The following is a 142,117-nucleotide window of genomic DNA, read 5'->3' as shown; positions in this document are numbered from 1 at the left end:
TACATAAGAAGCAATGAAACAGAACACTAAGACAACATAAAGACCCACGGACGAGTCCCCCAAGTAAAATCCAAAAACAGTAGGGGGGCTGTGACTAGAGGAGCAGAATTTCAGGCTCCTCCTGGCTCAGAGTCCACAGTGCTGGCTACCGCAGCCGGTCAGCAGAATACAGAGCTGGACATTTGGACCATTTAATCTGACCCAGTTAAGGATCTTGAGCTTAGTGACCTCCACATCTCCAAAGCGTTGACGAGCCTGGGAAATCGGGACTCTGGGATCGGGCAGTGGCCTGAGAAAAATCCAGCCGGGAGGTTATTACCCAAATCTGGGCTGGCTTGAAACCGACCCCTTATGTTGTGACTTCTCTGAAAGGGGTCTTGTGTGCTCTAAACCATCTCCTTCCCCCACCCAGAGGATCACTGGAAACCCTCAGAGAGGCCAGCTCCCCTGAAAGCCTTCAACAGAACCAGGTATTTGAGTGCTTACTCTGTGCAGAGCACTTTACGGCGCACTTGGGAGTGTACGATAAGGCACGAACTCTGCCTCCTCCTCCCGGCTGCCATACCACCACTATCACCATGGGGTCGAAGTGTCCCAAAATGTGACCCTAATGGTCCCTGCTTGGACCAAAAGTGTGACTGTCTCGCCTAACGTGGGACGTCTGGTCACACACGTAATGCTAGGCAAAGCAGCCCCAATTCCATTAACCTTTCTTCATGGACTCTATTTCTCATCCCTATAGGTTGATTTTGTTTTTCTCTGCAGGTCCTCTGCGTCTTTTTCAGAGAACAGTGAATAATAATGTAATAATGTTGGTATTTGTTAAGCGCTTACTCTGTGCCGAGCACTAAGTGCTGGGGTAGACACAGGGGAATCAGATTGTCCCATGTGGGGCTCACAGTCTTCATCCCCATTTTACAGATGAGGTCACTGAGGCACCGAGAAGTTAAGTGACTTGCCCAAAGTCACACAACTGACTAGTGGCCGAGCCGGGCCACTTACAGTGACCAGTAAGAGGGGAACAGAACAGGATGGAGTGGGAGATTTTCTCTCCAACTCCTGTATTACGTTGGCCATTTGAACAATGCAACATTACTGGCTCAAACTCAGCTGCTGTTCAATTATGCCCCCTTTCCCTGGGTAATAGTCGTAATAATATTAATAATGATAATGATAATTGTGGTACTTACTAAGCACTCAATTGGTATCAAGTTCTGTTCTAGATACAAGTTGAGGAGCAGCATGACCTAGTGGATAGAGCACGGGCCTAGGCGTCGAAAGGACCTGGGTTCGAATTCCGGCTCCGCCTTTTGTCTGCTGTGTGACCTTGGGCAAGTTATTTAACTAAACTGTTCCTCAATTACTTTATCTGTAGAATGGAGATTAAGACTGTGAGCCCCATGTGGGACATGGATTGTTTCCAAATGAATTACTTTGTATCTACCCCGGCGCTTAGTAGTGCCCAGCACATAGTAAGTGATTAACAAGTATCATTTAAAAAAAAAAGTTAGTCAGTTGGACACAGTCTCAGTCCTACACGGACCTCACAGTCTAAGTAGGAGGGAAATGGGTATTGAATCCCCATCTGACAACTGAAGACACTGAGGCACAGTCAGGATTCATTCATTCATTCAATCGTATTTATTGAGCGCTTACTGTGTGCAGAGCACTGTACTAAGTGCTTGGAAAGTACAATTCGGCAACAGAGACGTTCCCTACCCAACAACGGGCTCGCAGTCTAGAACAGGGGAGCGGACAACTAAACAAAACAAGTAGACAAGGCATCGATAGCATTGATAGTATTTGTTAAGTGCTTACTATGAGCCAAGCACTGCTAAACGCTGGGGTAAATACAAGGTTATCAGGTTGTCGCACGTGGGGCTCACAGTCTTAATCTCCATTTTACGGATGAGGTAACTGAGGCACAGAGAAGTTAAGTGACTTGCCCAAAGTCACTTAGATTAGAACTCAGGTTCTCTGTCTCTCAGGCTGTGTGCTTTCCATTAGGCCACACTTCTTGTGCTCAAGTTGTAGCTAAAATGGGAGTTCAATACCAACCTCCCCTGACTTAGACTGGAAGCCCTATGTGGGACAGGGATTGTGTCAGACCTGATTATTTTATATCTACCACAGAACTCGGCAAAAAGTGTTTAACAAATACTATTAATAGCAGTAATAATAATAGTAATTATTAGTCTTGATAATCATAATAATGATGATGATGATAATAATAATGGCTCTTTGGGTTGTCTGTTCTCATCCCTAAGGGCACCACCATGCCCTAGTGCCTATTTATGTTTTTATAGGACTGGGTTTTTTTCCAGTTTGTCCCAATCACCTCGAATTCTGTTCTTGCCTTCCAAAGTGTTAGGAATCCAGTCCCATTTAGCCCAGTCTGCAAACTGGAAGGGTTTGCATTGATCCCGTCTCTCGGACCATCATCAGCGACAGTGCATTTTATCTCAGGCCTATCCCCGAGGAGGGACATTTGCCCAGACTCCTAGGTGAACTTCACCAAATCTGGTGTCTTTTCCTAATACGAAGGACAGCTGGGGATCGGCCTAATTAGCCCTGACGGACCAGATTAATGTTTGTCACTCCCTGTAGACTATAAGCTTGTTGTGGGCAGGGAATGCGTCTGTTCATTGTTGTACTCTCCTGGACACTTAGTACAGTGCTCTGCACACAGTAGGCGCTCAATAAATACAACTGACTGACTCTGTATAATTATATAATTGGCGAGAAGCAGCATGGCTCACTGGAAAGAGCAGGGGTTTAGGAGTCGGAGGTCATGGGTTCTAATCCCAGCTCCACCACTTGTCAGCTGTGTGACTTTGGGCAAGTCACTTAACTTCTGTGTCCCTCAGTTACCTCATCTGTAAAATGGGGATTAAGACTGAGAGCCCCATGTGGGACAGGGGCTGTGTCCAACCCAACTTGCTTGTATCCACCCTAGCACTTAGTACAGTGTCTGGAACACTGTAATCGCTTAACAAATACCACAATTATTATTTTTATTATTATTATTACGATTGCACCCCTCCCCTGGAACGAGGTGAGGTGCAGAGGGTGCAGGGAGGAGAGGAAAAGGAATAGCTATTGGAAGGAGCAGCATGACCTAGTGGAAAAAAACAAGGACCTGGGAGTCAGTTGCCTTGGGTTCTAATCCCTGCTCTGCCAATCGTTTGCTGTCTGACCTTGGATTAGTCATTTAACTTCTCTAGACCTCAGTTACCTCATCTATAGAATGGGGATTCAATACCTGTTCTCCCTCCCACTTAGACAGTGAGCTCCATATGGGACAGGGAATGTGTATCCAAACTGGTAAACCTGTATCTACCCCAGCGCTCAGAACAGTGCTTGACACAGAGTAAGCACTTAATACATGCCATAAAAAAAAGAAAAGCTTCAGCAAGTGCCACCCTCATTGAACCCCCAGCCCACCTTTAATCCCAAGACCACTCCCTCCCAACATGGCAGACCCGGAGAGTCTGGATCCCTGAATCTCGGAGTCATCTCGGGGACCCCCAACTACGAGCCCACGCTGGGTACCCCTTCCGAGAAGCCGGGTAGGCAGCGGCGAGGAGGAGGAGGCCCTTGGATGGGATGTCCTGAACACCCGAGATATCGCCTCCCAGGCCGTGGAGATGGAGTCCCAGCTGGGGGCAGGGGGATCAGTTCCTCTGGAATATTATTTATTTTCCCGTCTATTTAAAACTCCGGACCGCTGCAGATAAGCTCGGGCCGCTGGTGGCAGAGGGGATCGTGGGACTGGAGTGCAGGAACTGCCGCCAGATTGGTCGTTCGGGAGTATTTCCTCTGAACCTGATAAATCTGGCTTGTCTGCCAGGCCCGGTCACTTCCTCCAGCCCTCCCTCCCTCCCTCCTCCTCTCCCTCTCCCCCACCCCCGCCGTATTATTGCTTATTAAAATCTCCTGTACATAGGCAGCGGGGCCTTGGTGCAACATCCTGCAATAACCATCCATCGTCCTTGTTATCTCGACGCTGACAATTCCCACAAGTACCCAGGAAAGGGGGCTTGAGAAGAACCAGAGAGACGGAGTTGTGTCTCTGAAGGCGGGGGAAGTTGTAGGGGCGGGGAGGGGGGCATTAGAGCAAGGAAGATAGTCCCAGCGCTGCTGGAAGGAAGAGAGAGAGAAGAGGAAGGGGGTCACCAATGCTCCCCGACCGTGGAGGGAATCCAGCCTCCTAGCTGGAGTAGGGAAGGGAGAAAGTCCATTTAGCTCCTTTCGGTCTTCTTCCCAACCCCTGATCTCCCCAGTGGGACCCTCTTTCTCTCTCAGGTTGGATTTGGTCGGGGGTCTTACGGTTTAGCCACTTTTCTTTGGCAGTAACAGTATTTATCTAACACCAACAAAGCTCCCATCGTAAGCTCTTTGAAGCTAGGGACTGTGTCTTCACTTCTTTCCTTCTCATCCAAGCATCCAGTAAGTGCTCCAGAAGTTCCACTGATCTATTGGTTGGAGTGCACCACACTAAATGCTTACCATCAAAGCAGAAGACATGGTCCCCGCCCTCTATCAATCAATCAGTGGTATTTACCGAGCACTTACTGGTGCAGAGCACCGTACTAAACACTTGGGAGAGTACAGTACAACAGAGGTTTGGGGCTTCTTTATGGTACTCGTTAAGCGCTTACTATGAGCCAAGTACCCTGGGGTAGATACAAGATAATCAGATTGGACACAGTCCCTTTCCCACGTGGGACTCACAGTTTAAACAGGAGGGAGGAGGATGTAATTCCCATTTTACAGATGAGGTAACCAAGGCACAAAGAATCAATCAATCAGTGGTATTTATTAAGCGCTTAATGTGTGCAGTCCCCTGCACTAAGTGCTTGAGAGTGCTTGTGAAGCTGCACGGCTTAGCAGATAGAGCACGGGCCTGGGAGTCAGAAGGACCTGGGTTCCAATCCTGGCTCTGTCACATAATAATGATAATAATAATAATAACAACAAGCGCTTACTATGTGCAGAGCACTGTTCTAAGTGCTGGGGTAGATACGGGGTAATCAGGTTGTCCCAAGTGAGGCTCACGGTCTTAATCCCCATTTTACAGATGAGGTAACTGAGGCACAGAGAAGTTAAGTGACTTGCCCACAGTCACACAGCTGCCAAGTGGCTGAGCCGGGATTCGAACCCATGACATCTGACTCCCAAGCCCCCGCTCTTTCCACTGAGCCATGCTGCTTCTCTACTTGCTGCTTGTCACATGTCTGCTGTGTGACCTTGGGCAAGTTACTGAACTTCTCTGGGCCTCAGTTACCTCATCTGTATAAAGGAGATTAAGAGTGTGAGCCCCATGTGGAACAGTGACTGTGTCCAACCTGCTTAATTTGCATCTACCACGGGGCTTAGAAGAGTGATTAGCACATAGTAAGCACTTAAAAAGTACCATTATCACAATACCCCAAGGTTTGTAGAGATGTTTTCTGCCCACATCGAGCTAACAGTCCAAGAAGCCAAGCAACCCACCCTAGGTCACATAGCAAGTAAGTGGCAAAGTTGGGAATAGAACCCAGGTCCCCCAACTCCCAGGCTAGCATAGAGTTGGTAGACACATTCCCTGCCCTCAAGGAGCTTACATTCTAGAGAGGAGCTCTAAATCTAGAGCCAACATCCATGACAAGTGAACAAAAAGGCTAGAGGACTTGCCACTCCTGGAGAGGCTTTTTTTTTTTCCAAAAAAAGAAAATGGCGACAATTAGTCCTGGATGATATGGATAGCCACCTGCCATGAGGCAGAGGGTTGGACAGAATGACCTCTTGAGACCCCTTCTGGTTCCAGAAGTCTGTGAAAGATATCAAAGCTCTGTTCTAGTTTTTCTGTTGAGTTGTTGGTAAAAGTGCCACCCAGATAGCTAAGTGCCTGGGATGGTTCTACTCATTACTCTCTTACAGCAACTCAACCAGCAAACTTTGTTCCTCTAATGCCAACCTTCTCACAGTATCTCCATCTCGACCTCTCGTCCACGTCCTTCCTCTAGCCTAGAACATCCTCCCTCCTCATATGCGACTCACAATTACTCTCCTCCCCTTCAAAGCCTTATTGAAGGCCCATCTCTTCCAAGAGGCCTTTCCTGACTAAGCCCTCCTTTCCTCTTTTCCCACTCCCTTCTACATCACCCTGACTTGCTCCCTTTATTCATCCCCTCTTCCAGTCCCACGGGACTTACGATGACGATGAGGATGATGACGGTATGTGTTAAGCGCTCACTATGTGCCAACTGCGTTCTAAGCGCTGGGGCAGATACAAGGTAATCAGGTCGTCCCACTTGGGGCTCACAGTCTTAATCTCCATTTTATAGATGAGGTTACTGAGGCACAGAGGAGTGAAGTGACTTGCCCAAAGTCACACAGCTGACAAGTGGTGGATCCGGGATTAGAACCCACGACCTCTGACTCCCAAGCCCGTGCTCTTTCCACTAAGTCACACCGCTTCTCACGCACTTATGTACACATCTGTAATTCATTTATTTATATTAATGCCTGTCTCCCCCTCTAGACCGTAAGCTCGTTGTGGGCAGGGAGTAGGTCTGTTTATTGTTATAGCGTAGTCTCCCAAGTGCTGAATACAGTACTCTGCACACCGTAAGTGCTCGATAAATATGATTTATTGACTGACTGGTTCTAATGTCCACCACAATTGGTCTGAACAGGGGACTGAGCCTCTAGACTGTAATAGACAAGTGGAGGCCAGACCCTCTGCAAAGTATCGCAAGCCCGGCCCCTCTTTTAAAGAGAACAGGCCTCCCCCACCCCCAAAGCTGCCAGCACCACCTCTGCGTCCTGAGCTCCGCTGGAACCGTAATTGACTTCCTTTCCCACTCTCCCCTTGCCTCCCTCGCCCCCAGTCCCCCCCGTCCCCCCCCCCACTGCGTCCCAGTGCCCTTGGTTCTGGGAATCTGGGGAGGCAGAAGCTGGGAGAAACCCACCTCTTCCAAGGGAGATTTCCCTCCCCCCTACCCCACACACAAACACACACCAGGCTCCAGTGTGGCTGCTACGCTTTGGTTATTGGCCCTAAGCCTGTCCAGGTCCTTCCTGCTCCAGCCCACTCCAGGAGAGCGAGGCGGGGGGAAGGAACCTTGTTTCCTTAGATGGGGCACGGCCCCAGTTCAGGGAAGAATGTCCTTCCCTCCTCCCCTCCTCGCCCCTCCTTCCCCTCCTCCTCTTCCCCTTCCTCCCCACCTCTTTCTCCCCCTTCTCTTCCCCTTCCTCTCCTTTTTTCCCTCCTCCTCCTACCCCCCACTCCCAGCTTCCTCCTCCCCCCTTCCCACTGTTCACCTCCTCCTCCTCCATCTCCCCATGTGGGCTCAATCAGAGGCCATCTGCTTCCCATTCCCGTGTTTAAAAGCCAGTTTAGTTGGGGAGCCTCCTGCTAGGGTGTTAATTTTATATACAGAGACTGGAGCCCCGACTCCATGTTTGTGGAGTCATATACAGGGTGGGCCTTCCCAGGAGAGAGGAGAGGGAAGACCCTGGGATCCTCCTCCCAGAGACGATCCAGGGACCCTCACTGGCCCAAGGAGCTGGAGGGCACTCGCAAAAAGCCCGGGAGAGCAGCAGTCGGTCAGTCAATTGTATTTATTGATGATGGTGATGGTGTTTGTTAAGCGCTTACTATGTGCAGAGCATTATACTACGCACTTGGGAGAGTAAAAACAACAATATAACAGACACAGTCCCTGACCCAAATGAGCTTACAGTCTAGAGGGGGAGTCAGTCGTTAATATAAATCATTGGCATGTGTACATTAAGTGCTGTGGGGCTGGGAGAGGGGATGAGTAAAGGACACACTCCCCCTGTGGGAGTGGGAGAAGATGAAAGGAGGATTTAGGGAAGGGCGGCAGCAGGGCCTGGCAATGAAAGTAGGGAAAAGAATGGAAAACCGGGTGAAGGGCGGAGGACCAGTAAGGAGGAGCTGGGGGAGTGTTCTCTACCCTTCTTAGCTCTCGGGCTCCCCACTACAAAGAGAGACTAGTTCTGATTGGCATCAGTCGAAAGTCTAACCTTACTTTATAGTAGTTACTCAGGCAATCATATTTATTGAACACTTACTGTGTGCAGACCACTGTATTAAGTGCTTGGGAGACTACAATATAACAATAAGCAGACACATTATCTGCCCACAACACACTTGAATAATAAAAAGAAGAATGTTATTTGTTAAGCGCTTACTATGTGCAGAGCACCGTTCTAAGCGCTGGGGGAGATAGAGGGTAATCAGGTTGTCCCATGTGGGGCTCACAGTCTTAATCCCCATTTTACAGATGAGGTAACTGAGTCAAAGAGAAGTGATTTGCCCAAAGTCACACAGCTGACAAGTGGTGGAGCTGGGATTAGAACCCAAGACCTCTGACTCCCAAACCCATGCTCTTTCTGCTAAGCCCTTAACCTGTGAGCCCCATGACGGGTAGGGATTGAGTCTGATCTGATTATCTTGTATCTGCTCTAGCATTTAGCATGGAACTTGACACATAGTAAGGGCTTAATGAAATCCATCATTTTCAGGATTAGATTGTAAACTCCAAGAAGGCAGGGTCAAGTCTACTACTCTTATGAAATGCCCCCAAGCTTGGCACTCAGCAGGTGCTCAATAATTGCTAAGGAGTGAATGGTGCTGAGGGAAATTAAAAAGAGACCCAATGGGGCATGGCCCCGCCCTCACGATGTTTACAATTCCCAACCTCCCTTGATTTCCAGATCAGGGTTTCACAATTCTCAGACCACCTTGGGCTGCACCAAGTCACATGGTCACACCCTACCATGGTCACACCCTACCACGGTCTCCCCAGGGGCTGAAAAGTACCCCCTGACACCCCCAGCTAGAAGCACCAAGGCCTAGTGGAAAGAGCACAGGACTGAAAGTAAGACATGGGTTCTAATCTCTGCCCTGCCCAGGCCTGACCTCTCTAGACCCTAGTTTCCTCATCTATAAAATGGGGTGGGGATCGACTGTGAGCCTCTCATGGGACAGGGTCTGAGTTTGTCCTCATAAGCTTGTATATACTCCAGCACTTAGCACCTAGGAAGTGTTTAATCGATGTCATAGTTATTATTAAATTACAGGTATTCACTTGTGATGTGTGCCCCTTTTGGATCCTACATTTATTTTGCCCCGCTTTAGTCCAACTTGTATTTGGGTGTTTGTGTTAATTCCTGCTTGAGCCACGGGATTTTTGAGGGCAAGGGTTGGTGCCTTATTCTTCCTTAGTAACTCCCCTCAGCGGGCAGGGGGCCGGGACTGTCTGCCTGTCTGCCTGACTGGCTGACGGACGAACTGTGACTGACTGATGGATGGATCGACTTACTGATTGACTTATTGATGGACAGACTGACTGACAGACTGTCTTACTGATGGATGTCCAATTGACTGGCTGGCTTTTTGATGGACGCACGATGTACAGACCGACTGACAGGCGGTCTTACTTTCTGACGGACTGACGCTCTGACTGACTTACTGATGGGCAGACTGATGGACGGACTGTGGTCAGACGATGGTCAGACTGACTGCTGGACTGGAGTCGTCTCCTCCTCTGGTCTCCGGGAAAACTAGGCCGAGCGGATCCAGATGGCCCCACTGGGGGAATCTCACCAATCCTTCCCTGCTCCCAAGCTTCTTCTGGCAGCCTTCCGGAGGCCCGGGGGAGCAAGGCGAAGGTGGCTGCGTCTGTGGCCCCGACTCCGTTCCCGTCCACCCCCGGCCCTGATGCCAGGAGGCTGATGGGACAGACGAGGTCCCAGTGGCCCTTCCCTGACTCAGTTCTCTCCACATGAAGGCCTTGTTTGGAGCCTGGGGTCAGACGACCCGGTCTGCCTCAGCCTCTCTCCTCTCCGGTGCCTCTCCGGCTCCTCTCCGGCTCCCATCCCGAGGCCACAGACAAGAAGGCCGTTAATCTTTCCAGCAGATCCAGCCCACAGAAATGCAAAACCGCCATTCCCCCTGGACCTAGATGGAGGAGCAGCTCTGGTCTCCTTCAGCTTTCTAAGATTTCAGTTGAGCCACAGATAGCTATTTTAACCCAAGCGACACAGCAATTGCCTTTTACAATGTGTGAGATTTCTCACCCTTCCCCGTCCAGCCTCTAGCTCCACTGCCAGCCCCAGAGGGATTGGCTTTTTCATCAAGTTAGAAATAAAACTCCAGTTGCTTTTGGTCCGCAGGAAAAAAAACCAGAAAGTCAAGTTTTCCCCTCTGCCCTTCACTCCTCCTCTCCCCAGCCCTGGGGGATGGTCTTCTCCACTCCCTTCTACCTCCCCCAAGAGACCCGCCAGAACCCTCTGCCTCTGACTAGCTTCTCTCAGATCTGGAGAGCATCCCAAGGACACAGAAAGCATCCAAAGAATAGCAGGGCCAAGGCAGTGCTTCCTGAGAAAAAAAATTATTAACAAATACAACAATAATAATAATACTTGTTAAGTTCTTACTGTGTGTCAAGCACTGGGGAAGCTGCAACGCAGGTTCAGTCTCTATCCCAGAGAGGGAGGGAGGGAGAAAAGGTGCCCATTTAAGTCCATTTTACAGAAGATGAAACTGAGGTCCAGAGAAATTCGAATGACTTACCCAAGGTCTCACAGCACAAAGCTTGCAAACTATAGAGAATTTTCTTGAGTTTTATGAGAAAAAAAAGTAGAGTAAATCCAAATTAATATACTAATGAACATCAACCCCCCCCCCACCAGGGGGCTGAGGAGAAGAGAGTGGCAGCTTTAAGATCTCCCCACGGAACCCAAGACCTCACCCAGAGAGAAGCAGCGTGGCTCAGTGGAAAGAGCCCGGGCTTTGGAGTCAGAGGTCGTGAGTTCGAATCCCAACTCTGCCACTTGTCAGCTGTGACTGTGGGCAAGTCATTTCACTTCTCTGGGCCTCAGTTACCTCATCTGTAAAATGGGGATTAAGACTGTGAGCCTCATGTGGGACAACCTGATTCCCCTGTATCTACCCCAGCGCTTAGAACAGTGCTCGGCACATAGTAAGCGCTTAACAAATGCCAACATTATTATTACCCAGAGCTGCTGGGAAGGGCCGAATGCCTTGTAGAAAGTTGCCTCATCCCACCACCTCCCACTCCTCAGGCTGAAAGGGGTACAGTTGAGATGGGTGGGCTGTGATTCAGAGTGGTGCCAGTCATTCTTCCCAGAACAGAGAGACTCCTAAATTGGTGGGACTGTTTTCATAATGACCCCTGGGACCCTCTACCAGAAGCCCTTAGGAGTGCTTTGCACACAGTAAGTGCTTAATAAATAATGATTGAAAGGTGTGAAAGAAGAAACTGAGGAGAACTTGCAAAAGCCCAGATTTCAGCCATGGTCTAATACGCAGCCACTTAATAGCTGGAGGAGGAATAATAATAATAATAATAGTATTTGTTAAGCATTGACTGTGTGCTAGACACTGTTCTAAGTTCTGGGATAGATATAAGATAATCAGGTTAGTCACTTGGAACAGGGCTCTGTACACAGTAAGCACTCAATAAATACCATTGATTGATTGGTTGAGATGGTGGCAAGAAAAAAGCGCCCTCTTAAAGGAGGATGAAAACTTGGTTGGGCATCTTCAGGGGAGAGGACAGCTGAGGAGCTGAATACACGATCTTCCTTTTTTAAAAAAATGTTATTTGTTAAGTGCTTACTTTGTGCCAGGCACTGTACTAAGGGCCGGTATAGATATGAGATAATCAAGTGGGACACAATCCCTTTCCCACATAGGGCTCACGGTCTTAATCCTCATTTTACAGATGAGGTGACCGAGGCCCAGAGAAGTGAGATGACTTGCACAAGGTCACCCAGCAGACAAGTGGCGAAGCCACAATTAAACCCCAGGTTCTCAAGACTCCCAAGCCCCTGCTCTTTTCGCTAAGCCACACTCCTTCTCACCTTAGTGGTTCTATTTCTTTCATGGGACTTTTGTTCTTCATACTGATGGCAAATTCTTCCCACTCTGGCAGTTTAGAGATCAGCATCTAAATTAAGCAATCACAGCATCCAGTGCCCCAGATCCTGGGCCAGGTGAAAGAGCATGAGTCAACAGCCCGGTCCAGGGGAAAGGACACAGAACTGGGAATCAGGAGACAGGGTAGCAATCCCGGCTCTGTCATTTCCCTCTGGTTCACTTCACTTGTCTGTGCCTCAGTTTCCTCATCGGAAACCAAGCTTCGGTTTCCTCATCACAAACTGTGCCTGTTTTCCTCATTAGAAATGGGGATAAAATACCTGTCCTTCCTCCCCCTTAGTTTGTGAGTGGCCAAATCCTTCTAGACTGTAAGCTCCTTGCGGGCAAGGAATGTCTCTATCAACTTTGTTTTTTAGTGTTCTCCCAAGAATTTAGTTCAGTGCTCCATACATGGTAAGCACTCAGTAAATATGATTGATTGATAGGTCGCTGGGGCCCATGCAATATGATCAGATTAGATGTGGTATGTTTCCGTCTCATTCTCCTTAATAATAATAATTATGGTATTTGTTAAGCACTTATTATGTGTCAAGCACTGTTCTAAGCACTTGGGAAGATACAGATGGTTAGGTTGGACACAGTCCCTGTCACACATGGGGCTCTTAGTAAGTAGGAGGGAGAAGGAGAATTGGTTGAATTCCCTCTATTTTTCTCTGACCTTTCCGCTCTCCTTTCCTTTGGTTCCCTTATCCCCACAACACCTGTTCATCGTTACCTAGGCTCTCTCTCTCTTTTTTAATAGTATTTGGTGAGTGCTTACTATGTTCCGGGAACCGAACTAAGCGCTGGGGTAAATACAAGCTAATCAGGGTGGACACAGTCCACGTCCCATGTTGGGCTCACAGTCTTAATCCCCAATTTACAGATAAGGTAACTGAGGCACAGAGAAGTTAAGTGATTTGCCCAAGTTCATACTGCAAGCAAGTGGCAGAGCTGGGATTAGCTCCTTCAGACTCCTAGACCACACTGCGGCTCTTTCCTGTAACCCAGCTGGGATTTAGGTTTCCTCTCGAGCCAGTGGGAAGGAAGGGGGCAGTCCAGATCCAGATCCGCCCAGCCAGGATAACCTCTGGGGAGGGTCCTCCAGGCTGGGGATTAACCTCATTGATGCTAGCAGACCTGATTAATAATAATAATAATAATAATAATGTTGGTATTTGTTAAGCGCTTACTATGTGCAGAGCACTGTTCTAAGCGCTGGGGCAGATACAGGGTAATCAGTTTGTCCCATGTGAGGCTCACAGATAATCCCCATTTTACCGATGAGGTAACTGAGGCACAGAGAAGTTAAGTGACTTGCCCACAGTCACACAGCTGACAAGTGGCAGAGCCGGGAATCGAACCCTTGACCTCTGATTCCGAAGCCCACGCTCTTTTCACTGAGCCACACTAATATCTGTCTTCCCCTCTAGACAGTATGCTTGTTGTAGGCAGGGAATGTATCACTTACACTGTTACACTGTACTCTCCCCAGCGTTTAGCACTGACATAGTGGATAGAGCACAGGGCTGGGAGTCAGAAGGTGATGAGTTCTAATCCTGGCTCGGCCACTCGTCTGCTGTGTGACCTTGGGAAAGTCACTTCACTTCTCTGGGCCTCAGTTCCCTCATCTGTAAAATGGGGATTAAGACTATGAGCCCCATGTGGGACCGGGCTGCGTCCAAACCAATTTGCTTTCATCAACTCTGGCACATCATAAGCATTTAACAGATACAATTATTATTAGTAGTAGTTGTAGTACAGTGTTCTGCACACAGTAAGTGCTCAATAATCAGGATTGACGGCCTGACTGAGCCAGTCCAGGCTCCGAACCTCAAGTCCTGACCGAGGCCGGACTGTAGGATGGAAGGGCGTACCCCATTTTGGGGTGGACGGGCGCTTTATCTGACCCTGGAGTCACCCCAGGGAAGGGAACTGGCTCTCATAAGGGCAGGGACGGCCCCCGGTCGCAGCCAGGACCCCTCCCACCCCCCACCCCCGGCTGCCCGACACCCAGCTCCTCGCCGTGGCCCCCGCCGTGCCTCCAGCACAGAGTCCGCGACCGAAGCTGAGGGTCTTCGTCGCCGCCCCCACCGTCGCCGCCTTTATGGAGGAAACAGACAGCGTGTCGCCGGGCTAACCCTGCGTGGAAAATTTGGAGGTGGAAGGGAACGCCGCTTAATTAGCCCGGGGGACGCCGGGGCCTTCCCCTGTGCAACGTGAGCCGTTTTATTGGGAGACTGCAACAGGCCGGGCTCAGCCCCAGCCGCCCGCTCATTCATTCATTCGTTTATTCAACGTATTTAGTGAGCGCTTACTGTGTGCAGAGCACTGTACTAAACACTTCATAATTGTGGCATTTGTTAAGCACTTACTATGTGTCAGGCACCTTACTAAGCACTGGAGGAGATAGGAGGTAATCATGTTGGACACAGTCCCTGTCCCACATGGGGCTCACAGTCTTCATCCCCATTTTACAGATGAGGTAGCTGAGGCCCAGAGAAGTGAAGTGACTTGTCCAAGGTGCTCCTGCCCCACCGACCCAGTCCAGAAATGGGCATTTAATGCCGCATCCAGAAGGGTACCCCGCCCACCCCGTAAGTCCATCCCAGTGATCCCCAGCCGTCCAGGGAAGGGAGCCGGAAGCCAGAGGTAGGGGGGCAGCTCAAGAGGACCACTAGGCCAGCGGCCGTCCAGCTCCTCCTGCTCGGGCCTCGGCCTGCTTTCCGATGAAATCCCTCTCCCGCCTTGTGGCTGGAGGCGCCTTCTGCTCGGCCTTGTCCCCAAGAGCTGGATTGAAGAGCGAGGGGTGAAGCTTTCGGGGTTGGAGGAGGGCCAGCTCTGAATCCGGCTCTTCTCGTCACGCCGATGGGACGGGATGCCCCTGGGGTGGGCTACCCACGGAGGGCCCTACAGTTGATGCTCAGCTCCGGGAAAGGATTGGCAGCCAATGGCAGAGGTAGGGCAGGCCGTGCTACTTTTGTGCCCGTGCCCCGCCACCCACCTCACTCTGCTCCACATGCTCCCCTTTCCTTTTCTTGGTACCCTGTTGGGGGGTGGAGAATGCCCTTCCGGGACCACCTATCATGACCTCCCCTCCCCCCTGCCCCAAGAGGTGACCTCATCCCTCCCTGTGACCGCCTTCACCAGCTGAAACTATGGTCACCCCAGAGAGGAGGTGGGTGGATGTTCAGGGCCCCATCTCACCTAGTCTGTCCGCCTCCTGTAGCCTGGATCCGTCAGAAAGACCTGGGTTCTAATCCTGACTCTGCCACTTGTCCGCTGTGAGACCTTGAGCAAGTCCCTTTGCTTTTCTGGGTCTCAGTTACCTCATCTGTAAAATGGGGATTAAGACTGTGAACCCTATGTGGTACAGGGACTGTGTCCAACCAGATTAACTTGTATCTACCCCAGGGCTTACAACAGTGCTCGACACATAGTAAGTGCTTAACAAAAAGCAAATAGCAATAATAATAACCCTTGGTCTGGAAGTCTTCACAGCTGGACCGAGGCTCATCCGCCATTTATGATGGGAGATTCCGTCCACTCCAACCCAAGACGATCCTGGAATCCCACGAGGATCTAAGGATTAGGCAGCAGAAAGAGAGTGAGGGGGAGAACTGGGGGCCACTGGAGGTGTCAGAAGCCCCTCAAACAGGTACAAAGTAGGGTTCCTCATCTATCACATGGAGGTTCCCTTTTGTTTGTTAGGAACGAACAAGCTTCGGGTTTCAGTGAGTGCCCATTAGACTTGCTGTTGTGGGATTTAATGAGCAACAATTCTGCCTCCAATCACGTTCTTCCTCACCTTTGACTCCCCGGATCAAAGAAGCCTCACTTTTCACCCTATCCCCCTGGAAGAGACCTATAACAGTGACAGAAAAATAATGGGAGCAGAAGAAAGGACAGGGATAAAGCGAATAGAAGGGAATGTGTATCCAGATGAGATCTTGGTCTCCAAGTATGGGTCCCCTCCCCTCCCATCCCTGGCGAGGACCACATTTTATCTACAGGCTATCAATCAATCAGTCCATTCATCCACCCACCATCCATTCGTGCAACCGTGCGCTTTATTGAACAACTACCATGCGCCGATCACTGTATTAGTCATTTGTTTTTATTGAGTCCCTAATATGTGCAAAGCACTGTACTAAGCACTGGGGAGAGTCTTGTCTCATGCCGTCGAGTAGTCTCCGACCCGTGGAGACGCCATGGACGCATCTCTCCCGGAACCCTCCACCTCCATCTGGAATCATTCTGGTAGTGAATCCAGAGAGTTTTCTTGGTAAAAATCAGCAAGTAGTTGACCATCGCCGCCTTTGGCTCCGTCAACTTGAGTCTCCTCCCTCGACAACTTCCTGTGCCGCTGCTGCCCAGCACAGGTGAGTTTTGACTTGTAGCAGATGGCCTGCCACTCGTTAGCCACTGCCCGAGCTAAGAATGGAATGGGTAGGCCTCTGCTTGCTGGGGAGAGTACAGTACAATAAACAATCACGTTCGCTGTACTAAGCACTAGGCGGTTGCGTGCCCAAGGCGTGCTCCCTGTAACCCTAGAAGCTCACAGTCTAATGGGGAGGCAGGCAACCATGTCTGATCAGTCACTGATCAGCTGTGTGACTTTGGGCAAATCACTTGACTTCTCTGTGCCTCAGTGACCTCATCTGTAAAACGGGGATTGAGACTGTGAGCCCCACGTGGGACAACCTGATTACCTTGTATCTTCCCCAGTGCTTGGAACAGTGCTTGGCACATAGAAAGCGTTAAACAAATGTCATCATTAATTAACTAATTAACCTTGTGAAAAGAATGGGAGCAGGAGGAAAGATAGGAATAAATCAAATGGAAGTGAGTTGGAGGTCCAGTTGAAATGGCAGAATAAATAATGTCCCGTACTTCTGTTTTACTCTCCCAGTTGCATGTACCCAGTGGATACTTAACAGATGCCTCCACTAGAAACAGTGTGGCCTGGTGGAAAGACCACGGGTCTGGGAGTCAGAGGATCTGGATTCTAATACTGGCTCCGTCACATGCCTGCTTAGTCACTTAACTCCTCTGAGCCTCGGTTTCCTCACCTGTAAAATGGGGATTAAAATACCTGTTCTCCCTCCTACATTAACTGTGACCCCCCCCTCGTGGGACAGGGACTGTACCTGACCCGATTATCTCCTATCAACCCCAGTGCTTATTACAGTGCTCGGCACAAGCTAAGCACTGGACAAACACCACGATTATTATCACCTCTACTACTATTACTACTAATAATAGTTCTAATCCTGGCTCTGCCGCTAGTCAGCTGTGTGACCTTGGACAAGTCACTTAACTTCTCTGGGCCTCCGTTATCTCATCTGTCAAATGGGGATTAAAAAACTGTGAGCCCCACATGGGACAACCTGATCACCTTGTATCCCCCAACGCTTAGAACAATGCTTTGCACATAGTAAGCGCTTAACAAATACCACAATTTTTTTTTTAATTTTACTCAATACTCCCTGACTCATGGACTTTCTCTACCGTCTCCCCATAGAGGGAAGCCAAAAGGATGTGGGATGCCCAGAAAACCGTGTGAGGCAGAAATTTCACCCCAAAGAGGATAAGAGTGTTTTCCTAAGAACTGAAGGCATGAGAGGAATTTAGAAAGCAAAATAGAAAGAACAGAGCTTTTGACAGCCACAGCATTTAAGCAGTTCCATTAAGACCGGGACAAGGCTAAAAAGAGCAAAAAGTGAAATCCCGTTTTAAAATGCAACCCTCCCCTTCTGCCCATTGAGTCTTCCCCAGAGTGGAACCACTGGAGAACCCTCCCAAACCAAAATCTTCCGATTCCATTAGCCCACAGTCGGCGGGCTCCCATGGGGGTCTTTTCTAACAGAAGCAACGTGGCTTAGTGGAAAGAGCATGGGCTTGGGAGTCAGAGGATGCGGGTTCTAATCCTGGCTCCGCCACTTGTCCTTGGCAGGCCACTTCACATCTCTGTGCCTCAGTTCCCTCGTCTGTAAAATGGCGATTAAGACTATGAACCCCACGTGGGAAAACTTGATTGTCTTGTATCTACCCCAGTGCTTAGGACAGTGCCTGGCACATAGTAAGAGCTTAACAAATACCGTTATTATTATGACTATCATTATTATTATTCTCTGGTTCTCAGTTACTTCACCTGGAAAATGGGGATTAAGAGTGTCAACCCCATGTGGGAAAGGGACTATGTCCAACCTGATTAACTTGTAGCTATTCCTGCACTTAGAACAGTACTTGGCACATAGTAAGCACTTAACAAGTACCATAATTTTTTTTTTCTCTTGGGAAGCAATGTGGGAGTCAAGATATCTGCATTCTAATCCCAAACATTCAAAGTCCATGCCCAGAGTGACCAGTCAGTTAATCAATGGTAATAATAATAAAAGTATCTGTTAAGCACTTACTCTGTGCCAAGCACTGTTCATGGAGCTCTTCCTATGTTCACAGCACTTGAGAGTTCAATATAATAGGCTTGAATGACATGTTCCCTGTCCACAAGGAGTTTACAGTCTAGAGTTGGGAATTGAGATTCAGTGTGACCTTGTGGATAGAGCCCGGGCCTGGGAGTCAAAAGGATCTGGGTTCTAATCCTGATTCCGCCACTTACCTGCTTTGTGACCTTGGGCAAGAGGCTTCACTTCTCTGTGCCTCAGTTCCCTCAACTGTAAAATGGGGATTAAGACTGAGAGCTCAATGTAGGATATGGACTGTGTCCATTCAGATTGGCTTGTATCTTTTCCAGCATTTAGTATAGTGTCTGGCACATAATAAGCGCTCAATAACTACTGTAAGAAAAACAATGAGACACAGGTACCATGTTACACCATTCACGCTTAACATCGTTATGTTAAGCATTATGTTAAGCATTATACTATTGCATGATAACATCACAAGTGCTATTTTGCAGAACTACTCTGAGCTGGCCTGGACCTAGAGCATCTCTCATGGGGGAACTCCCAAATTCCTCCCTGCCGCTGGCTCCAGAGAGACTATATTCCTTTCCCAGGTCTGTGTGGACATGGGCACCGGGCCCGAATCATGGAACTTGGCAGCAATAGCTGCTGGGGTGGGAATTGGGGGCGGGGGGCACAGAGATTTCCAGAACTCTATCTGTACTGGACATGGAGTGGTCTGGGCACCCTGAATGCTGGATTGGTTGCCCTTCCTGCCCCCCATCCATCCTGGTAGAGCTCCTATTAAATATTCACTGATGATGATGATGGTGGTGCTGAAGATGATACAGAGGGACCAGTGGGAGTCAGTTCTGACTCATGACTTAGTAGGGGTGGGAGGCAAGGGTCCCATAAATTATAATTTGTACTCTCCCAAGCTCTTAGTGCAGTGCTCTGCACACAATAAGCGCTCAGTAAATATGAGTGAATGAATAATTCATAAATCCTAACATAATTAATCCCAAGGTGTGGGTCTGTGTGTCCTTGACCCTCTGTCCCGTCGTAGTTTGCAGCCTCGGGAAGATAGCCAGGTCTTAAATGGTCATATTTCTGTGGAGACCACTATCCTTAGAGTCAGAGTAACGCCTTTGCTACCTGGAGTTCCTGGCACCCTAGGACTCTGGGTGCCCAAGATCACTTGAGGGTGCCTTGACAGAAAACTCTGCCTTTCCCCAACAGGGGCTGCCCAACCAGGGGTGTCTCTCCTTGGGGAGTCAGGGAGAGACAGACAGTGACAAAGGAAAAATCGTGGGTGCAGGGGGAAGGAGGGATAAAGGAAATAGAAGCGAGTGTATGTCCAGATGAGATCTCGGTCACCAGGTCTGTGTCCTCTCTGCCTCCATCCTTGGCCAAGGCGGGTGGGCAGTGGACGGACCCCATATCTTCCTGCCGGGGAGGGATGGGGGAGGCGCTTTGTGACACAGATATGTTAGTGGGACCCGCTGGCTAATAAAACCTAATTAAATGCTTCAGTGGCCTGGCAGGTGGGGCGCAGGAAGAATGAGAACAGAAAAGTTGGCTGCAAAGCCCTGGGTTGTCTGTATCAACGGGGTTCTGTGCTGCTGCCGCTGCTGCTGCTGCTGCTGCTGTGAGACAGGGAGAGGAAAGTTTTTCAACCTCTGAGTCTCTTGGGGCGACGCGGGGTTTCCCCGGCCACTCCGGACACCCCGCTGACTCTGACAGTCCCCCTCCCCAGAGCCCCCAGCTCCCCGGAGCCAGGCTGATTGAGCAGGAGCCGTGATTGGCAGTGACAAGGTAATCAGTTACAGATGTTCACACGAGGTGGTCACCAAACCTCGACCCCGGGTTTCCCCCACCCTGCCAACCTCCTCTTCCTTTCCTCCCTCCCCCTGGGACCACCACTAGCCCCCAACTTACCTGTCTGGAACACACAGATGCGGGAGACCTGTTTTACAATCTGTTTATTTCCTGGATTCACTTAAGGGAGGGGGATAGGATGGGGTTGGGGGGGCTGGGGGAGGACTGGCAAGCTCCAGCCAAAGCCCCAAGTCCCCAGCCCGCACCTCCCCCCACCCCCACTCCAAAGGACTGTGGTAGAACAAGAATGTTTTCTTAATAGGTTTCACCCTATTAAGTTCCATTAGAGCGGGAGGCCTAATTCCATTATGACCCCCGAAACCAAGAGGGCCGGGACTGGGAGTGGAGGTCGTTAGTAGTGATTTATGAACTCTGCGCCTCTAGCCCTGCTAGGAAACAGAACCAGAGCTTAAATAGTTCTGCTCAGACACCTCTTGGGTTCTCTCCCTCTTAGCTCCAAGGACGTTTGAAGATCTAGGAGAGGAGTTAACGATATAACAGACGCATTTCCTACCCACAACGAGCTTACCATCTAGATGGGGAGCCGGGCATTAATATAAATGAAATTACAGATATGTACATAAATGCTGAGGGGTTGAATAAAGGGAGCAAGTCAGGATGATGCAGAAGGGAGTGGGAGAAAGGAAAGGAGGGCTTAGTCAGGGAAGGTCTGTTGGAGAAGATGTGCCTTCAATAAGGCTTTGAAGGTGGGGAGGGTAATTGTCTGTCAGATATGAAGAGGGAGGGCATTCCAGGCCAGAAGCGAGATGTGAGCGAGAGGTCAGTGGTGAGATAAATAAGAGCGAAGTACATTGAGAAAGTTGGCATTAGAAGAGCGAAATGTGCCGGCTGGGTTGTAGTAGGAGAGAAATGAGGTGAGGTAGGAGGGGCCAGGATGGGGTGGCATGGGGATGCACGGGGAGATGATGATGATAATGATGGTATTTGTTAAGTGCTTACTATGTGCAAAGCACTGTTCTAAGCGCTAGGGGGATGCGATGTGATCAGGTTGTCCCACGAGGGGCTCACGGTCTTTATCCCCATTTGACAGATGAGGGAACTGAGGCACAGAGAAGTGAAGTGGCCCAAAATCACACAGCTGACAGGTGGCGGAGCCGGGATTAGAACCCATGACCTCTGACTCCCAAGCCTGGGCTCTTGCCATTGAGCCACGCTGCTTCTCTGCGATGGGAGATGACAGCAGCAGGTACGTTTTTCCAAAAGTTAACAAGCCACCCCCGCCTCTGGCATCTTACCAGGTTAGCCTCGCTTCCCCAGTGCCCCCCACTCAATCAATCGTATTTACTGAGTGCTTACTTTACCGTCTAGGAGTCTAGCCTTCAGCCTGCAGATATGCGCTCCAGCCAAATTCAACTCCCTCACAGCGTTTTTATCCCTCCTCTCCTTCAAGGAGACTATACTCTAATTCCAACTGGTAACACGAGTATGGAAAATGAAATAAATGAACAAATAAATGGAGTGGGTAAATTGATATATTCATAAGGGTTCAAGATGGCTGAATAGGCCCATTTTTGATGGTAAAATCCTGGAGGGCAGGGATCAGAGCTAATTACCCTTCTAAGGTGCCTACGTTAATGTATGGAGGCCTGATAAAGTGATGAGGAGGAGGTGGGCGATTAAGAGTCCAATTCTGTTTTCCCTTATTCCCTCAGGTGGTCCCCTTTGGGAGATTTCTCTAATGACTGGTATTGGGTTATTAATGGAATCAGAGCTTTTATGGGTGGAAACTGCAAGTAATTAGAGCACAATCCTTTTCTGCATTTCACTGTTTCCTGTTAAGCACACACATACAAGGAAAAAAGCACATTTCCTGCAAAGGAAAAAAACCCCACTTCCACCTTTCTAAATCCCAAAGGTTTTAATGAACAGAAATCCTAAGGGAGAGTATGTTTATACTGGGGGAGCAGTTAATTAGAGAAAGCTAGACGGTCTATCTGCTTTACTTTTACAACTCCACATCTTCCTGCTTTATAAGCAGCACCTTTCAAGCCAAGAGGAAATAGGGGGAGGGGATGTCAGCTGCCCAAGTCTCACACTGCCCAGTCCACCTTAAAAAGGTGAAGGGGGTGGTGGGGAAGAGGAGGGGAGGGAAAGGAAGAAGTGTAAGGAATGCTCTCCTTTTGTTTTTGAAATTGAGGAACAATGCCAAAGGGAAGCCCTCACAGAGTTCTCGGTTTGAACATAGGGCAAGAGGGCTGGTTTCTGGGAAGACCAAAATAAGTGCCTTAGGTGGACTCTGCGCCTATTCTTAACCATGGGAGGAGTGAATGGAAACAAGAGGTGGGAGATGAGCCTCAGCCTCAGGCACTTCTGGCCGGGCAGGAGAGTCTAATGAGCAGAAACAAGGCGGCCCCATCGTTGCTTTTCATCCCAACAGTTTGCAAGGCTTCCTAAATTTACCACTTCCCCTCCAGTTTCCTCCCATTAAAGACAAATTGGCTCTGCCTCGAGCCCATTTGCCATAGAGGAGTCCTGGAAGCCCTTTGGTTAGAATTGCTCTGCTCCGGGACAAGAGGAATGTGAGGAATACATCCTCCTCACGGCCCTGGGAGAGGCAGCCTGGGCTCGGGCCTGGTGGTTTGGCTGAGCCGCAGCAATGCAGAGAAAGGAACGGTTTTCTTGCCACGACTCAGCTTCGGCGGACTTGAGAGCCACCCACCCTGAGACTTCCCAAAGAGCTTATTTTAGCAAATGACTGGATGAGCACCCACCAGGAGGTGAAGTTCTGGTGGGGGGACATTCCAGAGCCCTGCTATTTTTAAAGAGTTTTGAGGTTAAGACACCGTCAACATGACCAAAAAAAAAAAAAAAAAGGTCGTGTCTATCGCCCAAAATGCCAGAGTCAATAGGCCATCTGCTCCCTTCCTAGCCTGCAGGAGAGGACTATCAGGAGTTGGAAAGTTCTTTGTGTTTTCATGAAAAATCTTCAGGTCGAACCTCTGCAGGCAAGTGAGCGGGTGAACAAGCATCCTAGTTGTTGAGCAGTTACTCCTCCTTTGCTTCATTTAGAACCGCTCAACTGTAAGCTCCTCTAGGGCCGGGGTGTCATTGCCAACCCATTCTACCGGACTCTCCAAAAGCTCGGTACACTGCGCCCAGGAAGTGCTCAATCAGTACTATTGATGGGTTGCTAGGCGCTGATCCTGGAATCTTCCTGGGCCAGGCCACCACCTCTTCCCACCCCCAAGCCTATCCGGGGAGCCATTTGGGAGAGAGGATGTTACCCGGTCACCCTTTGGGAGCCTCTGGGGGAGAGATCTCAGAGCAAAATGCCTCTCCAGTAGCTCGACTCCCCTCCTGAGGGGGTCCCGATCCTCCCTCCGGTTACCGTAAGACAGACTGTTGGTATTTTTTTTTTTTATAAATTAAACATTTTATTGAATATCAATAAATTGTATATAATTATAAAAAAACGTTTCATCAGTACAAAATGTGGCACAAAAATATAAATACCAGTGTACCTTTGAAATGTAAACATATCCTTTGTTATGATTATAAGGAAAACAACCAACAAAGATGCATTGAGCAGGCACCTGTCAATAACCCTAAATAGCACTCTGGGTACACACCTGTCAGCAGACAGGACCCTTCTACAGCTTCCCATTGTATCATCTGACAAGCGCTTGTCATTAGTCACAGTTCTCCTGAAAAGCAGTTGTTAAGAGTCATATTAACAGGTGCTTGAGTGCATAGCTGTCCTATAAACAGAATTCTCGTTTGAAATGGCTACGGGCCTTTTATGGACATTGTTAATCTTGTAGGCATTGCAAATTATCACTGAGGCACAGCTGCCTCATAACTTCAGGGATACTGTATTATTATTGCATAGTTACCTTCCGACCGGGTGGTTTTCGTTTGCATATGTACAATCAAAACAGGCAAGAGAGAGGTTTAACCTAACACTTGGGTTTTTTGTTGTTTTTTTTTTTTTGTCCTTCGAGGTGGAATTAAAAAGTCCACGAACCCCAGAGTATCCTGAAAAGAAACTGTTCCCCGATGGCTATTGGTTTAAAAAACAAAACCAGATCCCCACATATGAGACTGTAACCGATCTTTCAGAGGCCAGCTGCACGGGTCACGGTTCAAATCGTGAGCGACAGTCGGTTGGAAGAGGCAGAACGGGGGATCTTGCAGGAGGAAGGGAGAAGGGAGAGAAGAGGATCGAGGCGTTCGAAGTCCCGAAGCAGCCGGATACGTGGGATCCGAGCCTGGATCGGGACCGCCCGCAGTGGCCCAGAGGGACCTATTTCCTAATGAAACTATTTTCTTTAAAATAAGACAAGAAAAGATACATGTTGGGTCCCGCGGGGGGTACGGGCAGAGTTCCTGGAGGGGAGACGTGCGGCCCGCTGCCCACACGCCTCTGAACCCCAAAAAGTTTTCTCAGCGAGACCCCGAGCAGCCCGTCTCCTCGTGCTTGTGGAGCAGGGACATTCGGGAGAAAGTCCGGGAGCACGATTTACACTGATACTTCTTGATGTCTGAGTGCGTCTGCAGGTGGGCCCGGAGGTTGGAGCGGTCTGCGAAGGCTCGGTTGCAGTGTGTACAGGAGAATGGTTTCTCCCCTGGAGGAGACAGAAGGGAAGCTTGCGTTATCCTGGCCAAACGGCCGTCGGAAGACAAACTGAAGTAGTCCGTCGCCCCTGAATCCCAGCCACCCTCTACAGATGGACGGAGTTTGGGGAGGCAGGAGAGAGGAGTGGTCTGTGTGGGTCCTGTGAGCTCCCCGTCTTTTAAGGCATTAGAGGAGAATTAATTAAACCCACAACGCTGATCCGAGGGGAAAATTAAAAAAAAGTCTGAAGCCACCCAGGCAGGGACCTCCGGCACACCACCGAGTCCCACCAGAAACAGCTGTGCTAATATTTTAGGACGAAATTCGATGAGGGAGCAGGGAGAGGCGTTTGGATGCTTGGGAATAAGGGGAGAGGGTGTTGGGGAGTGGGAGGGGCCGGGGGGACGGTATTCCTTCAGTGGAAAAACAGGCTGCCCATTCCAGGATCCAGCCCCGCAGGAGGTGCTGATGGGGAAGGGACGGTAGGGGGGAGGGTCTCCTTTGGGGTTTGGGGGGAGCTGCGGCCTAGCTTCCAGCATCTCCCATCCCGAGCGCTCTAACAGGGTGTGAAATCGGCACCGAGCAACCGAGGCCCCGGCCCCGTGAAAAGTAAAAAGGCCGTGGAGGGCGGCATTGTACACGTGCTACTTCTCGGATTAAAAGCTCTGCCGGGCCGGCAGCTGGCAGAGTGTGGCGGGCCAGGCCGGGGCTGCCCGGCGCTAACAGGTGCACGGGGCGGGCTGCAAGCAGACAGCTCCTGCCAGGGAGCACCTGCTCTCCTGCCCCGGCCGTCCCTCCGAGGCAGACGCGATGGGGCCTGCCATTAAACCAGACAATGAAAATCAATGAGGTTTCAAATGATGCATTTCAACAGTAGCTTTTGTGGCCGCCCTTCCGCTCCCCCGTCCTCCAAGGTCGAGAGGATTAATATACATGTAAAAAAACAACCCCCCCAAAACGAGAGCGGGGGTGGGGGGTGGGAGGAGAGTCACCCCAGGACATGTATCCCACTCTATTGTGTGGTACTCTCCCAAGCGCTTAGTACAGTGGCGAGTGCTCAGTAACTATCACTGACGGACTGATCCCTCACAGGATGGGGAAAGAGAGGCAGCTGGGGGATGGGGGGGAGGGGGGACGGGGACCTATAGGCCAGGGTGATGCTGGGTCCCTTTGCACATAGAAGCCTGGAAGGGCTGAAGGGATAAAACAAGCCTGCATTGAGGACCACGGGCGAGGGGGGAGAAGTGATGAGGTGGGGGATGGGGGATCTCCCCCCAAGATTTCCCCCTGCAGCCCAGCCTCCTTTCCCTCCCCTCAACCTCCCCTTTCCCCCGTGGGAAGGCGGCTGGAGGTCCCCGGACCCCTTGTATTTCCTCTTCGCCCTGGCCGTGGGGGCCACTTCGCACCTCCTCGGACCCGGCCCGCCCCTCCGGCCCCGGAGAGGAAACCCGACCTGACCTGGCCCAGCTTCCGACCCCCGACCCCACGCCCCCCATAGATTTCCGATCCCGGCGAGGCCCGGGGACGGAGAAGGGAGCGGCGGAAGCCAGAGGCGGGGGTTTCACGCACGACGACTCTTCCGAGTCCACCCGCCACCCCAGCCGGGGACCCCGGGCCCCTCCCCGGAGCCGTGGGACGGGACGGCATCGGGTTGGGCCTCACCTGTGTGCGTGCGGATGTGGCCCTGAAGGAGCCAGGGCCGGGAGAAGGCCTTGCCGCACATCTTGCAGACGCAGGGCAACGTGTGGCTGCGGATGTGCATCTTGAGGGCCCCGAGGCTCACGTACTCCTTCTCGCAGTACTTGCAGCTGAAGGACTTGCGGGGCTGCGCGTCGCAGTGGAGCAGCTGCCGGTGCTTGGAGAGGCCCGCGAAGGTGGCGTAGGCCTTGGGACACTGGTGACAGGAGAACTTCTCGGCCTCGGCCGCCGGGGACACGGGGCTGGGGGGCGCCGAGCTCTTGCCGCTGCCCTCCTCGTCCTCCTCGCTGGACAGGGAGGTCAGGTCCAGCGGCTTGGGGTCCTGGCCGGAGGCCGGGGCGTCGGGCGAGGCCTGGGCCTGGTAGTCGGGCTGAGGGCTGAAGAAGCTGGAGAGCAGGCCCGTGTCCCAGACCAGCGGCGGGTAGCAGGCGGCCGGGCTCAGGACCTCGGGCGCCGGGATGGCCGACAGCCGGGCCTGGTCGTACGGGAAGGGGGACACGATCACTGCAGGGGGGCGGGCGGGAAAAGAAAGGGGGGGGGGGGGGAGGGGACCACCGGGTGAGAAACACAACCCACATCCACGGGGAGGCCTCTCCACCAGCCCAGCGCGGACCGACCTCCTACATTCATTAATGACGGTGTTCGTTAAGCGCTCACTATGTGTCCGGCACCGTTCTAAACGCTGGGGTGGGCACAAGGTGATAAGGTTGTCACACGTGGGGCTCACGGTCTCACAACCTCCCTTTACAGATGAGGGAATTGAGAGGCTGAGAAGTGAAGGGGCTTGCCCAGGGTCACAGATCTGATCCGATTAGACTCTAAGCCCGTCAGAGGGCAGGGACTGTCTCTCTCTGTTACCGATTTGTCCATTCCAAGCGCTTAGTACAGTGCTCTGCACATTGTAAGCGCTCAATAAATACTACTGGATGAATGAATGATGAGTGACGGGGCCGGGATTAGAACCCACGTCTTCTGACTCCCAAACCCGGGCTCGCTGCTTTTTCTCCATCATTCCCGACTCCTGAATGTGTCCTCTCCCCAGCGCTTGGTCCAGTGCTGTGCAAGCGGCAGGGGAAGCGGCGCGGCGGACAGAGCACGGGCTCGAGAATCCAAAGGTCATGGGTTCTAATCCCGGCTCTGCCACCTGTCTGCTGGGTGACCTTGGGCGACTCACTTTACTTCTGTGCCGCAGTGACCTCATCTGTAAAATGGGGATGGGGTTTGTGAGCCCCACGTGGGACAGGGACCGCGTCCCACCGATTTGCTTGGATCCGCCCCGGCGCTTAGTACAGTGCCTGGCACATGGCAAGCGCTCAACCAATACCACGACTACCGATTATTATTACAGCAAGCTCACAATAAATACGATCAACCGGGAGATCTCCCCCCTTCTCCAGCCGGAGGCTTCGTCCCACCGGCCCGGATTGAACCCCGTGTGGGACAGGCTCTGGGTTCGACTTGACTCTAGTGTCGATCCCAGCGCTTAGCGCATTCGTTCATTCATTCAATGGCACGTACTGAGCGCTTGCTACGTGCAGAGCACCGCTGGGAATGTGCAATGCGGCGCGGTCTAGTAGGAAACTCATTCAATCCTATTTAGTGAGCGCCCCTTGGGTGCAGAGCACTGTACTAAACGCTTGGAAAGTCCAATTCGGCAATGAAGAGACCATCCCTGCCCACCAACGGGTTGACCGTCTACTCCGCCCTATCCCCCGGATGTCTCTTATTTGTTGCACTCTTCGCCCAGCGTTCTGCACCCAGTAGGCGCTCACTAAATAGGAGTGATTGACAGAAGCCAGGGCCCCCCCCCTCGCTCCCCGGGCTGCGGTACCTGTCTGGCTCTCCAGCTCGCTGTAGTTGGGCTTCTTGCTGGAGGAGAAATGCTTCTTGACGAGGAAGGAGCGCGGCATCGTGTCTGTCGCGATACCTGTCGCGATACTCACGACCGTCCCAACCCGCTCGGCCGCTGGGGCCCCGCGGACCCGGCTCATAAAGGGGACGGCGGAGGGGGCGGGGCGAGGGCCCGGGGAGCCACGCCCCCTTGTCACCGCCCGGCCAATCACCGTCCTCGAAGCCCGGGAGGGGGCCGCCTCGCCCCGCCCCCTGATCGCCGCCCGGCCAATCACCGCCTTCGAAGCCCGGGGGGGCCGAGCGCCCCGCCCCCTGGTCGGCAGCCGACCAATCACCGCCCTCGAAGCCCGGAGGGGGCGCCTAGCCACGCCCCCTGGTCGCCGCTCGGCCAATCACCGCCTTCGAAGCCCGGGGTGCCGAGCCACGCCCCCTGGTGGCCGCCCGGCCAATCACCGCTCTCGAAGCCCGGGGGGGGGGGGGGGGCCTAACCACGCCCCCCGGTCGCCGCTCGGCCAATCACCGCCTTCGAAGCCCGCCCCCTGCTGGCCCCGCCCTCGGGCTCGCGGCAGGTGCTGAGCGGGGCCGGGAGCGCGCGCGAGTGACCGCATCTCCTCCTCCTCCCCCCGGAGCATGGGGCCGCCCCCTAATTATAATAATAATTATAATAATAATTGTATTTGTTAAGCCCTTACTATGTGCCAAGCACTGCACTAAGCGCTGGGGTGGGTAATGATAATAATAATAACGTGGGTATTTGTTAAGTGCTTCCTATGTGCAGAACACTGTTCTAAGCGCTGGGGGAGATACAGGGTCATCAGGTTGGCCCACGTGAGGCTCACGGTCTTCATCCCCATTTTACAGATGAGGGAACTGAGGCCCAGAGAAGTGGAGTGACTTGCCCACGGTGACACAGCTGACAAGGGGGCAGAGTGGGGATTTGAACTCATGACCTCTGGCTCCCAAGCCCTTGCTGAGCTGGATAGAGCATGGGCCTGTGAGACAGAGGTCATGGGTTCTAATCCTGGCTCCCCAATTTTGGGTAAGTCACTTCACTTCTCTCTGCCTCATTTCCCTCATCTATAAAATGGGGATTTAAGACTGTAAGACCCAAGTGGGACAACCTGATTACCTTGTTGCTTAGAACAGTGCTTGGCACATAGTAAGCGCTTAACAAATACCATCATTATTATTGATTGCTGGATGGATGGATGGATGGATGGATGGATGGATGGATGGATGAAAGGAAGGAATGCTAAGGAGGCAAATCTAGGATGAGCCAAAAAAATCTACATGAAATTAGTACAGGTTGATAGGGTGATAAAAATGGTATTTGTTAAGTGCTTACTATGTGCCAAGCACTGTCTTAAAAGCTGGGGGTAATCAGGTTGTCCCACATGGGATTCACAGTCTTAATCCCCATTTGACAGATGAGGCAACTGAGGTCCAGAGAAGTGAAATGTGGCTTAGTGGAAAGAGCAAGGGCTTGGGAGTCAGAGGTCATGGGTTCCAATCCCGACTTCGCCACTTATCAGTTTATCGGCTGTGTGACTTTGGGCAAGTCACTTAACTTCTCTGGGCCTCAGTTACCTCCTCTGTAAAATGGGGATGAAGACTGTGAGCCCCACGTGGGACCACCTGATTACCTTGTACCTACCCCAGCGCTTAGAACACTGCTTGGCACCTAGTAAGCGCTTCGCAAATATCATCATCGTCATTATTATTAAGTGGCTTGCCCAAGTCACACAGCAGACAAGTGGCGGAGCCAGAAGCCAGTTGTGGGCAGGGATTGTCTCTCTTTATCGCTGTATTGTACTTTCCAAGCGCTCGGTACAGTGCTCTGCACCCCGGTAGCGCTAAATAGGGAACTGAATGAATGAATTAGAACCCAAGTCCTCTGCCTCCCAAGCCCGTGCTCTCGCCCCTAAGCCACGCCGCTTCTCAAAAGTTCAGACCCGGGCCCAGAAAGAAACTCTGAAGCTTCTGTAGGGGCTGAAGCTGAATCAATCACGTTGATCCCGTGTTATGCACATGAGAGGGGAGACAGGTGCTGGGGAGAAGTTCACAGTAAGGGGGAAAAAAGAAAAAGAAGTGACACCTCTCCTTTCTAGGGACCCCTTTGAAGTTTCCTGGGGCTAAGGGGGGGCGTTGTCTCCTCCAAGCCCCTTATGGCCGCTGATTCAATCATGGTAATGCCAATTATCTCAACGGGCCCCCAGCTCCCCTCCCCAGGTGCAGGCCCTAGGGAGAAGCCCTGAAAGAAGCCGAATTAGGCAAAGAAGGGTTGATGTGATTAGGTACCCGGGGCGATTGATGGCTGGGAGGCAGAGCCAAAACTCAAGGCCCACTTGGCCCTTGATTAGATGTGGACTTGTAAAGGAGCTGTTTGGTGCAAGGGTTGCTCCTGAAAGAGGTGCTAAAGGACCCCTTTTGACGGGAGGAAAAGGTCATTTGGGCTCCTTTCAGGGGAAACAGCCTGGGCGGGGCTATTTGATCTGTGGGTCTGAAATGACAGGAAATGAACGGCATCCCCCAGGAGGGGAAGCCGGGGAGCCGAATGGCTTCGGAGTCCTAGTCTCCTTGTGTTCTTGAAGAACTGCGGTTGGTGACGGCCAGTAGTAATAATAATTAGGGTATTTGGTAAGGGCTTAATTTGGGCCGGGCACTGTACTAAGCCCTGGGGTCCAGACAGGTCAGTCCGGTTGGACACGGGCCCGGTCCCCACAGGCTTCCTCCCCATTTTACAGATGCGTTAACTGAGGTACAGAGACGAGACCAGCTCAAGGTCACACGGCAGGTAAACTGGGATTAGAAGGCAGGTCCTTCTGACTCCCAGGCCCGGGCTCTATCCACTAGGCAACGCTGCTCCACATTCGGGGGGATTCGGGGTTTCCAGCTCAGCTCTGGGACTGCCTTTGAACTAAAGCACCCTGGAGATCTGGGGTCAGTTTCCCCCTTGCTGCACCCCCGTGGCAGTTTATTTCATTCAATTTTATTTATTGACCGCTTTCTGTGTGCAGAGCACTCTCCTAAGCGGTTGGAAAGTACAATTCAGCAACAAGTAGAGACAATCCCTGCCCGTGTAGGGCTCACAGTCTGGGGGGGCGGAGGGGGGAGAGACAGGCATTTTTTTTATATATTTTGTTTTTATGGTATTTGTTAAGCACTTACTAGGGTCCAGACACTCTTCTAAGAGCAGGGGTAGGTTTGAGGTTGGACCCAGTCCATGTCCCACATGGGCCCTGCACCTCATCTGCCGAATGGGAATTAAGACCGTAACTGAGGCATAGAGAAGTTAAGTGACTTGCCCGAGGTTACAAAGCAGACAAGTGGCAGAGCAGGAATTAGAAACCAGATCCTTCTGACTCCTAGGCCTGTGCTAGGCCTCGCTGCTTTCTTAGTAGATCCGCCCTTCGCTTGAAGGTGACACTACCGACGATGAGACTGAGTGTGTGTTTGAGAGAGACTCCCTTGCCGACTTTGGTCAATAAATAGTATTTATTGAACACTGACTGTGGGCAGAGCCCTGTACTTGGCATTTGGGAGAGCACAATATAACGGACACATCCTCTAGCCTCAGTGAGCTTTGAGTCTAGTTTACAAACTGGAGTCTCCTTGTTATTGCTGTTGTCTTATGCCGTCGAGTCGTGTCCGACCCATAGCGACACCATGGATACATCTCTCCCAGAACGGCCACCTCCATCCGCAGTTGTTCTGGTAGCGGATCCAGAAAGTTTTCCTGGTAAAAATCCGGAAGCGGTTGACCAACGCCTCCTTCTGCGCAATAAACCTGAGTCTCCACCCTCGATTCTCTCCGGATTCTCTGCCCAGCACAGGTGAGTTTTGACTTGTGGCAGCTGCCCTGCCACTCGCTACCACTTACCATCCTCTTCAGAGCAATTAATCAGCTCACCCCCTCAATAACAAATGATGGTATTTGTTGAGCGCTTACTATGTGCCAAGCACAGTTCTAAGCGCTGAGGGGGCTACCAGGTGATCAGTTTGTCCCACGTGGGGCTCACAGACTTAATCCCCATTTTTACAGATGAGGTAACTGAGGCACAGAGAAGTGAAGTGATTTACCCAAAGTCACACAGCTGATAAGTGGTAGATCTGGGATTAGAACCCATGACCTCTGACTCCCAAACCCGGGCTCTTTCCCCTGAGCCAAGCTGCTTCTCTAACGTGCCCGTTTGATTCCACTGTACAGGACTCTCCCAAGCACAAGGGAAGCAGCGTGGTTTAGGGGCAAGACCACGGCCTTGGGAATCAGAGGACGTGCGTTCTAATCCCTGCTCTGCCCCTTGTCTGCTGTGTGACGTTGGGCAAGCCACTTCTCTGGGCCTCAGTGACCTCATCTGTAAAATGGGGCTTAAGACTGTGAGCCCCACGTGAGACCACCTGATCACTTTGTATCTACCCCAGCGCTTAAGCCCGTCAAAGAGCAGGGACTGTCTCTATCTGTTGCCGATGTGTACATTCCAAGCGCTTAGTACAGTGCTCTGCACATAGTAAGCGCTCAATAAATACTATTGAATGAATGAATGCTTGACCCTTAGTAAGCCCTTAACAGATACCGTCATCATCATCACAAGGTAAGTGCTCAATAAAGACCATCGATTGATAAAAGGGGGAGACGGACATTACTATATGTAAATTATAGATATATACCCGTGGTGTGGGGCACAATTCCTCATAAAAATACAGCCGGGCACCTTTTCTGGGGTTCAGGTGAGCACTCTTCAAAAACCAGTGGGGAAGTGGGGGAGAAGATCAGCTAGTGCTGGGTCAACCTGATTCATGAATATGCATCTATCTATATTTCTATTTTTATTGAGGCCTGTTTACTTGCTTTCATATCTTTCTCTGTGCCTCAGTTCCCTCATCTGTAAAATGGGGATTAACTGTGAGCCTCCCGTGGGACAACCTGATGACCCTGTATCTACCCCGGCACTTAGAACAGTGCTCTGCACATAGTAAGCGCTTGACAAATGCCAACATTATTATTATTTTTCACCCCCGCCTCCAGACTCTAAGCCCGTTGTGGGCAGGGATTGTCTCTCTTCATTGCCGTATTGTACTTTCCTAGCGCTTAGGACAGTGCTCTGCAAAATGGGAATTAAGAGGGTTTATTTTGCGGTGGCAGGATTGTCTCTCTTCATTGCCGTATTGTACTTTCCTAGCGTTTAGGACAGTGCTCTGCAAAACGGGAATTAAGAGGGCTTATTTTGCGGTGGCAGGATTGTCTCTCTTCATTGCCGTATTGTACTTTCCTAGCGTTTAGGACAGTGCTCTGCAAAATGGGAATTAAGAGGGTTTATTTTGCGGTGGCAGGATTGTCTCTCTTCATTGCCGTATTGTACTTTCCTAGCGCTTAGGACAGTGCTCTGCAAAATGGGAATTGTGCTTATTTTGCGGTGGCAGGACTCGTAGCCAGTGAGCTATGCAAGGCCGCCATCTGCTGTTGGCAACCATCTCTCGTCTTTGGGCTCGCAAACACAACCCAGCAGAAATCAGTCGTCTTTATTGAGCGCTCCCTGTGTGCGCCGCCCTGTGCGAGTGGCCGAGGGGGCGGGATTAGAACCCACGACCCCCGACTCCCAAGCCCATGCTCTTTTTCCCTATACCACGCTGCTTCAAATTATTGCTGTTTATTATTAAAAACGCAAACAGGGAAGGAGCGTGGCTTCGCGGACAGACCACGGGCTTGAGAGTCAGAGGTCATGGGTTCTAATCCCGCATCTGCCACTTATCAGCTGTGTGACTATGGGCAGGTCATTCCTCTGGGCCTCAGTTATCTCATGTGCAATATGGGGATGAAGGCTGCGAGCCCCACGTGGGACAACCTCATTACCTTGTATCTACTCCAGTGCTTAGAACAGTGCTTGGCACGTAGTAAGCGCTTAATAAATACCATCGTTATTATTATTAATTCGTATTAATAACATTATGTATTATATTTATTTTTATATATCGTTATAGTGATATATCATATATAATAAATTATATAGATTATATAATCGATTAATTATATATTTATTACAATACTACTAATAAAGGAAAGTTAAGTCTGTTTTTAAGGGTTTGTGAGGAGAATCCCAAACCGAGATTACACAGTACTCTAAAGCCAAACAGGTCCTAGTCATTCTTTCACTAATCAATTTATTAACACCCTCCTTAGCACTCATTTACATTTCGATGACTTCGGTTGCAAATAGTTTTACACCTGTTTCCCATGTTGGAGTGTGAACTCGTTGTGGGCAGGGAATGTGTTAGTTCTTTATTCTGTACTTCTCAAATGCTTAGTACAGGGCACAGCATCAAGTGGCAGGGAACTCCTGATTCGAAAGAATCCGATCAATACGGCTTTCTTGTATCGTGGACTTGTTCCAAATTGGAGGAGCCCATTAGGTTGACATCCCTAAAGAGCTCAAGAATTATTTTACTAAAACATCATGATTCTAAGGCCCGGAAGCTCACCAGCCTCACTCCTAAATGTTTCAGCGAGTTTATCTATTCTGCTATTTCATCCTGAAATATTTTTATTACCCATTTTATCCTTCATAAAATATTCTTATCCATCTCCCCCATTCGATTGGAAGCAAGCTGGGGGTAGGGCATATGTGTCTTGCTTTTATTGTACCCTCTCACGTTTCTAGGATGGGGCAAGTCCCTTAACTTCTCTGCGCCTCAGTTATTTCCTCTGTAAAATGCGGATTGACTGTGAACCCCACGAGGGACAACCTGATTACCTTATATCTACCCCAATGTTTAGAACAGTGCTTGGCACATTCATTCAATTGTATTTATTGAACGCTTACTGTGTGCAGAGCACTGTACCATTCGGCAACAGAGACGATCTCTACCCAACGGGCTCACAGTCTAGAAGACTTAGTAAGCGCTTAACAAATACCATCATCATCAATAAATTCTATTCCTACTGATTTGTAAATCAACAAACCTCATTAGGTGAGGCGCAGGAAGCAACTTTTAACAACAGTTAAGCTATTTGTACTTTTCAATCTTCCATCCAAAGAAATTTTCCAGGAAACCATCCCTGCTTTCAGCTCCTCACCCATGCCCTTAATCCCATCAAGCATTTAGATGCTGATTGCTCCCACTCCCCTAAACCCCAGCCATTATGTACATATCCATATAGAGTTGGTTTCTTAATTCATTAATAGTATTTATTGAGCGCTTACTATGTGCAGAGCACTGTACTAAGCGCTTGGAATGGACAATTCGGCAACAGATAGAGACAATCCCTGCCAGTGACAGGCTCACAGTCTAATCGGGTTAATATTTATCTCCCCCCCCCCAGAAGGTAAACTCCGAGGCCAGGAATTGTCTACAGACTCTACAGACTAAGTGCTGAGACACTGCTCTACCCCAAGTAAGTGCTCAATAAACACAACTAACATTTTACTATTATTCATTCATTCAATAATATTTATTGAGCACTTACTATGTGCAGAGCACTGTACTAAGTGCTTGGAGTCTTAATCCTACAATTAATCATTTCTTGAGCCTATGGTGCACGGAGTACTCTACTAAGCGCTTGGGAGAGTGCAAATACAACAGAGTTGGTGTATCTTGGTTAGTGAGTAGAAGCAGTGTGGCTTAGTGGTGAGAATGTGGGCCTGGAAGTCAGAAGAACCTGGGTTCCAATTCTGGCTCTGCCCCATGTCCTCTGTGGGACCTCGGGCATGTCATTTTGCTTCTCTGGACCTCAGTTACCTCATCGGTAAAATGGGAATTAAGACGGTGTGCCCATGTGGGACAGGGGCTGTGACCAACCCTCTTAAGTTGTATTCTTTCAATTGTAGTTACTGAGCACTTACTGTGTGCAGAGCACTGTACTGAGTGCTTGAAATGTACAATTCGGCAACAGATAGAAACAATCTCTGCCCAACAATGGGCTTTGAACAATGCTTGGCACATGGTAAGCGTTTAACAAATATCATCATATCATATCATATGGGATGATCATATCATCATCCCATAGTACAGGAAGAAGAGGATCCAGGGAGAAGAAAGAATCCCAACATTAATGACAAAGTCAGAGATTAATCCAGAAACCCCAAGTAGGAGGAAGTAGTATAGCCCTTTGGGAAAAACTTAAGTTTGAGCCAGCAGGTTATGACTTTCCCCTCCTCTGCCACTGAATAACTCCAGGTAAGTCACAACCTCAGTTTCCTCATCTGTACAAGGGGATTTGATACCTGTTCTCCCTTCTTAAACTGTGAATCCTGTGTGAGATGGGGCCTGTTCCCGATCAGATGATCTTGTACCTTACCCCAGGATTTAGCGCATCATTAGAGTATTACACATGTCCACTGTAGTATGTTGACCCATGACCTACATGTAGATCTTTGCAAAAAAAGACAGGACACCTTAGTTATGTCGCTGAATTTATTTATAATTACATTGCCTTATAAAAGCCAGAACAAAATGAGCTCTCACTTTCAGAAAAGTCATTTTCATAAGAAATACAAGAAGTGCACTTAGTACAAGATATCGTTGGAATTCACAGCACCGGCGAAACCGCTGACCAACTTTCAAATTCGAGGCGCGGACCTTCCGACTGAGGATATGATCACCTGTGAAGATGATGTTAATTCAGGTTTTCTACTAAAGCGGTCAGCTCACCTTTAACCTTTGGGGGCCTCCCGTCCAGCAGCACAGAAGGGCAAAACAGTTTCTCGCCCTCAGGCAGCGGCCGGCGCTTTGGCCACCGGTACAGTGGGAAGACGGGTCACGGGCCCAAAAAAGACACATCGCACTTCAACTACTAGCCGCTCACGGGGTAGGCTCGGAACAGCGGCAAGACCCAGTTTCAAACCTTTCGGCCATGGTGGCAACAGAGACCAGCCTCTGCCCTGGGAACTCAACTTTCCCCTCAGAAGCTATTCAGAATATCATCCTTCTGCTTCCTATTAGCTACGCAGTGTCTCTCTTAATCCCCTGAATAATTCTTAAAGCACTAAGAGGGATTATAGAACTGAAAGGGGGTTAGAGATATTTTTAAACTTTGTGCAAAGAACATTTATTTACATCCATGTGGTTGTTTTTTTTTTCATTCTGAACAGTGCTTTTTGCCTGTTTATTACATTCAAATATTTGTGCGTACAGGTCTGTGACCATTCTGATTTCCTTTAACACGAGGAATGTACAAAATGAGGCTCTTGTCTTAAAAACACTTAAACCACTTTCACCAAGGAACCATTCAAAATATCAAAATTTACATATGCTAGCCAAAAGTTTATGTAATATAATTTTTAAAGAGTGTAAAAAAAAAAATCCTGAAAATTGAAGCATTAAAAAGCCACGCTTCACCACGGTTTTTCTGAGTGCTTTTGGATCCTCAAAGTTGGATTTTAATACTTTATTACACAAGCCCAGAGCCAAAATGCAGGAGACGACCTACTACAGTTTGCATAAAGAAAGTAAATATCAGAAGAGGCCCTTGAAAACACTTTAGTGAAAAAAATACATACTGATTTCCCTCCCTCTGCCCCAACTCCATTACAAATAAAGATTATTTAAGCTTCTAACCTAGAACCAACTGATAAATGGAGGGTCAAACCTTCTCCCACAAGGCACCGTGTAGGTGTTCAACTCAAGACTGCACCAGAAAGCTTCTGGAAGAGTCAGAGTGCTAGAAAAGTGTTATTGAGAGCTAATAGGAACTGTAAACCCTGCTAAATTAAATCTGCTCAGTTAAAAGGATTTCCTGGAAGAAAAACCCAGGCGTCGGCAGATGAAGCGAGTAACTAGCGCCACCCCCCACAACTGCTGGTCCCATGATACTCCCCAAGCCTGATGGTGGCTCGGGACACACCTGTGTCCAAAGCCCACATTCCTGAGGATAAGAAAATGAGATTTCATGGTCTCAGCTGGGCCACTGGCCCTGGGAAATTACTGCTGGCTCAGAGGAAATAACGGCTGAAACAAAGAGCAAAGAACTAAGGTGGAGAGGGGGAGGGATGACAGCAGAGGGGCAAAGGAGGAAAAAACTAGTTCTGTTCTCCGGAAAAGGAACCAGAAAACCAGAGAAGCAGATGAGCAGCAATGAAAGTTACCTCTCCGGGAGAGGAGGTCGACAGTGTAGCCAGAGGACGTGGTGGGAAACCCAAGGATGAAGTGGGGTTTAAACGTCAACTCTCCTGGCCCCCCCAAAACAAACACACAAATAAACAAATTCAGTCGCTTTTACAGTCTACACCATTTTTAACGTGAAGATGGTGAAGAGAAGTCAAGATTGCATCTGTTTTCATTCAGGCGATGGAAGCTCCGGATTTCGAGCGTCTAGCCGCACCTCGGTTCATTTATCCATCAAGGAACGGAGTAGAACCTGGTTCATCATGTCATCTTCGTCGGCATCATAATCCTATCGGAAGAAAACACACTTGAAGCCCGGGATGTCCCAATAACGGAAGGGGACCAGATGGAGGGGAGCCTGCCAGAATTCATTAGGGTCAGTTCACCCGGAGAAGAAATTTTAGCTTCCCCAGCACGATTGACCCAATGTTCTTGGAGCCGAGGGCCCAAGGGGATATTGTGATCTCCAAGGGCATTCAGCCTTCGATGAGATGAAATGTTTCAGAGTAAGAACAGAGGCACCGAGAGTTGCAACAAGGACCAAGGGGGCGGATGTCACCGTGTCCCTATTTGGAGCGATGATCCGTGCCGGTTTTTTCCAGTCTGCATCCCACAGAAATTCCCCAACCGGCCGGGGCTGCCCTGCCTCGGGTCACCACCCAAGGTCACCACCAAGGGGGAGAGGGGTGCCCCACAGCGTGGCTCAGTGGAAAGAGCCTGGGCTTCGGAGTCAGAGGTCATGGTTTCGACTCCCGGCTCTGCCACTTGTCAGCTGTGTGACTGTGGGCAGGTCACTTCACTTCTCTGTGCCTCAGTGACCTCATCTGTAAAATGGGGATTAAATGTGAGCCTCACATGGGATGACCTGATTACCCTGTATCTCCCCCAGTGCTTAGAACAGTGTTCTGCACGTAGTAAGCGCTTAACAGATACCAACATTATTAATATTTCAAGTGGCCAGCGTGGTCATTCGTCATGAAAAAGAGTCCAAGATTTAGTAGCCTGGCTCTGGCTAAACGTGCTGGGGGTCGGGGGGTAGGGGAAAGTGATTTTTCAAACAAACACTTCGGGCCAGCTCGGTGCCCAGAGAACCATTTCACACTAAAGCAGAAACTCAACCCCTGGATATCGCAGGCAGAAAGGGAGCGGATCTCCAGTCGGGAAAAAGCAAGTAAGGAGAGTTTTCGTGGTTTCTTCAACACACTGAATGGAGATTATTCTCCGTTTGGCAAAACCCCACCCGCCCGTTTTAAAGAATTTGGAATTCTGTGTGCAGCTTGGGTAATATCTATTTTAAGACAGAAACAGCTTCCACTTCCTCCTAAATCAGACCCAACAGGAACCGGGGTGAATGTTAAAGTGAGCAGGCTTGGTGGATGGGGGAAGATGGGAGGAGAGTGGGGAAGTAACGGGCAGTCAGGAGGATTACCTGACCTCTCTTAAAAAAACCCAGTGAAAGCAGCAGAGAAAGATCAAAGTCCACACTCGTTACTTACCACAAAGGTATCGTAGGAAAACCGATGCCGCCTTTCGATATGTTCTATAAAGTTAGCGCTCCTGTAGTTAGGGTCTCCCCAGGGCATCGAGGCACAAATTGGACAAACCTTTAAACAGAGAGAGGTAGAGCTATCCAATCCCTTCGAGAAGTCCCACCTCACAAGCACATTCTCTATTTAAGGGATCTGAAAAACCAACCGACCCACGGGCAGACCCACCGGCCTAAGACTGGCAAGAGGCTGCCTTTCGGCCTCCTCCCCTAGACCGAGGGTACAATTTTAAGCCCAACGGCACTAATCCAAAAACTATGGGGCAAAAAAACCAAACCTTTCTTCTCCTAGAACTAAATCGAGGGGGAAACGAAGTCACTGACTATCTCCAAGGCCGGCCGGCAAGACGGAAGACGTGGCGATCGACGCGCTGGCCTCCTCTGAATTAGTTCCCTCCAGCCTACCGGACCCCCTCCCGGGACTCCCGCCCATTTCATGAGGCTTCCAACCCGCCGAAGCCAATCCGAATACACCATCTACATTACCACTGATTTAGCATCCAGGCTGTGGTCCCTTTTGCAGTGTTCCACTAGTCCTTCCTGATCCAGGTTCTTCTCAGAGCAGTAAGGGCAAGGAAAAGTGAAGCGGTTTGGGACGTCCCTAGAGAGCAGACACAAACCCTGACACAAAAAGCACAGAACGACTCCGCTCTTTACTAAGATGATGCGCTACGTACTCTGTGAACCGGAGTCCGCTGACTGGGCTACGCTTCTGACGCTAAGCACCTGCCTGGACATTCAACCTAAACCTGAACACCTCTTCCAGTTAAGAGGTAAAGTCTTACAGATCTCACACACATATACACAAATGTCTTTCAATCTATAGGCAACTAAATTTTGAAACCATAAAGTCTTTTACATCTCTGTTGCCTAATAATTACAAGGCACCTTTGTTCATTCACTTTCTTTCATGCACTGCTCCTTGGACTTAGAGACCTATGAGGGGCAGGGACTGTGTCCATCCTAACAAACTTGTATCTTTCCCAGTGCTTAGAACAGTGCTTGACACACAGTAAACACTTTAACACCATAATTACTTCAGCAGCAGCAGGGGCTAATGGATAGAGCAAGCGCCTGGGAGTCAGAAAACCTGGGTTCTAATCCCAGCTCCTCCACCCATCTGCTGTGTGACCCTGGGCAAGTCACTTAACTTCCCTGGGCCTCAGTTTCTTCATGGGGATTCAATACCTGTTCTCCCTACTTAGGCTGAGAGCCCCATATGGCACAAGGACTGTATCTGCTCTGATTAAGGTGCATCTACCCGAGTGCTTAGAATGGTGCTTGACATTCAGTAAGTGCTTAACATACAGCACAGTTATTTTCAAGTATTATCACTACAGGCAGGATGACCCATCTTAGGTTAGCTTGCATGAAGGTAAAAGGGGGAAACCCAGGAGTATTAGAGCAAAGATCTGTTCACTCCTCAATACCACCCGCCTAGGCTACCGACTGCACACCTGGTGACCTCAGTGCGACCCCAGCCAGATACAGGGAGGATTTAGGAGAGAAGGGAAGTACTAATAACAACGAGGGGCAGGATGCCCCCCCCCCCCCAGCACTGTAAACTTCTGGGCCTTTTTGGGCTTTTATCTAGATGTCAGCTACAGTACGGCGGACCTCCCCAGCAACTAAAACCATATGACAAGCGAAGCAGCAGCTACGCTGAAACAGCATGGACAATGGAAATAGCATGGGCCTGCGAGTCAGAGGACCTGGATTCTAACCCCGCCTCTGCCACCTGCCTGCTGTTTGAACTTGGGCAAGTCGCCTCACTTCTCTGTGCTTCAGTTTCCTAATCTGCAAAATGGGCATTAAATCCTACTTCCTCCTATTTAGCCCCATGTGGGACAAGGACTATGCCCCACTTGATTAGCTTGTATCTACCCCAGTGCTTAGCACATAGTAAGCACTTAACAAGGACTATCATTAGGATGGCTATGACTATTATGATAAGAATGGCGGCACAGTCACCTCAGCTGAAGAGACACATCTTTAGAGGCCGCCTTCACATCTTCCATCAGGAGGCTCTGGTATTTGGAGCAGGATGCTGCATGCTCTCGCATCTTGGAAAGGGACAGCTGAGGGATCAATACGCACAACCGAGGTTAGCAATTGCATACCAACTCGGAGCCGGAGTGACAGAGAGAAGAGATATCACCCCAGAAGAAGAGTGGCGGGGTGAGAAACCTGGTAGTCAGCTAAGCTTAGGTGGGGCCAGGGCTACGGAATGAGTTCCGCGTCTAAAAAGACAGAGACGAAGATGCCGGGCTAGCTTTCTTGGGGTTGCGCCAGCTTTGAGTCGGGACCTTATCCTTCCTGAATTCTTCTAATGCCACGGTTGGACGGAAGTGGAGCTCACCGCACACCTGGCTGCTAGAGAGGGAGATGGGCACAACAGGAAAACCGAGTAGGTTTAAGGTGGGCAGGTGACGGGGAGGGAGAGAGGGACGGCTCCTAACGGCCTCCAGGCCGGGCTAAGGCCTCTCCTTAACACAGAGGGTGAAACTGTTACCCTGCTCTTTATTAAACTGACTGCTCTAACTGGAATGGCTTGTTATTCGGCTTTTGGTTAATGACGAGGTTTAAGTAGCCTGATTCCAGCTACCTGTTTCCACAGGGAGTGATTCCCCGGAATACAATGGGGTACGTTTTATTTTACGAGGTGCTTTTCTGCTTTCCGGATACACAGTCTGAGTACGTAGGTGAGACGTTAAGGTTTAGTGCAGTTGTAGATGATTTAAATATTCTCACTGAGCATACACCGGGAACCACATCCCATTATGTGCTGGTAGAGAAAGGCTTTGAAGCAGGAGGGCCAGGGCTGCCCATGCTAGTTAGTGAAATAACTGATTTGTTAAACTGAAGATACCATCCAAATCTGCTCTTTTGCTCATGAGCTGCAAAGGCTGAAGACTCTTAAATTTGCTACTTTGTAAAATGTGACTAGTAACAAGAGGAACACGGAACACCCAAGTCTGCAGAAATGTGAGAAAAGAACTTTATTCTGGGGGCTCTATTGAGAAGATGACTTTTGCCTGTAAAAGCCAGCTAAACTAAAACGCTTGCTGAAATCTACTCTTCCTACATAGTTCTGCCAATTCCCATCTCCCTCCCACCTCACCCTACCAGTCTGTCTGGCAGCACTGGGGGTGCAGTGGAAAGAACCTAATCTTGCACGTCAGGAGACCTGGATTCGAATCCCAGCTCCACTACTGCTGTGTGAATTTGGCAAATCACTTGATCTCTCTCTGCCTCAGCTTCCTCATCCGTGAAATAGGGATTCAACACCTGTGCCCCCTCCCCCTTAGCCTGGGAGTCTAATGTGGGTCAGGGGCTGTGTCTGATCTGACTGTATCTACCCCAGCGCTTTGCCCAGTGCTTGGTACAGACTAAATGCTTAAGACCATAATTAATATTATTGCCTGACAAAAACAGTTCCCCTAGGCCTTAAGGGTTTGAATAGTCTCAGTAACATAATAGTTAGCTCTCTCAACATCTACTTCATCTACACCAAAACCCCCAAACCACTGAAGGCAGAAGTGCAGGAATCCGACATTCTCATGATGACTTCACTTCCTCTGCATCCACGTTACTCGCTGCATTTTTAAAGGACGCATCACACAAAAGCATCATGCAGATGGCTCCCAATTCCACTTTCGTTGTCCACTTACATTTTTATGGCAGCCATTACAAGTTGTCTCTGTCCTTTCAATTTGACTTTCAAGCTCCCTGGCCCGTTCTTTAATCAACAGAGGACTGCGGCATACCCCGCAGACAGGTTTCTTCGGCTTCAGACATTCCTTCAGGCACGCCGAACAAAAACTAAAGCAACGGAAAGACAACGGCTCACACTAGGGAAAGATCTTAAAGACCCTTTAAGCGTAGACATCACTAACATATTTAGTGCAGATCTGCCACGAAGCAAAAGTTCACAATGAGACTTCGGACACAATCTAAGTAAAACTGCCATATCCTTCTTTAAATCGCTACCAGCTACAGAACTTTGACCTGGGGAGTTTTCTTGTTCTTAGGATAAACCTCCCTAGTCTCTTTCCTCTCCTCCATTCCAAGAAGGTGAAACATGATGGTAACCATTTTGTGGTTTTTTTTGCAAGAATTAACAGTGCAACACTGGCGTGAATATTGTCCAGAAACAACTAACGTTTCCATCCCAACTGAAAAAGTGAGATCCAATTTGGAGAAAAAGGGTCATCACCCTGGCTTATTTTTGTCTTCCAAAGACAGATGGGCCCCTCTCAAAATCGCACCTAGAATTTTCAGTCTTCTACCAGTCTCGGCTACGGGAAGGAGAGTCAAGCAGAGGCCCACCCAGTCCATTCCTAGCTTGGGGAGTGGCTGGCGAGTGGCGGGCAATCTGTTACAAGTCAAAACTCACCCGTGCCGGGCAGCAGCGGCACGGGAGGAGGTCCAGGGTGGAGGCTCAAGTTTACTGCATGCAAGGAGGCGATGGTAAACTACTTCTCTATTTTTACCAAGAAAACTCTACGGATAAGCTCCCGGAACGACTGCAGATGAGGGTGGGGCGTTCTGGGAGAGATGTGTCCACGGAGACGCTACGGGTCGGAGACGACTCGCCAGCATAAAACAAGAGCCAGACAGAGATGGGGGATGTGGGGGTGGGGGGTTTGCTCTTCCTCAGTGGAGGCTGGCGCTCAAGTCTAGGTGCCTCATGGAAATGGGACTGAAAATTAGCAGAGAAGGCAGAAGAGGGTAGCCAGAGACCGGGCTTGGGAGTCAGAGGACGTGGGTTCTAATCCCGGCTCTGCCACTAGTCTGCTGTGGGACCGTGGGTAAGTCACTTCACTTCTCTGTGCCTCAGTTACCTAAAATGGGGATTAAGACCGTGAGCCCCATGTGGGACAAGGGCTGTGTCCAACCCGATTTGCATGTATTTCCTCTAGCGTTTAGGACAGTGCATGGCATTCAGTAAGCGCTTAACAAATACCGTATTACTATTACTTCACTTCTCTGTGCGACAGTTACCGTGTCTTCCCCCCTTCAGAGCCTTTCTGAAGGCACACCTACTCCAAGTGGTCTTCCCACATTAAGCCCCCCTTTTCCTCAGCTCCCCCTCTCTTCCGCCTTTATATCTATATAAGTGTTGTGGGGCACTATATAAAGCATCATTTATATTGATGCCTGTCGACTTATTCTGATGTCTGTCTCCCCCTCCCTAGATTGTGAGCCCGTTGTGGACAGGGACTATCTCTCTTTATAGCTGAATTGTACTTTCCAAGTGCTTAGTACAGTGCCCTGTACACGTAAGTGCTCAATAAATGCGAATGATTAACACGGTGAGCCCCATCTGGAATCTCGCCCGTGTCCAGCCCGATGAGGGTGTGTAATAATGTCTGTTAAGCTCTTACTGTGTGTCGGGCACTGTTCTAAGAGCTACGGTAGATACAAGGTAATCAGGTTGTCCCACGTGGGGCTCACACTCTTAATCCCCATTTTACAGGTGAGGGAACTGAGGCCCAGAGAAGTGAGGTGACTTGGCCAAAGTCACACAGCCGACAAGTGGCAGAGCCGGGATGAGAACCCACGTCTTCTGACTCCCAAGCCTGGGCTCTTTCCACTAAGCCACGCTGCTTCTCATCCACCTCAGCGCTTAGTCCGATGTCTGGCACACGTTCTGGGCATGTCACCCTCCCCTCCTCAAAAATCTCCAGTGGTTGCCTCTCAACCTCCTTATTGAGCAAAAACTCCTCACTCGGCTTCAAAGCTGTCCATCCCCCGGCCCCCTCTGACCTCACCTCCCTTCTCTCTTTCTCCATCCCAGCTCGCACACTCGGCTCCTCCGGTGCCGCTCACCTTCTCACTGGGCCCCCTTCTTGCCCGTCCCGCCGTCGACCCCTGGGCCCACGTCCTACCTCTGGCCTGGAACGTCCTCCCTCCTCAAATTTGCCAAATTAGCCTTCCCAGACTAAGCCCCCCTTTTCCTCTGTTCTCCCTCCCCATCACCCCGACCCCCTCCCTCTGCTCTACCCCACCTCCCCGCCGATTAGCACTTGTGCATATATATTTGCATATTTATAATTATAATTCTATTTATTTTTATTAATGATGTGTATATATTTATGGTTCTATTTATAAGGATGCTACTGATGCCTGCTTACTGTGACTGTGGGCAAGTCACTTCACTTCTCTGTGCCTCAGTTCCCTCATCTGTAAAATGGGGATTAAGACTGTGAGCCCCACGTGGGACAACCTGATTCCTCTATGTCTACCCCAGCGCTTAGAACAGTGCTCGGCACATAGTAAGCGCTTAACTAATACCAACATTAGTATTATTATTATTATTATTATTACTATTCTGACGTCTGTCTCCCCCCTCCTAGATTATGAGCCCGTTGTGGGCGGGGATTGTCTCTCTCTGTTGCTGAACTGTACTTTCCAAGCACTGTACTTTTCTGCACACAGTAAGCGCTCAGTAAATACAACTGAATTAATGAAATCCTCCAAACACACTTCCCCCCTTCAAAGCCCTACTGAAGGTTCACCTCCTCCGAGCGGCCTTCCCAGACTGAGCCCCCCTTTTCCTCTGCTCCCCCTCCTCTCCCCATCATCCCGACTCGCTCCCTTTGGTCTCCCCCACTCCCCGCCCCACAACACTTGTGTGTATATGTACATATCTATAATTCTCTTCGTTTATATTAATGATGTGCATATCTAGACTGTGAGACCATTGTTGGGTAGAGACTATGTCGCCAAATTGTATTTTCCAAGCGCTTAGTCCAGTGCTCTGCACACAGTGAGCGCTCAATAAACACGACTGAATGAATATCTATAATTCTATTTATTGATATTGATGCCTGTTTACTTGTTGTGTTATCTGCCTTCCGTTTCTAGACAGTGAGCCCAGTGTGGGCAGGGATTGTCCCCCTTTGTGGCCAATTTGTACTTCCCCTTGCTCCATCTTGAAGCAGCGTGGCTCAGGGGAAAGAGCCTGGGCTTACGAGTCAGGGTCGTGGGTTCTAATCCCTGCTCCGCCACCTGTCAGCTGTGTGACTTTGGGAAAGTCACTTCACTCCCTGGGCCTCAGTTCCCTCCTCTGTAAAATGGGGATCAGCACGGTGAGCCTCACGTGGGACAACCTGATTACCTTGTAGCTACCCCAGCGCTTAGAACAGTGCTTGGCACATAGTAAGCGCCTAATGAACACCAACATTATTATCATTCCCAAGAGCTTAGGGACAGTGCTCTGCACACAGTAAGCACGCAATACAGACGACTGAGTGACAGGGTGACTGAGTGATTGACTGCAGTGACTAAGTGAGGGACTGAGTGGCTGAGTGACTGACTGCAATGAGTGAGTGAGCGACTGAGTGAGTGACTGGAGTGGCCTGGAGTGGACTGGAGTGAGTGACTGAGTGAGCAATGGAATAAGCAATGGAGTGAGTGACTGAATGACTGGAGTGAGTGACTGGAGTGACTGGAGTGACTGAGTGAGTGACTGGAGTGACTGGAGTAACTGAGTGACTGGAGTGAATGAGTGAGTGATTGAATGAGTGATTGAATGAGTGAGCGACTGAGTGAGCGACTGAGTGAGCGACTGAGTGAGCGACTGAGTGAGTGAGCGACTGGAGTGAGCGACTGGAGTGAGTGACTGGAGTGAGTGACTGGAGTGACTGGGGTGACTGAGTGAGCAATGGAATAAGCGATGGAGTGACTGAATGACTGGAGTGACTGACTGAGTGACTGGAGTGAGTAACTGAGTGAGTGAGCAATGGAATAAACGACAGAGTGACTGACTGACTGGACTGACTGGAGTGAATGAGTGACTGAATGAGTGAGTGACTGGAGTGAGTGACTGGAGTGAATGACTGATTGAGTGAGTGAGCGACTGAGTGGGTGAGCGACTGGAGTGAGTGAATGGGTGACTGAGTGAGTGACTGGAGTGAGTGACTGACAAGAGCGACGGAGTGAGTGACAATAACTGAGTGACTGACTGGGACTGCCTGATGACTGACTGGGTGGACTGAGTGCCCGACTGAGTGAGTGACTGAGTGAGCGGAGTAAGGTGGGGGGTGTGTGTGTGTGTGGGCAGGGAGGCGGAGGAGGCCTCGGGGCTTCCGGGCCCCGCCCCCGCCCCCTCCCCCGCTGTCCTCCCCCCGGGCCCCGTCCCCGCTTACATGTGCCCGCACTGCGCCTTCACCGGCTTGTCATACACCTCCAGGCATACGGGGCACGTGAAGCGCGACGAGTCCATGGCGGCGGCTCCGGCCGCCTCGGCCCCGCCGTCCAGGCGTCGCGGCTCGGCCGCCATCTTGCTCTCGCGAGCCCGACGACGGGGGGCCGAGAAGTACCCGAAACCGCCAGCCGCCTCACGGGGCCCGGACACGTGACCCGGACACGCGCCCCCCCCCCCGTGGACACGTGACCCGGACGCGCCGCCGCCTCTCTCGCCGCCCACCACTGCCGCGCCCTCTAGGGGCGGCACCGGGTATTCATCCGTTCATTCATTCATGCATGCATGCATTCAATCATTCATTCATTCAATAGTATTTACTGAGCGCTTCCTATGTGCAGAGCACGGTACTAAGCGCTTGGAATGGACAAATCGGTAACAGACAGAGACAGTCCCTGCCCTTTGACGGGCTGACGGTCTAATCGAATCATTCAATCAATCGTATTTTTTGAGCGCTTACTGGGTGCGCAGCACCGTCCTAGACCCTTGGAAAGTACAATTCGGCCACAATAATAATAGTAATAATGTTGGTATTTGTTAAGCGCTTACTATGTGCAGAGCACTGTTCTAAGCGCTGGGGTAGATGCAGGGTAATCAGGTTGTCCCACATGAGGCTCACACTCTTCATCCCCATTTTACAGATGAGGGAACTGAGGCACAGAGAAGGAAATAGAGCCACTCCCTACCCAGAAGCGGGCTCACAATCTAGAAGGGGGGGGGAGGACTTCATAATAATGCTGGTATTTGTTAAGCGCTTACTATGTGCCAAGCACTGTTCTAAGCGCTGGGGTAGATACAAGGTAAGCAGGTGGTCCCACGTGGGGCTCACAGTCTTCATCCCCATTTTATAGATGAGATCATGGAGGTGTAGAGAAGTGAAGCACTTTGCCCAAGGTCACCCAGCAGACAAGGGGCAGAGTTGGGATTAGAACCCACGTCCTCTGACTCCCAAACCCGGCCTCTTTCCACTCAGCCATTCATTCATTCAATCATTTTTATTGAGCGCTTACTGTGTGCAGAGCACTGTACTCAGCGCTTGGAAAGTTCAATACAAAAATAAAGAGAGACAATCCCTGCCCACGATGGGCTCGTATTTGAGTGCTTAATAATAATAACGTTGGTATTTGTTAAGCGCTTACTATGTGCCGAGCACTGTTCTAAGCGCTGGGGTAGACACAGGGGAATCAGGTTGTCCCACGTGGGGCTCACAGTCTTAATCCCCATTTTACAGATGAGAGAACTGAGGCACAGAGTAGTTAAGTGACTCGCCCACAGTCACACAGCCGACAAGTGGCAGAGCTGGGATTCGAACTCATGAGCCCTGACTCCAAAGCCCGTGCTCTTTCCACTGAGCCACGCTGCTTACTGTCATAATAATCATAACTGTGATATCTGTTAGGTGCTTTCTGTGTGCCAGGCACTATACTAAGTGGTGAGGTGGATCCAAGCAAATCGAGTTGGACACAGTCCCTGTCCCCCATGGGGCTCACAATCTCAATCCCCACTGTACAGATGAGGGAACTGAGGCCCAGAGAAGTGAAGTGACTTGCCCAAGGTCACACAGCAGACAAGAGGCCAAGCTGGGATGAGAACCCATGACCTGCTGAATCCCGGATCCGTGTTCTATCCATTATGCCATGGTACTGTGTGCGGACCGCTGCACTGAGCGCTCGGGAGAGGACAATACAACAATAAACAGACCTGTTCCCTGCCCACAAGGAGCTTGCAGTCTAGGGGGTGGGGTGACAGATATTAATATAAATAAATAAATGACAGATACGGACACAAGTGCTGCGGGGCTGAGGTGACAGTTATTAATATAAATAAATAAATGACAGATACGGACACAAGTGCTGCGGGGCTGAGGTGACAGTTATTAATATAAACAAATAAATAAATGACAGATACGGACACAAGTGCTGCGGGGCTGGGAGTTGGGGGGAAGAACAAAGGGAGCAGGTCAGGGTGACGCAGGAGAGAGTGGGAAGGGCGGAAAGAGGGACTTAATCTGGGAAGGCCTCTTGGAGGAGATGTGGCAGGGTGGTATAGGCCCAGTGCACCTTCCATCAATCCATCAGAGCTATCTATTGAGCGCTTACTACGTGCGGAAAACTGGACTGAGCACTTGGGAGAGTGCAACACGACGTTCCCAGCCCATAAGGAGCTCAATCGATCGTCTCGATTGAGGACATACAGTAGGTAGAGCTGGGGGAAGTAGCCCCACGTGGGACAACCTGATTACCTTGTATCTCCCCCAGCGCTTAGAACAGTGCTCTGCACATAGTAAGCGCTTAACAAATACCAAGATGATTACAATAGAGTGGGTAGACATGACACCCGCCTCCAAGGGGCTTACAGTATAACCATTATTTCATCCTAGTCGAAGTGCAATTTGGGAAACTCACTAATGCTTGGCACATAGTAAGTGCATTACAAATATTTAAAAAATTCCACTGGCTCCTCACTTGCTTAATACACTTTGCTGAGTAGAAAGACGGTGAGTAAAGACAGGGTCTCCTCCAAGAAGCCTTCCCTGACTCATCTCTCATTCCCCCTTTTCTGATTTCTGATTTAAAGGGAGAGGGGAGAGAGGGAGAGAGGGGGGAGAGGGGAGAGAGAAGAGAGAGAGGGAGAGCGAGGAGAGGAGAGAGAGGGGAGAGAGAAGGGAGGAAGGGAGAGAGAGAGAGAGGAAAGGGAGTGAGAGGAAAGGGAGAGAGAGGAGAGGGAGAGGAGAGAGAGGGGGGAGAGAGAGAGAGAGAGAGAGAGGAAAGAGAGGGAGGGAGAAAGAGGAGCGGAGAGAGAGAAGGGAGAGAAAAGGGAGAGAGGGAGAGAGAGGGAGAGCGAGGAAGAGAGAGAAAGGAGAGGGGAGAGAGAAGGGGGAGAGAGAAAGGAGAGAGGGGAGAGAGAAAGGAGAGAGGGGAGAGAGAAAGGAGAGAGGGGAGAGAGAAGAGAGAGAGGGAGAGCGAGGAGAGGAGAGAGAGGGGAGAGAGAAGGGAGGAAGGGGGAGAGAGAGAGAGAGGAAAGGGAGAGAGAGAAAGGGAGAGAGAGGAGAGGGAGAGGAGAGAGGGGGGGAGAGAGAGAGAAGGGAGAGAGAGAGAGAGAGAGAGAGGAAAGAGAGGGAGGGAGAAAGAGGAGCGGAGAGAGAGAAGGGAGAGAAAAGGGAGAGAGGGGGAGAGAGGGAGAGCGAGGAGAGGAGAGAGAGGGGAGAGAGAAGAGAGAGAGAGAGGAGGGGAGAGAGGAGAGGGAGAGGAGAGAGGGGAGAGAGAGAGGGGAGAGAGAGGAGAGAGAGAGGGAGAGAGAGAGGGAGAGAGAGAGAGGAGAGAGAGGGAGAGAGAGAGGGGAGAGAGAGGAGAGGGGGTGGAGAGAGGAGAGAGAGAGGGAGAGAGAGAGGAGAGAGAGGGAGAGAGAGAGGGAGAGAGAGGAGAGAGAGAGGAGAGAGGGGGGGAGAGAGGAGCAGGAGAGGAAGGGGGGAGGGGAGAGAGAGAAGAGAGGGAAAGGGGGAGAGAGGGGAGAGGGAGGGGGAGGAGGGACAAAGAGAAAGAGGGGGAGAAGGGGAGAGAGGGAACAGAGAGGGGAAGAGAGAGGGGAAGGGGGGAGGGGGGGAGAGCGAGAACACCCATTCCCATGGCAACCGGGGCCGCCGCGCTGCCGGCCCGGCCTACGTCACGTCCGCCCCCCCCCGCCGATCGCTTCCGGGTCACCGCCCCGGCGCCTCCCCCGGGGGGTCGGGCCCCCGTCACCGCCGCCTCTTCCTCCTCCTCGTCGTCGGGGGCGGGGGGTGTGTGCCCTTCGCGACCCCGCCGCCGCCGCCTCGTCGTCCTGTCCGCCTTCCTGGGGGGGGGGGGGGTGGGGTGGCCGCAGCCATCTACTTCCGGGTCGCTCCTTCCCTTCCCTTCCCTCCCCTCCCCTCCCGTCCCCTCCCCTCCCCTCCCCCGTCCCCCCGCCCCCTCCGCCGGGGAGGCTGCGGGGCTGCAGGGGGCCGGCGCCGCTGAGGCTGCCGGGAGCGGCGGAGCTGTCCGTGGTGCGAGGCGCGGGGCCGCAGCGTCTAGCGCAGGTGGGTGCCAGGGGAGCCTCCCCCGCCCCCGCGGCCGGTCACCGTCCGCCCCACCGGGGGGGGGGAGAGAGGGGGGAGGGGACGCCGCGATCACGACGGCGGCGGCGGCGGCGGCCAAGCCCGCACCCTGTGCCGAGCGGCGGGGCGGGGAGGCGGGGACGCCGTGGCGCTGGCGGGATTCGAACCCACCCCCTCGGACTCCCGAGGCCCGGGCCCTTCCCGGCGGGGCGAGGGCCGGACCTCGCGCGGTGCAGAAAGGCCGCCGTCCCGCGCCGCTCGGGGCCTCGGTTGCAGAAGGCCGGCCGGCGGGACCCGCTCCCCCGGGGAGCCCCCGAGAAGCCCCCGAGACTTCAGTTGGAGCGGCGAAGACGCCTCTCCTTCACAGCCCCTCCCTCCCCGCAGAGGCTGGGAGCAGAAAAACCCTCCTCGGCCTTTTCTTTCCTTCCCTGCTCTCTTCCCACCCCAGGAAGAACAGCCGGGGACGGTGGGAGTCCTCGCAGCCTCCGCCGAACGCTTGGCGCACGGTGCCGGGCAGATCGGGTGCATTTCCAAAGGGGAGGGAGAGTGGGTCTCCGATCCCCATTTTACAGATGAGGAGAGTGAGGCCCGGAGAAGCCGCAGCGCGCCCCGGACCACCCGGCTGCCCGGTGGCGCGGGCATCGGACCCCCGCTTGTCCCCGCTCCTGTATTCGGTCGTATCTACCGAGCGTTCACCGGGGGCGGAGTAATAATCATGTGGGTATTTGTTAAGCGCCCACTCTGGGCAGAGCACTGTTCTAAGCGCTGGGGGAGAGACGGGGTCATCGGGGGGGGGGGGGTCCCGCGTGAGGCTCACAGTCTTAATCCCCATTTTACAGATGAGGGAACTGAGGCCCAGAGAAGCGAAGCGACTCGCCCGCGGTCAGCCGGCTGACGAGTGGCGGAGCCGGGAGTCGAACCCGTCACCTCTGACTCCCAAGCCCGGGCTCTTGCCGCTGAGCCACGCTGCTTCTTACCGTACTGTCCTGAGCGCCCCGGGGGAGTACGTCATAGCGATGAACGGAGGCGCTCCTGGCCCGCGAGGCGCTTACGGGGTAGTCCACGCGCTCGGCCGGGCTGCTCGGTCAGTCTAGTGGTATTTGATGAGCGCTTATTGGGTGCCGAGCACTGTAGTAGAAGCCCGTGGGAGAGGCCAGTCGAACGATGCGACGACACGGCCGGCTCCCGTCCCGGTCCCACCGGAGGGACCCCGAAGCTGTTGTGGTGGCCGCTTTCTCTCTCCCCCGTGAGACTGTAGACTCTCCTTGAGGGTCGGGACCACCGTCTTCATCCCCCTTTTTCCAGATGAGGTAACCGAGACCCGGAGGAGTGAAGTGACTTGCCCGAGGTCCCCCGCCAGACGAGAGGGCGGAGCCGGGATTAGAACCCGGGTCCTTCCGACTCCCAGGCCCGGGCTCTAGCCACCGGACCGCGCTGCGCCGAGCCGGGCCCTGCCCGTTCTACGGTATCGCGTCCAAGACGGGAAAGGTCTCAGAGCCGGGACGTAAGGCAAACCTTTACCCTTTTTTTGGGGGGGGGGGGGGGAGGGTGGACCTCGAAAGGCCGGCTGTCGCGTTCACCCAAGCGTTGAGCTGCGTTCCGCACACAGGCGCCCGGTACGTAACGGTCGATCCTTTTGGCTTACCCGGTCATAAGCGACCGGAGAAATTTAGCCCGAACCCAGCTTGGCTGTGCGAATTCATTGTGAGTTTTTGGGGTCGGGGTGGTTGTGTTTTGTCTTCCTTCGGTCCCCCCCCTCTGGGGAACCGGCCGGCGGTCGGGAGGGCACGGCTGCCCGGGGACGGCAGCGCCGACCCGGTGCCCGGCGGCGGGCTCCGTTCGGGACGGCCCGGCGGGAGCTTGTTAGAACGGAGGACGGCAGGGGACGGCGCCAGAAATAGCTCCTGCCTCCGTCGCCGGACGAGCAGAGCGGCCGGCCTCCTGCCGCTCCGGAAGATGCCCCCCCGAAACGCGTCCCCGAGCCCCGGCGGCGTTTCGGACGCGGCGCTGGCCGCGGTCGTTTGACCTCTGCCGGGTCTGGCGCCCGGCAGATGGCACTTCTTTCAGCGGAGGTGGGAGAAGATCCCCGAGACGCCGCGTTCTGCCTTCGACTTCCCTGTTTTCTTTTTCGAAACGGCGGCCGGGAGGGTCGGCCGAGGGGGGCCCGACCGGCCCCCGTCTGGTAACGGGGATCTTCAAGGGGCCGCCCGTCCCGGTTTAGAAATATTCACGGGGAGGTTTTCGGGCCGGCGGAGATGGAGTTTATAGATGAAGCGCTTCCGCAGCTGGGAGGCTTCAGGCCCCGGGAACCACAGTCGGTGCATATGTCGTCTTGCTGCGGCCGGATGAACGCTAAGACTCTCGGTCGGGGGTGAATGAAACGTCGGTCTCGTCTCGAGGGGCGTGGGGAGGAAGGGCCGAACTAGCCGGCGAGGAAACTTCCCCCAGAAGCTGTCGGGGGCAGGAGCAGGAAGGCCGGGGAGGGAATCGATGCCTTGGGCTAAAAGGCGGGTGGGGGCCCCGGGGGTGTGAGGAGAAGCGCCGCCAGGGAAGGCGAAATGGCTCATCCCCGTCTGCCTCCCTCCCGGGCTTCCCTTTCCTCAGGGCCGGCTGGAGGCCGTGAAAGTCCAGTTTGGGGCAGGAAGGGGTGAATTTCTCTAGCAGCTGGAGGAACTGGTCTTTAAAAATGGTGTTTGTGCCGCCCTTACTAGGTGCCAAGCCCCATACTAAGCGCCGGAGCAGATAGGAGCTGGTCAGATGGGACAGGGTCCGTGTCCCACGAGGGGCTCGCCACCTTTATCCCCATTTTCCAGATGAGGTAACCGAGGCCCAGAGAAGCGAAGCGACCGGCCCGGGGTCACCCGGCAGTCGAGCGGCGGAGGCGGGCTTAGGATCCGAGTCCTCCGGACTCGCGGGCCCGGGCCGTATCGCGCGGGCCCCGCCGCTTCGAGCCGGGCCCTTCCCCGTTCCACGGTATCGTGTCGAAGGCTAGAAGGGCCTCAAAGCCGGGACGTAGGGTGACCGACCGTTCCCCTTCCCGAGGGGTGGGGAGGGGCGCGTGGATTTGGAAGGGCCGTCTTCTGTCGGCGGCGGTCACTTTGGCGACGGTCACTTTCTCCAGGCGGCGTCTCTCCGGCGTTTGAGTCGGGGAATCCCGACGGGGAGAAGACAGGATCCTTTCGGACGCCGCCGACCTCCGTCGTCGGTCCCGGCGTCCGCCGGACCCGCGAGTCGAACGCCAGACTCGGCCCGAGCGGGGGGCCGTCCGAGCGGAGAGCGGGTGGGTCCGTCGGCCCCGCGTGACCGGGGCGCGCGGGGGCGGGGGGTCAATTCTCCCCGAGGGCCCGGCGGCCGGCGAGGGGGCCCGCTCCGGCTCCCGAGGGCGGGACGGGGAAGGCGGGCGGCGCCCGACGGTCCGGCCGCCCGCTGAAGGGGCCGGGTGGGGTCCCGTTGCAGAGCCCGCATGGCCGGGGGCCGGCCCTCCGCCCGCCGCCCGGCCCGCCGCCCGGCCACGGCAGAGACCAGGTAGCCGCGGGAGCGGGCCGGGCCGGGCCGGCGGCCCTCCATGGAGGCGAGGTACAAAGATGACCTGTTCCGGAAGTACGTGCAGTTCCACGAGGCGCGGGCGGACGGCGCCGACCCCGGGGGCCGGCGGCGGGGGGCCTCGGGCGACGAGGGCCTGCGCGGGGCGGCCTCGGCCCTGCTGAGCCTGCAGCAGGTGGAGCCGCCGGCCCGCTTCCGCCTGCTCCAGTTCTACGAGGTGGCCGAGGGCTCCCTGCGCGGGCTGCGCTCGTCCAACCTGCGGGCCCTGCGCGGGGCCTTCGGCCTGCTCGAGACCCTCGGGATCAACCTCTTCCTCTACCCCTGGAAGAAAGAGTTCAGGAGCATCAAGGTAAGGCGTCCCAGCCTCAGCCGGCCGGCCTCCCTGCCTCCCCCCGGCCCCCGGCGCCGGGGATCCCCTCGCGGTCCGGCCGTTTCGGCTGCCCCGGGCCGTCGGCAGGAGGGGAGGAGGAGAACGAGGAGGAGGCCCGTCGGTCGATCCGTCCGTCGGTCCCGTTTATCGAGCGCTCTCCGTGTGCGGAGAGCACCGTACCGAGCGCTCACGAGAGTACGGTGCCGCAGAGTGGGTGGATGCCAGACGGGTTTTATCGAGCGCTCACCGTGTGCAGAGCGCTCTACTGAGCGCTCGCGAGAGTACAGTACAATAGAGTGGGTGGATACCAACCGAAAGGAGGGGCCGAGCGCTTAGGTTGCGCCGGGCACTCTATTAAGTGCCGGAGTCAGTCCAGTTGTAGCGGAGGTGATAGACGCGTTCCCACCCGGGCCCTGCCCTCAACAGTCTGCGGTCGTACCTTGTTCCCCTTGCCGTCGGGCGTGCCGGCGAAAAGGGCCGTTTGGAAATAAGAAGGAGAGTCACCGGGGCATTCGGCACCCGCTCCGTTTCGAGCGCTGCCCTGCACGCCGGGACTGACAGAAGATGAGGCGGACGGAGAAGCAGCCTGGCTCGGTGGGAAGAGCCCAGGCCCGAGAGTCAGAGGTCCCGGGTCCTCCTCCCGGCCCTGCCACTTCTCTGCTCACTTGACTTCTCTGTGCCCCAGTTAGCTCATCTGTAAAATGGGGACGAAGACTGTGAGCCCGTGTGGGGCGGGGACTCTGTCCAACCTGATTATATCCTATCTACCCCAGCGCTTAGTACAGGTCACCGGGCGCGTAGTAAGCGCTGAAGAAATACAAAAACCTCCCCCCCCCAGAAGCCGGATACGAGGCCGGTCCCACGTGGGGCTCACAGTCCCGGGCGGAGGGAGGAGGGGCGGCCTACCCCCGTTTTGCGGATGAGGAAACTGGAGCTCAGGAAAGTGAAGTGACTCGCCCAAGGTCCCCCATCAGTCAGGAGAGGGAGCCGGGATTTGAACCCCGGTCTCCGGACTCCCAGCTCCGGGCCCTTACCGCCAACCCTCGCCGCTTCTCCTTCGCGACGTTTCGGGTTCAGAAAGCGCCTCCTCCAGTCGCCTCCTCCTCCCCCGTCCCCTTCGGCCCCGCCGATCTTCCCCTCGGAGAGCTGGGGTGGGGTCCCGCTCGGGGCCGCCCCGAGGAAGTAAACATCCGGGGGAGGGGGAGAGCCGCGGCCCGGTCCTCGCGGCGGTCCGGGGGCGCCCCGGGGGTCGCCTCGCGCCCTCCGCGCGCGGCCCCGAACCGAACGGCGCCCCGAACCCGCGGGCGGGCCGGATCCGCCCCGGCCCCCTCGGGCGTCGGCCCGGGGCGCCGGGGAGGGGACGCGGGGGGGAACGGAGGCTCCCTTCTCTCCTAGACCTACACGGGGCCTTTCGTCTATCACATCAAGTCGACGCTGCCGGAGGAGGCGGTCCGGGGGATCCTCAGCTCCCTGGGCTACGTGCCGGAGCTGGGCACGGCCTACAGGCTCAGAGACCTGGTGGAGACGCTCCGCGTGCAGATGGTGTCCTTCGAGCTCTTCCTGGCCAAGGTGGAGTGCGAGCAGCTGCTGGAGATCCACTCGCAAGTGAAGGAGAAGGGCTACTCGGAGCTGGACGTGGTGGCCGAGCGCAAGCGCAGCAAGGAGGACGTGCGGGGCTGCTCGGACGCCATGCGCAGGCGGGCGGAGGGCCGGGAGACCCCCTCGGCCGCCTCCGCGGCCCGGGTGGTCCTGCAGAAGTCGGCCAGCGAGCGGGCGGCCAAGGACTACTTCAAGCCCAGGGTGGGCAAGGCCTCCAAGTCCGTGGACGCCTACGACGGCGGCCCCTGGGAGGCCAGGAAGGCTCCCCCGCCCGGCTGGCCGGGCCCGCGCGAGGAGCCCGCGCCCGCCGGGGACCCCGAGGCCCAGCCGGGCCGCCCGCCGCCCTCGCTGGCGGCCGGGCCGGGGCGCCCCGACGAGCCGGCCCCCGCTCCCTGCCGGCCCGGCCCGCCCCCGCCCGAGGAGCCGGACCTGTACACGGCCCCGGACCCGCGGGGGGCCCCCGGCTTCCGCAGGCAGGACGCCCTCAAGCCGGACATCTGGCTGCCGGCGAACGAGCCCGGCCCCGTCTACCGCCCCAAGCGGGGCCCGGCCGCGTGCCAGGCCTGCGGCCTGCCCGGCCCCGGCCCCTGCCCGCGCTGCGACGGCGCGGCCCTCAAGGCCAACGGCGGGGCCGGCCGGCCGCGCCCCGCCCCCCGGGACAAGCCCCCGCCGGCTCCGGGCCCGGCCAGGCCGAGGCCCGTCGGCTCCTCCTCCCGCTGCAGCTTCTGCAACCGGCCCGGGGCCGCCAACACCTGCACCTTCTGCTCCAAGGTGTCCTGCGACGCCTGCCTCGGCGCTTACCACTACGACCCGTGCTGCCGCAAGAGCGCCCTGCACAGGTTCCTGCCCAGCCACCAGCTCGGCGCCAAGTCCGTCCAGCTCTCCCACCTGGTGTACAGATAGCCGGGCGTCCGCACCCCGCCTCCGCCGGGACCGCGGGGGGCCGAGGCGTCGCCCCGGCGCGGGAGCCGGCCCCCGGGCCTGCCGCCGGGCCGTCGGGCGGGAGACCGGGCGCCCTTCCCCGGAGGGGACGCGGGGCTCCTCCTCTCCTACGGCTGGCGGGGAGGAAGAGAGAGAGACAGAGAGAGAGAGAGAGCGGTCTTCCCGGCCGGGTCAATCTTCCACTCCTGGGGGTCAGCGGGCTTCCTGGCGGCCCCCGAGCCGGGAGACCCTTCTCCCGGTGTGCCGGACTACTTCCAACGGCTCGTCGGTCCCCCGCCCCGCACCCCGACCCCTCCCAAGGGCTGACATCGAAGCACTTCTTGTCCCGGGATCCCCCGGACCTCCCCTCCTCACGCCCCGCCTCAGGCCGGAGGACCCCTCCGGACGTCTTCTCCCGCGGGCCCGCCGGGTTTTCCGGTCGAAAAACCGAACGGAGGGAGCACTGGCCGTACTCCGTCACGTCGCCGACGACCCCCCGAGCGTCGTCCGGCACGCTGTCGGCGCGCTCCTCCCCGCCGCCCCCGGAACGCCGCCGTCTTCCCGCCGCCCGACCCGACCGGGAAGGACCCGGCGGACTTCGTTTCCGTTGCGCACCTACCGAATCCTCCTCTCCTTTCTACTGTAAATAGGCGGTTGGAAAAGTTTTATTTTTTAATAAATATATTAAACCTGTCGTGCGCTGAAAAGTGGTGAGATCGTCGTGTAGCTTCCGTCCAGCGTCCCCGAGGGATCCGCCCTCCTGGCTGGAGGGGCTTCGGTGGGCTGCGGCCGGTCCCCGGCCACGGCGACTTCTGCACCGCAGCGGAGAGGGGCGGAAAGCTGCAGAGGAGAAACTCTCCTCCTCCTCCTCCTCCTCCTCCTCCTCCTCTTCCTCCTCCTCGAAGGAGAGAGCGGTCTCCCCGATACGTGTCTGCCTACCTCCCTTCCGCACTCCCGGGGGCTGCCGCGGGCCCAAAGGTGAGCGTCGACCCGCCAGAGGCCGGCTTCACGCGGTAAAATATCCCAGGCTCCCTCTCCTCCTCCTTTCCGTGGCCGGCCCTCCCCCTCCGAGGCCTGGGAGCCCCGGGCCGAGCCTCTCCGTCCGACTCCGGAGAAATGGGGACGCCTCCCCGATTCCCTCGACTCCCCGCGCGAAGCCTCGGGCTTCAGCCGGGGACCCTCGACCCCCGTTGGCGCCGAGAACCGTCCGGGCTCCGGAGGCGGAAGACCCGGGGTCCGCCGAGCCTCACGGAAGCCGTCCGGCTGGCTCGGCCCGCCGTCTTCTCTCTCGGGGCGGGGGCCCGCCGCTCCGTCCCGTTGGCTCTGGGGAGTAAGAGGGCGAGGGACCGAGGGGGATCCGCCACCAGAGATGGCCTTTTGTGAATCGGCGAAAAAGGTTTCAGCCGGGGGTTCGACGCTCTAAAGCCCTTCGGTCCAGAGCAGTCGGTGGACTTCCGGCTCCCCTCGAGGAGCCAAGCCGAAAGGAAGCGTCTGGCTGTCGGAGTCCAGAAAAAAGGGAAAACGAACTCCAGTGAACAAAACGTTACCTTGCTGATTCTCAGAGCTTCCACGGCTCTGAGCTCGGTCGAGATCTTTTAAGGTTTTTTTTTTCTTACCGTGTTTTTTAATCTCTGTCTCTCTAAGTATGTACACGTATAGCCGCCAGATCACTCTGTAGATGTACGAGGTGTGTATACGGCCGAATTTAAAAGGGATTTTAGTACTCGAACCGACTGGAGCCGTGGTTTCCGTTTCTCGTGAGTTTCTCCCCCGGACCCTTTCTCCGAACCGCCCCGCGTGCTCTGCTTCTAAGACGAGCTCTCCCCGTCCCCTTATCGCTACCCGCCGCCCCACCCACGGCCAACGAATTAACGGACCGTGACGCCACGTAACGCGGACGGTGGACGGAGCAGGGAACGACTACATCTTTTTCGCCTTGAAAGGGAAAAGTCCCGTGTACATATTGTCCTGGAAATACGATCATTCTGAACTGTGTGGAATTGCAAGTGTGCCTGTGGTTTTCTTATTGATGTCTATCCTATTGTATGAGGTTGCTGTGATTGAGAGAGTAAATATATATTATGTACGTATATATGCATCATATACACGTATATAATATGCGCATTGAAAATGCAGGTGGTTCGCCTTTGATTTTGACCAGTGAGCTGGCATATTTATTGAAAGATGATTTTCAAAATAAAGGAAGCGTCTTCCATTCTGGTTAAATGGCATCTTCTTTCCGGAGGTTTTTTTCGTGGGGTTTTTTTTCTTTTTTTTTTTTTTGGCTCCAGCTATATTTAGGTCCAAAATTAGAGTGCCCGGTGCTGGAGTCTAGTTTTCTCAGTCGGCCTCCCGGGCAGGCTTTTAAGATGGAGCCCGGCGCGGGGATGGGCTCCCCTCGTCTCCCCTACCCAAGTCGGGGAAGTCGGGGTCAGGCAGGCGCCCCGCCGGTCTCATTTTTAAAATCTCCCGGGAGGCGCCGGGAACCGGGGAAGGGGTGTGGGGGGGGGGGGGGCTGGGGATTTTGGGGGGGGGACGGGGCGTCCTCGAGGTACCGCGCATGTAGAGCAGAGGAATGATGACTGGTGAATTAGTCAAAGGCTTAGGAAGAATAAGAATCACGGGACTCGTTAAAGCACTCACTAGGTGCCGGGCGCCGTGCCGAGCGCCGCGGCGGATTCGATGCAGTCAGGTCCCTGGGCTCTCGGTCTAGGGAGGAGGCAGAAACAGGTATCGAATCCCCATTTTACAGAGGAGAAGACTGAGGCACAGAGAAGAGGAGCGACTTGTCCGAGGTCAGGCGGGAGGCAGGTGGCCGAGCAGGGGTTAGAACCGAGATCCTCTGACTTCCAGGCCCGGGCTCTTTCCACTAGGCCACCCTGCCCAAGCACTGTGCTCTGCGCTGGGGGAGAATCGGGACCGTGACGTCGACCACGGTCCCCGTCCCGCTCCGCCAGGGGCGTCTCCGCCTCCCACAGGTGATCGATCAATCCATCGATCAGTCAGTGTGGTGTTTACTGAGCGCTTACTGGGTGCGGAGCCCTGGACCGAGGTGATGGGGAGAGTTGGTAGGCGTGTCCCCCTGCCCACGATAAGCTTAGTAAAGTCCACGGCGGCCAAGAGCCGCCGGCTTCGCCTCAACTTCTAGGTCGGGGGGTCGAACCCCTCTACACTTGGTGACTTGCTTTTCGTCCCGGCACCCGGAACCGGGGCCGTTCCCAGGGACTGTGCCCCGAAAAACGTGTTAAGTTCCAGTCAGGCTCTGGGCTCCATCAGTCGTATTTACTGAGCCCTTCGCTGCGTGCAGAGCACTGTTCTGAGCTCTTCGGAGAGTACGGTATCACAGGTGGTAGACGCGTTCCCCCGCTCAGGGTGGCACCCGGAGGGTTTCCAGTCCTCTACCGGTCACGACTACGGGAGGGAGAGTGAAGCAGGGGCCTGTCCGGTCCATCCCTAGCTCGGCCAGTGGCTAGCGAGCGGCAGGCCGTCGGCTGCAAGTCAAAACTCGCGGCGCGGGAGAGAGTCGAGGGCAGAGACCCGTTCACGGCGCGGAAGGAGGCGATGTCAACCGCTTCCGGATTTTTACCGGGAAAACCCCCTGGATCCGCTGCCAGACGGAAGTGGGGCGTTCCGGGAGAGACGCGTCTACGGCGTCGCTCCGGGTCGGACGCGACTCGACGGCATAAGACGACGACGACGAGACACGTTCCCCGCCCACAACGAGCTTACCGTCTAGGAAGGGAGAACGGACGTTAACGGGAAAAAAAAGACGACGACCGATCTGGACACGTGCTGCGGGGCCGAGGCCGGGCCGAATGAAGGGCGCAAATCCGAGTTGCGAGGGCGATGGGGAAGGGAGCGGGAGAAGAGGAGACGAGGCGTTGAAGGCGCTCGGCCCGGAGGCTGCGTAGGGAGAGGGCAGGGCTGGTGCCTCTTCTGCCGCTGATTGGCGGGTGACTTGGGGCAGGCCACTTCTCTCTCTCGGTTCTAAGCTAGGGAGAATGTCTCTTGGCCCGCCCGAGCTCGCGGCAATATGGGGCCAAAGGAGGTAACTGGCGTCGAGCGCTTCGGCGTCTCAGAGCGCTATTTATATATATATATATATATATATATATATATATATATATACGCGTATATATATATATATATGTAACGGTGTCATTCAACCGGTCTTGTTGGGTGCTATTTGAGCATCCTGAGTGCCGAGCTCCAAACTAAGCCCCGGGAGAGTCTCACAGAAGCCGGGCACTCGATCCCCGCCCCCGAGGAGCCCCCAATCCGACGGGAGGGACGTATCGGGAAGCCGGCGGCCGAGTGCCGCCGATGCCAGCGGAAGACGGAGAGCCGGCTCGAGCCGCCGCTCCGCTCTGGATTTTCGGCTCCGTGCACCTCCCCCGCTCCGTCCTCCACGCCGCACAGCCTCCGGAGCCGACGGCTTGATTTGCGCACGTTGGAAAGCTCACCCCAACACTCAAAGGCACGCACGGGTGATCGCCCTCGGGAGTACAGCAGAACGACACGAACTCTCCTGCCAACGTACTAGGCCGGCGTGAGCCACGTGGGAGCCTCGTCGGGTCGCGTAGCCTAGCGGAGAGAGCCCGGGCCCGGGAGTCAGGACGACCCGGGTTCTAATCCCGGCTCTGCCGCCTGTCGGCTGCGTGACCTCGGGCAGGTCACTTGGCTACTCGGTGCCTCGGTCACCTCACCTGGAAAATGGGGATTAAGACCGTCAGCCCCATGCGGGGCACGGACTGTGTCTGACCCGATTACTTCGTATCTACCCCAGTATTTAGAGCGGTGCCGGGCATAAAAAACGAAGAAATCCCCAGTGTCCGGAGGAGGATAGCCTTGCTCTTCTTCCCCTGTGGCTTCTCTGGTCTCAACGCTGCCGGTTCCTCGTTGGGATTTGGTGATTGGATTTTGTTTTTTTTTCAGAGGAGGGGACGAGGACCCGACTATCACTTCGGGCTTATGCATCCAATGGGGTCCGCCGACCCAAGCCCACCCACGCGATCGCTGCTCCGTTTAGCTGCCGGAGGCGCCTGTCGCGTGCAGTCGGTCGATCGTATTTACTGAGCGCTTACTGTGTGCAGAGCACTGTACTAAGCGCCTGGGAGAGTACGGTATAACACAACACGTCCCCCGCCCGTAACAAGCTTACGATCTAGAGTCCCGCTTCTGGCCGAGAGGCTCCGTGGCCCGGTGGAAAGAGCCCGGGCTTGGGAGTCGGAGGACCTGGGTTCGAACCCTAGTTCCGACACTTACCTGCGGTGTGACCTCGGGCCCTTCTCCGTGCCTCAGTTTCTGCACTGGGAAAACGGGGATTCACGAGTGCTCTATCCACTGGGCCGCACCGCTCCTCGACCCTGTTAAAATTAAGTCTCGGAGGAAAGCGACGGCGGAGGGAACGCGAACCGACCGGTTAAGCCACCCGACTTCTTCCCACCGCTGGAGACAGTGGTCGTGTCCCTGTCCCTTGTCCCCTTTCCTGGAGAGATCTGGGACACCTCACTTTCCGAGGCCGGGGGCCAGGAAGCAGTGGGGCTTCACCGCGGATGCTGTGAGTGACAAGGAAGCAGCATGGCCTAGCGGATGGAGCACGGACCCGGGAGTCAGAAGGACCTGGGTTCTAATCCCGGCTCCGCCGCTTGTCCGCCGTGTGACCTCGGGCAATTCGTCTATCATCTCTGTGCTTCAGTTACTTCATCTGTAAAATAGAGATGAAGACTGTGAACCCCAGGGACTGTGTCCATCCTGATTACCTTGTAGCTACCCCAGGGCTTAGTACAGTGCCCGGTATATTATAAGCGCTCAAAGACCGTGGGGAAAAAAAGCTCCATTTCAGGTCTTCACCACACAGCAGCGTGATGGGATTTAGTAAGCGCTTACCAAAAGCCAAGCGCTGGGGTAGGGAAGAGATTCCCCAGGTGGGATTCAGTCCCGGTCCCACATGGAGCTCACAGTCCACGTGGGTGGGGGAGACAAGTATTTTATCCCCATTTTAAAGATGGGGAGACAGAGGCCCAGGGAAGTCAGGTGACTCACCCAAGGTCAGATTAGAAGCCAGGTCTCCCGACTCCCCATCTGGACTGTGAGCTCGCCGAGGACAGGGAACACGTCTGTCAACTCCGTTGTACTGTACTCTCCCAGGCCCTTAGCACAGTGCTCTGCGCACAGAGAGTGCTCGATCAATACCACTGACTCCCAGGTCCGAGCTCTCCCCAGTAGGCCCCGCTGCCTCTTCCCGTCCAGCTCGTGGCTGGAGCCTGGGTGACACTCCTTCAGACCACTGCTGACGGGTGGGACTCGCCTAGATCTGGGGAAATCTGCCGTTTGTCTGACCTCGGCCTCCGCTCCCGGGATCAAACCGCCGCCGAACCGCCCACCGTCCTCCGCCGCTGCCGCTGCCGCTGTGGCGGGAGCGAATCAAGGCCGGAGGGCTCTGAAAGCCGACAGATGGTCTGCCCGGAAAACGTGCAGATTGGCCGCCGAAAATGGCATGGCTTAACGGACAGACCTCGGGGCTAGGAGTCGGGAGCCCCTGGCCTGTTGTGGAACCATCAGCCTCGGTCTCTTTATCTGCAAAATGGAAGTAAGATACTTGCCCCGTGGGCCCCGTGTGGGATGATAATAATAATGATAATGTTGGTATTCGTTAAGCGCTTACCGTGTGCCGAGCACTGTTCTAAGCGCTGGGGGAGATACGGGGTCATCAGGTCGTCCCACGTGAGGCTCACGGTCGATCCCCATTTTACAGACGAGGTAACTGAGGCACAGAGACGTGAAGTGACTCGCCCACAGTCACACAGCTGACAAGTGGCAGAGCCGGGAGTCGAACTCATGACCTCTGACTCCGAAGCCCGGGCTCTTTCCCACTGAGCCACGCTGCTTCCCCTGTCCCACGGAGATGCCCCAGTGCTTTGACCCAGGGGGGCGCTTAATAAATATCAGCGTGGCTTAGTGGAAAGAGCATGGGCTCGGGAGTCGGAGGTCATGGGTTCGAGTCCCGGATCCATCCACTCATCACCTGTGTGACTTAACTTCTCTGTGCCTCAGTTACCTCATCTGAAAAATGGGGATTAAGGTTGTGAGCCACACGTGGGCCAACCTGATTACTTTGGAAGCAGCGTGGCTCAGCGGAAAGAGCCCGGGCTTCGGAGTCAGAGGTCACGGGTTCGGCTCCCGGCTCTGCCACTTGTCAGCTGTGTGACTGTGGGCGAGTCACTTCACTTCTCTGTGCCTCAGTTCCCTCGTCTGGAAAATGGGGGTCGACCGTGAGCCTCACGTGGGACGACCTGATGACCCCGTATCTACCCCAGCGCTTAGAACAGTGCTCTGCACATAGTAAGCGCTCAACAAATACCAACATTATTATTATTATATCAGTCGATGCCTCCGGGGGTTCTAAATTCGCCGGACGCCTTCCTTTCCTAAACGTCAGCTCTCCAAACTTTGACCTGCCCGAGCCACTCCCCTAATCCGCTCGTGGGCCCCGAAGGTCTCCCCCTCCACCTCTTTTGGTCTCCGTGTCCCGGGAATTCCCGGGAGAGAACCGAGAGCGGGGAGAGAGAGGTGGCAGAGCTCTGCAGGGATGCAATCCTGACATTTTCGCCTGAAAAGATTGCCCGGGCATAGCAGGCGGGCCAACCGCACGTGGATGCGACGAGGTAAACAGCCATGAGGCCATTTTCCTGTTCTCCTCCTCCTCACCCCCCCACACACCTTGGTGTGGCCCTCAGAGATTCCAGGGCACTGCTGAGTTATCCCACCCTCGCCGAGTCTGAGCTGCTCCCGAGAACCCCGGTGGATTTACCAAGAAGGAGCGTCCGGCCCGGCAGCGAGGTTTCCTCAGATCCTGAGACACCCCCGGCCGCAGGCAACATCCCCAGTGCAGGTCGGAGGTGGGGGCGGGGAGGGGGCCACGTCAGGCTGCCAACCCCCTGACCTGCTCTGGGGAGACGTCGGCCCGCCATCGGGGTGCCCGGGTTCCCCTCGGCCCGGGGACGAGCCTCCGGCTCTCGGTGGGCCACAGGGGAGCCTCTGGCGGGTTGGGGTGGTTCGGGCCCCGGCTACGTTATCGGAAGCTGGTTGGGGCCCAGCCCAGCAGCGGGGGCTCACGAGACGTGAACTCCGGCCCCCGGTGGCCCCGGGGGAGCCGTCCCGGCCTCTGGACGGGCCCCGGCTCGGCCGGTCAGTTCTGGGGATCGCTCAGGAGGGCAGGTGGGAAAGGCAGAGAGAGGAGGGTCTCTTTCCTGGTCCCGTCGAGCGCCGTCAGCCCCCCCGGGGCCGCACTGGGAGCCGCCACGGGCCCGAACCATGAGGAGAGCGAGGGGAGCCGGGTCCGCCGGGGTTCCGGGGGAGCGGGCTCTCTCGGGCAGAGCTGTCGAATGTAACTTTCCCCAGCTCCTTGCCACGAGAGCAAGAAGAGCCGACAGACCCGACGGTCGCCCTCCCTCGCCTCTCGGGGCCCTCCCCGAGGGCTCCTCCCGTCTTCCTTTGCCCCCCGTCCTCGGCGGGGCGGCGTCGAGATGGCGGGGAAGGCGGGGGCTCCGCACGGGTGGCCTTACGGGCGGCTTGTGCCGCGGCTAAGTTTAGCTGCCGCCCCGGTGGGAGGGAGGGAGGGAGGACGAGGGAGACAAGCGGCTCCCGCCCCTCACTGGGGCTGTGCCAGGAGCCGGGGGCGTCAGGCTCGGGGAAGAGCGGCCTGCAGGCTCCAGCTCGCCCGCTCGCTCCCTCGCGCTGTCTGTCCCTTGCCCTCGCTTGTCCAGGGCAGCCCGGCAGCAGCCCCTCCGGCCCCCGGACGGCCGCCCATCTGTCCCACGGTCACGCCGGGGAGCGTCCGTGGGGCTGAAGACCCACTGTCGCACGGCCTGATGAGGGCAACGGGGGTTGGGGTTCGCCGTCTAGGGGTCCGCCGGCGTCCCGGCCCCGGCCCCCTCCGCCCGCCACCAAGTCGTCCGGCTTTCACGTTCGCGGTTCGAGGTCGGCTGGTCACGTGGCCTAAGTGCTTATTTGAATAAACTCGAGAAACTCCGGGCTGGGCCTCACCTGCAGGGTCAGGGGTTAGCGGTTGTTAGCCTTCGACCTATGTGGACCTTCCCCTTTCTCAAAATATTCACTTCCGCCAGTCCCAAACGATCAGGCTATTGTACGCTTCTCCTTCCCCTCCCTTCCCTTCCCCTGTAGCCTCATGGCCTTCTCTCGGGGCCCGGGGGCCGCCGAAGGAGAGGGTCTTCTGGACGTCACGGGAGCAGCGTGGCCTAGTGGACAGAGCCCGGGCCAGGGAATCGGAAGGACTGGGTTCCAATTCCACCTCCACCACGTGCCTGCCGGGCGACCCGGGGCGAGTCGCTTAACTTCCCCGGGCCTCGGTGACCTCATCCGTAAAATGGGGAGGAAGGCCGCGAGCCCCACGTGGGACACGGACTGCGTCCGACCCGACTGGCTTGCATCTACCCCGGCGCCGGACACATGGTAAGCGCGTAACAAATGCCGTCGTCATCATCGCGTCGGCTTTCTCTCCCCACTTGGACTCATGCCCTACCCTATTTCCTCCGTCTCCCTCCATCCCACCCCTCTCTCCCCGGCCACATTCTGAGGAGCTGGCTTATAGACTCCCTTTCCTGGCTCTAGAGGCAACCTCCCTTAGAAGCCCCCGGCATTTCCCTTTGGAGTCGGAGGTCCGGCCAGCCAGGGAGGCGAATTCTGAGGACGGCGAGAGGGAAGGAGGTTGGCAGCTCACCTGGGTGGCAGGTGGGGTTGTCACGTACAATTACATACGGAGAGTGTTGACACCAAGTAAGAGATAGCAGGCTGCCATGGAAACCCGGGCGTTTATTTTTAGGCGAACTGCATCCGATGATTTTAACGAGCGGAGCCGAAGTCAGTCGGGTGCAAAGTTAACCAGAAAAGCTCCAGCGCGACTCCTGCTTTCGGGGCCCCGTGGCCTTCATTACTTGGCCAAGCGGAGGCCAGGCTCTCTGAACCTCTCAAAGCAGCGTGGCCTAGTTAGATAGAGCCCGGGCCCGGGAGTCAGAAGGACCTGGGTTCTAATCCCGGCTCCGCCACCCGTCTGCTGGGTAACCTTGGGTAAGTCACTTCACTTCTCGGGGTCTCAGTTCCCTCATCTGTAAAACGGGGGTGAAGACTGTGAGCCCCAGGTTGGGATGTGGACTGTGTCCAATCTGATTAGCTTGTATCTACCCCAGGGCTTAGGACAGTGTCCGGCACCCAGCAAGCACTTAACAAATGCCATTAAAAAAGCCAACAAAAAGCCCCCCTCTCCCTCATCCCCTGACTGCTGAGCTGAGAGCCAGGTCCCAGGTTGGGACCCAAGACCATTCAAACAGGGTGCTCAACTGCTAGCGGGAAAGGCGGCACATTGGCGTTTGTTTTTCTGGTATGTGTTAAACACTAACTCTGTGCCGGACTCTGTTCTAAGCGCTGGGGTAGATACAAGGTAATCAGGCTGGACGCAGTCGACGTCCCACGTGAGGCTCACGGTCTTAATCCTCACTTTAGCCCAGGCTTAATCCTCATTTTACAGATGAGAGAAATGAGGCAGAGAGAAGTCAAATGACTTGCCCAAGGTCACACAACAGACAAGCGGTGGAGCCGAGATTAGAACCCAGGTCCTCTGACAGCCGGGTCTGAGTTCTATCCACTAGGCCACCCCGAGGGCTGGAGTTCTTTGGAGAGGGAAGGAGGCAGGTGCCAGGAGAGAGTCTGAGTCACTGGCAAGCCGGAGAGGCTGCCAACCTGGCATGAAATCCACCAGGAACCTCCCAGCTTGCCTTTAGCACCTAGAAGACAAAGTGTGTCGTGTACATATGTGTGTGTGTGTGTGTACGTGTGCGCACGTCTCTGGGGAGCTGTGAGATTGAAAGCAAAGGTTCCCCTATCGAACGAGTTCCCCAGGCACCTTTCCATTTCCAATTTGCCTTTGCACTGACCGGGGGCAGAAGCGTTGGATGAGGAGAAAGGGAATTCTTGAATATTCGACCGTCGCGAGGAGGCTGACAATCCCCGGCTAAAGATTCAGTTTAACCCAAGCTGATATTAGAACATTAGGGTGGTAATAAAAATGGAATTTGCTAAGTGTTTCCTCTGTGTCAAACACTGTGCTACGTGTCGGGGTAGATACAGTGCCATCAGATCTGTCCCACAGGAGGGTCAGAGTCTTAATCCTGGAAGTCTTCGCCACGAAAGCCAGAAAAAGGTCCCCACCCTCTGGTGCTTGCCCGGGTCCCCATTGAAGGCTTTCGGGAGGCCTGACCCGATGCTCCTGGCATCTGCAAATTCTAGACAGGCTTTTGGGGGAGGGGGAGCAGATCTAAATGCCGCCCGTCACATCTGCGGACCCCCGGAAAAGTTCTGGGCGAAGAGAGCGGGCGGCGTGCCCGACGCAGCCAACGTCCAGAACGCTTGGATATCGCGCGCCCGAGAATCACTCCAGACCCAGAATGAGTCACAAGCCTGTGTTCACCAGCGATTTTATTGAAAAATAAATTCCCCATTCTCCATTATCGTCTCCCTTCCTCTAGAAACACTACGTAACCACGGTTAAGGGGGGCTTCTAGCCACCAAACGCACGTTGGCCTGACCTACCCCCTCCCCAGTTCCACAATGCAAACGGAGAACAAATAGTTTGCCTAGCCTTTCACAGAAATCCGATTCTAAGGACTAAAGAACATTCATCACAGCTTATTTGGGAAGAAAAAAAGAACAACCTGTTACTCTGCCCGTTGAAAGGCATCACGGCATTTAGAAAACAAAACCAAACACAAGCCACAGAACTGCAGTCATAAATGAAAGAGGATCACTTTAAAAGATAACAATAGAAATTCAGTCACAGAATGCAGGCAACAGAGAGCTTTGTTTCGCAGAAGCTCCGTATGGAAGAGAAGAGAGGACCACTTTGGTTTGAGCAATAAATACGTCTGCACGCGCAGCAAGCAACACGATCCCCGGCGCCCCGCTAGCGTGACTGCGTTTCCTCGGGGCCACGTTGGGGCGGGGGCAATAAAGTGCAAGTTTCAGGTGAGAGGGGGACAAGACCCATTCAGGCAGCACGTCCGTTGACCACTGAGAGGGCGGCTTTCGAAATTCACTCCATCGGACTTATTGAGCGCTTACTGGGTGCGAAACGCTGTACCGAGGGCTTGGGAGAGGACAACAGAGGGATAAAAAGACACATTCCGTGCCCACAGTGAGCAGTCTAGGGGATGAACCGACACCGCAAGGCCCACGTAGCCTCCCGGCCGCACCTCGGTATGTTCTCCGTCCGTTCCTGCCTGCCTCGCGGGACCACTATCACGCGAGTTTTCCTAAATGCGACGTTTTGCGAGGACCGTTTTGCCGAAGAACCGGGTGTACTTATGCCAATCGCCCCACGAGCCCTGGCTCATCACACACCTGTTTACCAAGTCGAGCCTCCCAAACATCGCGTCGGCATTTCCGACCCGGGATTTGCCAAACGTGCCCTCCCGCTGAAGTAGCTTTGCAGACCGCCGTCAGGCGGGGAGACCGATAAGGATCTCTCCGAGGAAGCCAGGCTCAACGGCCTAGGAAGCAGGGATCAGGGAGGGAGAGGAGGCAAGTTACTTCTTTTAATCTCGCGTTAAACACGATAGCCACCCCCACGGTGTTTACCTGCCGGATCGGCCTGAAGAGTTTCAACGCCACCGTAGCTGTGGGAGGGAAACCGGCCCACGGTGGAGGATTTACCGGGATGTATTTTCTTTCCAATTTACAGTCTGAGGCTTTAGAGATTCAGCTCCCGCCGACACCGACACGCTCTGGCTGCGAAGCCGCCTTCCACAGAGCACATCTCCCGGAAACCTTGTTAAACTAGAAAGGGTTTAAATGACCCAATTTTACCTCTCGATCTTCCCGGCAGGAAGTGCGGATTCAGTGACTTTCCACCCACGGATGGAAGAGAGGTGGCCGTCTTCACTTTTTCGCTGGCCCTTCCCAGAAGCCTTCCTGTTTCGCGGTCCGCGAGGCCATCCCGGCTGGCCCTCTCGGTTGGCGTGCCCGCGCCTTGGCTCGGGACTCCTCTACCCATTGAGCGCTCTTGCCGTTTCACCTAACTGGTCCTTCGGAGCAATCAGCAGAAGAGATCTGGAGGGCTAGAATTATGACCGATTCACATTCTGTGAGCACCGAGGAACTAGCCGACCGAAGGGTCGGTTATGATCCCAGAGGCCCTGGTCCGGACCGACAGAAAACGAGTAAGAGCTGGGGAGCTTTTAAGAGCCAGTTTGCATCCAAACCTGGACTGTCAGGACACAAGAGACCTGTTTAAGGAGGATGTGAGCCCCACCGGCTCAGTTCAACGGGGAAGCCCAGTCGGTGGCGGTGGGTAGCAGATGGGAACCTGGATACCCCACCACCCCCGTCTCATGGAGCCAAGGGAGAGCTGCTTGTCCGTCGTCTCTCATTCCTATCATTCTCAGCCACGGCCAGGCCCTTTCCCAATCTCCCACTGCTGGATCACTCACAGCAAATGCTCGCACCACTGAAGCCATGAAATTGGTCAAAATTCCAAGGAAACATTTCCTTCTGAGGTTCGGGGAGCCGGCGGCGGGATGGTGCTTTCCCCTCTAGACTGTAAGCTCGCTGTGGGCAGGGAACGTACCTGCCGACTCTCGGATCGTACTCTCCCAAACGCTTAGTACGACGTTCCGCACAGAGTAAGCACTCAATAAATACCACTGATTGAGCGATTGGTTGGCTAGGGGTGATTTCCATCGTCTCTGTTTTTAGGACGTCATTAGCATCCGGATGACCTGATCAGGTAGACACAAGAGGCTCTTTTCTTAGCTTCGCTAATCCCATTTAAAAGCAATGAAGATATACTAATAATATGCTGCTATTTGTTAAGCGCTTACTATGTGCAGAGCACTGTTCTAAACGCTGGGGTAGTTACAGGGTGACCAGGTTGTCCCACGTGAGGCTCACAGTTAATCCCCATTTTCCAGACGAGGTAACTGAGGCACAGAGAAATGAAGTGACTCGCCCACAGTCACGCAGCTGACAAGTGGCGGAGCCGGGATTCGAACCCATGACCTCGGACTCCCAAGCCCGGGCTCTTTCCACTGAACCACGCTGCTTCTCAAGATATGATTAGAAGGTGCAGACTGCCACTAAATAAAACAGGGAGAGAAATCGTATTCCTCAAACCGCCGCTACCGCGCATTCTCTATTTCCAGAAGAAGCAGCGTGGCTCAGTGGAAAGAGCACGGGCTTTGGAGTCAGGGCTCATGAGTTCGAATCCCGGCTCTGCCACCTGTCGGCTGTGTGACTGTGGGCGAGTCACTTCACTTCTCTGTGCCTCAGTTCCCTCATCTGTAAAATGGGGAATAAGACGGTGAGCCCCACGTGGGACGACCCGATCCCCCCGGTGTCTACCCCAGCGCTTAGAACAGTGCTCGGCACATAGTAAGCGCTTAACAAATACCAACATTATTATTATTATTATTATTAATTCTAAGTTCTCTGGCAACACGACTGGCAAAAAATAATAATAATAATAACAATGTTGGTATTTGTTAAGCGCTTACTATGTGCCGAGCACTGTTCTAAGCGCTGGGGTAGACAGGGGAATCAGGTTGTCCCACGTGGGGCTCACAGTCTTAATCCCCATTTTCCAGATGAGGGAACTGAGGCCCAGAGAAGTGAAGTGACTTGCCCACAGTCACACAGCCGACAGGTGGCAGAGCTGGGATTCGAACTCATGAGCCCTGACTCCAAAGCCCATGCTCTTTCCACTGAGCCACGCTGCTTCTCCGTTGGCGGCTTCCATTCTTCGTATTATAATCGATATCTGAGGAAATCATTTAACCGAAATGGGGAAGAGACAGCTAATTTGCTCGGGAATAAACCAACCCCTTGTTCAAATGTCATCGGTTCAGGACAGGTGATCTGTATTTTTCCAGCAGAGGGCAGGAGAGACTCTTTCGACTGATTAAGGCGTCATCTCGACTTCTGCGCAAAACCTGCACCAGCCCTTGGGTTGTTCTCCCCTGCAACAACTCCTTTGCCTTGCCTTACCACTCATTTCCACGGCGGGGTCCCATCCTGAGGACTCAGAAGCCTTCTCCTCTTCCGATGGAAAAAGGGCGGCGGAAGTGACCTGTCCAGAGCGGTGGTCGAAACGGAATTTACCAAGTGCTGACTGCGCTAAGGCCGGGGAGCGAATAATCGTGTTGGTATTGGTTAAAGCGCTTACTAAGCGCTGGGTAGATACGAGGTCATCAGGTTGACCCACCTGGGGCTCACGGTTACGCCCCGTTTTACAGACGAGGTGACTGGGGCACAGAGAAGCGACTCGCCCACGGTCGCGCGGCTGACAGGTGGCGGGGCCGGGATTCGAACCCACGAGCTCCGACTCCGAAGCCCGGGCTCTTCCCACCGAGCCACGCTGCTTCTCCACCCGGATCCCCGTCCCTCTAGGGGGCTCGCATGCCGACGGAAACTCGGATGTTCCCGTTCCCCGCCCTGGTCCGAGGCCCGTCCCAAGACGCGGGGGTCGCCGGAGCCGTCTGCGGAGATCCGCGCCTCCTCGGGCAGCGCGGCCGCCCGATCGGGTATCGCCCCGGCTGTGAGGGCGATGCGGTGATGCTGGAACATTTATAAAATAATCCTAAACTTGACTCTGAAAATCTTGGCAGCGGGGCTGGGGAGAGAAGAATGGAAACAACCTTCACCCTTTCGTGGCTCTTCCACGGGACCTGCCCCGAGGCCAGTGGAGGAACTGGGGTGATTAGCCGCTGGCTCCGAGGACCCCTGAACGGCTAAGCTCTAAGAAGCCCCAGATCTCACGCTGAGAACATGTCTCCTCTTTAAAAAGAGTCATTAATTATACGTTTACCCCTAAACTGTAGGTGGAGGGATAATGCCGATGCTCTGGGAGCTTTCTCTATCCCAGATCAGCCTTTTTGGGTCCCAAGAGGCCCAAGCGAATGACGTGTGTCTCCCAACCAACTGTAATTCCCAAGAAGGTAGAGCTCACACACCCTGTCGCACGCTGCTCCGACTGAACCGAGGCTCCTTACGGATAAGTGGAAGCGGCGTGGCCTGGCGGATATAGCCCGGGCCCGGGAGTCAGAAGGCCCTGGGTTCTAATCCCGGCTCCACCGCGTGTCTGTTGGGTGACCATGGGTAAGTCACTTCACTTTTCTGGGCCTCAGACTGTGTCCAACCTGATTAGTTTATATCTAGCTCAGAGCTGAGCACAGGGCCTAGTACTTAATAAATGCTTAACGGAGACCCTAAAAAAAAATATAGGTAACAGCCACAGTGCTCCTGAGAAAAGATTCCATGCCCCACAGAGTCGCACCATGCTTTAACACTGAATTGAACAAAAAAGCACGAGCGTCAACCTCTGCTCTGAAGCCAGCCGGGCAAGACATCCGCCAGTGGCGAGGCCTGGGCAGACAGGCGGCTACTGGCCTTGCTTACAAAGCAGCAGGAGAGAGAAAGAGAGAGAAAGAAAATCCATACCCACTTTGCTTCAAACTGACTCTGTTGGCAGCGAACGGACTCTCTCTCAGCTCCCCGCCCGCCCCCGGAGCCAGCGTGGGTGCCCCTCGGTCTCGAGACTACGCTTATCGTAACAGATGGGGAGCGGGGCTCGTCCACATGAATCCCAGGGGAAAGAGAATAGCGGCCTTGGGCTTCGGTGGAAGGTTTGTGTTGCCTGAGAATACCGCTCAGGTGCAGAAGGAGAAAGTCAGATTCAAGAGGGCGTTCGTTCTCCCCGGAAGGTGCCTCGGAATCACAGAGAAACGGACTGACGCTTAAAAAGGACTGTCTGAACGATGAACAGAGTTAGGTATTTGGATGGCTTGCAGTTGGCACTATCCTAAAGGGAGAAACACTGAAACCAAGCACATGCACGTCTCGCGGGGCTGGCTGAAGGATTCGGGGGCAGGGGGGCGGGGACGGGGTGGCTCTCCGCCTGCCCCTTGAGAAAGTTGAATGATCTCAGGGCCCGCATTCGCTGTCACCGCATTTGAGCCTCTTCTAAAATCTGTAGTGTAAATGCTCACAATATCTCCAGGGATCGCTGGAAAGGAAAGTAGTTGCCCACCCCCCTGACCTTTAGCACACTGTGGTGCCTACGTGGGCGTGTTTTTAAGCATCGTGTGTTTTTTTTCTCCTTGGGAGAGGGAAAAAAATGGATTCCGAGGGCTTCGGCACTTCACGGAGCACTACCGGCCACAGCGATCTTGGTATATCGGGCGACCTCCACTTAAAAATTGCCCACAAAGAGCATGTGGCTACCTGCTCTATTTACCCGGTCAGTCGGGTGAAAGTGAAAATCTGGAAAAGAGCAACTCCCAAAGTGCCTACATGTGTGTAGCGACGTGCCCCTGCAGATGCGGGAATTACACCCAGGGACCGAAACGTGCAAGTGAAGAAATGGCAGATTCTTTACGGGCAAGGACAGCCAAAGACAAATGGAAAAATGGAAAAATTTGACCGGGGAACTGCCGCCCAGCTAGGCGTTGATAGGTTATCTTTTCGGTGTCCTCTCCCAAGCGTTCAGTACAGTGCTCTGCTCACAGTAAGCGCTCAATAAATGCCCTCGATTGACTGACACCCCAGGTGGCGTCGACACAACCGCGGCGGCCCCGAGGTCCGACGACCACCTCGGTCGGGAAAATCCTGCCTGAAAGGATTTGCCGCTTTGCGCTTTGATGCCGGCGGGGCCTCCGGAGGATGACCTAACTTACGTCACCGCACCGGCGGTACTTTCGGAGAGGACTTGAAACTTCCAAAATTGCCTGGCTCTGTCCGCCCCGGGCCGGGAGTCCTGTTGCAGTCTAGCGGAGGTGATCTAAATGGAAGCCAGTCAGCCCTGTCCTCCTCCTGGCTACAGCAGCTCCTGCTCGTCGTCTTCTGAGCCGGACGGTCCCTGCCTCACCTCTTCGTACCACTTGTTGGTGAGCGTCTTCATCTGGATTCGACCATGATGTACGTCCTGAAGCGGGAGACAGCCAGCGGTTGCTGTTGGTGAGGCGGCTCGGAAGTCAAAACTGAGCTCTGCCCTTGGTTCTCTACCCTTTGGGGACTTGGTTTTCACCCCTCCCTCAGCCCCACAGCGCTTAGGTCCCTATTCCTACTCGGTTTCTGTTAATTTCTGTCTCCCCCTCCGGGTTGTATACTCCTCAGGGGCAGGGTACATTTCTACCGACTCTGCTGACCCGCCCTTTCCTAAGCTTAGAACAGTGCTCTGCATCCAGAAAGTGCTCAATAAATACCACCGACCGACTGACCGACGACAGGAAGTTTAAATCTTCCTTCCCCAAGAGAATGAGCCTTTGGCTCCTTGGTCAAAATCCAAAGGTCCATTTCATTGTCTGTCGATTGTATTTACCGAGCGCTTACTGGGTGCAGAGCACTGTACTAAGCGCTGGGGAAAATACAATTCAACAATATAACGGCAGCGGCGCGGACGGCCAGATTCGCTTACTCTGACCAACACCTCAAAGGGCTTGAATCGGGTATAATAAGCCAGTCTCCTGGGGAGTAATGGGGAACGGAAAGAGATGAGGTTTGAAAATAAAACAGGACCTCAAAGGATAAGGTCAAACCTAACAGAAGACACTGAAAGCACATGATATTTAGCCAGCATGGGCATCAGACTGGTCAGGATAATGGCAAATTAGGCCGAGGATGGTCCCCTCAAAAAAATCTAACGAGTCTCTCTATTCTCCCAAGTTGTTCTGATTGATGTGAACGGGGAAAAGGGAAAATGATGGGTTAAAGCTCTGGGATGAAAACCAAAATTTTCTTCACAAAAGAAATACTCTCCGGTTAAACTCGTACTAAATCTAGCAGCTACAGGAAAACCAAAGATGATGAATTTAATGAATACTTTTTTTTATGGCATTTATTAGGCGCTTACTATGTGTAAAGCACTATTCTAAGCACTGGGGGGGATACAAGGTGATCAGGTTGTCCCACATGGGGTTCACAGTCTTCATCCCATTTTACAGATGAGGCAACTGAGGCCCAGAGAAGTTGAGTGACTTGCCCAAAGTCACACAGCTGACAAGCGGCAGAGCTGGGATTAGAACCCACGACCGCTGACTCTCAAGCCCGGACTCTTTCCACTGAGCCACGCTGCTTCCCAATACTTCCCACGGAAGCTTCCTGCCTCGGGAGTGTAGGGAATGTGAGCACGTGAATTAGCTCTTGATTTGCTCGGTCCAGAGCAGAACGGACCAACGCCGTTTCATCAGCCTCGGCCGCCTCGACTGGAGGCTCACCGCTGCCGGTGCCGCAAGGGTCGGGGAAAGGCTAAATTAGCGCCTCGGGAAGTTGGAGCACTAACAGGTCAGCAGGGTGGCCTAGTGAAAAGACCCAGGCCTCAGCGACAGGACACCTGGGTTCTAATCTCTGCCCGCCACTGGCTAGACGCGTGACCTTGGGCATGTCACTTAATGTCTCCGTGCCTCAGCTTTCTCCTCTGTTCCAATGGAGAGAAGATACCTGTTCTTCCTCCTCTTTAGACTGCGAGCCACGTGTGGGAAAGGGACGGGGTCTGATCTGCCTTTCTTGTGCCTATCTCAGTACTCACTACAGATCTTGGGACCCAGAACACACTTAAAGCAAATCCTACCATTATCGTCACCATTATTGCAAGCAAAACTCACCTCCTGAGTCAACCTCCTGGTGAAAAAAGGATTCAGATACTTCGCATCGAGCCACAGGAAGCCTTTGAGATCCTGACGTTTGATGTAGTGGGCTTCGTACTCTTCTTCTGTCAGTTCCGACAGGTGCTCGGACTCGATGGTGTTACCCTAGGGAGAGGGCGGGAGGAAGATTATTTCCTGTGCCGAAAATAAAACAAACATACAACCGGAAAACTGGGACCAACAGATCGCTCCTCCTCACCCTGCGTTGCTTCCACCGCACCGTCCGTCCTGTACCCGACAAGATGGCGTTGGGGCTAAGGGTGGTGAGTGAACAGGTCAGGGGGTTGAGAGTGGCCACTGAAGACGACTGTAGACACGCAGCTCAGGGCTCCGGCGAGGAATAAAATATGGGAGAGGTGGGGCTACGGCTGCTGGTGACCGAAGAGGCGGTAAAGGACGGGGACAGTCCCTAGCCCGGCCCCCCACCCCCTGGCCCACACTGGCGGGCCCCGCTGCCTCAGAACCCCGGCTCTGGGGCCTTTTCTTAAACCGAGCTGAGTTCTGGCCAGTACCGGCCTCCTTCCAGCATCTCGGAAGGCTGAAAAGCCCATGCTTGTTTATCCTCTCCTCCCACATCACCCCGGGGGCACTCTTCTTCTCGGTAAGAGCCTGGGTGAAAAGTCCTTACGGCCATCAGTGTGCCCAGGTGGTCCTTACCGGTCCCGGCCCAGGTACGGGCAGCCCTTCACTGCGCAAGTCAGCCCTGCTAGGGAACCATCCAAACGCCCAGCAAGGGCTCCGCAAGAATCAGGGAAGTGACTGTTGGCCCTTCCCGGCAGGGGAAAAGGATAAACCTCTCAGCCTCCAAGCGGAGGTTTCGGGCCAGGTGTCAAGGCCGGAAAGGGATCCAGGCGAGATCCCGGGGGGAAAACCGGTTCTGTCCGAGGAGACGGAGATCTTAGGGATGATGGGAACCTCCTGGTCGGTCTCCATTTTCAGCTGATCCAGAACCCGCACGAACCACCACCTAGGCCGTGATTTCATTTCCCGTAAGGTCCAAACACAGCCAACGCCTACCATTTTTTCTGTTTTGCTGAGATTGATATCCTTCTTGTTCTTTTTCCGCACTTTGGAATCTTCAATATCGATCAGTCGGATGAGGGGCATCGTTCCCCCTCCCAGAAGCAAGATGGTGAAGAGGACGATGATTATGGTCGTGGTCCCGATCAGCTGCCGCTTCTCGATGGGTTCCAAACCTAAATGAAGGCTCAGGGCATAGGGAATCGCCCCACGCAAACCTGGACCGAGAGAGAGGGACAGAGGGACGGAGGGAGGGAGAGAAAAAGAGAGACAGAGGAGAGAGAGGAATCATTCTGGTGGCAAGAACCACCCTCAATATTTTTAAAATTTGACAAAATGGTAACAGAGTTGAAATAAGTCATTTTACAAGTCTCAAAGAAACACCTTCTTACAGTCGAATTTAATTTCAGATTTATAGAGCACCTCTTCTCCCAGCACCATTTCACATTTTCTTTTTCTTCGTTTTCTGAATTACGCTCCCACCTCTGAGAAAAGGTATCGGGTCAGGGAAACTGAGATCTAAAGCGGCTAGGTGAGTCAACTTTCAAAAGTCAACCAATGTGCCAATGCCTCCTCACCCAGAACACCCCATTTCGCCCGAAGCCTACTAGAGGCCAATGTGAAATGTCAGCTCTTTCGTACTGTATGTTCCCAAGTTCCTAGGTACAGTGCTCTGCACACAGCGCTCAATACATTGATGGATCGAGTGGAGGTGCTTCAATTCAGATGTACCCTAAAAACACATCCCCATACCTGTGGGACTTGGTAGAGAATACAGATTGACCTTGACTTCCAGAAGAGTTTCTTTTTTTTAATGGTATTTGTTAAGCGCCTACTACGATCCGGGAACTGTACTAAATGCTAATCCAAGTTAATCAGGTCCTTGTCCCACGTAGGACTCACAGTCTTAATTCCACACAGTAGATAAGCGGCAGGGCTGGGATTAGAACCCAGGCCCTTCTGATTGCTCAATAAATACAACTGAATGATTGGGTGAATAAATGATTTCAGTGCCTGCCTCCCCATTAGCCTCGAAGTCCGCTTCACGTCTACAAACTACTATCCCCAGTGCTGAGCGGAGTGCTCCGCGCACGGTGGGCGCTCAATAAATACTATCTGATGGCATTTCTAGGGAGCTCGGTATCTGGACCACCCTAGCACGGGGGCGGCGATCAACGCTCCCACGGGACCTGACAGGGATCAACGAGGAACTTGATGGGAGGGGGAAAGAGAAGTCGGAGTCGGAGAGTAGGAGTAACAGTGAGCGATTAGAGGAGGTAGGCAGTAAGTTGACCTTACTGAGTGTACGACAGGAAAACCTAGGTTTCCATCCCGGGTTCAAAGCGTGGCCGTTGGCTGTTACACAGCTCCCAGTGAGACCGCTGGGCTCAAAGGGAAAGCCAATCCATGGATGCGACTCCTGGGTTTAGTGGAGACCGGGGGATGTGGGATGCGAGGTGTGGCCAGAATCCATTCATTCAATAAATTGTATTTATTGAGCGCTTGCTGTGTGCACAGCACTGTAATAATAATAATAATAATATTGTTGATATTTGTTAAGCGCTTACTATGTGCCGAGCACCATTCTAAGCATTGGGGTAGATACAGGTAATCAGGTTGTCCCACGTGAGGCTCACGGTCTTCATCCCCATTTTACATATGAGGTAACTGAGGCATCGAGAAGTTAAATGATTTGCCCCAAATCACACTGCTGACAGGTGGTGGAGCCGGGATTAGAACCCATGACCTCTGACTCCTAAGCCCGGGCTCTTTCCACTGAGCCTTGGGAGAGAACAATACAACAACAGACACATTCCTGCCCACGACGAGCTCACAGTCTAGAGGGGGAGACAGACATGAATATAAATAAACAGATTAATGGGCAAGGAATGAGTATGTGCTCTCCCAACGCTTAGTACAGTGCTCTGTACACAGTAAGCGCTCAGGCAGGGATTGTCTCTCTTTATCGTCGTATTGTACTTTCCCAAGCGCTTAGTACAGTGCTCTGCACACAGTAAGTGGTTAATAAATACAATTGAATGAATGAATGAGTTACTAGGGACGTGGGAAGACGGAGGGCAGGCGGCATTTAAGGAGCAGAATGCTTTCGGTAAGAGAACGCTTCAGAGAAGCAGCTTGGCTCAGTGGAAAGAACATGAGCTAGGAGTCAGAGAACTTGGGTTCTAATCCTGACTCTACCACTTGTCTGCTGTGTGATCTTGGGCAAGTCACTTTCCTTCTCTGTGCCTCCGTTTCCTCATCTATAAAATGGAGATTAAGAATGCGAGTCCTATGTGGGACAGGGACTGTGTCCGACCCGATTATCTTGTAACTACCCCAGCTCAGAGTACAGTGCCTGGCACATAGTAAGCTCTTAATAAATGCCACGATTCTTATTTTTAGAAGGAAGTGCAATAGTCCCACTCCGTAAATGCTTCTCCTCAACCCTGAGCTCAAGTCCCCGAAGGACTGGGTCCGGGAGTCGCCCAGACGGAGGGGCTCTGGATTGCACAGCAGAGGGGGCCGGACAATACCCTCACCGTTTGGACCTTAGGAGGAGTCCTGGGGACCAGGAACCAGGTTCTGCAGGGCGTTTTGCAGAGAGATGGAGCAGCGTGGACCAGTGGAAAAAGCGCGAGCCAGGAAGTCAGAGGACCTGGGTTCTAACCTTGGCTCTACCAAGTGCCTGCTCTGTGACCTTGCACAAGTCACTTCTCTTCTCTGGGCCTCAGTTTCCTCATTGGTAAAATGGGAATTTAAAGCCTGTTCTCCCTATCTAGCCTGTGAGGGCTTATATCTGCCCCAGAGCTTCTGTGTGACCTTGCGCAAGTCACTTCCCTTCTCTGGGCCTCGGTTTCCTCATTGGTAAAATGGGAATTTAATGCCTGTTCTCCCACCTACCTAAACTGCGAGGGCTTGTATCTACCCCAGAGCTTAGAACAATGCTTGGCACACGGTTAGCGCTTTACAAATTCAATAGTCATAATCCTAAATCACAATCATAATAAAACCCATTTTAAAGTCCGACCCCAAACCCAGCCTCGACACTTGGCTTAATGAGAGAGTTCCTCAACAAATTTTTCCCCAGAGAAAAAAAGCACTGATCAGAAACAGTTTAATTGCTGTGCTGAAATGAGAAACCTCACCAGAGTCATGATGAGGTGGTGTTTTTTTTTTTTTAAAAAAACAACAACACTGAAGATTCATTAAAGAGGTCACCACAACCTGGGAATGCTGGTGTGAAAAACCACAAGTATTTCTGAACAATCGCTGAGCGGCTCTGATGCGATGATGAGTAACTTTCTAATGGGTTGTACGGATTTTCTAACCCAAAACAAAACGTACAGTGACTGGTAATCTCTCCTGGGTCCTAGATTTTCACTTTTCCGGTTTCCAGAGACAAAGACTTTTTTTTTTTCCCACTCTGTGGACAGGGAGAGGCAGTTTGTCTGCGGCCAAAACCGTCTTTGGTTTACGAGGGAAAGAGAGCTCAAGAGGGCCTGGGAGGGACAGGCACCTACCCAGATGACACCACACATTTCTGTACCTCTCACAACACACAGTTCTTATCTTCCAACTGTTTCCTTCAGGAGATCGCACTTACCACTAAACCACATGATAAACATCATCTTCGGGGTGATTTTGTGGTCTCGGAAGAAATTCAGGAGGTAGGAGAGTGGGAAAATGTTCACTGCTCTGCCGAACAGCACAAGCACCTGTCAAGAGCAGGCAAATGGTTTTCAACGTCAACAGAAACTCCCGACTTTGCAAGCCGCGGCTGGTGAACTCAACCCCTCTGGTGGTGACCGTTTTCTCCGGGAAAACAGATACAAACCATACAGAGTTCCCTGACATTGCAGAGTCGTCCAAAGGGAGCGGCATTTTAGATTCAGGCTTCCATCCGTCTGTAAAAGGATCGAGCCACCCATTTCTCTAGATTGTAAACTCGTTGTGGGCAGGGAATGTGTCTGGTTGTTATATTGTCCTCTCCCAAGCGCTTAGTACAGTACTTTGCACGCAGTAAACGCTCAACAGATATGATTGAGTGAATGAATGAATGAAAATCCGTTTCTGACGGAGACTAAGAACTAGAGGCAGACACGCTGGCAATGATTATACTTTCCTAATGCCCAGGGAGCGTTTGGCGACACCGAGAGATTCTTTTCAGCCCACTCTTGCTTTGGACCAACTTCTCTAATACCTGTTCTCCCTCCTACTTGGACTGTGAGGGCTTGTATCTGCCCCAAAGCTTAGGACAATGCTTGGCACATTGTTAGTGCTTAACAAATTCAGTAGTCATAATCTTAAATCACAATCGTAATAATACCCATTTTAAAGTAGTCTCTAATCGCATTCCTAACCGCCGGGGTCCACGGGAACCGAGAAGCAGCTGTGTATAACTTATTCATATTAATGTCTCTCTTCCCCTCTAGGCTCTAAGCTCGTTGTGGGCAGGGAAGGCGTCTGCTCATTCCATTGTACTGTGCTCTCCCAAGCGCTTAGTACAGTGTTCTGCACATTCCTTCACTTGTATTTATTGAGCGCTTACTGTGTGCAGAGCACTGGACTAAACGCTTGGGAGAGGACAGTAGAACGACAAATAGACACTGCCCCTGCCCATAACGAGCTCACAGTCTAGAGGGGGATACACACAGAAAACAGTAAATACGACTGATAATATTGTTCACTGCAGGGTCCGTGTAGGTTCTGGACAGTGCCTGGCATATTTTGATCAACTCAGTTATACTGTACTCTCCCAAGCGCTTAGTAGAGGGCTCTGCACACAGTAAGCGCTCAATAAATATGACTGATTCTGACGATCAGTACAGAGAAGGCGATTACATTTTGGCAAATTAGGGTGAGCAGCCGCTAAGAAAACCACAATGCCAACTGGTGGGGAGCGGGCAGACACACACCCAAAGAAACTGCTCACTAATCCCCATCCGAGACCATCCTTGCCCTGCCTTGCCCAACTGACTCGAGGGATTTTGTGGATTTGGGTTTCAGGTGCCGGGGAAGGCCTGGGAGTCATGAGACCTGGGTTTGAATCCCGGCTCCACCGCTTGCCTCGCAGGGGGACCCTGGACAGTCACTTAACTTCCCTGTGCCTCGGTAGCCTCATCTGTAAAATGGGGATTCAGTACCCGTTCTCCTCCCCTGACACTTACATGTGGGACTGGGACTGTGTACGACCTAATTATCTTGCATTCACCCCAGTGCTTAGTACAGAGTGAGAGACAAAATTACCCATGCAGAGAGTGGCGCTTTTAATGGAAAAGATGGACAGGGATGAAGAGACACGCTGTGCCAAATTTCACTGAAAGAAATGAGCCTATGCAAAAAGTTCTGGAAGCCCCCGTTTGTTTCATTTTACCCTTAAAAAGAAATTGAAAGTCACTTTGAAAATGACTCAAAGGGGTTTCATAAAAGCCAAGGCTCTCTAGACTTCCATGAGCAAATAGGTGAGGTTTCTTAAATTGCCGGCATGCCCGCCTTCACCTTGGTGAAATTAGAGCCTAGGTGAAGAATGCAATGGGAGCAAAGGAAGGTACTTACTATGCACCAAATGACAAAGGAAATTTCAAACTTGTGCGGGAAACTGAAAATCGACAGACCAAGGAATGCGAACACACATGTTTCTGAAACCAACAAAAGGAGAAAAACACTCAGCCCCAACCACCTTCTTCGATGCTTACAGAAGATACAAAACAACTCAACCCCCTGACCTAGCTAGGCAAATCCAATAGAGCCGTTTGCTCTCTGACTGCTATCCTGCCAACATTTCGACTGCTTCCCACATCCCGCAAACGGGGAACAAAAAGCGGAAACTTTTTTTGTGATTTGGAACTTCTCATTCAACAGGCCGACTGTTTAAATATTTTCCCAAAGGGGCACCTGTCGGCTAGGAAAACGACTCTACAATCAATCTGTCCCTTTACTGAATTGAACATTGTGGCCAGAAAGGAGTGACGGGAGGAATTAAACAGAGTGTGCGTGTGTGTGCAAGAGAGAGAGAGAGAGAGAGAGAGAGAGAGAGAGAGAGAGAGAGAGAGAGAGTGAGTGTTAGTTAAAAGCATTGGTTTCTCTATTCTGGCTTCCTCAGGAAGATGTCAGAGCAGGTTGGGCTTTGCCAGGATCTGTTCCCATGAAGAGTTACGCTCTCCACCCTCTGCTTCACGTCCAGCCACAAATGACAATTACCCTCTATTTTCAGGGTGACAGTACACGCTTAAATAGGTAGTTTATGAAATTGGTGATTTCCTTAATTGCAGCCATTGCTCAAACCGTAACAAGGCACAAGGACAACAAGCAACCCGGGAACTGTGTGGATTGAAACCAAAGAATGATAAAAGCTGGAGAGAAACTCAAAGAGGCGGGTAATTAAAAATTGCCTTGGACTACTTATGGCCGGACCGCTCGCGTTAGCCGAGGGGGCATCGACCAGCTCCGTGCCCAGTGTACTGATGGCTACCTGATAATCAGTTTGGCAGGTCAAAGTCTTCTCCGCTGTTCCTGCTGGAACCTGGAGATGAGTTTCTTGGTTCCAGCAGGGCTGCTCTTATACAACTGCCTAGCTTAGGCGGTGATTTCACTCTTAAGGAGCTTGCCCTGGGCTTTCCTAGTGGTTTGGAGTTCACTTTCCAAATCATTTTAGTTGTTTGTCTCTGAATTCCTCCAAGGGCTGGAGATTTTCATTTTTTAAGACTCGGTGACCCAGACTGCCCGTTGTACTCTGGATGCAGGCTTGCCCTGATTCACGGAATGGAAACCTGAAGATTTTTTGATTTGTTTTTGATACCTCTTGAGTAGGTCCAGAATTTTGTGGCCTTTTGGCTGCTGCCACTCCCTGGACCAGAAGAGAAAGAGGTACCGATAACTCCTCTACTCGCTTGAATGAGCTACAGCCGGTAGCTCAGAGCCCAGCAACGCAACTGTTGAGGAGTCTGTGTTATTTTCACTTCAATTCTTTGGCCCTAAAATGGGTTTTGGATGTAAAATTCTTGCAGAAGCTTCACGATGGGCTGCACCCCTGTCTACCTGCTCCCTGGGGCATCCACTGTCCCGGTGACAACTGGTAGGGATGAGAGGGTGAGGGACGCTATATCAAACGCTAGCCCTAGAATCAATTCCTCTTTGCGGATTCTTTGTCTTGGACTGACATTTCTCCCCTTGCCCTCTATCGCATATACGAGAGGTTTCTAATTGGATGAAACCCTGCTAAATTGATTGCGGCGACACTCATCTTTCCCCCAAAGTCCTCCCCAACTTTCACATTAATGTGAGCGCTAAGATCTTCATCTCTTACCCATGAATATTTTAAGCATATTTGCCATCCACCTACCCCAGTATCAACTCCTCCCTCCTCTGCAACATCACACGTCTCTGCCCAGACCCTCCATCCTCAATGTAATTCCATCCTCTTATCTGCTCTCCCATCTGTTCCCCTTCCAGAGGGTTCTACCCATTCCGGCAAATGGCATTTCCTAGACATACCACTTTGGGTACATTACTCCATTCGCAGCCTCCTAGTGAATCCCCTATCGCCCCGTGGATCGAAAATTAGAGGCCTTCAAATTTCGGCTCCGGCCCACGCCTCTCTTCTTGGCTCTTTTACCGTCCCACACTCTCTATTACAGTCAAGTTTAGCTTGTAGAGTCTTGCTCCTGAGTCGTCTTCTCCCACCTTTTGAATCTTTACCCAAATTATCCTTTAGGGATCAAAGCGTTTCCCTGTTCCCTTCTGCCCAACACGGTTCTCCTTCAGGGAGTTTTCCCTGATCAATCCCTCTACTCCCCTCCCTGCCCCACAGCACTTGTCTATATATGTACATATCAATAATTGCATTTATTTTTATTAATGATGTGTACGTATCTATAATTCTATTTATTTATAATGATGCTACTGATGCCTGTTCACTTGTTTTGATGTCTGTCTCCCCCCTTCTAGACTGTGAGCCCATTGTGGGCAGGGATTATCTCTCTTTGCTGCTGAAGTGTACTTCCCAAGAGCTCAGAACAGTGCTCTGCACACAGTAAGTGCTTAATAAATACGATTGAATGAATGAATCCCATTTTTTAAAAACCTCCCATTAATGCCACTATTATTAATTCCCTATATTCATCCCATCCATCTATTTTTTTTTCATGCACAGGAACGCCGCATGTCAGCACACAACAGAAGTCGGGATCGTGAAGGAACAGAACCTACCACACATGAAGGCCACGGTTCGAAGTGTTTGTTGCATCAAGATCTGGGTAACTGGAGAAAGATTATGGTGTGTGTAATGAGACATCACAATGCCAGAGAACAGGATGGCCATGATACCTATAAAACATTTTTAAATGACGTTATCGCAAAAGAGTAAACAGGGAGCAGAAAAAGCACCTACTCCATGTGACTAAATGACACTGTTGCCTTTTTTTCTCCAAGATGACCTAGATTTCAAACAAAGAAGAGATTTGGTCTTTCACTGGAGGAATTCAAAGATAAATTAGGTGACCTTCACAATGCTGCTGCAAGATAAGCATGAAAACCACACAATCCTCTGGCTAGAAAAGAGCTTAAAAGGGCTTCCATTTCCACTCCTGCCTTCAGGAAGTACAAGACTTTTAACCAACTGAGACAGAAGAAAATCTATACTGATTTAAAGATGTCCTTTGAAAAAAGATGTCACGGTATTCCTTGGAAAGTTCTTCCTTGCCTAATGGGGGCACCTGTTAAGCACTTACTCTGAACCAATCATTATACTGAGCACCGGGGCTGACACAGTCTCCGTCCCCCATCGGGCTCATGTTCAAACACGGGGAGTGAGGGTGGGGGACAGGAATTTTATCCCTATTTTACAGATGCAAAAACTGAGGCCCAGAAAAATTAAGGGACTTGCCCAAGGTCACACCCGGCAAGCGGAAGAGCCGGGTATTAGAACCCAGGTCCTCTGACTCCGAGGCCCGTGCTCTTTCCACTTGGCCACACAACTTTTCGCCTCTAAACTAATCCCCGGAACTTACTTTTTTCCATTTATTTTGTATCGGTATTGACCTCAGTGGAATTGAAGGAAAGAAAGTCTCATTAGCTTTGGGTTTCAGGTCAATGAAAATACAGCAAAATACAGTACCTCACAATTTTCCCTAGTGAGGGGATTACTTATAACTTTTCCAGAACACCTGCTCTGGAAAAAGGACCATACTAGGCCCTCTAGATCGTACGCTCCTTGTGGGCAGGGAATGTGTCCATCAACTCTGTTATACTGTCACATTGTACTCTCCCAAGCTCTTAGTAGAGTGCTCTGCACACAATAAGTGCTCAATAAATACGACCGATGGACTGATTTGGAAATATTCAGCAATCTGAGATAGGGTCCCTGCCTTTGAGGAGTTTACTACAATTTAATGGGGAAGCCAAGCACATACCCGATGACGAACAATCGTTCAGAGTACACGACCGTAGAAGAGAATAATGAATCATAAAATACATTAGGAGATACACTGATTCGTGAATTTTGGGGGGGCTACATCAGGGAAGAGAGGAAGGCTCTGAAGTAGGGGAATGATCTAGTTTGATGCTAACTAGAACAGCAGCAATAATCGACTATTATAATAAGCTCCAAAGACAGTGAACCTTGAAAACAAGGTACCATAATCACTTTCTAAAACACATTCTACCGTGTTCCGTAAACCTAATTTTGGGAACTGATATTTCCAATTGAAAAGTAAATCACATGTAATTCAGCTAAGCCACTTCAACCGGCAAGTCTATTGCATAAACATCACCATCTCTACATAATGGAGAAAATAACACGGCAAGGAAGCCGTTAATTATACAGCAATTGCCGGAACTGGTATCTATTTTGAGGAATTAACTAATCCCTTTGCCGTCTCACGTTTTGGCATAAAGGAAACCAAGGCAATGAAACCTAAATACGGTCCTTCCATTAAAAAGCCGGGCAGATCGTAGAGAAGAGAAGAAGAAAAAATAATCAAGGACAGGAAATTACTTATTTTTTCTCAACTCTATCCTCTTTTCCTCCTCACCTTAACTGTTTTATTATAGATTGTAAATAAATTCTATTGGCTATGTTGAGGTATTAGGATGCAGAGGTGCCAATCTTTCATTTTGAGGGCAGGGGTGAAAAGGGGACTGGATTTTTGAGGCGGGTGAGGGGTTGGATTCAAAGAGTTTAGGAGAAAATTCCCACCACTTGCGTTTTAGAGATGCTGTCGATTCTTTTGTCCTCTCCCAAGCACTTAATACAGTGCTCTCCACATTTTGAGGGACTCACCTTGGAAAATGTTTCTTCACATACAATCTTTCTTGAAGACCAGTCAATTTACAGCCCAAAATACTAAATTAGGCAAATGGACCTATTTCTTTCTTGCAGATAATAATTGATAGCTCATTTTCTGGAAGCGGGGGAAAATAATGCACCTGGGCTCCTGTCATGAAGATTGGTCATGTTAGAAACTCTGCTCATGAAGAATGCTCATTCATGTTACAGCTCTGTTGGATTGTACTCCCAAGCGCTTAGGACAGTGTTCTACACACAATGAGCGCTCAATATATACCACTGATGATGATAGATGAGCATCTGTTAAATCACGTCACCTTTCTCCTTAATTGCTGGGTTTTTCAAGAGTTGACCACTTTGCTAACTTGATTCCCAGCATTAAAAAGACCAATCCTATGAATTATAACAGGTGATTTGTTTGGCTTTGGGAACCAATCACAGTGAAACCTGAATAACAAGGGAAAGAGTAAGGGGGTGATGGAGAGATGAAACTATAGGAAGAAAGAGGATTGCTTTTCTCCTCATGTCACACTAACTAGAAATCTGGGGTCAGAACTGGGGTGATGGCAAGTTTAATAATGATGATAGTAACAATAATGATAATAATAACTGTGGTATTTGTTAAGCACTTACTAAGTGCCGGGCACTGTCCTAAGTGCTGGAGTAGACACCTCATCCGTAAAATGGGGATGAAGACTGTGAGCCCCATATGGGACAGGGACTGTGTCCAACCTGTTGACCTGGTATCTACCTCAGTGCTTAGAACAGAACTTGGCACATACTAAGCACTTAACAAACCTTATACTCTCCCGTTCCCCTATCAGTAATATATTTTAATGTCTGCCTCCCGCTCCAAACTGTGAATTCCTTGTGGGCAGGGAACATGTCTCTTTACTGCATCGTTCTCTCCCAAGGGTACAGTGGTTGGCCCACAGTAAGCACTAAATTAACACCACTGATGGATGGACTGTTAAAAAAAAACAGATCAAAATACTATATTCATATTAAACCCAAACACAGTAAGTGCTCAATAAATATGACCGAGTGACTGATTTGGAAATATTCAGCAATTTGAGATAGGGTCCCTGCCTTTGAGGAGTTTACTACAATTTAATAAATCCATGGCATTTACAGAGTGCAGAGCACTGCTCTAATGGTTTGGCAGAATACAATACAAAAGAATTAGCGGAAAGGTTCCCTGCCCATAACGAGCTTACAAACTAGAGTTGATTCCCTGATTCTCTCTCCATGTAGCCCAGCTGCCCTCTAATGCTCCTGGAAGTGGCACAAATGTAAGCAGAATAAATCGAGATTCAGTTGCAGATCGTGGGTTCCTAGTTCAAACTGTTAAATAAAGTGTCTCAAGAATTTGATTTATGTATTTATTTGATGGTATTTGCTAAGTGCTTATTATGTGTAGAGCACTTTTCTAGGCACTGGGTAGATTCCATTTTATCAGTTGGCGCCCCACGTGGGGCTCGCAGTCTAAGTATGAGGGAGTAGGATTTAATAGCCAGTTCACATTTAAGGAAAATGAGGCCCAGAGAAAGTGACTCACCCAAGGTAGCAGGGCAAGCCATTTGAAGAACTGGAATTAGAATCCAGTTTCCCTGATTCAATCAATCAATCACATTTATTGAGTGCTTACTGTGTCCGGAGCAAACTGTACTTAGCGCTTGGGAGAGTACAATGCAAAAGGGTTGGTAGACACATTCCCTGCCCACAGTGAGTTCACAGCCTAGACAGGGAATCAGATATCAATACAAATAAATTACAGATATGTACATAATTGCTGTGGGGTTGAGGGAGGAGTGAATAAAGGGAGAAATCAGGGCACTGTAGAAGGGAGTGGGAGAAGAAGAAAGCTCAGTCAAGGAAGGCCTCTTGGAGGAGATGTACCTTCAGTGATGCTTTGAAAGTGGGGAGGGTAACTGTCAGATATGAAGAGGGAGGGCGTTCGAGGACAGAGGCAGGACTTAGGCGAGAGGTTGGCAGCAAAATAGACGAGATGAAGATACAGAGAGTACGGTGGCGTTAGAGGAGCGAAGTGTGTGGGCTGTATTGTATCAGTAGACCAGTGAGGAGAGGTAGGAGGGGGCAAGATGACTGAATGTTTTAAAGCCGATAATACGGAGTTTCTGTTCGATGTGGAGGTGGATGGGTAATCGCTAGAGGTTCTTGAGTGGGGAAACATGGAATGAATGATTCCCAGGTCCGTGCTCTTTCCACTAGGCCACACTGCTTCCCTTTCTCCCTTGCAACCTACCTGAGAGTGAAATACCTTCCGCAAGTCCATAAGGAAGGTAAGCAAAGATAATCATCATTCCAAACTCCAGGGATGGTGTTTTTCTTAAATCGATATGCTTCAATACTTAAAATGCACTTATTAAGGAAAGAAATTCCAAGAACAATGAATGGCCAAAAAAAACCACCCCAAAACCCCACCAAGTTGGTTTTCTTTGTTCACTTCTGTATCGTGAAGAGGTTTCATATTCCAACCAACCAAATACTCTTGAAGAAGGGTCACTGGGAATTTTCTTTTAAAATCAATTAACATGAGAGATTGAAAAAGATGTGAAAACATTTTGAAATTTTAATGGCCTTTCGAGACAACCAAACAGCCTGAGCAGAAGCAATGGACGTCGCCTCTCGGGTAACTCTCGATGATCTGTGGCTCATCCCAGGACGACTCCCTAACGTTTACCCGTGGTAAATAGGTCTTTCTTTTGCAGCCTGGGCTCCACTGACCAAAGGCTGCCTTTCCCAGATGACAGGATGGTCCTCAAACCACCTCCCCTATTTTAAGCTGTTTTACGTTACTCTTGCCACTTCCCGGCACCTTGTGTACGCATAATCCAAAATGCACTTTCGGCTCTAAATGCTTAAGGTTAGGTGCCTGAGGACTCTCCAGGGTACGGACGGCACTTTAAAACAACAAGTCCCTATTCACCTGGCCACAGGACCTCACTGCCTATTTTCTTAGCTAATGCAATACTCTGACCTCAGTGGAAAACTCTGGATAAATAAACAATGGTTGGGGGGCTTGAAGAAAAGAAAAAAACACAACAACCCATAATCGGGGACTGTTTTCCTTTTCCCTTCACACTTCATTTACTAAAGTCATTAGGAAAAACCTACCAAACGATAACAAATTTAAGCTAGCCTAATTTGGTGAGAAATTAAGAGTGCCTGGAAAATTCCTCCTGTGTCAAGGCAGAAGTTGTGCCCATTACAGAACAAGCCGTCTGTTCCACCCACCTCCACAGCTAGCTGCTTGACATGATGGCCCAGGTGGCAATGTCTAACTGTGGCATCGGGCTGGCATAGAGACGGTCTGTCAATTGTTTCTGTTTTTGACATAATAGCAGTGTTTTTTTTAAAGCGACCGAGGTGACTGGTTTAAACAAGCTTCTCTCCGTTTCTCCGGTTGGAGGGGCTTACAGGTTGTTAAGCAACCAAATTAAACTGTGAAGAATGCTTTCAGAGAGAGCCCATTTTGGAAAAACTCAGGCCATTTTCACAGCCTTCCAGAAAATGCTTTTGGTGGGGCTGTGTGATTTTCTCAGTTGGATGACTTTTGATAAAAATGGCATTTTCCTCATTTTGGGCTCTTTGGTAGTTTCACTTACCTGGAAACTAGAAGATGGGAGAATGAAATGCAATTACATCCGAAATGGAGTTCATCTGCATTGACAATTCCGAAGTTACTATCATTTCCTCTAAGTGCTGAATTTCTCTGCTATTTAAACCACAAAAACTGGATCCTAATTATATAACAAGTGTACAGAGACTGTCCAAAGATAGATTAGAGATCTTTATCATTAAACACTGGCATTATTAAAACATAAAATCTGGGGCAAAAATCACCCCCCCTTAAGGGAATTCCTCAGCCCCCATGGAGGATTGAGGAGTGGCTGAAGGGGATTATTAATTTGACACACCGATTATTTTTTAAAGGATATCAACGCCGAAATCAGGCCAGTGAGAGTGCCAAGTGCCGCAGAACCAAAGAACATCTTGAGAAAATAGCCGAGAGCTTGCCAAAACGTTTGCCATCCACTGACATCTGACATATTTTTTCTTGTCAAACCTTCTGCCGTGCTAGGATTTGAGAGAGAAAGAAAATAATTCAGGAAGGGGAAGCTGACAAACGTGCGGGGAGTTATTAAACCAGACCGGCAGGGCTTCGACCACAGGGCACCTGAGCCCTGCTGGGTCCCGGATGACGGCTGTCAATTCCTCCGGCTCAGTCTCTTCCCCGCAAGTAATCTCGTCCTTTCCCCGGGAATCTTCTGGACTGACCCTGTGCCCAGCGCAGTGAGAGAGGGGTGAGCATTCAGCCTAGTGTTCCTGGCACCCTTTTTCCAGAAGATCCAGCTCAAAGAAAAGGGAGTTGCCATGAAAGAAGGAAGCCTGGGACGGGGCACTCTCTGTCCCCCTCCACTTTCATTCTTAGGCAGGTTCCACAATCAATCATTGGCATTTACTATGTATTTACTGAGTACAGAGCACTGTGTAAAGTGCTTGGGAGTGTACAATATGAGTTGGTAGACAATGTCTGCTCTCGAGGAACTTACAGACATTAAAATAAATTTCAGATAGTTTCACCACAAAGATGAACCCAGAATATAAGACCCAGGTACCCACTCTTAAAATAGTTTTTTTCCTAGGACACTGGAAATAAGAAATGTCATAAGAAATCAAGTATTGATTTTATCTCCAAAGGGAAAGAAATTCTGTGAAAATACAAATTTGGGGTTTTCCTGTGAAGTATCCTTGTAATGAAAACAACAAAACAAAACAGACTAAGTTATTTATTAACTTCATAAGAATTTTTTATACACTGTCAATTCACAGTGACAGATGTGTACTTGGATTTGTTTCTTGGGGTGCTTTTTTTTACTATTTTTTTTAACCAGATAATTTCCAATACTCACATTCAGGTTGCTTAACACTTAAAAAGGAAGAGACTAATGGGGATCCAAATTTACTTCTATGTATTTAAGTTACTGCCCAAGACAGCTATTGAGCTCAGCTGCAGCAATTATCGTAGGAATTAATTGTCATAGTAACACATCAAAGCTAAAAATAACAAAGTTAATTTATGGCTTATAAAAAAGAAAATACTTAACCCTACAGCTAAATACCAGGAACAATGATTTACTGCCATTCTATCTCATATGAAAACACCATTTACTTTTCATGCTTCATGGGAGTATTTGAGTAATGTCCTGCTCAAAAATAAGATTTAATGGTCTTAATAATAGTGACACCCAGATACGCACCCTAAACTGGGATCTAAAAAATGGAGGCGAGGGGGAAGCGGCAAAGCTTCAAAGGACTGACAAGCTGCAGTGATTAATGGAAAAGCCTTTTCAGGCCTAAGCAAAGGGAGAGTCTGGGAAGCAGCATGGCCTAGTGGATACAGCCTGGGCCTGGGAGTCTGAAGGACCTGGGTTCTAATCCCGGCTCCACCACTTGTCTGCTGTCTGATCATGGGCGTCACTTCACTTCTCTGAGCCTTAGGTTACCTCATTTATAAAATGGGGATTAAGACTTCAAGCCCCCTGTGGGACATGGAACTCTGTCCAAATTGATTAGCTTGTATCTCGTATCTACCCCAGTGCTTAGAACAGTGCCTGGCACATAATAAATGCTTAACAAATACCATTCAAGAAAGAAAAAAAAAAAGAGAGCCTTCGAGACTGGGGTGGCAGCTCGGGAACACCACGGTCTCTAGAAGGGCTGTGACAGCAAGGGCAGTCCAATCAACTACACTTACTAATGTCAGCTTCATTTTCTTTTAAACTCATTTCTAGGAGAAGAGACCCTCCTGCTCTCTGCCCTTGCCCTTTAAATAGCCACAGAGCACTTGAACTGCTCTGAAAAGATAGCGCCTCCGACAGCTTTGCGGCGTAAAAAAACTTGGGCAGAAACGGTTAACTGGAGGTTTGTTTTATTAAAATCTCAAGGTGAAGTGGAGCTGGGAATGGGTAATAATAATAATGTTGGTATTTGTTAAGCGCTTACTATGTGCAGAGCACTGTTCTAAGCGCTGGGGGAGATACAGGGTAATCAGGTCGTCCCACGTGAGGCTCACAGTTAAAACCCATTTTACAGATGAGGTAACTGAGGCACAGAGAAGTTAAGTGACTTGCCCACAGTCACACAGCTGACAAGTGGCTGGGAATGGGTAAAGGCAGAAGTTGAAAATGGTTGCCTTATTAAAATCGTAACTCCTCCAAGAGGCCTTCCCTGATTAAGCCTAACTCACATACACACTTACTTTGTGAGGACGATAGAGACTGCATCGTTGAGAATACTTTCTCCAAAAACAAGCATGTTAAGCACCGGATCCACATTAAGAGCATTGAAGATGGCGATGGTAGCCACTGGGTCAACTGCAGATATTAAGGAACCAAATGCAAAACTGTAAGAAAAAAAAGAAAAAAAAGGTGGGCCACTCTACTGACACTTGACCTTTGTCATCTGCAGGGTCAAATGGGACGACAGTATATATATAAAAATTAAAAATAACCCAATTGAAAGCAGAATGATATCGATTCACACGAACCCCACGAATCATAGCTCGAGTAACAACAAAGAACGCCACTGAAATCATCAAAGCGTTCTAGTAAGGCTACTTAAATTCAGGGAAAAGAAGAACGGAAAAGTAAAATTATCGGAAGTTACCACTTAAGAACTATAAATATCCAAAATGGGCATGTGGAATACTTCAAAAACGTAATTTTCTTGAAGAGGTATATGTTAAGAATGCCAATAAAACAGATCACTACTGCCATCTACAAGAATGCTCTACCCCAGGAGGAACTGTGGTATTTTTGATGCTACTGTGAACCCGCTACTACAAAAGGGATATGCGGTCCTACGTCAAAGTGAGGAATAGGGGACTACTTGGTCCGTGCCCCCTCTCCTAAAATACGAATCCCACTGACACAGCCCTTTCCGGCACCGTGACAGTTGAACTTTGCCTTCAGTTACTCCGGGGGAAATCCCGACTTGTGTCTGACTGGTAGAAATACCCACTCTTCTTGATTGGAGCTGTTCTTCCATCCATCCATCCATCCATCAATCAATGGCATTCAATGGGCACTCACTATGTGCAGAGCACTGAACTCAGCACGTGGGAGAGTACAGTACAACAGAATTGGTAGACACGTTTCCTGCCTACAAGGAGCTAACTGTCTAGAGGGGGAGACTTCCCTGGTTCCTCATCCCTTTTCTTTTCCTCTCTTCTTGGGTCCTGGAGGACTGGGATCCGATTGTCTAACTCTACTGAATTCCCCCAACTGCTTGCAACCATGCACTGCAAGTGCTCAGGGAAGATTACGGATTGATTCTACACCTATGTCCGTTCGTCTGTTTCTCCGCTTATTAATTTCTACTTATTGGTTGCTCTTTTGATCCTTTCACTGCCCGGCTACTCCACTGACTCCCAACCCAAATAACTGCCAAGTGCATGCGAGACTGTCCACAGCATTTACCCTTTTCTTGCCTCTGAATCTCTCTCTGTTTGCCTGCATCTCCCGTTGGATGTTATTTTGTATTTACTTGTAATTACTTATTAGTATTGTACTTACTATTAATAATAACTTTTGAGTAAACCTGGCAACTGAATGTTATTCAAGTTCAAAGATGTTCCTCAAGGTAAAATGATAAATATATGTTCTACTTTCCCTCTCTCTCCCCATTTCCCTTTCAGCATTCATGTCTCAATTTCTCTGTGATATTACGCTCTTCTCTTCCTTGGTTTTGCAGTTTCTCCTCTCATTCTCTCCTTGTCACTGTCTGTGCCTTAGGTCTTTTCCTCTTTCCTTCTGCCTGTCCCTCACCACTTTTTCAATTTTTTTTTTTTTTAAATGGCTCTACTCCACCTTCTCTTCTCTCTCTGCCCGCTCAGGCCCCAAAGCTACTCCCCTTCTCTGAGCCTTCCTAGACCATGCTTTTCTCTGATGGCGATTATGATATTTGTTGACTGCTTACTAGTCAAGCACTGTTCTAAGTATTAGACTCAAGCTAATCTGGTTGGACACAGTCCCTCGCCCACATGGGGCTCACAGTTTAAGTAGGAGCCCCTCCTTGGCCCACCAACTCCAAACTCCCTCCTCTTCCTCCTCCTGTCAGGAGCTGCTTTCCTCCTTCTGGGTTGTCACCACTTGAATGCAAAGCATTGTAACCACCCTGTGCCCCGCCGAGGAAATCCGGGCTGCACAGAGACAGTTACATCAGAGCAGTTTAGACCCTGACAGTTTGCTACTTTTTTATCCAGAAGAAATGAAGTTGGCCTAGAACAAGGGAAAAGGACACTTTTGCTCACTGGTCTCCTTCTTGGGGGGAATACAGAGGGGAGGTTGCTTATTTGCAGCCCTTTCTGTGCTAAGACCCCCTCTCTCTTTGCATCAAGACCCTCTCTACACATCCTCCATGGTCTTTTCCCTCTCCCACAGCACTTACGTACATATTTGTAATTTATTTCTTTATATTAATGTCTGTCTCCCTCTCTAGACTGCTCTCTGTGGACAGGGAATGTGCCTACCAACCTTGTTCAGTGTGCTCTCCCGAGCGTTTAGCACAGTGTGCTCGCAGTAAGCACTCAATAAACATGACTGATCGATTGACACGCACCCCGAAAAGAAAAAGGTGTAGACAACCACATTTGGGTTCAGTTCTACCCAGAGGTATTAAGTACTTGATAAACCACTTCCAGCGATTTTGGGAACCCCAAAAAAACAATTATATTTATTTATTTAATTTTGGTTAGTATTCTGCAGTCATCTGGGCTCTCTGGAAGCTTTGTTTACATGAGGTACTTAAAAGTATGGGCATATAATTGACATCCAGTATAAGAATGGCAGCTCCTTGTTTATTTCGGGAAATAGAAGCCAAAGATGTTATCTGGATCACAAAATATATTTTTTTTAAAGAAAACAAATGGTCCTGAAAATAGCCCTCAATGTTCACAAAACTACATCACTTAAACAAAAACTGTTTTACACAAATCACATAGCACCTTAGGTTTCAGCTGTGGATATCCCTGGAACAAGGAGCCATTCTAACAAAGATCCGATATATTATCTGTCTTTTAAAATATTTATTCCCAGTCTGAACGGCCAGTAGAAAGGACTGAATCAAACCCAAACAAGGCCATCATTTAACTGTGCTACCTTGTTATTCCACTAAGAGCTCACCCTCTATCCTTTTACAATGGAAGGCTAGGGAGTTTAATTTAAAGTCGGGTTTTTTGGATTAAGTCAAATGTGGGAAATGGTAAAGACATAAAATCGATGGAGTTGAACTCCTCAGAACACTTTGGGGTTTGCTTTCAAAATGCTTCTCAGACCCATGAAAGGAAAGCAATACGTGTGAAATTTACAATGCCTTGGTTCCTAATCCAACCAAGCCAATATAGCCATCCACACTGAAAGGCACAGTAAAAGCTTTAATAGGGTACAAATACAATCAAGAGGATGGGTCCTGTCTTTTCTTTAGCCCCCCAGGCGGCAAAATAATTGTCCAAGAAATGCAACAGAGTTGGAAATGGGATTTTAACCCTGGAGCTCTTACTTTCTCATCCTGTGATATGTTAGTGTCTAGGCTGTCATTGGAAATAAAGTTAACTGGGGATCGCTAGGCACAGTGAGAAATGGAAAGCAGTTTGCAACAGTCTGGTCTGTGATATTTCCAGGAAAGTTGGCCACGCGGCCATGGAAAGTTATATGACACTGCTCCACAATCGCCAGCTTACTCACTGTGCCCCGATCTCATCTTTCTCACCGCTGACCCCATTTCCCACGTCCTCCCCCAAGTCTGGATTTCCCTCCGCCTCCATATATACCAGATCACCCCTCTCTCCACCTTCAAAGCGTTATTAAAGTCACTTCTCCAAGAGGCCTTCCCCGATTAAGTCTTCATTTCCCTAGCTAGCTCTCCCTTCCGCGTCGTCTACGCAATTGGATCTGTGACATTTGATATTCGCCCCACCCTCAACCCCACAGCCCTTATGTACACACCTTCAAATTTGATATTGTAAATTACTTATTGATGCATATTAATGTCTGTCACCCCCTCTAGACTCTAAATTCACTGTGGGCAAGGAGCGTGTCTGCTAATTCTGTTGTATTGTACTCTCCAAAGTGCTCTGCATAGTAAGTGCTCAATAAATATCATTGATGTGCTCTGCTCTCAGTGATCGCTATAAAGTCGTTATGCTAATAACAATAATACTAATAACAACTTTGCCATTCTTCCTAGAGTCCAGAGCACTTCAACAGTACTTGATTTACCGCAGTTTCCCTGGGAGGGCAACCTCAAAAGCAGGGATGAGCTTGTCCTCTAGACTGTAAGCTCGTTGTGGGAGGGGAATGTGTCTGTTTACTGTTATATCGTACCCTCCCAAGCGTTTAGTACAATGCTGTGCACACGGTAAGTGCTCAATAAATACGATTGACTGATTCCAGGCCCCCCTGGGTTCCAGAACTCTTGGAAGCATCCTGCCTAGGCCTGCCTCTCCCCTTCCTCACCTGTCACAGAGGGAGTGCTGGGGCGTGGTGGGAAAATTTTCTCTCCCAGTACTTCTCAGCTTCCTATCTTGGCCCCGAATTTAGGATTCTGGTAGTCTTTAAAATGTCAGTGGTGGTCTATATTTTACTGCCCTTTTCTATTCATCCATTCATTCAATCGTATTTATTGAGTGCTTACTGTGTGCAGAGCACTGTACTAAGCACTTAGAAAGTACAATTCGGCAACAAATAGAGACAATTCCTCCCCAACAATGGGCTCACAGTCTACAAGGGGGGAGACAGACAACAAAACACGTAGACAGGTATCAATAGCATCAATATAAATAGAATTATAGATATATACACATCATTAATAAAATAAATAAATGAATAAATATGTACATATATACACATACATACACGCAGAGAGGGGGGTAGAGCAGGGGGAGAGAGTCGGGGCAATAGGGAGGGGAGAGGAGGAGGAGCAGACCTTCCCCCGACCAGGCCGTGAGCCCCTTGTGGGACTGGGATCGTGTCCGGTTGATTTTATGTTATGACTGCTCCAGCATTAGTCCACCGTAAGCCCTTGAATAAATACCGTAACTAAATAAGTAGCCTGTTCCCACTGGGCAAATGTGGAAAAAGAACAAAAGGATTTGCTCTTTTGTTGGCTTCGGGCTAAGGACCTCATTTTAAGCGATGAGATGTCAATGATTACGAACCGGTATTTGTGTCTAGTGAAAAAGGGGTTAGAAGTGACGTGAAAGTCATTATGGAGCAAGAAGGACAGTTTGGTTACAAAAGGAGTCAGTTCTTATCAAAGCTTCCTTCCTCTTGCCACATTCAAAATAATCATTTCAATCACAAAGCGTTTGGCATGAGTCAGTCTTGGAGAAAAAAAACCCCACCAGACTGCATACACTCAAGTAAGAGAGAGCTGATAAATACCCAGAGATGATTAGATTATAGTTTTTACAAGTTAGGTTGTTTTACCACACATTCCGCTTCAGGGAGTTTTCTCCACAGGAGACTATAATGCAGACACATCACAGGCAATGCAAGGGTTATTTTCTGGACTGTAAACTCATTGTGGGCAGGGAATCTGTTATATTGTACTCTCCCGAATGCTTACTGCAGCGTTCTGCACACAGCAGGCGCTCAATAAATACGACCGCCCGACTGACTGAAGGGTCCCACACTAAGGAAAACGTACATTGCAAAACTCCCCCGGTGTCTGGCGGGGTACAGACGCGCACAAACATCGACACTGCGTCACGCTGTGCCAAGAAACGTACGTGTGGTCGGAAGAACGTTGCTTAATTGTGCTTCTGCAGCCTATGAGAGGAAGGGTGTTACCTGGTGGTAAGAGTCCGGGGGCTGGGAATCAGGAGATGTGGGTTCTGATCCCAGCTCCGCCGCGCATCTGCTTTGTGACTTTGGGAAAGGCACTTCGCTTTTCCCGGCCTTGGGTATCTCCTCTGTAAAATGGGGATTGAGACCGTGAGCCCCAAGTGGGACAGGGACTGTGTCCAACCTGATTGGCTTGTATCTACTCCAGCGCTTAGACCAGTGTTTGGCACATAATAAACGCTTAAGATACCACAAGTATTATTATCCAAAATGCACAGTGAAAACACCTGTGACGGCAGAGCTGACTGCCCGTTAAGCCCGAGGAAGAGGGTCAGCCCTACCTTCCAGGCGAACGAAGCTGCTGTCAATCAAACATAATACTAATACTGGTAATTAAGGGCCTACTTTGTGCCAACCACTGTACCCAGTGCTGGGGTAGAGACAAAGCAATCAATCAATCAATCGATCGATAGTTCCTGAGCCTGTCTAGGATTCTATTTCGGCTAGAGAACCCCATTTTCCTCTCCAACTTCCATTTCTCATCTCGTGGTTCAACTGTTTTCCAGGTCCCTTCCTTTTGTCTGGAGGGCCAAAGTGCCCTGAGTCAGCCCCGCTCAGGAAGGCTTGCAGAAAAAACGCTCTTAGCTCTAGTTAGTAACAAAACCCTGTTTTAGGAACATTTACCTGTCTGTCATGTTGAGTTTAGAAATCACATCAGCCTGTAGAGAAAGAAACACAATTGTAAGAGAAGGCTTGAGGAAGGGAAAACGTCCGTTTCTCCTCTCAATTAAACAGACTGTCCATCTTTACGATCAATCACTCAAAGGTATTTATTGGGCCACCTTTTGTCACCAAACCATCGGAAAAACGGACAAAACGCTCATGTTTTGGTTGAACCATAAAATCCATATATTCAAATTACTGGAGAAACTACAGAGCAAAAAAATACTACAAAGAGACATTGTAATCTTCTCTAACATTAATATTTGAATTAGCCCTTTGCTTCCCGGAAAAGACAGATGCATCTTGGTGCTGAGTGATCTGAAGTATTGGGGTAAAAATCGGACCGGCTAGTCTTTGGTCACTGCTGGCAAAAAATTAAAAAAATCTGCTGCATTACAGAATGGCGCCCAAGTAAATCAACCGGTCCACCAATCATACTTATTGAGCACTTACTGTGTGCAGAGCACTGTACTAAGCGCTTAGGAGAGTACGATATAAAAGTTGTTAGGCATGTTCCCTGCCTACAAAAAAAAAGAAAATGGACTTCTGCTTCTTGCGTATAGCTTGGAAACTTATCTGAAGCCCAGTGATACTTTCATTGGCCTAGGAGCTCCTTAACGGTTAGGGTGGATTTTAAAGTCATTTAAGCTTGAATCTGCATGTCAACTAGGGGGTCTACCTTGACCGTGAGAAATCTGCAGGAGAAACTGCCCGTTTCCCGGCGTGTCTGCTTTTTAATGCGACATACGCCAATCATCCTCCCCCATAAACTCGAACTGGTTTGGGCGAAATCATGCGAATTTATGCAAAATCATTTCATCCAAATGCAAAATTTTTCAATGGTTCCAGGATCCAGAACCCACCTAACGATGGCCAAGAACTCGGATTTATTCCAGGAGGGATTTGGCTGCCCACACCTGAAATGTTTACTCCACGACACGCCAGATACGGTACCTATTTTGTGGGTTTAGATGTTTTTCTTACCTGACCTAGAAAATAAATTCCTCCGCCTACAATAAAAGCTGAAATCGCTGTGCCGAACACAGCAAAAAGGGTGATGGAACCGATATTCTGAAAGAAGTTACCCTAAAAGACAAAAAGTTGAGAAAATACAATTGAGGATGGCTACAAACCAAAAGGGTCCAGTGCTATTCACCCCACCACACCCTCACGCCGTCTCCCAGACGATGCGGACTTCATCAGTAATTAGTGCATTAAACTACGCTTGCCCGTCCGATTTCATTTCCATTTGGTCGCAAGAGACAAGAGCACTTAAAAAAAGTGAAAAGGGCGCCCCACAGATTCCATTATAAATATCTGAATTCCTCCCAGTCCTTTCTTTTCAAACCTACTATTCCCACAGAAGCTCTCTCTTACAACCGGGCGAGATGATCTTGCCTGGAGGAAGGGAGATAAGCAGGACAACGACCCAGGACCCCGTGCCATGTGGGACAGGGACTGTGTCTACGACCCGCTGACGAGGGAATGGATAACGCCAGCGGTGTCAATGTGGGCCTCGCCACTTCAGCAGCTCGAGGGCAGGTGGCTCGGGCAAGGGGGAAGTAGGTAGGAAGAGGGAGGGAAGGTCCCCGAATCAATCGTATTTATTGAGCATTTACTGTCTGCGGAGCACTGTAGTAAGCGCTTGGGGGAGAACAATATAACGGAGTTGGTAGACACGCTCCCTGCCTGCAAGGAGCTTACAGTCTAGAGAAGAGCAAGTCACCCAGATGCCTTCTTCCCCCACAGCGTGCCTCAGTGGAAAGAGCCCGGGCTTGGGAGTCTGAGGTCGTGGGTTCTAATCCCAGATCCGCCACTTGTCAGCTGTGTGACTTTGGGCAAGCCACTTCACTCCTCTGTGCCTCAGCTACCTCATCTGTAAAATGGGGATTAAGACTGCGAGCTCCACGTGGGACCTGATTACCTTGTATCTCCCCCAGCACTTAGAACAGTGCTTGGTACATACTAAGCGCTTAAACAAATACCATCATTATTATTATTACTTTCTCCTGATAAAGCAGCCCAGTTAGCTACCTAAGGCATCGGGAATTGTGCTCTTCTTTCAGGCACAGGCGTTGTGTCAGTCCAGAAGACTAACGGTCTGAAATAGGGATGAGTGGCATAAGACTTAGAATAATTATAATATGTGCCTGGTGAATTTTTAGAAATACAAGTGCCCTCAATATCTGCTTGAAAATTTCGATCCGATGCTGAAAATTCCACACCATCCTTTCGTTGCTCTGCTTAAACGGCAAACTAAGGATGCTGGATTGGGTTCTGACCTCTTTTCCCTCAAGAATCGTCCTACGATCTGTCCTTTGAAGCGGGCAGACTACAGGTACTAGCATTGCTTCTGAAAGGCAAGAAAACCATCAAGAACAGCCGTACACCTAAGAGACGGAAATTAAACATTCAATCGATTGATGGTATTTATTGAGGGCTTACTCTGTCAAAAGCACTACGCTGAGCACTTGGAAGGGGATAATTCAGCCGGAAGACCCGATCCCTTGGGAGAGTAAATGCAAGACAGTTGGTATATGCGATCCCTGCCCAGGAGGAGCCGAGACACAACGCAAAATATTACAGATAGAGGAAATGGCAGAGTGTAAGGAAACGTACATAAGTGCTGTGGTGCTGAGGGTGGGGGTGGGTGTGGGTGATTATCAAGTACTTGGAGGGTACAGATCTAAGTGCATAGGAAAAACAGAAGGGAGGGGGAGTAATGGAAATGGGAGGTGTCAGGGAAGGCCTCTTGGAGGAGATGAGATTTTAGGAGGTCTGTGAAGGCGGGGAGACTGGTGGTCTGTGGGATACGAGGGGTGACCGATGGGGGTTCCAGGCCAGAAGGAGCACACGGTCAAGGGGTCGGCGGCGGGATAGACAAGATCGAGGAGTGAGTTGGAGTTAGAACATTGGGTGGCAAAGGCACTGACATCAACTTCCCTCATTTTAAGGCTTCAATCGAGCAATAGTCCACCTCGACAACTCTCAACCCAAAAAGGTGCCAGGCTGAAGTGCAAAGATCTGGTCTGTAGTGCTGACAACGTGACCTTCAGTCCCACTACTGTTTCTGAAGAGGGATATCTCGGGTTTGGGCAATCGGATGCGTGAGTCAATGGTCTGAGAGATGCTTTGGGGGAAGGAAACATTTTCTGTCCCCCGGAGGGGGCAAATAACATCCCTTGCAAATCTCACTGACAGGCCCACCTGCAAGAACTCCCCTACCAGAAGTATGCAAAATGCGCCCTGAAACACTCCTCTCTGCCATCCTCGGCCTGGCAACGTTTCCCGGAGCCTGTAGGTGTCGTTTATAATTTTAACTTTATGCTATTTCCAGATACGTTCCGAAAAAGAGTTCGTTTTTCAGTTACACCTTTGTCTTATCTCTCTCTTCCCCATCTGCTCTTTTGACTCCCCCGCTTCTCTTTTCCAACTCCTTAATTTTCCTTATCTTCTTCCTCGTCGCTGTCCTCTCCCCTCCTGGCAATTTTCCTCTTCTGACAACAATACCGCCCCCTCCAAATTGGGGAGGGTGGGGGGAATGGAAAAACTGCGGAAAGGAGAATTGAAGAACGGGGTGCTAAACAACTCGACGAAGTGGGGAGGCTGTGGACGGTAAAAGAGTATGGGGCAAATTATCCAGGCCATGGGGTGGAGTTCCTGTTTCAGACCATCCGCTAAACTACTGTTTTCTTCATCATTCCAACGAAAAGTGACGTTTCCTGTTTCCAAAGGGATGAAAGACCGTCCGTTCATAGGAGGAAGTTGCAGCACTTAGAAGCTGCTTAGAAGCAGCGTGGTTTAGTGGAAAGAGCCCGGGCTTGTGAGTCAGAGGTCCTGGGTTCTAAATCCGCCTCCGCCACTTGTCAGCTGTGTGACTTGGGGAAAGTCACTTCACTTCTCTGTGCCTCAGTTACCTCATCGTAAAATGGGGATTAAGACTGTGAGCCCCGTGGGGACAACCTAATTGCCTCGTATCTACTCCAGCGCTTAAAACAGTGCTTGGCACATAGTAAGCACCTAACAAATACCATCATCATCAAGCGCAAGAGGCTATGGGAGATTCTGGACCTGCTGTGCAGCCCTGCAGACTGACTGAATGCAATTTGATGATGTGTCCAGGATTGAAAAGTATCCACTGACTGTCGGTCAGTGGTTCGGCCGTATGTGTCTATCGTTGTACTGCCCTCTCCCAATTGCTTAGTACAGTGCTCTGCACACAGTAAGCGCTCAATATGTAAGAGTGCCCGACTCGCTGTCAGATGTTAAACTGGAGACAATCTGCCTCATCCTGGCAATCAATCAGGTCATATTTATCGAGCACTTACTATGTGCAGAGCACTACGCTAAGAGCTTGGGAAAGGACAATACGACAGAATTGGTAGACACGTTCCCTGCCTACAAAGAGCTTACAGTCTAGAACCAAGGCCAATTTTATGAGGTCGAATTAAGTAGGTTCATCTGGACGATATCCCTTAAAGGACAGGTTTTTTCACTTGCAATTTTCTGATCTGTTATTTTACAAACAGTTCTTTTACAAACAGCAAATTTTCTTTATTTGCTGCTATTAATCCTCAGCAGACAGAACACTTAAAATAACTCAAATATCACAACTGAGGATCCTAAATAAAGTGCTTCCATCTGTGATTTTCTTTTCTCTGCTAACAGTTTGATTTGTTAATTAAAAATAGATTAAACTGATCAAGATTGCTCTTTTTAGGAGGATTCAAATCTGATCTAGTGCTATGATTAGTCCAGGTAGGCCACGAAGAGATGCCAGTATTAATCTTGGACTAAAAAGTTCACAGTTATTTAAACTAGAAATGCAGAAAAAAAGCAACAGCTGGAAAACACCTCTCTTTATTATACAAGACTTCTCCCCAATATAATAAGCACATTTTTCTTTATTGCTGCTTACAGTTTAGTGGTACCAGGCATACGTTAAGTATTCAATTAATTTCATCTGATTATTTTCACTTTAATTTGAATGGGAAGACTGATTGAATTAGTAATCAAAAAATGCATTGGCAAATTGAGGAACACTAAAACCTAGAGGAAGAACAAATTAAAAATCTGTCTGCATAGAGGAGCAGCCCGGTCTAGTGGCTAGAGTTCGGGCTTTGGAGAACTTGGTTTCTAAAACCGACTTTGCCATTTGCCTGTGGTGCAACTTAGGGTAAATCACTTAACTTCTCTGCGCTTCCGTTTCCTCATCTGTAAAATAAGGACTCAATAATGTTCTCCCTCCTACTTAGACTTTTTGAGCCCCAGGTGGGACAGGGACTGTTTCTGATCTGATCCTTCCATCTACCCCAGTGCTTAGAACAGAGCTTGACACATAGTAAGGCCTTAACAAATTATTATCATTAATTATTATTATATGTCTTTTGCTCTCATTCTTAGAATGTTCACAGAAGGTTTACTGTGTGAAGCGCTTCAGCCATTCTGCATTGAGAACCTCTTTCTTATGTACCCACAGTGACCAAATTCCTTTTCTCTCCACCACATCAAACCCTTTGCTCTCATCAGGATAACAAAGATTACATGTTCCAATAAAAAAAAAAATCATAGCATTATATTTTGCTTTTACTACTGTAAATTCCTTTATCCTCCACTGACAGATTTATCATGTTCCTATCTACAAAAGTTTGAAAAAAAGAAAAAGATGCATTTTTTTTAAAAAAGTCAATTCTTTTTTTATTAAATTTTTAAGGATAGCTGGAATCAGTGGAGGGTTTTTAAGCATGCAGACACTTTTCCACTTGTTGTCTTGGAAAAAAAAAAAAGCATAAAACATTGTCCATTGCTCGTCGGCTTAAATTTCTTAAAAGTGATGTTGATCATTTGTTTCCAGTTTCAACTGAGGAACTGACTTGTGAATTTTCTCAGACTGACCTCCTTTGACAAGTCTTTAACTTCTAGCAAGTAGCAGTCAAACAGATGTTGAATTACCTTCTTCCTTAGTTTAGTAGCCAGCCTTATTTAAGAGACCAATCTTTACACGACGTCCTAAAGAGAAGCTATTATATCTATGCAAATCCACAACTTGTAAATAAATACATTCATTCATCGCCTTACTAAACTCAGAGAATTAACTGGGTTAGAAGATTAATGCCTCGCTGAGTCTTACCTTATGTAAGGAATATCCTGATTCAAATATAATAGGTGGAAGCAAGAGGAGAAAAAACATGTTTGGACGAAACATTTCTTCTTCCTGCAAACAACAGTAGATTTATAATCAGTAACACAAAATCACAGATGAAAACCAAAACCATTATCCTTTAAGTAACATTCACGGAGAGAGAAAAAAGACGATGAAAATGATTAAAAACTGTGTCTTGCCTCTCAGTGAGACAAGGCGGTAGGGAAGAGAACATTTTGAAAAGAGTTTTAAAATTAACTTCTACTCCATGACTGGAAATGGAGACATCAGAAATTAATATTACGGTAACATTTGTTAAGCACGTACTGTGTGTTGAGGTGCTACAGATACCTGGTTATCAGATTAGACCCCTTCCCTTTCCAACGTGGGGCTCACAATCTGTCTTTATCCCACTCAGCAGATGAGGAAACTGAGGCCCAAACTGTTTAAATAATGTGCCCAAGGTCACTCGGCAGGCCAGCGGCACAGCCGACACCAGAACCTGGGTCTTCTGACTCCCAGGCCGGGGCTCTTTCAACTAGGCCATGCTGTTTTAGTAATCGCTTTCAGCTTGGCCTAGTGACGGGCCAGCACGGACCTGGGAGTCAGAAGGTCCTGGGTTCTAATCCTGGCTCCGCCACTTGTCTACTGTGTGACCATGGGCAAGTCACTTCACTTCTCTGGGCCTCAGTTCCCTCGTCTGTCAAATGGGGATTAAGACCGTGAGCCCCTTATGAGACAGGGACTCTGTCCAACCTGATTAGCTTATATCTACCCCAGTGCTTAGAACAGCGCTTGACACACAGTAAAGTGCTTAACAAATCTCATTATTATTATTATTATTTCATTCTGTACATCTCCTCAGGAAAAAGAAAACGACTTGAGAATTTTAAAGCAGTAGAAACGACAGGCTTCTTACAGATATAAAACTGCAACCCAAAATAGAAATCACTTCTATTTCTGCCTTAGCCGTCAAGATTTTTTTTTTCGATCCAAAAAGTAACAAGATCCAAATTCTCAATCTTTGAGTGAGTGCATAGGCTCCACCTTTGCCAGCTGTAGAATGCCACAGTTTCTCCGCTAAAGCCGCTCGTCTGTGATACGGTGGTTCCGGCAGGACTATTAAAAGTTCTCTACCCAAAGACCTCAAGGCTCCCCTTTTTGGTTAGTAAACTTGGCAGGACATCTAAGGCAACATACGCAGGTGAAAGATGCCACACTCGGAAAACGAATTCTCCACATGCTTCCTCTCAACATCTGAGTGACAGCATCGAGGCTTCGAAATTGTCCTCACTCACCATTTGGTCTTTAGAAGCTAACTAGGGCCACTAGTGAAGATAGCTTATAGCTTTGAAATGTGGGCACCGTCCCCGGGGAAATAAAACCACTTCACTTTCTGGCTACATTATCAACTCTGTTAAATTGTCTTAGAAACGAGTTGTGGGAATTTTTTACTTTGGTGGGGGGTGGTGAAAGGAGGCAAAGGAGAGGAAGTCAATCATTGAACCAATCAATGGTATTTATTGAGCACTTACTCTGTGCAGAGTACTATACTAAACGGCTGGGAGAGTACAATATAACAGAATTAGCAGATATGCTCCCTGCCCAAATCCTCAAACCCAAAACACTTTATTCATGGCCTTTACTATGCATTCTACAGACATAAATTTTCCAAATTCAGATTTTTTTTTCATGTGAGCCATGAGACTGTGAACCCCAAGAGGGACAGGGACTGTTGTCTAACCCGATTAGCTTGTATCTGTCCCAGAGCTTAGAACAGTGTTTGACACACAGCAAGCGCTTAGCTTGTCTACGGGCAGGAATGGGTCTGCTAATTCTGTTGTACTGTACTCTCCCCAGCACTTACTTGGGTGCTCGGCACATAGCACCCAATAAATACACCCATAGCATAGCACTCAATAAATACAATTAATTCACACATGCCAAATACCAAATGTGTGCTCATAAGCAGGATCAGAATAAAATATTGGGAGGTAATGTGCATTTCTGGAAAGGCAAGTTTTGGTCCACGTTTTAGTGTTCAGAAAGAGAAATAAACAATTAACCTTTTTATCTCTATTCCTCAACACCTTATAAATGGTTGACAGAGATAATTAGGTGATCTTATTTATTATTTATATAAGGGTATTACAGCAACCCAATTAAAATTACAAGGAAAAGAGCCTTGAAACAAGCTTCAAGTCTGTGCGTACGCTCTTGCTTGACGTTCAGAAACACCTGACCATGGTTTATATAGAAGACACAATTACTTTGGAACTAGTAAGTGCAGGAGAAAGGAATGTAGCCTATCAGGAAAACCAATTTAGCTGGAAGAAAGCTCTGATTGCTTTGCTTGATTCACTTCTGAGTCAGGCTGCCTCTAATGACACAAGCAGGAGAACAAGACCTCTTTAGGAGTCATTTCACTTCTCTGTGCTTCAGTTACCTTATCTGTAAAATGGGGACTAAGACTGTGAGCCCCATGTGGGACAGGGACTGTGTCCAACCTGATTAGCTTTATCTACCCCAACACTTAGAACGGCGCTTGGCACAAAATAAGTGCTTAATAAATACCGTAACCATTATTATTACAATACAGCAGAGTTGGGAGATTTGTTCCCTGCCCAGAACAAGCTTATCTCTGCCTCACAAAACACAGAAGAGTCACCTTCCCTCTGATATGGGGGAAAAAAAAAATCGAGCAATTTCTACTTAGAGAAGCAGCATAGACCATGAGCCTGGGAGTTGGAAGATCATGGGTCTAATTCCAGCCCCGACACTTATCTGCTGCGTGACCTTGGGCAAGTCACTCCACCTTTCTGTGCCTCAGTTACCTCCACTGTAAAATGGGGATTGAGACTGTGAGCCCCCCATGGGATAGGGACTGTGTCCAACTCAATTTGCTTGTATCCATCCCAGTACTTAGTACAGCACCTGGCACACAGTAAGCGCTTCATAAATACCATCATCATTATTATTATTACTTCTTGAAGATGACAGAGCGAAAGTTCTATGTAAGCGGACGAGCCCAATAATAACTGCCACAAAATTTGAAGTACACAGAACTCGCTTTAATTTTGAAGTTGACCACGCCAAGTTCTAATTCCATACCTTGATACATGTCCCACATTCCTTCAAACACTAATAATAATGGTGCTGTTTGATACCGAGAATGCTATGGTGATTGGTACCAGCCCCTAGGTGACTGGTAGAAACCTTACTTCCTGGAGGAGGGGGAAAGGGAGTTGAAATCCAGTTGAGGGGGACTCAGTGGGAGGTGAAGTGGTGAGGGACGATGGGGCAAGTGTGGGACAGGCCGCCCTGCTTCTCTCCCATGCACCGTAACGAGAAGGAAAAGACGAAAGTAGCCCTGACTACAAGGATTAGGGGAGAGAAGCGGCCTGGAGCAGAAAACCAAGGAGCAGACAGAGGGAGGGAGGGAGAAGGAGGGAGAAGGAGAAGGAGGGATGGAGAGGGAGAGGAAGAGAGAAAGGGAGGAAACAAGGAAGGAAAAAATGGAGGGAGCGAGGGAGGGACCAAAAAAGTGACAGACAGGAAAAGGCCCGGGGGGCGGGGGACAAGAAGGGGAGAGACAGAGTTGGAGTGAACATGAGATGAAAGGAAAGAGTGTGAGAGGAGAGGAAACAGAACATGGGAAAGAATGTTAGCGAGAAAGGCAACAAATGAGAAGAGGAAATGAAGGGAAATTAGGGCAACTGAAAAATGAAAGAAGAGAAAGGGAAAGGACGAATGAGGGACAGAAAGAGTACATCAGAAGAGGGACACCATGCTTAGAGCAGGCCAGATATTTGTCTAAACTAAGTATGACCCTGATTTGTACCGGAAAGTATGATTTTCATATTTAAATGACCCAGCTCTGGGTAAATCCTACTGAAAACTAAGCCTTGGGGTATTTGATTCAATCAGTGGTACTTATTGAATGCTTTCTGTGGGCAGGGCACTGTTCTAAGCTCTTGGCACACAGCAACAGGGAGCCTCTTTCCTCCACAACTGGACACTACAAGTATCAGTCACCCTGAATTACAGGCATACATCCTCCAAAACATTCAGCTTTGCAGAAACTCAAAACAGAGAAAATGACAGTATTAGGAACTCAGGAAAATCTTGCATAACATGAATTTTATCTTTGGAAAATATATTAGGAGTATCTGTGATATTAGAATTTGTCAAGTGGAATTAGAAACATTAAGAAGTCTCGGATTTTTCCATAATTATAAAAGATAGAAGGATTTAAGAACGTCACGGGTGTAAAGAGGGCATATATATATATATATATATATATATATATATATATATATACATCTTTATGTCTGGATCATTGTGATTTTTGTCTATTTTTCTGCCTTTGTCCCAGAGGGGCATGTCTCTCCCTGCTTACACACATGAAGCTCAGGGTGTGGGGTGCTGAGTTTAGCCTTCCTTTTTTGGCATCTGTGTTTATCTTTCTTTTTATGTGTCATTAAGTAGGAAATGCTCTCTTCCTCAGCTGTGGTTGTGTTCCCTACTCCCTGCTCTCTGATGTTTTGTGGTTTTGTTAACCATAGTAAAACAAAAGCTTCTATACGGGTCAAAACCTGTCTTTCTTTGGAAGAGGGGTACGGAAAACTCAGGGGATAAGGAAAACATGATTTGTCTGGAGAATTCCAGTGCTCTTCCAAAAATGTAGGCATCAGCCATATGATGTTGAAATAGTTGTAAAAATACCTTCCAGTTTGCCAGTTGTTGAGACTCTATAATTTTTATGAACGCTCCCATGAGGATACCTAGAAAAAAATAAAAACAAAAGTTTTCATTTGGCAGTCTTGACCAACAATACCAATTTCCCAGGTGGTTTTGTGTTGCTGTTTTTTTTTAAAAAAACTTCTACCGTACTCTAAGACACTGTTTATTTTCCAAATTGAAAAATACAAAAGTTGATAGGATTAGCAGAATAGCCAAATTCTCCAGATCTGAGTCTCTCTTATGAGGTACAGAATATTGCAGCCAAACACTTGTGAACTACTCAAATAAAAACACGTATAAATATCTCATCACATTTCATAAAGATTACACTAATGAAACAACATCTACGGAAATTGAAAATCATTCAACAAGAGGAAGTTCATGAGGTTGCATGAGGAAGCTCATGAAAAGATTGAATCAATTCTCTGCAAATTTTACAAGATAAAATGCAAAAGTGAAGCAGAACCCTCTCGGCAACCTGTCTTAAGGAGAACCGTTCTTTCCTCCCACTTACCCACTCTCTTCCCCCACTACACTCCAGTTCACACTCTTCATTCCTCTCACGCTACCCTACTCATTATACCACGATTCTCTCACTGCCGACCTCTCGTTCATCTCTTTCCCAACTACAATTTCCTCCCCTTCCATAAGCTACACACCTTTACGCTCCTCATCTCCACAGCCCTTCTGAAATCTTAACTCCTCCAGGAGGTCCTCCCCAATTAATTTCGAATCTCCCTCCTTTATATCCCCATCTCCCATGTTAGCACTTTTGGGCCTCCCAGGCATTAAAGTACTCATGTACATGCCTTATATCTATTTCTTTCCCCCATGGTATTTGTTAAGTGCTTAATACGTGCCGGGCATTGTACTAAATGCCAGGGAAGATACAAACTAATGATGATAATAATTATGGCATTTGTTCAGCACTTGTAATGTGCCAGACCCTGGGATGGATACAAGCAAATCAGGTTGGACACAATCCATGTCCCACATGGGACTCAGGGTCTTAATCCTCATTTTCAGATGAGGTAACTGAGGCCCCGAGAAATGGCTTACCCAAGGTCACACGGCAGACCAGTGGCAGAACTGGGATTTGAATCCAGCTCCTTCTGATGCCCAGGCCTGTGCTCTACCCATTAGGCCACACTGCTTCTCGACTCTCTATTCTATTTGTATTCTACAATATAGTCTATTACTTCCTCCTCACTTCAGTTTACTTTTAGGGTCTGTCTCCATCATTAGATTGTAAACTCCCCGAGAACCAGGATCAGGCCTAAGGACTCTACTGCGCTCTCCCTGAACGTAAATGAGTTAATAGCTTATTGATACAAACTTTTCACCTACCTCACATACAGACCGCATTCTCTGAATTTCTAAATGCATCAGCAAGTAGAATCAATCGATCCAGTGGTGCTGATTGAGTGGTAGACACGTTTCCTGCCCACAATGAGCTTGCAGTCCCTAACTCAACAAAGCACTTAGCTTCTCTGAGTCTCAGTTACCTCATCTGCAAAATGGGGATTGAGACTGTGAACCCCACGTGGTACAGGGACTGTGTCCAACCTGATTTGCCTGTATCCACCCCAGTGTTTAGCACAGTGCCTGGCACACAGTAAGCACTTAACAAATACCATAATTCTTACCATTATTATTATTATTATTAATATAACTGGAGCACATCCCCTTTATCCAGGAAGCACTTCGTTCCTAATTGCTTCACTTGTTGAATCCTCCCTACCTTTCTTTTTTACGACCGAGAACAATAATAACAACGGTGTGTATTATCAGAATACCACTTACCACCTCTTATTATCACCTAATACCACTTCCTAGGTACCGAGCAATGTGCTTATAGCTAGGAGCAATAAAAGACGATTCGATTGGATGTAATCCCTACCCCACCTGGAGCTCACAATCTAAGATTTAAATTTAATTTAATTAAAAATAGTCTTGTGGGGTACTTCCTTTATCTCATGTGAAATTGCAGAGGGATTTTTACATGGGAAGTAGTTCTTTTTTACTAATCATCTCAGCATGGCGTAGTGGATAGAGCACGGGCCTGGCAGTCAGGTCATGGGTTCTAATTCTGGCTCCCCCACTTGTCTGCTGGGTGACCTTGGGCAAGTCGCTTGGCTTTTTTGGGCCTCGGTTACCTTGTCTGGACAATGGGGATTGAGACTTTGAGCCTCATGTGGGGCAGGGACTGTGTCCAACTCGATTTGCTTGTATCCACCTCAGCGCTTAGTACAGTGCCTGGCACTAAACAGACACCATAATTATTATCATTAACAGTGGAATTTACTGAGTACTTACTGTGTGCAGAGCACTGTATAAAGTACTTGGGAGAAGGCAGTACAAGAATTGGTAGACATGTTCCCTGCCCATAAGGAGATGACACTCCATTTCTTTCTCCTTGCTTTCCCTTCCCCAACCCCACTTATCTTACTTCCTAAATTCCACTCCATTTCTCTTTACATTTTAAATCCTTCAAGAGTAGGGACCGTGCCTTCTTCATTTCAATAACGCCCGACCACCTGGTTCAATGCTTTACATGAAGTTCCCTAACACAGACTTGTTGATCACGAAGTTGACTTTCAGATTGAGAAAATGTAAAAACGTTCATCTGCTAACGCCCTAGTCTCAATTTCAAAAACCAACCCGACCTTCAAAAGACCTGGGGCTCACTGGATTACTGAAATAATTCAGGCATCTTGCTGACACCTGTCCCCAAATATCTGGGCCACACCCAAGACGCTCTTATGTTGTATTTTCACTTTGATGACTCCCTCTTCAAACAACTATTTAACTCTGACTGGGATGAACACTTCAAATGGTTCCTCAGGCTAGCCGATGACGATGAAATCTTCAGCGAGGCTCGCTGTGACGAGAAGCAACGGCGCTTTAAAGCACATCCCGTCATCTCCCTCCCTCTGACTCACCCTTCTCCCTCTCCATTCCACGTCGCTCTCTTCAATCTTCTCAACCTATTCACCCTGCCTCATTTCTTCTCAACCTATTCACCCTGCCTCATTCTCAGCTCTCCCACCAACTCGTTCACGCCCTTTCCGCTTGCCAGGAACTCCCTCCTTCGAGTCTGCCACAATTCGGATTTCCCCAGCTAAGAGACCGTCTCTGAAACTGCGAATTCCCCCAGGCAGTTCAGGGAAGGGGAAGTAGGCTGGGTGCCTCTTTTGCAACCGGGGGGGGGGGGGGGGGGGGGGGGACTCGGGGAAAAGTCTGGGAATGCTGCGGGAATGAAAGAGGAGGTTCCCGGAAGCATCCGCAGGTGCGCTTTTCCCCCTCCCCTCACCCCATGGTTGGTCCACAGCCGAAACGAAAAGTACGCAGTCACCGTTGCCTCTTCAAATGCCTCCCTCTGTAACTTTGTGATCAGGCTCCACCTAACCGTACTCTACAGATCCTGTAATTATACGGTGCTTTAAAATCCGTAATTACTATATGACCTAAACCTCTACCTTTTCTGCCCGGAAAATATTACGAGGCTACTGTACAACAGTGACTTATTATGGTACTTGATAAAGTCATCTAGCGCTTCAGAGAAGCTTTAAGGCAAGACTATCTGGGCATCACACCAAATTAGCCAACTACTCTGAGACAAGGGTTCACACTCGGGTCCCTTCTGTCTTCTCCATCCAGGGGGAAATTAGTTTGCAGCACAAAATCAGCCACCAGTTGGGAGCAACTGGGGCCTGAGATTAAAGCGGCAGTCTGAGGTACAAGAGGAAAGAGAATGAGCCCGTTATTGTGAACTGCAGTGGAATCAGTGGTCACAGGTGTGAGATTCGACTGAGGCAGAGAGGTGAGAGAACAAGGCTGGGCGTTGATCATGGTACTTGTTAAGTGTTAACTATGTGCCAGGCACTGTGGTAACCGCCCTATGTCAGCAGCTCTGCTTCCCTCAGATGCTCTCCAAACACTTGGTATTAATTGCTCACTTGAAACCTTTTGTACAATTCTTAATTCCAGGGCAGAACCGAGGGCCTTTACCGTTCTGGGCAGTGTGGCCAATTTGGGGTTCTTCTACGCTCCCATCCCGATTCCTCTTTCTTCTGAATCCCATCCCCTTCCTTCCCTAATCCACGTGGAGCAACGTCTTCTCCGTCCCCATCCTGGAGAGAGGGAGAAGGAAAGCTCATTGTGGGCAGGGAATGTGACTGCCAACTCTCTCATGTCCTGCTTTCCCAAGCATTTGGTGCAGTGTTCTGCACTTAGTAAGCACACCAAAAATACCACTGATTGTAAGGAAAGAAGCTACTTTTTAATGGCATGTTTTAAGCACTTACTTTGTGTCGAGCGCTCTACAGTAAGGCTGGGGTAGATGCAAGCTTATCGGGTTGGGCACAGTCCCTGTCCCATAGTTAACATAGTTAACCATGGCCCAGAGAAGTCAAGTGACTTGCCCCAGGTCACACAGCTGATCAGAGGTGGAGTTGGGATTAGAATCCAGATTCTCTGACTCTCAGGCCCCTGCTCTTTCCAATAGGCCATGTCGCTTCACGAGGAAGGTGGGAAGGCAGTCTGCAGGGGTGGCGAGAGAGGGGCAACCCAAAACTAAGATGCTCATCTCCAGCTCCCCGAAGAGATGCCCTAGGACTCTGTAGCAGCTGCCTCCTTGGATTAAAACTGGCCACGGAGCTTTGCTAATAATAATTGCGGTTATTTATTAAGGGCTCACTGTGTGCCAGGCACCGTACTAAGCGCTGGGGTGGATACAAGCAAATCGGGTAGGACACAGTCCCTGTCCCACGTGGGGCTCACAGTCTCAATCCCCATTTTACAGATGGGGTAACTGAGGCCCAGAGAAGAGAAGCGACTTGCCCAAGGTCACACGGCAGAAAAGTGGCGGAGTCGGGATTAGAATCTATGACCAGACTCCGAGGCTCCTGCCCTATCCGCTACGCCACGCTCCTTCCCATTCCAGGCTGCCGTCCCAATGGAAGAACCTTGCCTGGATCTTTAGTCTGCCCCAGCCCTCGGGTCAGGATTGCTTCGGGCAGCAAAAAGGCAATCCCTGGAGTCGTCCAGCTCCCTGGGGCTTCCTTTTGGATGCCTCATCTCCTACTTTGCCCTTGTTCGGGGCTCTCTCTATCTGTGCGCTCTCCTGTCCGAAATGGAGACTAGAAATCTCATCAATGCCCACGCCCGGGTGAACCACGGCCAAGGAATAGCCCTCTAGACTGTAAGCGCACTGTGGGCAGGGAACGTTTCTACCAACTCTGTTACATCGGACTCACCTGAGAGCTTAGTACAGTGCACTGCACAAGGTAAGCGCTCAATAAATGCCACCGATCGACTGATCTGGCACAGTCCAGGAGCAAAAGTAAAGGAGGTGTTGGGACCTGCACTTGAAGCAGGTTTGAAGGAGCCGTACGGTTTCGAATCTTTGAAAATGAGAACTTTGCCGCAGTTCACATGACCGACTTTTAATTCACTGTATATTGTATTTCTTATCCAACACAGTCTCTTGATTTTTCCAAATTCGAAAATGCCAAGTCATATCACCGAATCCATTCAGTGTTTCGGTCATCTTGCAGATCTCTAGGCATATCCTCTAGAATGTAAGCTTGCTGTGGTCAGGGAATGTGTCTACCGACTCTACAGTGCTGTCCTCATCCCAAACGCTTAGAATAGTTCTCTGCACATAGTAAGCGCTCAATAAATACGATGGAATGAATGAGAGTGAATATGAGCAGAAGACAGCATAATTTGTAACTGCTGAGCAGGACACCTAGTATCCGTGTCTGCTGCAGAAAAGAACGACCGCCTGCAACGACATGAGGACAAACGGACCATAGGAAAATAAATTTTGAAAAGCTGAACTTCACGGGCTTCTATATCCTTAGAGATTTACTTGGGAGATCACTGTCCGCTATATAAAAGTTCTCCTCACCTAGCGCCTAAAATTCTAGCCTTTTCAGAGTACCAACACATTTCCCAGAAAGTGAAAATAAACTGAAAGAAAAAAAAGGCAAAGGTTATTGGAAAACTTGTGTTCGGCTTGACGTTTTGGGGTTTCCTGCCTCTTCTCATTTCTCTACCGAATTGGTCGAAAAGTTACAACATGACTTTCTAACCACCAGCCTTGGATGCTGACCTCAGCAGTTGAAGATCAAATTTTCAGCATTTCCTTCCACCCCACCTTCTCGTTTCTTCCTCCAGAGCCAATCATTTCTGCGGCTACAGAGTTTTCAATCCTTTTCATGCTTTGCCATTGGCCACAGGCCTTGAATTAGTCTGTGGCCCCAGTTTCAACCATTGATATAGCTAGTTTCTCACACTCTGCGAAAGTACCACGGATAAGAACGACAGTGAAAAAAAGGATTTTTCCCATTTTAGTTAGAGAATGCTGAGGTTTGTTTTCAAATGAAAATCAAATATGGGGAGTGGGGGCAGGGCAGGAAATAGTTTTGCCGTTTAAGATTTCTCCACGTACAGTTTCTCAGGATATATATGAATGTTTAACCTAAATCGAATTCGGCGGCAGGAGAAGGGATGTGCCAATAATGAATTTACAATCCCCAGTCTAAAAGATAATTGGGAAAATTCCAATCTTGCGTGAAAGAATTAATCACCCTTCCTCTTTGGCGGCTTCTTTTGAATTCTTTTTGGCCCAGCACTTGGAAAGTTGCTACATGCCCATTCCGGGAAAGCATTTCCTCTGGTTTCTGTCTCTTATTATCGAACATGCAGCAGTTTGAATAGCTTTGTCAGTACCTCAGAAGTCCACTAACAATACAACCAAGAACTCCTTGACTTCAAGCACAGCTTCCCCCGTGAAGTATTCCTAGCCCGACAAATCAACTACGGAAGGCTAGAAACAAAACAGCGCCCACAAGTTTACTTCACCCAACTTCTTCCAAGTTGGTTATCACCACAGCTATAAATGGCGATTTTTCTTTCCCTCCTCACCGGCTGCCCTTTGGGCAACCGCCACAAAATACAACAAACGTCAGAGCTTTTTAAACAAGTAGTAAATCGACTTCAGAAAGCAACCTACACATCATCATGAAACTGGAACCAGTTACGAATCTGGCCCTTCAGACGAGATATATTCTCGGTTCAAAAGAGCTTCTTGTCTAAGCACGCGTCTCGGCCGCGAGGGTCTTGCTAAACTAAAAGAACCTGTGAGATTTACCAAAGGGCAGCCAATTCCTCCGCTATCCCTTCTACCCTCCTTTCCTGGAGAGTAGGCTAATAGGGCATGAACCGACAGATGTGAACTAAATTGGGAACTGGGACTTTTAGAACTTGAATGATGTTTCATTCACTGGCTGCCCTAGAAGCGCTGATGAAATCTTCTAGGAAATGCAGTCGGAAAGCTGCTCGGAGAGACAACTGAAATACTTTCCTGAGGAAATGTGTGTAAAATCCAACAAGCCAGAAAGGAGTCAGGGTCTGGACTAGTAGGGTTTTCTGGAAGACGGGGCCTTTTTTCCCCAATCACAGTCGGAGAGGAAAAAAATACTAAAGCCTGGGGGGATGGGACGGACTGAGGAGCCGGGAGGCAGGTGCAGAGTGTGGAGATTGGCCAAGAGAGCTTCTGAGATAAAGGCTTCAGAGAGAAAGGAAGGGAATTAACTTGGCCGTAGCAATTAGATATAATGTTGTTGAGATGGGGAGAGGAGGAAGGGCGGTGTTCGTTTTCTGCTGATATAAATCAGCAAATAGTGTGGGTCATATCCCCAGGGTGCATATATTGTGGATGGCTGTAACCTGGGCACCTCTGAATATCATCCCCAGTGAGGGGAAGCTGGGAGGACAAAAGGGATGAGGTGGCAAAAGGGGGGCGAGCGGGGAGATAGGACCCGTGGACCAGCCACTTCCTATTCTAACTACTCTAAAAGGGGTGACTAAAACCAAAAGGCAGGGGATGTCAATTTTGGGAGAAAAGGAGGAAATGGCAGAGATGGATGAACAACTGGAGACAAAAGGCAGGCACACAGAAGAGGGGTGAATGGAAGGATGGATTCCTTTCCCGATCCACGGAATCTTATTTTCGAGGGCCTTTTTAAATCTAGAATCTGGGTCTTCCAAATATTTCTTTTGCCCAGGCATTTCAATTCAATTCACCTTATAACAGTTGTTCCAGGAAAATGAGTTAGAGGAACTCTTGACTGCTGCAGATGGCATTCACTCATTATTCAATTCACTTGTATTTACTGAGCACTTATTGTGTGCAGAGCATTCATTCATTCAATTGTATTTATTGAGCGCTGTACTAAGTGCATGGGAGCATACACTATAACAATAAACAGATGCATTCCCTCCCCACAGCGAGCTTAAAGTCTATCAGGGGGCATCTATACTCTAGAAAAAGGACTGAAGAGATTGCAGGCAACCTAGAAGCCTGACCAGAAGTGACGAACAGCCTCTAGGAGCTGGGAATGAAGATTGGGGAACATGCCAAAAGTTACTGGGGAGTCCCATGGAAGTGAAGCCGTTCAAAGCCTTGCCTATCTATAAAAACGGGCCCTCATAGAGCACGGCGGTGGCGTGTTTGGAAAATTGCGAGCTTGGTCACCCCCGGGGAGTGGGGCACAGAGGACCACAGGCCCTAGAAGACGCCAATAAAGGTATTCAGTAATTGAATCGGGGGATTATTATTATCATAGTGGTGTCTGTTAAGTGCTTACTATGTGCCAGGAACTGCAGGAACAGGAACTGCAGGGGAAGCAGCGTGGCTCAGTGGAAAAAGCACGGGCTTGGGAGTCAGAGGTCATGAGTTCGAATCCCAGCTCTGCCACTTGTCAGCTGTGTGACTGTGGGCAAGTCACTTAACTTCTCTGTGCCTCAGTTACCTCATCTGTAAAATGGGGATTAACTGTGAGCCTCAAGTGGGACAACCTGATTACCCTGTATCTACCCCAGCGCTTAGAACAGTGCTCGGCACATAGTAAGCGCTTAACAAATACCAACATTATTATTATTATTACTAAGTGCTGGGGTAGATACAAATTAATCAGGTTGGACACAGTCCCTGTCCCACAGAGGGTTCACAGTCTTAATCCCCATTTCACAGATGAGGGAACTGGATAAGAAACTAGTTTGCGTCTCCAGTGGACGAGGAGGAGCTGATTATTCAGCTACCGTTGCTAGCTGCCAATAGTGAATTCGTGGAAACTACCACGCCCACATTTCTAAGTGCATTTCATATACTGAAGACTAGCTTAGGCTTCTCCTGCAGGTTTCTCCATCGATGATATTTATGGAGCACGTCCTTTGTGCACGGCACTGTACTAAGCACTTGGGAGAGCATAATACGACTGAATCGGGAGACACATTCCCTGCCCAGGATGAGCTCAAAGTCTAGAGGGGGAGAGAGATGTTAATATAAATGAAGCTATGCTAGCTCTCATGACTGGTCAAATGGTGCGTTATAAACTGATTCGAAGACGATGAGATCTTTTTTCTCCGAATGCTAAATTAGAAGGTGAAGAAGGGAAAAATGAGAATTTACATGGGCTGGCCTTTCTTTCTCACCTTGTCATTAGTAAGGTTACTTGAAGGAGGCAAGAAAAAAAAGGCACGCCAGAATTAATTGGGTTTTCGAAAAATCAAAGGGAACTGCATTAGCACAATTACCGCCCTCAAGTTTAATGCATGCCAATATGCAGTCCAGGAATGAAAGTCTGCTTTCTCAAGGGGTAATTTTTCCATAATGGTCACTTACCTAAAGAAACAACAGCAACACTCTCCGGCAAAAAATGCAGTCTGTATCTGATCAGTAAATGCACCAATATGATGCAGATTGCTGCGGAGAGGGAAGAAAAATATCGTTACAACTTCCTTTTACATAAAAGCAATTTCCAAAATCCCAGAAATGAGATTCAACTGGACATTTTTAAGAGCTGTTTTTCAAATTCTGTCATCGCCTTTTAATAATTCTCCAGTCACATTTCGAAGTGAAAAGAAGTCATGCAGAAATTCTCCAAAATCCACATAAAACTAATCCATTATTTCAATTGAATATAATCGTGCTGGAAGACATAAGAACAAGCAATATTCTGCTATAATGATTACTGTTGAAAAAAAATAATCCTACCTTAGTTGTACCTTAAATTCTAAAGAATGGATACTGTTCTGGAGAACTGAAAATCAAGGGAAGTGATTCTCTTCAACAAGTGGATAGAGAAATCTGGTGTGGAAATGCACTCAGATCTGCCAAAATATATACTCTCACAATGGGTTTGGGCTAGAATGTCAGTCAATCAATAGTGCTTATTGATTGACTGACATAGTGCCCAGAGGACTATACTAAGCGCTTGGGAGAGTACAACAGAGTTGGCAGACATGTTCCCTGCCTAAAACTAGCTTACAGTCTAGAGGGCGAAAATGTCCTCAGTGAATTAGAGAACATTTGTCCGACACCGCGGAACTGTTGGGCAATCAGGCAGTCACTCACATTTATTGAGCGCTTACTGTGGGCCGAGCACTGTACTTAAAGCTTGGGAGAGTACAATATTATAAGCACATTCCCTGCCCACACGAGTTTACAGTTTCCAGGGGGTGACAGACTTTAATACAAAGTACAAATACGTATGTAAGTGCCGTGGGGTTGGAAGGGGGGGAAGAATCACTGAGGTGTGGGAAAGAAGAGCTCGTGAGGCACCACAATAGGTGAGAATGACAGTGTGACTTTTCCTCAGCGAGACGTTTTATAAGAACACAACCCCAGCCTTAAAGGAGAACTGGGAGTATGAGTGGAGATACAGAATACCCGCCTGTAGTTCTGCATATCTGGCATTACAATTCCTCTTTGTTATCTCTGGGGAGGTAGGTGTGTGTTGCACATGTGGACAGCTGAAATCCACGATTATAATCTCACTGCAAGTTACTTTATAGATACGGATCGGTCCATTATTAGGTTACATTTCCTTTTGAATACAATTTGTGAGACACGGCATACGTACCTCTGGATCTCCCTCGATCCCACCCCAGATGTGACAGGCTAGAGTCCTCCCCGCGTTCAAAACCCTTCCGAAAGCCCGCCTCCTCCATCGTGCCTTCCCCAGTTAATTTCAGCATCCCAACAAAAATCCATTGGCCATCTTGATCACTTCCGAACCCATCCTTAGCACTTTCACATTCGCGAAGCAGCTTGGCTCAGTGGAGAGAGCACGGGCTTGGGAGTCAGAGGTCATGGGTTCTAATCCCGGCTCCACCACCTGCCAGCTGGGTGACTTTGGGCAGGTCACTTCACTTCTCTGGGCCTCAGTTACTTCATCTGGAAAATGGGGATGGAAGACTGTGAGCCCCACCTGGGACAACCTGATTACCTTTTATCTACCCAGCACTTAGAACAGTGTTTGGCGCACAGTAAGCGTTTAACAAATACCAAAATAATAATTACTATTATTATTAGAGGAGCAATATTATCAGAGGAGCAGCGTGGCGCAGTGGAAAGAGCACGGGCTTTGGAGTCAGGGCTCATGAGTTCAAATCCCAGCTCTGCCACTTGTCAGCTGTGTGACTCTGGGCAAGTCACTTAACTTCTCTGTGCCTCAGTTCCCTCATCTGTAAAATGGGGATTAAGACTGTGAGCCCCACGTGGGACAACCTGATTCCCCTGTGTTTACCCCAGCGCTTAGAACAGTGCTCTGCACATAGTAAGCGCTTAACAAATACCAACATTATTATTATTATTATTAAGATTGTGAGCCCCACATGGGAAAGGGACTGTGTCCAACCCAATTACCTTGTATCTACCCCAGTGCTTAGTAATGTGGCTTGCACATAGTAAGCGCTTAAATACCATAATTATTATTAAATTCATTTATTTTGGTCATTGTAAGCATTTTTGATTTCTGTCCCCATCTCTAGAGTGGAAGCTCCTTATCAATTAATAATACTACTACTAATAATAATTTCGGTATTTGTAAAGCGCTTACTATGTGCTAGGCACTGTTCTAAGAGCTGGGGTGGATACAAGCTAATCTGGTTGAACACAGTCCCTCTCCCACACGGGGCTCGCAGTCTTAATCACCATTTTACAGATGAGGTAACTGAGGCACACAGAAGTGAAGTGACTTGATCAAGGTCACACAGCAGACAAGAGGCGGACCGGGATTAGAACCGATTAGGACCGACTCTCAGGCCTGTGCTTTATCCAGAAGGCCACGCTGCTTCTTTATGGTAGTTATTACAATGTATAGAACCTTGTATAAGCATTTGGGAGAGCACAATGCAACAGAATTAGCAAACATGATCCCTGCCCACAGTGAGTTTACAGTTTGGGACTGTGACACTGGCCTTTTTGTATTTCCCCAGAGCTTGGTAGAGTGCATGGCATCCAGTTAGCAAACTCAAAAAACCTATTACTTCTACATATTTAATAAGCACTGTACTGCCTTTATAATAGTTAGGGGTTGCATCCCCAAATCTGACAGTCCCTTGGGAATGGTTTTCTTCAAATGTGTGTCCTCCCATGCCGAATTATGAGCTAAATTGGGTGAGAGACCTAGATCCAAATCCAATTTGCCCCCAAATTACAATCTTCCCGCCCAAACCCACCTATGGACGAGATTTCAGACTCTTCATCGCTCGCCGTTCTCCCAGTCATTACTGTCTTTTTGTGGCAGTTTACCAGTTACCTCTTTCCACCCAGTCCTTCCACCTAGTTTAGATAAAAGGCCTCTAAGGGCAGAGCTCTGATGATATCAAGAAACTGCAACTGCTAAAATTTCTTCAAAGACACCAGCTATTACTTGAAATGGCACAGTGTTCTAAAGTAATCATACCAGTGGCATCTGTTAAGTGCTTACTATGCGTCAAGCACTGTTTGGCGCGCTGGGGAAGGTAGAAGATAGTCAGGTCAGACCCAGTCCCACATGAGGCTCATAATCTAAGTAGGATGGAGAGCCCCCCGATTAGACTGTTAGTCAGTCATTGGGCAGGGATTGTCTCTATCTGTTGCCGAACTGTATATTCCAAGAGTTTAATACAGTGCTCTGCACATAGTAAGCGCTCAATAAATACCATTGAATGAACTGAATGAATGAATCCCCATTTTACAGATGAGGCACAGAGAAGTGACTTGCCCAAGACCTCCCAGCAGGCATGCAGTGGGGCAGAGATTAGAACCCAGGTCCTCTGACTCCCAGGCCTGTGCTCTTTCCACTAGGCCATGTAAAAAGTACCAAAATGTCCAAAAACGCAGAACAAATGAAATTTGTTCCCCTCACGTGGGATTCCTCTCTGGCCTTTAGCTCTCACATTCAATCAGTGGCTAGAAGGTCTGCCAGTTTCTTCCTCCACAGTATTTCCTGGATATTCCCCTTCCTCTCCACTGACAAGGCAACCATCGTCTCACAATTGGACTACTGTTCCAGCCTCTTTCCTCTCACTTATCCGTCTCTATCAGGCTGCCCAGATCATCTTCCTAAAATGTCATTCAGCACACATCTCAAAAGTCTCCAGCTTTTACTCATGCCCCTCCACATCAAGCCAAGATTCCTCGCCGTTGATTTCTAGGAGTTCCCCTCACAGCCCGGCCTTTCCCATCTTACACATTGGCTCTTTTTATTCACTACCCCCTTGCTTGTATTTTTTGCACCGTCTAATTGTACCTTGCTCTCAACTCTCCCACTTCCGACCTGTTACTCGGTTTCCCCTCCCGTTGCCTGCCCAAAACCAGCCACGCACTGTCGATTAGATTTCAGACTCCCCGTCCATCGCCGTTCTCCAAGTCGTGTACTGTCTTTCCATCTAGTTTAGATAAAAGGCCTTTCCCGAGTTCCAGAGTTTCCACAGTTCTCCCCCTCTTCAAACCCCTCTGCCCCCAAGAAGCTCCTGGAGGGCGAGGTTCTTGTCAACCAACTCTGCGTTGTACTCTCCCAAGCGCTTAGTATGGCACCCTGACCGCAATAAGCACTCCATAAATCCCACTGGTCAAAGTCTTCCCAGATTAATTCTTAACATTTCAGTAGCTTCAACTGAACAACCACCCTCAGCTCTCATAAGTAGCTCATTTTTAATTTTTTTTTAAATGGTATCTGTTAATGAGCTAAACTGGGTAAGGGACCTGGCTCCAATTCCGGTTTGCCCAAAATTACAACCGGCTCAGACTCATCGTCACTCGTGTTCATGGTCTCTTTTGCGACCGTTCAACAGTTATTTCTTTCCACACAGTCCTTCCATCTAGTTAAAATTAATAAATAAAAGGCCCCTAAGGGTAAATCTCTGATGTTATCAAGGAACTCCAATGGCTAAAATGTCTTTCACGACACCAGCTATTACCTGACGGGGCACAGCTCATAATAATGTTCTCAACTAATAATAATAGAGCAAGCATTTGACGGATACTTCACATTGCTTTTTAAGCATTTACTCTGTGTCAAGCACTGTTCTAAGCACTGGATAGTTAAGGAGGTTGAACACAGTCCGTGTCCCGCACGGGGCTCCCAATTAATCCACATTTTATAGATGAGGTAACTGAGGCGCAGAGAAGTGAAGCAACTTCATAGACCAGACAGGTGGCAGAGTCAGGATTAGAATCCTGTACCTCCGACTCCCAGATCTGTGCACATTCCACTAGATCACGCTGCTTCTCAGTCAACTCTTCAACTGTTTCTTCCTGACTTTTTCATTCTGTTGTTATACTGCTGCTCTTTTTCCTGCTCCCACCATAGGAATACACTTTACGTCTACCAGTCGCCCCCGATAAGATCACTGAGGACAGGTGGTGTTTTACTTTGAGCGTACTCTCCCAACTACAGTGTTCTTGCACTCAGTGAGAACTCAGTAAATACCACCGATTGATAGATAGTATGGTGGTATTTGTTAAGCGCTTACTATGTGCCGAGCACCGTTCTAAGCGCGGGGGTAGATACAAGTCATCAAGTCGTCCCACGTGGGGCTCCCAGTCTTCACCCCCATTTTACAAGATGAGGTCACTGAGGCCCAGAGAAGCCAAGTGACTTGCCCTAAGTCACCCAGCTGACGGGTGATTAGAACCCACAACTTCTGACTCCCAAACCTGGGTTCTGTCCCCCGAGGCCCACAGCTTTGGGGGAGGTGGATTTCATTCCGGTCGGCAAGATCATATTTCGGCAATCACCTAAAACAAGGAGGCTAAAGAAGATGGTCATCCCACTGGATTGCTCCTCTTGCTGCGCCTGCTCTCCGGTCTGCACGGGAAGGATGGGTTTCGCCGGCGTGGGAATCACCAGCTTGGTGGTGACGGCCAGGGTGGTGTGAAAGGTAACGTTGAGCCCATCGTGGGTGGCATTGGGGAATCTGCCAGGGACGGAAAAGCAGCCAGATTAGACAGAGAAGGGACACACGCACACGTTTGCATCAGTCCGCTCTTATCGGACGCTCAATAAGCTTCCGACAGATCTTAACGGACGTTGCTTTGGGCCGACCCGTCCACGTAGTGATTCCTGCAGTCACACTGTTCAACTGTATATATCTTTCACTATTCACTATTCAACTGTATATATCTTTATCACCCTATTTATTTTGTTTCTTTTGTTTAATGACATGTACATCACCCTGATTCTATTTAGTTGCCATTGTTTTTATGAGATGTTCTTCCCCTTGACTCTATTTATTGCCATTGTTCCTGTCTGCCTGTCTCCCCCGATTAGACTGTAAACACGTCAAAGGGCAGGGACTGTCTCTATCTGTTGCCGACTTGTACAATCCAAGCGCTTAGTACAGTGCTCTGCACAAAGTAAGCGCTCAATAAATACTAGTGAATGAATGAACTATTTTTGACCAGTGCCTCCTGACGGGCTGCGACTCCAGGTACCGGAGGGGGCCTGAGCCCCAGCGTAGAGTGACTACAACTGGATGAACGAATGCTCTGCACATAGTGAGCGCTTAATAAATAGGACTAATTCGTGAAGCCTTCCATATTTTTACGCCAGACTACTTGTTTCGTTTTGCTCTGCTGTCTCTCCAGTTTAGACCGTGAGCCCGTCACTGGGCAGGGATTGTCTCTATCTGTTGCCTAATTGTACATTCCAAGTGCTTACTACAGTGCTCATGTTGGACAACCTGATTACCCTGTATCTACCCCAGCGCTCAGAACAGTGCTTTGCACATAGTAAGCATTTAACAAATACGAACATTATTATTATTATTATCCCCATTGGACAGATGAGGTCAGTGAAGCCCAGAGAGATGAAGTGGCTTGCCCAAGGTCACCCAGCAGAGGAGTGGCAGAGGTAGGACTCAAACCCAGGTCCTTCTGCTCCCCCAGACCTGGGCTGTTGACCGAAGCAGCGTGGCTCAGTGGAAAGAGCCCGGGCTTGGGAATCAGAGGTCGTGAGCTCTAATCCCGACTCCACCACTTGTCAGCTGTGTGACTTGGGGCAGGTCACTTCACTTCTCTGGGCCTCAGTTCCCTCACCTGGAAAATGGGGATGAAGACTCTGAGCCTCACGTGGTACAACCTGATAACCTGGTATCTCCCCCAGCGCTTAGAACAGTGCTTGGCCCATAGTAAGGGTTTAACAAATACCATCATCATCATTATTATTGTCTGCAGGGTGACCTTGGTCAAGTCACCTCACTTCTCTGGGCCTCAGTGGCCTCATCTGTCAAATGGGGATGAAGATTGTCAGTCCCACGTGAGACCACTTCATTAGAGAAGCAGCGTGGCTCAGTGGAAAGAGCACGGGCTTTGGAGTCAGAGGTCATGAGTTCGAATCCCAGCTCTGCCACTTGTCAGCTGTGTGACTGTGGGCAAGTCACTTCACTTCTCTGGGCCTCAGTTACCTCATCTGTAAAATGGGGATGAAGACGGTGAGCCCCATGTGGGACAACCTGATTCCCCTGTGTCTACCCAGAGCTTAGAACAGTGCTCTGCACAGAGTAAGCGCTTAACAAATACCAACATTATTATTATTATTTGCTTCTCTGGGCCTCAGTGACCTCATCTGTCAAATGGGGATGAAGATTGTCAGCCCCACGCGGGACCACTTCATTACCTTGTATGTCTCCCGGCGCTTAGAACAGTCCTTGGCCCATAGTAAGGGCTTAACAGACACCATCATTATCATTATTATTATTACTGTCTGCAGTGTGACCTTGGTCAAGTCACCTCACTTCTCAGGGCCTCAGTGGCCTTATCTGTCAAATGGGGATGAAGATTGTCAGCCCCACGTGGGACCACTTCATTACCTTGTATCTCCCCCAGCGCTTAGAACGGTGCTTGGCCCATAGTAAGGGCTTAACAGACACCATCATTATCATTATTATTGTCTGCAGTGTGACTGTGGGCAAGTCACTTCACTCCTCTGGGCCTCAGTGACCTCATCTGTCCAATGGGAACGAAGACCGTCAGCCCCACGTGGGACAACCTGACCCCCTGGTATCACCCCAGCGCTTAGAACAGTGCTGGGCCCATAGTAAGGGCTTAACAAATACTATTATTATTATCGTCTGCAGTGTGACCTTGGTCAAGTCACTTCGCTTCTCTGGGCCTCAGTGACCTCATCTGTCCAATGGGGATGAAGCCTGTGAGCCCCACGTGGGACCACCTGATCCCCCTGGATCTCCCAGCGCTCAGAACAGTGCTGAGCACAGAGTAAGGGCTTAACAAATGCATCATTATTATTATCATTCTCCTTCTTCGGCCAGGCAGCCTGAGGAGGCCGTCGGGGCGGCGCTGCCCTCCCCCTTCCCCTCCCCCGCCTCCTTCCGGCTCCCAGCCGCCCCTCCCCCACCCTCCCTCCGACCCCACTCACTCATCCTCCGCCATCTTCTCCCCCCCCGAACCATAGAGCGGCGCCTCCCCCGCCGCCAGCAGGGCCCCGGCCCGCCGCCACTTCCGCCGGAAGGCCGGGGAGCCGCGGGGCCCCTCTATCCTCCTCGTCTCTCTGGTCGGAGGCAGAGCCGGGTGGGGGGGGAGGAAGGGGGCGGAGGAGCCGAGGCTCGGCGCGGATGATGTCATCGGGGGGCACGTGACCGGGTGGGAGGTCACGTGGTGGGAGGCGCGGCCTGGTCGTGCTCAGGGACCGCTACGGCCTGGGTGTCGTAATAGCGACAACGACCGTAATAATAAATGCATTATTAATCACAACAACTGCAATAATAAGTGCATTATTAGTAACAAGGACAACAATAATAAATGCATCATTAATAACAACGACAACAACAATAAAATCCCTCTGCCCCCTCCTCCTTGCCCCCTTCACCTCTCCTCAGCTAAGCCCCTTTTCCCCCTCTGCTCCTCCCCTTTTCCCTTCCCCTCAGCCCTGTGCTCATTTGTCTCTTTTTATTACCCTATTTATTTTGTTAATGATAATGTTGGTATTTGTTAAGCGCTTACTACGTGCAGAGCACTGTTCTAAGCGCTGGGGGAGATACAGGGTGAGCAGGTTGTCCCACGTGGGGCTCACAGTGTTCATCCCCATTTTACAGATGAGGGAACTGAGGCCCAGAGAAGTTAAGACACTCGACCACAGTCACACAGCTGACAAGTGGCCGAGCAGGGATTCGAACCCATGACCTCTGACTCCCAAGCCCAGGCTCTTTCCACTGAGCCACGCTGTAATGTTGGTATTTGTTAAGTGCTTACTAATGTGCAAAGCACTGTTCTAAGCGCTGGGGTAGATACAGGGTGATCAGGTTGTCCCACGTGGGGCTCACAGTCTTCATCCCCATTTTACAGATGAGGCAACTGAGGCACAGAGAAGTTAAGTGACTTGCTCACAGTCACACAGCTGACAAGTGGCAGAGCTGGGAGTCGAACCCATGACCTCTGACTCCGAAGCCCGGGCTCTTTCCACTGAGCCACGGTTAATGAGGTGTCCATCCCCTTGATTCTATTTATCGTGATGATGTTGTCTTGTTTTTGTCCGTCTGTCTCCCCGTTTTAGACTGTGAGCCCGTCACTGGGCAAGGATTGTCTCTATCCGGTGCCGAACTGTATATTCCAAGCGCTTAGTACAGTGCTCTGCACATAGTAAGCGCTCAATAAATACTATTGAATGAATGAATGAAGTTCATTCTTAGTAACAATAATAATAATGGTACTTGTGAAGCTCTTCCTATGTGCCAGGCACTGTGCTAAGCGCAGGAGGGAGTGCTTGGAGAAGCTGCATAGCTCAGTGGAAAGAGTCCGGGTTTGGGAGTCACAGGTTGTGGGTTCTAATCCCACCTCCGACACTTGTCGGCTGGGTGACTCTGGGCAAGTCACTTCACTTCTTTGTGCCTCAGTTGCCTCATCTGTAAAATGGGGATTAAGACTGTGAGCCTCATGTGGGACAACCTGATCACCCTGTATCTACCCCAGCATTAGAACAGTGCTCTGCACATAGTAAGCACTTAACAAATACCAACATTATTCATTCATTCAATAGTATTTATTGAGCGCTTACTAAGTGCAGAGCACTGTACTAAGCACTTGGAATGTACAATTCGGCAACAGATAGAGACAATCCCTGCCCACTGACGGGCTTACAGTCTAATCGACTTCACTTTTCCAGGCCTCATTGACCTCATCTGTAAAATGAAGATTTAAGACTGTGAGCCCCACATGGGACAACCTGATTCCCTTGTATCTGCTCCAATGCTTGGAACAGTGTTTGGCACGTGTTAAGCGCTTAACAAACACCATTATTATTATTACAAAGTGTCCCTGTCCCGCATGAGGCTCACAGTCTCAATGCCCACATGAGGTACCTGAGGTCCAGAGAAGCAAAGTGCAGCAGGCAAGTGGCGGAGCAGAATTAGAACCCACAACCTCACTCAGTCGTATTTATGGAGCGCTTACTGTGTGCAGAGCGCTTGGGAAAGTACAGAGCAACAAGAAACACCACAGTCTAGGTGTTGTGGACAGGGAATGAATCTGATGTTCTATTGTACTCTCCCAAATGCTTAGTACCGTGCTTTGCACACAATAAAGGCTCAATAAATACGATTATTAATAAGAACAAAAATAATAGTAATAGAGTGGAATAATCAGCAAAGGGTAAACTGATCTGACACAGGCACTGCCCCACGTGGGGCTCATGGCCTACGGGGGAAGAAGAATATGTTTCTCATCCTCATTTTATAGAACAGGGAACAAGGGCAGAGAGAGTGAAGAGACTTCTTCATGGTGTTTGTTTAGCGCTCACTGTGTGCCGGGCGCTGTACTAAACGCTGGAGTGGATTCAAGCTAATCAGGTTGGATGCAGTCCCCGTCCCCCATGGGGCTCACAGTCTTAATCCCCATTTTCCAGATGAGGTAACTGAGGCATAGAGAAGTGAAGTGACTTGCCCAAGGTCACACGGCAGACGAAGGGCGGAGGCTGGATTAGAACCTATTACCTTCTGACTCTCAGGCCTGTGCTCTCTCCGCTATGCCATTCTGTTTCATAAGATCTGCGGAGAAGAGAAGGGGTGAAAGGTTAACATAGGGTAGTCATGGGGATTCCCCTGCCTGGAACTTCCTTCCCTTTCAAATCCACCAAATCATATTCTTCTGCATTTCAAAGTCCTCTGGAAAACCCACCTCCCTCAGGAAGCATTCCCCAACAAATTTCCACTTCCCCACATCATGATTATTGTTCCACAATCGTCCTTTGCTCTTATGTGTAAATTAATTTACATACTCCACTTCTTTATTTTTCTTTTCTCGTGCAATACAGTAGTAAGTCGTACCTACTTTTCCCCCTCCCCTCACTGTAGCGACACAAATTCTGCCTGTCAGACTCACCTATTAGACGGTAAGCTCCTCAGGGGCAGGACCCGTGTCTTTTTTATTTTCACTGTAATTTCCCATATGCTTCGTACAGTGCTCTGCATATAGAAGGCCCTAGGTAAATAACTACTGACTGACTGACAAGGTGAAGGGAGAATTATTTTCCAGCCGTTCACCATACCTCAAGATGCAGCATAGGAACTTCAGAACAAGCCAAAAGAAGCACTTCTTCTTATAGTGGGCGGCAAGAGTAGGGAATTGGTGAAAATACCAGGTTTAAGGGGGTGTGGGATAACCTCGTGGGTCTGTAGTTCCTGTTGGTGATGGGCCTGATGGTTGTGTGTCATGAATGGAGGACTCGTAGTGCGCTCGCCGATTTAGAGAAGACAGTGGAGAAGGAAAAACAGAAGAGGAGAGGGGAGAAGAGGGAGTAAAAGGGAAAGAGGTGGAGAGAAGTAGAGAGATAGGGATTGCAGGGGACAAAACGATGACAGCCGCCACCCATCCAACCCCGGCAATTCTTCCCTGCTAACTGCCACTGAAGCCAAGAGCGACGGCAGACACTTGCCTGTCGTGTGACCTTGGACAAGTCACTTCACTTCTCTGTGACAGTTCCCTCGTCTGTAAAATGGGGATTAAAACTGTGGGCCCCATATGGTTACGGGGACTGGGTCCAATCTGGTTTAGCTCGTATCCTTCCCAGGGCTTGGAAAAGTGCTTGCCACATAGTAAGCGCTTAACGAATACCACAATTATCATTATTATTATTAAGGTTGTTTCCTATGTTGACTAGTGTCTGTCAAGCGGCACAGAGACTAATGAATCACAAAAAAACCCAGGGTTCCCCAACCTAACTAGACTACAGGGAATCTCTAACACAAATGGATCCCTGGCCCCCAAACCCCAGTCACCCCACCCAAATCTTCCAACTGCCTAGACCCTGCCATCCCCTACCTAGCCATGAGCAGGCAGGGGAGGAGGGAAAAGGCCTGGTCGAATAGAATAATAATCGCACAGGACATGATAAAGAGTTGCATCAAGTGAAGGCGAGGCTAAATCGCACTGATACAGCGCAATATCCACTCACGAGGAATACTATTCCAGAGGCTCCTTGTCTCCGTACGTTTCCGCCCTAATCAACTGCTCTTTCAACGCTCTCAAATGGAAGATTATTTGAGTGTTGCAATTGAATTTAGGTAAAGGACTTTATTATTTCCTAATAAAGTAATAAATAATAAAATAGATAAATAAAACATTAAAAAATAAATAAAATATATAAATAATAAAGTAAATACCTAATTGAATTTAGGTAAAGGACTTCATTATTAGTGGCTTCTTTGGGGTAGGATTTTGCTGAACCTGGACATCCAACTCTGTAGGAGTATTTGGGAGCAGAATAGTGCATTTTTCCATTTTCCCTCTTCCTTTTTAAAATCACCTAGAAAAGGAAATAACGAAACAGTCCTGAGAAAGTCAAGAAATGGAAGCAGACTCAAGCCTGCAAGAGCAGACCGATGGTACTTTCAGTCCAGTGTTCTGTTTACTACAGTGACGACAACAAAAACCTAGAAGGAATGCTGTGGTGATTGTCCTTGTCGCCACCTTTGCATTGATTCTTATTTTTATTGATAATGATATTAATAAAAATTGTAGTGATATCTTGCCCAAGGTCACACAGTAGACAAGTGGCAGAGACGGATTAGAACCCAGTTCCTTCTGACTCCTCAGCCCGTGCTCGATACATTAGACCATGCTGTTTCTCGGGTCGTCCTCCTACCCGTGGCTTAGTGGAAAGAGCCCGGGCTTGGGAGTCGCAGGTCGTGGGTTCTAATGCCGGCTCCGCCACTTATCTGCTGTGTGCCGTTAGGCAAGTCGCTTGACTTCCCTATGCCTTAGTTACCTCATCTGTAAAATGGGGATGAAGAGTGTGAGCCCCATGTGGGACAGCCTGCTTACCTTGTATCTACCACAGCACTTAGAAGCACTTACACAGCACTTATCAAATACTGTAATTATTACTATTACCATTATTAGTATTATTATGACTTATGAACTTATCTGCATTCTCCTTTGCACCTTCGTACATTACTGAAATTATCTATTTTAACCACTCTAGTTGTACTTATTTTTACATCTGCTTTCCCCCAATCAGAGCATAAGCTCCTTAAAGGGCAGAGAACGGGTCATTTTGCTCTTCTCCGTTTCCCAAGCGCCCAGGACAGTGAGTTCTGCTACTTTGTTGGTTCAAATCTAGCAGGGAGTTCAAGTGGATGGGAGAGTGGGTAGGGAGGAGTTCCAATATTTTCCATCTCGGCCTCCGGAGCAATGGACAGTAAAACTCTTCCTGTGGGAAGCTCCCAGCAATCTCATTCCAGGCGCCAACCACGGTTAGGAGGTGACGTCGATAAATAGTATGATTAGGTAGGAAACAGCTCATTAGACTGTCCTAATGCGTGAGTTCTTGTCTTTCGTGTTGGAAGCCGATGAGGCTGGCGATGTTATTTCCCGGGCAAATGAGAGCAGTGGCAAAGATGGTTCCAGGGTGATGGAGCTGCCATGGGTCCGGCGGTGCTCGACATTCGGGAAGCAGCGGGTTTAATGAGAAGCTGCCGCCTGTACAAACAGCAGCAGCCTGTCTTCCGGCTGGGGCAGATTCAACCCCCTGGCTCAGTTGCCAAAGTAACCAATCTGATGAATGAATAGGAAGCGAAGTGACCGAGTGGAAAGAGCACGGGCCTGGGAGTCAGAGGACCTGAGTTCTAATTCCGGCTCTGCCCCTTTACCTGCTGTGCGACCTTGGGCAAGTCACTGTACATCACCTTGATTCTATTTAGTTGCCATTGTTTTTACGAGATGTTCTTCCCCTTGACTCTATTTATTGCCATTGTTCTCGTCTGTCCGTCTCCCCCGATTAGACCGTAAGCCCGTCAAACGGGAGGGACTGTCTCTATCTGTTGCCGACTTGTTCATTCCAAGCGCTTAGTACAGTGCTCTGCACATAGTAAGCGCTCAATAAATACTATTGAATGAATGAATGAACTCCACTTCTCTGTGCCTCAGTTCCTTCATCTGTAAAATGGGGATTAAGACTGTGGCCCTTTGGGACATGGTGCTTTTCCAACCTTGTATCCACCCCAGCACTCAGTACAGTGCCTGACACGTAGGAAGCACTTAATAAATACTATTAAAAAAATGAAACCACTGTCATCACAAAAGAGGGCACCTTATACAAATGCCAAAAAAACTGTAACAACCTTCTGAATATGCCTTCCCCCATCGAAGAGGAGGCCCTTCCAACCACAGAAAGCAAAAGCAGGACCATAGCTCTGATTTTTGAGAAAGTAATTAATGAGTACCGACACTCATTCGTCATGTGGAGTCATCTACTACTTCTCTCAGAAAGTGGACTTTTTTATTGGCATTTGTTAAGTGCCGCTTCAAACGCCGTCGAGTCGTTTCCGGACCAATAGCGACTCCGTGGACACACCCTCTTCGGAACGTCCCGTCTTCTGTCATAAAGTCACTCCGCTACGTGTGTCCGTAGAGTTATCTTGGTAAAGATGCGAAGCGGTTTACCATCGCCTCCTTCCGCAGAATGAAAACTCGAGTCTCTGCCGTTGTCTTCGATCAAGGTTTTCATCGCTTTTGACTCTTTCCCAAGCCACTGCTGCCCAGCACAGCTAAATCGACTGTGCGATGCTTTGGCTTAGACCTTTCCAATATGGGTAACCCTATATGTCAGAGCTCTAAGCTTCATCAGTGCACGCAAATCCTCCTGGCGCAATAAGATGTCGATTCTAAATGCTAGGATAGGTGCAGTTAATTGGGTCGGACACAGTCCCTGTCCCACGAGGGGCTCACAGGCCAGGTAGGAGGGAGAACAGGTATCCCATTTTACAGTTGAAGAAACTGAGGCACAGAGAAGTTACATGACTTGCCCATGTTCAGGCGGGAAGCAACCGGCGGAGCCGGAACTAGAACCCAGGTCCTTCTGACTCTCAAGCCCATGCTCTTTCCACTAGGCCAGGCTGCTTTTCTCTTTCTTCTTCTTTTCTGAAGTAGTATTTGTTTAGCACTTACTCTGTGGAGACTCTGTACTGGGCGCTGGGGTAGACAAGAGGTTGGACCGTGACCTCTGGCCTGGCTGCTTCCCTTCTCTCAGCAAGCAGAAATGAACTGGAGCTAACTGGGGGATCCGGGGCCATCCGCAGGGGATTCCCAAGCGCTTAGTACGGTGCTTTGTACAGAGTAAGCGCCCAATAAATATGATTGAGTGAATGAATGAGTGCATCCCCAGTGATAATGATATTACAGTGCCTGGCATGCAGTAAACACTTAACGAATACCACCGTTATTAGTATTATTTGTACTCACGATACCCTCTGTGTGTGGGGGGTGTGTGTGTGTGTGACATAGTCATCTATTTATGGAACAGCGGGGTTATGATTTCCTTGGAAAATCCAAGCCGAGGTCTGGATGGAGTTTCGATTTGAGGGGTTGCCATCGTGGGACTTCCTGCAGCTGCTGCCACTCCGTGTTGCCAGGGAGCGATGAGCGCCAACACAGAAATAAAGCAGCCCCGTCACGACTTCCCTTTTCTCCTCGGCGGGCAAGGAATGAGAACAGAAGTGAGAGCAGGAGAAATCCCAGGACCCTGTCCATCTGAGTCACCCCCTTGCGTTGCTTCCAGCTGACTGTAATCTTAGTTTCTCCCCACACTTGATTCCCTGGAGTTTTAATTCGAAAAACCGTGTCTCTTTGTACGCTGAGGACTGTCCAAGATCCTAACCCAGGCCTCTTTGGAAAGGTCACGCCTTAATCCCTGTGGATTGCATTTCCCAGAAGCCTGGGAAAATTCCCTTGGTGCCTAACTACCGAGTAAGCCTCTGAGGGTCGGGCTTTGGGGCTCAAAACTTCTCATGATTGGTATTTGCCTGGATGAGATCACCCGGAGATGAACCAAGAACCGGCTTAAAGGTGGAGTCGGGTGGCTCTTCCCAGGCCAAAGCTCCCCATGGGGAAACCAAAGCTACTCACTGGCCTACTCAGCAAATGTCTGAATGTAAAAATAATAACAATTTGTTAAGCCGCTTACTATGCATCAAGCACCGTTCTAAGCGCTGGGGCAATAATAATAATAATGTTGGTATTGGTTAAGCGCTTACTATGTGCAGAGCACTGTTATAAGCCCTGGGGTAGATACAGGGTAATCGGGTTGTCCCTCGTAAGGCTCACAGTCTTAATCCCCATTTTACAGATGAAGTAACTGAGGCACAGAGAAGTTAAGTGACTTGCCCACAGTCACACAGCTGACAAGTGGCAGAGCCGGGATTTGAATCCATGACCTTCTGACTCCCAAGCCCCGGCTCTTTCCACTGAGCCACGCTGCTTCTCTGGTAGATACAAGCTAATCAGATTGGACACACTCCCTGTCCCTCATGGCGTTCACAGTCTTAATCCCTATTTTACCTGAGAGAATTGAGTCACAGAGAAGTTAAGTGACTCACCCAAGATCACCCAGCAGGCAAGAACCCATGACCTTCTGACTCCCAGGCCCGTGCTCTAACCACTACGCCATGCTACTTCTCCTCGTGTCCGTCTCCCTGGCTACACCGTAAACTCCTTGAGGGCTGGGATCGATCCTAACCGTGCCGTCGTTATTGTACTCTCCCAAATGATTCGTACAGTGCTCTGCACGTAGTAAATGCTCTGTAAATACCGTTGATTGATTGACTGATTGATTAGAAGGTGGAAAGATGAATTGGGAGAGAAGGGTGAACTTCTGACTTGTGCCCAAGAGAAAAACCTAAGGAAAAGACTTCTTATTGGGCTCCCTATCACTGATAATCATACACTAGGATCTTAGAAATGTAAGGTTGGAATGTGCCTTGGGAATGTCTTGGAATGTGTCCCGTCACGTCTGCGGCCTCTGGGCAGAATCAATCCTTTCCAAGTCACCTAGCATCCTTTCCAAGTCACCTAGCTGTTTACTCTTTCCGTCCTTAGGGATGGGGCTACCCTAACTCATCCATCTTTCCGGAGAGACTGCCGCTTCAGTCCTTCTCAATCATTCTCATAAAGATTATCCTCATCAGCCTCGTCCTCAGCCACTCAAACTTACTGCGTACGGAGCACTGTTAGAAATGACTGGGAACACACGATAAAAGTAGAAATGGAAGTCACACACCTTGTGCTCCGATAATCATTATCGAATGAAATCTTCCTTAAATTAGGCTTTGGTTACAGTCACATTTATTCTGATTTTATCTTTGGTGGAAATCAATCTGCGGTATTTATCGAGGGGTTACTGTGTGCAGAGCACCGTACTAAGCGTTTGGGAGAATACGGTACGATGGGGTTGGTAGACGCCATTCCTGCTCACGGGGGGCTTACGGTCTAACTGGGGAGACAGATGATAAAATAGATTACAGATAGGGAAAACAATACAGTATAAGAATATATGCATAAATAGTATGGAGCAAGAAGAAATCTCAGAGTGCTTAAGGAATACACAGCCAAGTTCACAGACAACGGCGAGGCGGGGGAGCAGATGGGGAAATGAGAGCTTAGTCAGGGAAGGGAGACGAAGACTACTTCTGAATACAAACCCTTGATCGATTAGAAGATTTCTAATCAGTGGCTTTCCAATCTTCTCTTCTGTGGCCTACTGGATAGAGCACGGACCTGGGAGTCAGAAGACTAGGTTCTAATCCCGGCTCCGCCACTTGTCTGCTGTGTGACCTTCAGCGAGTTGCTTCACTTCTCTGTGCCTCATCTCTAAAATGCGGATTAAAGCTAGGAGCCCCATGTGGAGCAGGGGCTGTGTCCATCCCCATTTGCTTGTATCCACCCAGCTCTTAGTACAGGGCCTGGAACTCAGTAAGTGCTTAACAAATACTATTATTATCATCATCGTCATTATTATTATTCCCCAACATCTCACAGATCCTTTCCAACCTCTGCTCTCTCCTACAGCCCTCTCCAAGTTCTGGTCAAAGCATTCATCTTCAAGGAGTAAATGTTAAATTCGTGTCTGAGTGACAGGGATAAAAATATTCTCTCTGGGTAGTGTCCTGCATGGGGTCAGGGATGGGATATATCTGGATTAAAAGGAAACAGCAAACTTCATCCTTATCTCTCACAGGATGGAACATCGTGCCAGAGCATCCAGGCCTCGGAAACGTGGGACCAGGAACCTTGGTCTGCGCTGCTTCTCATCTCTGCTTCTGCGACAGACGGAGCCAAGGACGCAGGAATAAATGGGTCTCGAACACAGGGGACGTTGGGACGGTGCCTCTGACATGAGAAATGGCTGATCTCTTGATCTCCTCAAGGATTCCTCAACTGGATTCCTGCCAATACAGTATTGAGCAAAGATGCCCACCGCATGAGCTTTCTGAGCAGGAATCCCAGCCTTGGTCCTTCCAGCTCTCTGACAAGACCCGACTGAGAATCCCACTCAGGGCTCAAAAGTCCCCAAATGGCGACTCTCTGGTCTGTTCACTCTGGCAAGTCACTTAACTTCTCCGGGCCTCGTTTACCTCATCTGTAGAGCAGGGATTAAGACTATGAACCCTATGTGGGACGAGGACCGTATCTGATCTGATCGTCTAGTGTCTACCACTGTACTAAAAACATGGCATATAGTAAGCATTTAACAAATACCATTTTTTTAAAAAAAGTCTGTTTTTTGTTGTTATTTAATGGTATTTGTTAAGCGCTGTGCTATGTGCCAAGCACTGTATTAAGCACTGGGGTAGATACAAGATAATCAGTTTGGACACAGTTCATGCTCCACACAGGGCTCACACTCTCAATCCCCATTTTACAGATGAGGAAACTGAAACCCAGAGAAGTTAAGTGACTTGCCCAAGTTGACACAGCTGTGACCTCCCATTCCTCCTCTCCCTTAAACTGTCGAGCTCCTCATCACCCTATTGTTCAAAATGAAAAGTTGGCTGCTGTGGTATTTGGGCTCCTCCCTAATACTGTAGCCCACAAAGTCCCCTAACAGGCCTGAGCCATGGACTCAAAAAATATTAGATGTGAATTGTGATATTGGGATACACATATCTTCTGTGCTCTCCCTCCTGTCCCAATTCCAGAGACCTAGAATTTGGCCCATAAATAATAAAAGGCTAAAAGTCTTTTTCAGACACACACACACACATGCACAAGTTAAGATCTCACTATCGAGAGTATCATCTTTAATATGAAGTCTTACTCACCTCTTCCCTCTCCT

The 142,117-nt window shown here is 50.1% G+C and overlaps 4 protein-coding genes and 1 long non-coding RNA gene across 6 annotated transcripts; 2 read left to right on the top strand and 3 right to left on the bottom strand.

The window, feature by feature from the left end:
* Window positions 1-23,642: 23,642 nt before the first annotated feature.
* SNAI1 (snail family transcriptional repressor 1) lies at window positions 23,643-28,473 on the bottom strand. Its single transcript, XM_029070197.2, has 3 exons — window positions 28,347-28,473; window positions 26,480-27,019; window positions 23,643-24,827 (listed from the first exon to the last, which is right to left on the bottom strand). The coding sequence occupies exons 1-3, from the start codon at window positions 28,423-28,425 to the stop codon at window positions 24,646-24,648; spliced, it is 801 nt and encodes a 266-aa protein (XP_028926030.1). The 5' UTR covers window positions 28,426-28,473; the 3' UTR covers window positions 23,643-24,645.
* Window positions 28,474-36,761: 8,288 nt separating this feature from the next.
* Window positions 36,762-48,346, bottom strand: RNF114 (ring finger protein 114). The gene is made up of 6 exons (XM_029070895.2): window positions 48,164-48,346; window positions 43,682-43,832; window positions 41,982-42,088; window positions 40,497-40,611; window positions 39,961-40,068; window positions 36,762-38,753 (listed from the first exon to the last, which is right to left on the bottom strand). Exons 1-6 carry the CDS (start codon window positions 48,295-48,297, stop codon window positions 38,688-38,690), a joined length of 681 nt encoding a protein of 226 aa, XP_028926728.1. The 5' UTR covers window positions 48,298-48,346; the 3' UTR covers window positions 36,762-38,687.
* Window positions 48,347-52,161: 3,815 nt separating this feature from the next.
* LOC114813790 lies at window positions 52,162-53,171 on the top strand. Its single transcript, XR_003761540.1, has 3 exons — window positions 52,162-52,273; window positions 52,740-53,008; window positions 53,131-53,171. It is a non-coding gene; the product is annotated as an uncharacterized LOC114813790 (long non-coding RNA).
* A 469-nt stretch (window positions 53,172-53,640) lies between these two features.
* SPATA2 (spermatogenesis associated 2) lies at window positions 53,641-60,955 on the top strand. Its single transcript, XM_029070640.2, has 4 exons — window positions 53,641-53,795; window positions 55,413-55,571; window positions 55,748-56,183; window positions 57,600-60,955. Exons 3-4 carry the CDS (start codon window positions 55,857-55,859, stop codon window positions 58,704-58,706), a joined length of 1,434 nt encoding a protein of 477 aa, XP_028926473.1. The 5' UTR covers window positions 53,641-53,795; window positions 55,413-55,571; window positions 55,748-55,856; the 3' UTR covers window positions 58,707-60,955.
* Window positions 60,956-76,138: 15,183 nt separating this feature from the next.
* SLC9A8 (solute carrier family 9 member A8) lies at window positions 76,139-130,987 on the bottom strand. 2 transcript variants are annotated; one of them, XM_029070537.1, is made up of 16 exons: window positions 130,934-130,987; window positions 128,296-128,474; window positions 122,911-122,991; window positions 113,199-113,257; window positions 108,462-108,545; window positions 103,316-103,417; window positions 102,293-102,327; window positions 96,025-96,168; window positions 93,701-93,839; window positions 92,005-92,110; window positions 87,662-87,778; window positions 85,010-85,092; window positions 83,058-83,169; window positions 79,451-79,671; window positions 78,392-78,538; window positions 76,139-76,713 (listed from the first exon to the last, which is right to left on the bottom strand). In XM_029070537.1, exons 1-16 carry the CDS (start codon window positions 130,945-130,947, stop codon window positions 76,606-76,608), a joined length of 1,731 nt encoding a protein of 576 aa, XP_028926370.1. In that variant the 5' UTR covers window positions 130,948-130,987; the 3' UTR covers window positions 76,139-76,605. The 2 variants fall into 2 exon arrangements, with proteins under 2 accessions (XP_028926370.1, XP_028926372.1); XM_029070539.1 differs by lacking the exons at window positions 122,911-122,991; window positions 128,296-128,474; window positions 130,934-130,987 and adding an exon at window positions 114,564-114,649.
* Window positions 130,988-142,117: the final 11,130 nt, after the last annotated feature.

This window comes from Ornithorhynchus anatinus, chromosome 8 (genome assembly GCF_004115215.2).
Source record: "Ornithorhynchus anatinus isolate Pmale09 chromosome 8, mOrnAna1.pri.v4, whole genome shotgun sequence".
Classification (NCBI taxonomy): domain Eukaryota; kingdom Metazoa; phylum Chordata; class Mammalia; order Monotremata; family Ornithorhynchidae; genus Ornithorhynchus; species Ornithorhynchus anatinus.
The sequence above is the reverse complement of the archived record's forward strand: the minus strand, read 5'-3'. Positions and strand labels throughout refer to the sequence as shown.

Coding starts and splice junctions, on each gene's coding strand:
- SNAI1 (XM_029070197.2), bottom strand. CDS start 28,425: ATGCCGCGCTCCTTCCTCGTCAAGAAGCATTTCTCCTCCAGCAAGAAG. Junction 27,020..28,346: donor CGAGCTGGAGAGCCAGACAG/GTACCGCAGCCC, acceptor GCCCCCCTGCAG/TGATCGTGTCCCCCTTCCCG. Junction 24,828..26,479: donor CCACATCCGCACGCACACAG/GTGAGGCCCAAC, acceptor TGTCTCCTCCAG/GGGAGAAACCATTCTCCTGT.
- RNF114 (XM_029070895.2), bottom strand. CDS start 48,297: ATGGCGGCCGAGCCGCGACGCCTGGACGGCGGGGCCGAGGCGGCCGGA. Junction 42,089..43,681: donor GTAATGGCTGCCATAAAAAT/GTAAGTGGACAA, acceptor TTGATCCCTCAG/CTGTCCCTTTCCAAGATGCG. Junction 40,069..40,496: donor GCCTGGATGCTAAATCAGTG/GTAATGTAGATG, acceptor CTCTGTTTAAAG/GTTTGTCCAATTTGTGCCTC.
- SLC9A8 (XM_029070537.1), bottom strand. Junction 102,328..103,315: donor GAATTTATTTTCTAGGTCAG/GTAAGAAAAACA, acceptor CTTTCTCTACAG/GCTGATGTGATTTCTAAACT. Junction 92,111..93,700: donor CTGGCCTGATTTCGGCGTTG/ATATCCTTTAAA, acceptor AGTGCATTTTAA/GTATTGAAGCATATCGATTT.
- SPATA2 (XM_029070640.2), top strand. CDS start 55,857: ATGGAGGCGAGGTACAAAGATGACCTGTTCCGGAAGTACGTGCAGTTC. Junction 56,184..57,599: donor AAGAGTTCAGGAGCATCAAG/GTAAGGCGTCCC, acceptor CTTCTCTCCTAG/ACCTACACGGGGCCTTTCGT.